Raw genomic sequence first — 144179 nt, forward strand, 5'->3', positions numbered from 1 at the left:
AACACCCTGTCTGACAAGACGCTAGCCGCAGGACAAGCAAGCACCTCCAGGGCATAGAGAGCGGGTTCAGGCCACGTGTCCAGCTTCGACACCCAGTAGTTGTAGGGGGCAGAGGCGTCACGGAGGACGGTCGTGCGATCGGCTACGTACTCCCTCACCATCCTTTTACAGTGCTCCCGCCAACTCAGCCTTGACTGGGGAGCAGTGACACAGTCTTGCTGGGGAGCCAGAAAGCTGTCAAAGGCCTTAGAGAGTGTTCCCCTGCCTGTGCTGTACATGCTGCCTGATCTCCGCGCCTCCCCTGCTACCTGGCCCTCGGAACTGCGCCTTCTGCCACTAGCGCTGTCGGATGGGAATTTTACCATCAGCTTGTCTGCCAGGGTCCTGAGGTATAGCATCACTCTCGAACCCCTTTCCTCTTCGGGTATGAGAGTGGAAAGGTTCTCCTTCTACCGTGGGTCGAGCAGTGTGTACACCCAGTAATCCGTAGTGGTCAGAATGCGTGTAACGCGAGGGTCACGAGAAAGGCATCCTAACATGAAGTCAGCCATGTGTGCCAGGGTACCTGTACGCAACACATGGCTGTCCTCACTAGGAAGATCACTTTCAAGATCCTCCTCCTCCTCCTCCTGAGGCCATACACGCTGAAAGGATGACAGGCAAGCAGCATGGGTACCCTTAGCAGTGGGCCAACCTGTCTCTTCCCCCTCCTCCTCATGCTCCTCCACCTCCTCCTCCTCCTCAACGCGCTGAGATATAGACAGGAGGGTGCTCTGACTATCCAGCGACATACTGTCTTCCCCCGCCTCCGTTTCCGAGCGCAAAGCGTCTGCCTTTATGCTTTGCAGGGAACTTCTCAAGAGGCATAGCAGAGGAATGGTGACGCTAATGATTGCAGCATCGCCGCTCACCATCTGGGTAGACTCTTCAAAGTTTCCAAGGACCTGGCAGATGTCTGCCAACCAGGCCCACTCTTCTGTAAAGAATTGAGGAGGCTGACTCCCACTGCGCCGCCCATGTTGGAGTTGGTATTCCACTATAGCTCTACGCTGCTCATAGAGCCTGGCCAACATGTGGAGCGTAGAGTTTCACCGTGTGGGCACGTCGCACAGCAGTCTGTGCACTGGCAGATTAAACCAATGTTGCAGGGTGCGCAGGGTGGCAGCGTCCATGTGGGACTTGCGGAAATGTGCGCAGAGTCGGCGCACCTTTCCGAGCAGGTCTGACAAGCGTGGGTAGCTTTTCAGAAAGCGCTGAACCACTAAATTAAAGACGTGGGCCAGGCATGGCACGTGCGTGAGGCTGCCGAGCTGCAGAGCCGCCACCAGGTTTCGGCCGTTGTCACACACGACCATGCCCGGTTGGAGGCTCAGCGGCGCAAGCCAGCAGTTGGTCTGCTTTGTCAGACCCTGCAGCAGTTCGTGGGCCGTGTGCCTCTTCTCTCCTAAGCTGAGCAGTTTCAGCACGGCTTGCTGACGCTTGCCCACCGCTGTGCTGTCACGCCGCGCGACACCGACTGCTGGCGACGTGCTGCTGCTGACACATCTTGATTGCGAGACAGAGGTTGCGTAGGAGGAGGAGGAGGGTGGTTTAGTGGAGGAAGCATACACCTCCGCAGATACCACCACCGAGCTGGGGCCCGCAATTCTGGGGGTGGGTAGGACGTGAGCAGTCCCAGGCTCTGACTCTGTCCCAGCCTCCACTAAATTCACCCAATGTGCCGTCAGGGAGATATAGTGGCCCTGCCTGCCTGTGCTTGTCCACGTGTCCGTTGTTAAGTGGACCTTGGCAGTAACCGCGTTGGTGAGGGCGCGTACAATGCTGAGGGAGACGTGGTCGTGCAGGGCTGGGACGGCACATCGGGAAAAGTAGTGGCGACTGGGAACCGAGTAGCGCGGGGCCGCCGCCGTTATCATGCTTTTGAAAGCCTCCGTTTCCACAAGCCTATACTGCAGCATCTCCAGGCTGATCAATTTGGCTATGTGCACGTTTAACGCTTGAGCGTGCGGGTGCGTGGCGGCGTACTTGCGCTTGCGCTCAAACACTTGCGCTAGCGACGGCTGGACGGTGCGCTGAGAGACATTGGTGGATGGGGCCGAGGACAGCGGAGGTGAGGGTGTGGGTGCAGGCCAGGAGATGGTAGTGCCTGTGTCCTGAGAGGGGGGTTGGATCTCAGTGGCAGGTTGGAGCACAGGGGGAGAGGCAGTGGTGCAAACCGGAGGCGGTGAACGGCCTTCGTCCCACCTTGTGGGGTGCTTGGCCATCATATGTCTGCACATGCTGGTGGTGGTGGCTCCCCGGCTGATCTTGGCGCGACAAAGGTTGCACACCACTGTTCGTCGGTCGTCTGCACTCTCAGTGAAAAACTGCCACACCTTTGAGCACCTCGGCCTCTGCAGGGTGGCAAGGCGCGAGGTGGCGCTTTGGGAAATAGTTGGTGAATTATTCGGTCTGGCCCTGCCTCTACCCCCTGGCCACCGCACTGGCTCTTCCAACCTGCCCTGCTGCTGCACTTGCCTCCCCCTCTGAAGACCTGTCCTCAGTAGGCTTAGCAAACCAGGTGGGGTCAGTCACCTCATTGTCCTGCTGCTCTTCCTCCGAATCCTCTGTGCGCTTCTCCCTCGGACTTACTCCAATTACTACTACCTGAGTGATAGACAACTGTGTCTCATCGTCATCGTCCTCCTCACCCACTGAAAGCTCTTGAGACAGTTGCCGGAAGTCCCAAGCCTCATCCCCCGGACCCAGGGAACTTTCAAAAGGTTGGGCATCGGTCACGACAAACTCCTCCGGTGGGAGAGGAACCATTGCTGCCCATTCTGGGCAGGGGCCCGAGAACAGTTCCTGGGAGTCTGCCTGCTCCTCAGAATGTGTCATTGTAATGGAGTGAGGAGGCTGGGAGGAAGGAGGAGCAGCAGCCAGAGGATTCAGAGTTGCAGCAGTGGACGGCGTGGAACTCTGGGTGGTCGATAGATTGCTGGATGCACTTTCTGCCATCCATGACAGGACCTGCTCACGCTGCTCATTTTCTAATAAAGGTCTACCGCGTGGACCCATTAATTGTGAGATGAATGTGGGGACGCCAGAAACGTGCCTTTCTCCTAATCCCGCAGCAGTCGGCTACGCTACACCTGGATCAGGAGCTCGGCCTGTGCCCACACCCTGACTTGGGCCTCCGCGTCCTCGCCTGCGTCCACGTCCTCTAGGCCTACCCCTACCCCTCAGCATGGTGTATTACCAGTAGTGCAGAAACAGAACGCTGTAATTAAATGTGCCGCTTATTGGCCTGTGGTTGGAGGCTGACTTCGCTTACGGAACGCACAGCAGAGCCAGGAAAGAATTTTGTGCAAGCCTGCTGTAATACTTAGCTGGCTGCGTATTAATTAGGACTACTACCCCCAGCAGAGACGCAGTACACTCAGGACGGTCACAGGCAGCCCAAATAGATTTTTTTTGTCCCAAATTTTTTTGGAAAAGCCCACTGCCTATATAGACAGTATATGTCTTTCACCTTTTTCACTGTCCCTGCCTCAGCACTGCTGGCCCTATACTATGTAAAATTACTGCAGACTGAGGACGCAATGCTCTGCACGGCCGATATAAAAAAAAAAAAAAAAAGAAAAATGTGCAACACTGCAAAAAGCAGCCTCAACAGTACTGCACACGGTCAGATGTGGCCCTAAGAAGGACCGTTGGGGTTCTTGAAGCGTAAAATCACTCCTAACACTTTCCCTATAGCAGCTCCAGCAAGACAGCACTTTCCCTGAGCTATGTCAGAATGCATCTGTGGCGAGCCGCGGGAGGGGCCGATTTATATACTCGGTTGCCACCTGATCTCGCCAGCCACTCACTGCCGGGGGGGTCGTATAGGGCTTGAACGTCGCAGGGGGAAGTTGTAATGCCTTCCCTGTCTTTCTATTGGCCAGAAAAGCGCGCTAACGTCTCAGAGATGAAAGTGACGAGCATCTCGAACACGCTAATACTCGATCGAGTATCAAGCTCGGACGAGTACGTTCGTTCATCTCTAGTCAGAATCTGTAGATTTTTGTTAGGCTGAAGTCTTTGATAAGGGGCATCACCCTCTGTACGTTGGCAGTTAAGATCAATAGCTCAAGCTTAACCCTTTAAAATTACACTCTTGGGTGTCCACTTTAATGCCAGTTTTTGTAGACTTATTTATTTTTTTCTAACTGTAATCCCCTCAGGGAGCCTCGCTGCAATAAAATTCATTACTAAAATAAATTATCCTCATTAACCCTTTCCAATCCACTGTCTGACCTCTTAAGACATTATGATTTAAGACTATACAGCTCCAATGTTGGAAGACGTCCATTGGGGTTCTCTTACTGTATATTGCCAGCCTCTCTACTGTCGGAGCCTATCCAACGTGTCACCTCATGCAGTACTGGCTTTAGCCAGCAGATAGCGCCGTTGTATAACAGCAGAAAAAGAGTAAGCCCCCTACGAAAACCAGGATACAAATTGGATTGGAAAGGGTTAAGAGTATATGCACATAGACAACTAAAAAGTTGTACCAGAGCTTCTCCGATGCAACTCTCATGGGTCATCCCGTCTGTGTGCGAGACCACTCAGACTATTCATCCAACTTGAAAAAAAAACCAACCCATGTGCATACACCTATTCGAATAAATGGGTGTATATTTCAGTCAGAATCTTAGACCAAATTTTTTATCTGAATCGGACGGAAAGCAAGACCATGTGAATGTAAACTTTGTGAATAAAACTGCTGAATAAGCAAGAACACCGTAACTATTTGCTGTTAGGCCTCATGTCCACGGGGAAAATCGGGCCCGCTACGGATTCTACATGTAGAATCTGCAGCGGGTCCCTCCTGCTCCGCGGACATGAGCGCTGAAAATAAGAATGACAATAAACTCACCTCCCATCCGCTCCGTTTCTTCTCTTCGCGGCGGCGTCATCTTCTCTCGTCGCGGCCGGATCTTCATTCTTCGGCTCGGCGGATGTGCACGATGACGTCGGTGACGTGCCCCGCGCATGCGCCGGGCCGAAGCAAAATGATCCGGCCGCGGCTGAGAGAGGATGGCGCGGCGCCGAAGAGAAGAACCGGAGCGGGTAAGTAAAATGTGATTTTTGTGTCCCGCGGATCCGGACGGCTTCCATAGGCTTCAATAGAAGCCCGCGGGAGCCCCGCATGAAAATGGAGCATGGTCCAGATTTTTTCATGCTCCATTTTTTTTTTAAATCACTTTTATTGACGATCCGTGGGTATTTATCTACCCGCGGGTGGTCAATGCATCCCTATGGGGTGCGGATCCCCGCGCGGGAGAAGAGTTAAAATCCGCTGCGGATTTTAATTCTTCTTTTCCCCGTGGACATGAGGCCTTAGCTACACCTCTGTGCGAGTCAGCATCTCTCTCCCGCCTGCAGTTACCTGCTCCCGTGTCCATAGATTTCTACAGGCAACTTGTTCTCCATCTGTCCTGGACTTCAGTCAGCGTCCTGGTTTTCTCCTTTTGTTGGAGTGTAGTACATTCAGCTTTCATATATTGTAAGGAGCGATACATTAAGAAATCATATTGCACACAAGTTTATTCAAAGTGCAGTAACTAATGTGAAGCCTGCTTCATAAGTAGGGTGTACGGCTTCAGATACACACTTACCCTAAAAGTCTCCTAAGGCATGAACCCGGTACTGAAGGTAATAGACAAAAAAAAAAAGAAACACTTAATGTACTACAGAAAGTGAGCCATATTTTATATGGATAGGTTTGTCAATAATTGGACAGAAAACAAAATTCTTAAATATTTATTTAGTGTTAACTAAATCTCTTGTTCATATAAATTTGTAGAAACAAAACATACAGGATGTACATGGAGATCACACATACTAGTATGTATACATATCTTCATGAACAGTATGGAACATATTTACACCTTCTTATGGACAATCACAGTTCCGCATTCAAATGAGCCGTTGGTTTTCTGACTGAACAGTACTTAAAGGGGTTCTCCAACTTGGACAAACTGTAGACACGTGGCAGGCCACCAGCGTCCAGATAATAATCATTGGGATTCATAACATTGGCGCTCATCGCTGGGATTGCTGGCTGCTCATACACATTTCCTATGCAGTTATCCTGCAGGGCAAATGAATCATTACCCCATGCTAATAGAGCTTCTCCTGGCATGGGGACATCCCAATTGGGGCCCTTACCTCCACACAAGGCATATAAAAAGGGTTTGTCCAAGGAGAACTACTCTTTCAGATCAGGCCTGTTAGAACGTTTGACATTAAACTTTACAGAACAATTACAATACACAGATCTACTAAATATAACAATGTATAGCACAACTGTGGACATCAAAATTCAGCATTCACTCTGTAGGTCAAGTAATGATGCACCCAAAACACATTCCTGTCATTGACTATAGAGAGGCTATAACAATAGAATTGGCAACTTCCACGAGTAATATACTCACCCCTACTTAAAACAGAGGAGTAAGTGCATCTGTATGCCAGAGGTTTATAGAATATCAAGTTTTTTGTCTTTACTATAGATTTATTACAGTACGTGGAATTTTAACCCTATGAACCATTGTAAGAAATATCCTTAGTGAGTTTCGGCACAGAAAAAAAATAGCTAAATTCTCTGGTTTAAAAATATTAGAAACCTATCGCTTTAATAAATTTTATACAGACAAAGAAAGTGAAATAAGAATATTGTTACGAATCGTATCCTGGCAGGGCAAACCTTTACTACCAAAATATGGCTGGATTAATAGAATCTCTTAAGTATTTTCCTGCTCAGTTGGACTTATATTTTAATTCTTAATATCGGTACAAAAATCACAAAAATATATCAATTACAGCTTAACTGGGGTTTCCCGAGAGATCCTTCCACACCAGACCGGCTGACCACAGGATTATTAGGAGCTGGGAAGTCCTGTAATCGGCCGTTATCTGCATGGGAATTACACTGTAAATGCTCAGTGGGCATAGGATTTGCCCACTTAAATAATTTCACTATGTCTACGCATCCCAGTCAGCACCTATCGTCCTTTAATGCCAAGTGCTGCAAAGGAGATCCTAAATAGGGGACTACTAAATTAGGTCAACACATCCTAATAAGGCTAGGTGCTCACAGCCATAACTGCGAGGAGCACTGAAGGTACTCTGGTGCAACGCACATTAGACAGTACATGGACAACCATGCATGTGCTGTCCAATATACATGGACAGTGCCCATTCTGGGCATTGAGTTTCCTACTTCTTGTCCATGAAGAGGACAGACTAGGCGATGGCATGAGTCCATGTAAAAAAAAAAAAAAAAATCCACGTGAATAGACTCATAGGCTAAAATGGGGGATTGCGTGGCATTACACAGATAGCACAGGCCTCAAAATATGGCCATGTGCACCTAGAATAAGGCAGATATCCAAGCTGTGTCTGAAGCCAAAGTAGCTGTACTTGCAACAAACTTCTCAGATGATCGAGACATGTCCAAATAATTGATCAGTGAGTGGTCCAATGCGGGGACCCCTGCTGATCGCTAGAATGAAGGGGCTGCAGCTCTCACCCGAGCGCTGTGCCCCCCTCAACTGTCTTCACTGCTTTTTGGCTCCTTCCGGCAGCTGTAAATGGCCCACAGGGGTGTATAGAAAGCGCTATTGGCTTCTACGAGGACATCTTCAGCTGCCAGAGGGAGAAAAAAAAAAAAAAAAGCAGAGAAGACAGCCGAGGAGGGAAAAGACATGTCAAAGATTAGTTAAAGGGCAGCTACTCTATAAATAAAAACCTATACATTGTATAACTTATGACCCTACAATAGAAAATGTGAACAAGGCAAAATGCCTTCATATTTTGTTTTAAAAGCATTTCCTGAAGTCAAATGTAAATATGTGCAAACTTGTCTGTAGTCAGCAGGACATGACAGACAATACAGTAGAAGTAATTGGACGGTGTCATGGGAGCAGAATCAAACTGGATGCTTTTCCAACCACCTAATATATGTTATCATGTGTGAGGAATCACTTAGCAGCTTGCACAGCAGTAATGCTGAGGTTTTGTTCAAAAAAGTACTATATAAATACATGCATGTCAATGAGGGCATTACTATTCACAAGATTACGGCATCTCATAGCTGACCGCATATGCAACGCTGGTTAGGAAATAGATTGAAGTGTTCACAGGCTCAAAGCTAGGTTCTATTATGTAAGCTTCAGCAGTCACCATCGACTCCCAAAAAGTTCCTGTTGGTGCCAAAGTCACTTGTTTAAAAACCCATCAAGAGTAATTGAACAATTGTAAGATTCTGTCACTTTATAGTCATCTACAGAAGGTTTGATTGCAACAAGTCATAGTAAAAGTCACAATTCTCTATACTGTACATTGTATAAAAATACAGAAGAACGCACACTCCCTTACTTTGGAAAAAAGTTACTGCAGAATGAAAACTGCTCTGTTCACAGTCTGGAAATGTGCAACTAGCGACGTCTAAGGAAAAGTAAAATTGTGCAAGTTCATGTAAATCCTCATGTTCAGCATGAAGAGGCCAAGCTGCAACAGTGCAAATCCCAAGTTTAACCACGCCTATAGAGAATTAGGGTGTATGCTCACAGTGTGGTCACATGTTTTCTTGCCGCCGTTTTCATAAAATCACTTCAAAAAAAGAAGAAAAAAAAAAAAAAAAAAACTCTACAATTTGATCACATTAGGAATTTATTAAAACTATTTATGCCAGTTTTCTGGCATAAAATCTCAGATTTTGGCACACACCATATTTGTGCTAAAATGTATCACTTTACTTTTCTTGCCACTGTTGCAGTGGTGAGGAAAGTCAGTGGAGATAAGCGGACAAGGGCACAATCTGTTTGGCACATTTGCAATTTAAGTCAGAAACTGGAGCAAATTATAATGCAATTCTAAAGGCTGGGTTCACACAGGGCAGATTTGCCACGGAAATTCCATGCGGAATTTCGCCGCAGCAAATCCGCATGCGGCCGCTAATCCTGGGATTAGCCAGCCATGTGGACGAGATTTCTCAGAAATCTGGTTCACACAGGACGGCAAATCCGCTGCGGCTAAGCCGCGGATTTGCCGACCTCAGCATGTCCATTTTCTTCCCCGCTGCGGCCGCGTTCTCCTCTTTGGGAGCACCAGACGCAGTGGAAGAGCAAGCCGCCGGGCCGCTTCAAAGCCGCTGCAGGTTTTGCAGCAGCAGTTTTCCCGGCAGAAATCTCACGTTTTTTTTTGCTGCGGCCAAACCGCGAGATTTCCGCCGAGAATCCGCCCTGTGAGAACCCAACCTTAGCCTAATATAATCAGGCCTGGATTTCAATTTCCTGTGCACAGAGAGGCAAAGCTGTGAGCTGTACTTTAGCATACTTTAGCATTGCATACACTAGCCTTAAACTAGTCTTCTAAGGCTTCCCCGCTGTGTGAATACACCATAACAGATCTAATCCTGTCACAGACAGACATAAAAGCATTATAACAAACAACTTCCAACAATCAGTCATCTAACATTTAATTTGGAAGGTGCAGTGGCTCGGGGCTTTCAGGTGCCCATTGGCCGCTACTTGAGACCCTACCATGTGTCATTATCCAACTGAATTAGCATTATCTAATTCATCTTATGGAGAGTTTAGACAGAATGATTATCGTTTAAAAGATCATTCAAAGTGAATGATAATCGTTCAGTCTAAACGCAAGCGAACAATTGGATGACAAACGAGGACGTTCACTTCTCGTTAGTCATTCAGTTTCTGCAGGACCAAACATTCTTGTTGACTTGTTCACTTGTCATTGTTTAAGCAGCGCTTGTCCAGTGTTTAACATAGGGAATGTGAACACTGAATGGGAAGTGAATGATTCTCGTTGAAGGAGTTAATAATGAATCTGCTTGTCTAAAGAGGCTGCACGGGTGCGATCGAGCTGGTGATGTTACCAGCTCATTCACTTGTGCAAACGAGATTGGTGCAGTGTAGAAGGAGCATTAGGTATGCTACTTGATGTGCGGATGGATATATTACACAGTAGTGTATCTCTGGCACTTGATGCAGGTGGGGCTCCACTAATTATAAACGAAGGGCTCCTGCACACTTGCGTTTCTCTTGTGCGTTTTTTCCACGAGTTTGCTGCTTTTTTTAACGCTAAAGTCAAAAGGACTTTCTAAGGTTAAAAACGCATCACCCGAAAATCGCAATGCGTTTTTAACATTAGCAAGTCCTATTGACTTTCATGTTAAAAAAAATGCTGCAAAATCGTGTGAAAAAACGCGTGAGAAAACCGCAAGAGCTTTAATGGTGACTACCCACTACAGTTTTTTTTTCCCCTGCGAAATTCGCAGCATTTTCTTTCCTGCAGGGGTCTATGGGACTTGTAATGTTAAAGCGCGATCGCACAAAATCGCGATTTCATGGTAAAGTGTGATTTTGCGCGATCGCGATTTTAACATTACAAGTCCCATGGACCCCTGCAGGAAAGAAAATGCTGCGAATTTCGCAGGGGGGAAAAAAACTGTAGTGGGTGGGCGCCCTAAGGTAGGCATAATCTTTACTGTTCCGTTCACTTCAGTGAGACAGCTGAGCACATTATTCCGTCAATAAGAACTAGCTTGCTGGAGTGAGAATACCACTTTAAAAAAAGTTACAGTTGTATAAAGCTGTAGAAAAGCCTGGAGCAGGTAGGTGACCGTGGTAATACATCACCACTCCTTTCCAAATGACATTTGTATGAGCTCCAGTTCTCTTCTGCACTAGTTGTATGCACAATACAAGGTGTGTGTGTTTAGGCTTGTCTCTGTGGCCATCTATGGCCATTCATGTACTCAACAAATAACCTCTCCTGTTAAAAGTACCACCAATCTGTGTTTTGTGGACGATGTGCTACCATCATTAGAAATAATGGTTTGGAATTGAAAGCATATGAAATAATTTTTCTTGTACCAGTAACTAGAGGAACGCTGCATTACTTGATTGCAAAGCATATTGTAGTTCCCAAACAATTATCTATGAGAACAAAAAACAAAAAACAAAAAAAAAACACAAACAAACATGAATGTGTTCTAGTTGACAATTTGCATGTATTCAAAGCCCGGTAGGTTTCTTTCAGGTTTCTGTGGTTGAAAATCAGCTTTAACCCTTTCCAATCCAAGTTGTATTCTGGCTTTTCTAGGGGGCTCACTCTTTTTCTGCCATTATACAACGGCGCTATATGCTGGCTAAAGCCAGTACTGCATGAGGGGACACGTTGGATAGGCTCCGACAGCAGAGACATCAGACAGTGGATTGGAAAGGGTTAAAATGTGGATGGGTTGTGGGGGCAAGAGCAAGGTTTTTGAAGGCCTTCTTCATATGAATGGAAAGTTGAGGAAACTTTCTGCAACAAATCTGCTATATGTGAATATATCCTTGCAGTAGTTCTGGGGACAGTATGTTCTGTAGATGGCCAAACCAAATTGCCATATGGTAGCACATCATCCCATAACTGAGACTTATGGCAATTAAGTACACATGCAACTTTTTATTCCCTGCAACTATAAGGCCTCCTTCACACGGGCGACACCGCATCACTGCGAGAAAATCGCATGATATCGCTGCGATTTTCTCGCAGCAATACCGCGATTTTATAGCGCTACAAAGTCGCATGTGACGCTACAAAATCACGCGACTTTGTACCATCTGCTACTATCAAAGTTGCAACGCATGCAAACCGCGTTTTCGTGCGATGCAACAGAGAGGAAGGCTCCATAGAGAAACATGGGCTACAAAACCTCGCGTCTCGCAGGCATATCGCCGGACCTGCGAGGTTTGTGTGTCGTTTTGTACCATGCTACAAAACATCTCATGTGTGAAGGAACCCATAGGAAACCATGGGCTTCACATACATGCGATTTGTAGCAATGCTACAAAATCGCGCGACTTTGTTGCCCGTGTGAAGGAGGCCTAAAAGTCCTTGATTTTAAATGTATTCTTACTTCTTACTTAACTCAAATGTCACTTGTTTTCTATAGTACATATTCTGGCACTATTCATGCCCGCTGTTTACTTCTACCTTCTAGAAGTGATCTAGATGGACCAATAATGTACTGTTGCAGGAAATCTATGAACATAGCCTTACCCCTTCTGTGGTACCGCAATTCCTCTTCATGCAAAGAAACCAAATAATGAAAACAAGAAAACAAACTTCATTCTTAATCCACTCATCAGCACGACTGACAAAAGCAAACACACAATTTAAACGTTTTTGTGCAGTTTTTGGGTATCCTCTCTGTGTCTATTCAACAGGTAAACATAAAAATATATAAAACAGTTATATGTACAACAGAAATCCATTAGGTTTGCTCTTTCATGTCTGATAAGACTGCGTGCGGAGATCCAAATTCTGATCATCATCACGAAGCAAAAAACAACTTTGGTAGATCATGTGTATTCTGACAACACCACCACTCCAGATGTGGAACAGACAGGACTATTCCCATTCCCAATACCAAATTCACCTTCCATGGCTGTCACTTAAAGAAAGGAATCCACATATGCACTGTTAAGGCAAAATATGAAAGTGCACATGCCAACATTGGTTAGAAAAAAAAAAAAAATCTAAGCAGAGGACTGTGAAATAGTCTGGTAACCAGTGAAAAAAGTCCACCGCGTCATGGTGCACACAGGCAGGAGTGTTCAACTCGGCAGGATGACCCTTTCAAGGGCACTTGCTATGTGATCCCAGTTTTTATAAAGGATTGCAAACAATGTCACTGCGAAAAAAGTGCAGAATATGTGGAAACGGCTCTTCATCATCGGAGCGGTGAACTTTGCAATAGTTGACACAAAAACCAGGACAACAGTGATTAAGGCCAAGAGTATGTTTATGCATTTGCCCAGGAGTACTTTGGCATTCACAGATTCAGACTGCACAGCTAGCTGCTCTTGCTGGTGAAGCTCCAATTTAGAAACACGAGTCTGACAGGATTCCAAAGCTTCCTATGAAAAGAACAAAGAAAAATACAAGTGATTGCCTGGATATAAGAGTATGTATAACACCGTATATGACCTCCAGTTTTACCCAAGAATGGAGATACTGTTTGTTTACAGCCACATGGTACAAGACCCCAATACAGTTTAAGGGAGTCTTCAGATGCTTTCTGACCAATAACGGCGTCAGCTAGGGGACATAAACTGGTGTGGAAAATACCTTTCTCACTGTTGACGGACGTCTAATCACCAAAGAACTAACACACTGTATGCAAAAGTGCCTAGTTGACAGTCCCAAGCCCGGCAAGTGTTGAAGCTCTCTTCAGTAGACCCTGCCTCACACCTCCAGTGTTGTCCTATGCCGAACTGTTTGGCACAAAATTCTTGAGCATGTGTCGCGCAATCCTGGAACATCGCATACTCCGTATTCTCCTAGCTGTGGCCTCAATGAATTACTGCTCATGTGTTGTCCCAGAATTACGCAGAACATGTGTTAGATTTGAATGACGTAGGATGGTGCTGGGGCCTTTAATCAATATCAAGGTGGAGGTTTGCGGCAAGGCTTACTGAGCTTACTTAGCACTTGCCTAACTTGGGACAACCACTGGGCACTTACTAGTTCAGATTCACATATGATAGAGGTTTGTGGTTTGCCAAATAGACCTCTGTCAAGAGCAACAAAAGTAAGTTTCCCCTTCTGTTTAACTCTCCAAAGTGCGGCGCCTTTATTGGTTTAATGGGCAGAAAGTCTCTGACACATTCATTTTTAACCAAAACTCTACAGATTCTTAACGAATATCCCCAGTGCTGTATTTATATACAGCTGAAAGTATACAAGTAGAGAGAATCGTTTAGGTGGCAATGCTCTACGAGGATATAAAATACTGTAACATTATGTATTCATCAGATTTATAGCCAGAGGCTTCTCACTTCACTGCACACTACAGAGAAGCAGATTAGCCTGCCCTCCAGGGGCTGCCAGCCATGGGCCCCAGTAGTCTTCTGAAAGTAGTCCTGTCTAGTAAATATTCCCAAGTGAGCTGGAGTAGCACAAACAGCTGACAGCAGCAAGGATGGAAAGTCTCCCTAACCACCTGAATTAATGAGCACATTTCCCTCATGTGAGGTCAAACCGCTTATGCTCCGCTGAGTGAGCCCATAGGTGTTTAGCTGAAGACATTTATTTTTAGGACATTTTATTCTCACTAATTTTTCAGTAAGTGTTCGGTAGTTCTGCACCGTGAAACAGAACGGTTTTCCTAGAGCAAAGAATTGTTACAGGAAAGCTATAATAAATTTGAAGCTATATGTGGTATACAATGTATGCAAAAAAGAACAACTGTGGAACATTATCTAAAGGAAATACAGTGAAACAAGTGCTACAGAAGTTTATTCTGTCATTACAATTACAGTGCAAACATCCAGAATGCATGCTGTTTCCCACAGCTAGACAGCCTACAATGGAGTTCTAGAATGTGGACAGCTCTTCCTTAGGTTGAAGCTGTGGGTGCAGCTTTTCTAACCTCTGGCACGCTGCTGTTTTTTTGTTTTTTTTTAAGGGAAACTGCATGTCATATTGCATAAACAAACCACAACTGTATGATTAAAAGGGGTTGTCTGGATACAAACAGTGATGCTGGCAGTGAGCACCTGCCTGTTAGAGCATTCTGCTAGGATCTGTTCTTCTACATGGGTTTCCAGCAGTAATGCCCCACAGCTGGGGTTGATTGAGCTGTCTGGGTGTGGATTTTTCCTGCCAGCCAATCCACCAGGTCTGTTGCTCATATATATCAGCACCTCTGCTGTGGCTGCTGGTCTTTCCTCTGTTCAGTATGTTCAGCGTGTCTGTGCATGTGGCCGGGCATGTTCAGTGTATGTTTTGATTTGATCAGTCTCATTTTCCTGCGTGTCTGTGCAGTTTGCCTTTCGTGTAGTGTGAACTGTGTCCTGCTGTGGATCCTTCATCATCTAGGATGCAGGTATCCCCTAGGTTCCAGCGCAGGGTCGTCCCTGTTGGGACGATCACCCCACATGCAGACAGGTTTCTGGGGGTTAGTGGTCTTGTTCAAGTAGGGACCCGCGAGACAATGAAGACTCTTGAAGTGGGCTCGTGAGCTTAAGTATCTTGGCCAAAATACTAACAAATACCTAGAACATCCTATCGTTATTCCATCTGGCTATGTGTACAAGTATGTAGGCGAGTGCTTGTCAGTGATTGGTTTATGCATGTACACGAGTATGAAGTCCGCTTCGCAGTTCTGTCTGAATTCACCAGTTCGTGGATGTGGAAGACGTAACACTGACTTCCGCTGTCAACACAGACCGAGAGAATCTTAAGGCTGCAGTGCTGGATTGTTGGGGTTGAAGATGGCAAGTACAATTAGTTTCATTACTTTAACTCATTTGGCTCTAATTTTAGAAAGCAATTTTGTAACTGGACAACCCCTTTACATGGTAAATTAAGAGATACTAATAAAAAAAAAAAATCTAGTGGCTATGACTACAGAGTGTCCATCTTTACTGCATCACAGACTCAGCAGACTTGTTACTGGAGATACATAGCCTAACAGCTATAGTTTATATTGGGCTATCCATTTGAGTTGGCACGAATTTAAAGAATTTTTCCAAACTAAACATTCATCATCTATCCACAGGATACATGACAAATACATGATCCCTGGGGGTATGAATATTGGGAACCCTAGGGATCTCAAGAACCCCACATGCTGGTCTCATGTGTGACCAGCACTCCATTTATTGTCTATGGAGATAGCCAAGCACAACATTAATCCTATCAGTTCCATGGAAGTCGACCCCCCAAGTCCCTCAGGGGCTAATTTTATCAAATTTTCCAGGTGTTTGGTCTATAGGTCCAATCCTCCACCCAAGGAATCTTAGAATGGCTGTGATCTACTGCAAGTGCATAACTAATATCCATGTGCCAGAAGAGGGCAGCAGCTGAATGAGAAACTAACAGCAATAATACGCCAATATGATGCAATGCTTGGCTAATTCTCTGAAAATATTTGCAAGACGGGTAAAAAGCTAATGGCTATAGAGGGATGCTCAAAGTTTAATCATAACAAACATCTACAAGAATTTCTAAAGTTAATGGATTGTAATTGTTGTGAAGAGAGATATTTATACTGTAGAACATGTGCAAACAGGCCCAGATATTCAGCCCCTTTGAACTACAAAGGGTCTAATGTGTATAATATATATATATTATATACACACACACACACACACACACATATACATATATATATATATACACACACACATATATACATACACACACACACACACACACACACACACACACACACTACCGTTCAAAAGTTTGGGGTCACATTGAAATGTCCTTATTTTTGAAGGAAAAGCACTGTACTTTTCAATAAGGATAACTTTAAACTAGTCCTAACTTTAAACAAATGCACTCTATACATTGCTAATGTGGTAAATGACTATTCTAGCTGCAAATGCCTGTTTTTTTGTGCAAAATCTACAAAGGTGAATAGAGGCCCATTTCCAGCAACTATCACTCCAGTGTTCTAATGGTACAATGTGTTTGCTCATTGGCTCAGAAGGCTAATTGATGATTAGAAAACCCTTGTGCAATCATGTTCACACATCTGAAAACAGTCTAGCTCGTTACAGAAGCTACAAAACTGACCTTCCTGTGAGCAGATTGAGTTTCTGGAGCATCACATTTGTGGGGTCAATTAAACGCTCAAAATGGCCAGAAAAAGAGAACTTTCATCTGAAACTCGACAGTCTATTCTTGTTCTTAGAAATGAAGGCTATTCCATGCGAGAAATTGCTAAGAAATTGAAGATTTCCTACAATGGTGTGTACTACTCCTTTCAGAGGACAGCACAAACAGGCTCTAACCAGACTAGAAAAAGAAGTGGGAGGCCGCGTTGCACAACTAAGCAAGAAGATAAGCACATTAGAGTCTCTAGTTTGAGAAAAAGACGCCTCACAGGTACCCAACTGGCATCTTCATTAAATAGTACCCGCAAAACACCAGTGTCAACATCTACAGTGAAGAGGCGGCTGCGGGATTTTGGGCTTCAGGGCAGAGTGGCAAAAAAAAGCCATATCTGAGACTGGCCAATAAAAAAAAAAAAAGATTAAGATGGGCAAAAGAACATAGACATTGGACAGAGGAAGACTGGAAAAAAGTGTTGTGGACGGATGAATCCAAGTTTGAGGTGTTTGGATCACAAAGAAGAACGTTTGTGAGACGCAGAACAAATGAAAAGATGCTGGAAGAATGCCTGACGCCATCTGTTAAGCATGGTGGAGGTAATGTGATGGTTTGGGGTTGCTTTGGTGCTGGTAAGGTGGGAGATTTGTACAGGGTAAAAGGGATTCTGAATAAGGAAGGCTATCACTCCATTTTGCAACGCCATGCCATACCCAGTGGACAGCGCTTGATTGGAACCAATTTCATCCTACAACAGGACAATGACCCTAAACACACCTCCAAATTGTGCAAGAACTATTTACAGCAGAAGCAGGCAGCTGGTATTCTATCGGTAATGGAGTGGCCAGCGCAGTCACCAGATCTGAACCCCATTGAGCTGTTGTGGGAGCAGCTTGACCGTATGGTACGCCAGAAGTGCCCATCCAACCAATCCAACTTGTGGGAGATGCTTCTAGAAGCGTGGGGTGCAATTTCACAAGCTTACCTCAACAAATTAACAGCTAGAATGTCAAAGGTGTGCAATGCTGTAATTGCTGCAAAAGGAGGATTCTTTGACGAAAGCAAAGTTTGATGTAAAAACAATGTTATTTCAAATACAAATCATTATTTCTAATCTTGTCAATGTCTTGACTCTTTTCTATTTATTTCACAACGCATGGTGGTGAATAAGTGTGACTTTTCATGGAAAACACAAAATTGTTTGGGTGACCCCAAACTTTTGAACGGTAGTGTATATATAACATTTGCTGTCCCAGTAGCTGCAGAAGTTCTGGTGTCCAGCCAAAGAGAACTGGGACAAAGAATATATATGTTCTATCAGAAGAACAATGGAGTACGGCATAATCCACGATGCAGTACGGTAGATGCACATTTGATACATATGTTCTGAGAATGCGCAGCTACTGGAACATATTGAAAAGGCGTCCTATGCCTTATATCTAAATTTTAATTGTGAGATGTCTTGCCTATGCTTTAATTGGACTGTACCTGAATATCCCTGGACCTCTCATACGCCTGGTACGCAACCTTTTCTTCAATGCTCGCCAGATCCTGCTTTAAATTGGTAGTCTCATGCTGATGAAGGTCAGTCAAATCATTCAGTTGGTCTTCAAGCCTTTCAAACCTAAAAAGTGAATGCAGATGGATCTTCATGACATTTGCAAGCATTTTTTCATGTATAATATATAAAAGACTGTGGAATCAGACTAGCATCTAATGTCATTGATGACGTAGATTTCGAACAGATCAATTTTCATAGATTATTAAAGTGCTACATTCTGCTAAAACATTGTGAATGGGAACAAGCCAAAAAATACAGGGCTCCTGATACATGCTGAGGGCATCACAATAGAGGATACAGAGGTAGCTACATCTGTAACTTACAAACAAACAGTTACATTTATAGAACGGTCTACGGCACATTTAAAAAAGGACAAGAAAAGTGGGTTACTATGTAGTTCTATGTAGGCTGCTCAAATGGACGTTCACGTGTGATCTCAAGATGAGCAGACATAGCAGAAATTAAATCCATTTTTCTGTCTAAAGTAAATCATGTCAATTTGTAGCAAACGGCAGGAGTTACTGCTCTTGCATATAGCTGTTGAATACTGCATATATGTCTTTTTATATATTTGCCGAACTTACACGAATATATTGAGGATTTCCATAAATAGCATATTGTATCTGGAGAAGGCTGGGAATGTCTCTGCTGACTCTGCTGTAAAGCGTTCTTCTCATTCTGTGCAGAGGGTGGGGAGTTCTAGTAAAGCCACCCTCCGGGCCTAGAGGAAGATATGGTTGAACAGCTTCTCTGACTACATGATGCACACGGTGCTTAGTATGCATCGCTAGGCCCTCTTACATGGAATGATTAGCACTCAAAAAAATTGCTGGATTGGTCGAATTTGAAAGATATCATTTATATTTCACAGAGTAGGCAGAGCAAAAAGTCTCCAAATTTAACTTGACTGTAGCCCTTTCACAGTGGTGACTTGAATTAAAAAATATAATTTTTATTTTGAACTTTTTAAAATGCACATATAGGGGCACAACACATAAAACAACAAAAACAAAAAAAGTAAGTAAGGGGCGTGGTAAATACCATCCAACCACACCGTCACTAAAGATGGGCATCCAATTGTACTGTGTGTGGGGGTGTTTGTGTGATCTGGTCACCGGCGACCACGAAGTTTTTGTTTTTTTTTTGTCCTGCTTAAAGCCGGTAATGTATGAGGCAGGGGTATATTGGTACTTGGGGTTTGTAAGATTATCCCCAGTTGTTTTGGTCTTTTTTATTTATAAAGCCCACACACCGTAGATGGATGCAATTTTTAGTGATTTGAACGTTCGTTTCTTCACAATTCTTTTTTACCCCCCCCCCCTTTTTTTTTTCAAAGGAGGGTAGAGGTACCTGACCAATTCCTAAATGGATAGTCGGAATTGGCCTTGGCCGTAGGGATCATCTCCCGAGGTTGCTAGATATATATGATGCCAACCTCCAGAGAGAGTCTCCCGGTTAATATAGGACGGCCTCGCCTCTATAGATAAGGGTCGTAGTATAAATACTTGACCCAAGCGTATTCGAATTTCCCTTTTTAGTATGCTGATTCTCGTATTTAATTGCTCGACGCGTTTCACCACTTCAATTCTCGTGGATCATCAGCAGCATTATAAATCGGGATTGAGTAGAGACAGTATAGATGATATGAGGTCACCAATAGACCAATTGGTAAAGAAACGAATATCTTAGTTTTTGGAGGGCCTGTTCTTGCAGCAGGTTTCTCGAAGGATCGGATCTAGCCTGGGTAGAAAGTTCGATACTCAAATTTCTCTTATTGACAAAAGCAATAATTTGAGATTTGCCAGAGATAGCGTATCCTAATGACCCAAATCAGCCTTGAATGCGAATGTCTGGCGAGGGGTGTTCAGGACTGATACGGGAATGTTCAAGCTGCTACTACTCACAGAAACATACCATAGGGATGCAGTATTATGCTGTGAGTAAAGTAGTACTGGAGCAATCCGTCTCTGTCCAGAGATAGGATAGCCGGTTCGTCCTATGCAATATGCATACTGGGACGCTAAGCCGGTATCGCAAGGGTTTTTGTGCCTGTGCTTATTCAGGACACATATCCCCAGGTGAGGAAAAGGAGAGAAGCACTAGCCCCCTGCTTCTCTATAGAGAACACCCCGTTCACCAATCTGCTGCTTCTTTGGCTATCACATAAACAGACTAGTGGTTTACTAGCCCGTTACGTGTAGGAGCTTATCTAACAGAACCCGCCCGAGTTTCTTTTCCCAGAGTGTCAGAATTGACAGAAGAAAAGGATGGATACAAGATGAAAATAACAAAAGTTGGTGTCCATAGCCCATCTGGACAACTTGTTATTTTCATCTCGTTATTTTCATAATCTTACAAACCCCAAGTACCAATATACCCCTGCCTCATACATTACCGGCTTTAAGCAGGACAAAAAAAACCAAAAACTTCGTTGTCGCCGGTGACCAGATCACACAAACACCCCCACACACAGTACAATTGGATGCCCATCTTTAGTGACGGTGTGGTTGGATGGTATTTACCACGCCCCTTACTTATCTTTTTTTGTTTTTGTTGTTTTATGTGTTGTGCCCCTATATGTGCATTTTAAAAAGTTCAAAATAAAAATTATATTTTTTAATTCAAGTCACCACTGTGAAAGGGTGAAAGATATCATTTAGTGTAAACATGACCAACGCTCAAACAAACGATAATTTACTTATCGTTCACTTTATACAAGCATAAAAAGAATCATTGGTTCGTTCGGTTTAAAACAGATGTTTCAGCCGTTCTCGTTCACTGGTACAAAGAGCTGAACGATCGTGTTAAATTTTGAATCGAATACATGCCAAGTTAGAATATGCTGTGAATTTTCATGCATGCCTATTCTGCGCAATTTGTGTGAGAGGCAACATGACCGCCGTATATTAGATTTAAAAAAGAAAAAGAAAAAAAAACTATTTGAAACACACAGTTTTATTTACTAATATTGCTTAAAAGTTAGACCGTGCAAACATAGGGCAGGCTCACAGAAGCGTTATTTTTATTGCATAATACACGGTGAATGGAGTCAATGAAGGCCGAATGCACACGGCCGGTGATCCCTGCGTACCTCTCCGGATCTGTATTGCGGATGTGCACCCGGCGCTCATGCGCATTACAAATTATGCCGCATTGTCGCTAGGCGATTACTATTAACCCCCCCAGTTCTGCCTATTAACCCCTCCAATGTTGATCCAGAGGTAGGCAAAAAAATAAAAAATTTTAGTCACTTATAATACGTGTGTAAAAAAAGAACGCAGCATTTTCAATTTTACTGCGTATTACTAATGATAGAGCCCTATTGTTCTCTCTGGACACGTAATAAATAATGTACATATGCAAATTACGCTGCATATGTGCAGCATTTATATGTAATGTCGCTAAGCAACAGAGCAGGAAATTAAAAAAAGAAAACAAAGAAACAAATACGTTAGACTCTGCATGACTGTGTGCGTCAGATACACTGTGGTGCGCAGTGCAGAATCGCTGCCGCTCATAGGCATATGCATGCTCACCGCCGGCTCACACAGCAGTAAAACTCTGTTGTATATGCAGCGTTTTACGCATTCGCTCGTGTGAGGCGGCCCTTACACTAGACCGTCTTAAAACGCATTAGATTTATTACAGCGACTCTGCTGAATGATACATTTGTCTAATTTTAAGACAGTCTACTATAAGCTTATACCACCTTATTTGGTCAAGTTAACCAAAACGATTGCACCAATTTTTTGGTGCTTTTTGGAAAAAATTTTGGTGCAATGTGAGCCACACCTTTTTTCAACAAAGGAGTTTACAAAAAAAAAAAAAAACAAAGAAAAAAACAAGTGATGCATAGCATACAAGACCGTTCTCTGGCACAATCTGCACCAGAAATCTGTCGTATTGTGAAAAGTACTTCTGCCCCACTGTGTTTAAAGGAGATGTCCCGAGGCAGCAAGTGGGTCTATACACTTCTGCATGGCCATAATAATGCACTTTGTAATGTACATTGTGCATTAATTATGAGCCATACAGAAGTTATAAAAAGTTTTATACTTACCTGCTCCGTTGCTAGCGTCCTCGTCTCCATGGAGCCGACTAATTTTTGGCCTCCGATGGCCAAATTAGCCGCGCTTGCGCAGTCAGGGTCTTCAGCTTTCTTCTATGGAGCCGCTCGTGCCAGAGAGCGGCTCCGTGTAGCTCCGCCCCGTCACGTGCCGATTCCAGCCAATCAGGAGGCTGGAATCGGCAGTGGACCGCACAGAAGAGCTGCGGTCCACGAAGGTAGAAGATCCCGGCGGCCATCTTCAGCGGTAAGTATTGAAGTCACCGGACCGCCGGGATTCAGGTAAGCACTGTGCGGGTGGTTTTTTTAACCCCTGCATCGGGGTTGTCTCGCGCCGAACGGGGGGGGGGGGGTTTAAAAAAAAAAAAAACCCGTTTCGGCGCGGGACATCTCCTTTAAGGGGTTATAAAATGTTGTGAAAAAGTATGTGAAAGAGGCCTCACAAAGCAGCACAAAAGCTACATTTCTGAAAACAAGCGAGGGGTCTCAGAATCCCCCCCCCCCCCCCCCTTTACTTCTGGGGTAAACTCTAGAGCCGCACACAAAAGCAGCATATTCTACACTTCATAAATGTATCTTGTTGGAATACCCATGTAACTACATTTCAATTAAGCTGCTCAGGGGGTTATCAAGCTGTTTAAAGGAAACTGAGGCATAATTACTAGACCGTAGTTTCATACGCACGTCTAACCAAGCGCTGGGCTCAGAGCAGCAAACGTATTAAAATGAGCAAGCGTCTTAAAACGTTTGTCTCATATGGCATCGCCTCTGTGCAGCAGATGGAAACCTACACCAGCTCCATGCTGACATAGTTTTCGGCTATAATGTACACCATTTTCTTGCATACATCATAGTACATGTGATGGGCTACATGTGGCTAGGCCTCCAAAGCTAGGCACTGCCCACTTTTTAAAAAAGTAGCAGTGCCCAGTATAAAAGTCTAAAACACTCACAATTTTGATCCATAAGTCTTATTTCTTTTAATAGGTTCGCCACCATGGCACTATGGTGTCAATTCCCATGGCACGCATGCCAGAGGGGGCACTCAGAACCCTCTGTGTGGGTACACACGCGGACGTCTGGTCACCATTAAAGTGATTACCAGCTGGGGTGCTGCGGCTCCCCATCTGGTAATCACTCAGCGGAACTGTTACAGGTGCACAAAGGAAGACGGCGCCCCAGTGCACACACTTTCGCCCGCAGCAGTGCCGAGCAAAGCAGCCGCAGCACACTGAAGACCGGGGAAGGTAAGTATATGGGCTTCAGGGGGTCGCTATTACTACTGGGCCGATAGAGGGGTCTCTATTACTACACTGTCTTTATTAGTACTATTGGTGCAGATTTTGGCTGGAAATCAGCCGCATATCTGCGCCTCATTTCATACTATGTGGCGCCCCCTCAGCTCTGAAGGTTTCCCGCTGTCAGCGCACTGTAGTTTCAGTTTCACAGCGGCCTGGTCAGGAGTGGCGCCACTGGTCGGGTGATGCCACTACATTCTGCTGGGAACCAGAAACTGGGGAATGCCGACAGTGGGAAGCCTTCAGAGGAGGTTGAGCGCCGCATAGTATAAAATCAGACACAGATATGTGCCTGATTTCTAGTCAAAATTTGCACCAATGGTAGTAATAAAGACCCAGTAGTAATAGAGACCCCCCTCTATCGGCCCCAGTAGTAATACCGACCCCCTGAAACCTATATACTTACTTCCCTCTGGTCTTCAATGAGTTGCGGCTCCTCTGCTTAGCGCTGCTGCAGGTGGAAGTGTGTGCATCGGGGTGCCTCCTCCCTTCTTCTCCGGCAAAAAGCACACAGATGATTTGCAGTAAAAACCTGCACTAATGGTACTCCAGCTAAGAGGGAAAAAAACACAGGGCATTCCTCCCTCTTCATGAATAAATGATATAATGAAAAAAAAAAAAGAGAACAAGTTTGATTGTATGTTTGGTTATGCTGGAAAATATGTCTCCTAAGGCCTAGTGCCTACGGCCGTGATGGGCTCCGCAAGCGGAATTCCCCAGCGGAGTCCGTCACGGGGCCCCCCTAAAGACCCCATACTCTCCTTCAGATCTGCTGCCCGATGTCCTGCATCCCGTGCAGGCGCATGCACAGTACAGCACATGTCGCGTCGGCCGCATCACGTGACGTGGGCGTCGGTGGGCAGGGAAGCATTTTCACGCTATCTTCCGCTGTGCTACAGCGGAAGATAGCGTGACGGACGGCTTCCATTGACTGCAATGGAAGCCGTCCGCACTTACGCCCGCGGCATGTTCTTACGGGTGATTTCACGGGGCGGAATTCCACAGTGGAATTCTGCACCGTGAGCATTGCGCTATTAGATTCAATAGAACCTAATAGCTGCTGGGCAACGCCGCGGACATTCGCTGCGTATCACGCGGCGAAAATCCGCCTGTGGGAATCAGGCCTAAGAATTTTAGACCTGCTCTCCTATCGCCATATTTGTACGGCTGAGTATAATTCAGAGCACCCCTCAGGATATAGGAAGAGGGGAGGAGATTTACTAAGATATCACACAACACTAACTTCATTTGCGCCACAAAACTGGTGTACATGCGGTGCATAACACTTGTGTTTTAGGAACTTTTTTGCAGCTTGCTGGATAAGTGGGCAAAGCTTAGTGGAAGGCACATGCTTTGAGTTGCAACAATGTAGACTGAAACATTGCCAAAAATCTGAGTAAAGGAAGCCACCAATGTTGACACAACATGGTGTTAATGTTTGACACAATGTGGTGTAATGTTACACAAAGTGTCCAAAGACTTACCAAATTTATCATCCAGCATGAGTTAGGCCTCATGCACACTGGCTGATTTTTGCTGCAAAATCCGGAATGGGCGTCCGCCTCTGTATTCCGCAGCAATAACCCTGCATAGCATGCTATGGGAAAACAATTCTTCATGCACACGAACGGAAACCAATTGTGGCTTCTGCCCGTCGATTTAAAAAAAAGAAAAAATTTTTTGATAGATATCTATCTATCGATCAATCAGCATGCTTTATTTTACTGCGGTTCTCGCATGGATGGCTTCCATTGAAGTCTAGGAAGCCGTCCGACATGCAGTAGACATTGCAGACAGGCCACAGATTCCACGGGAAGAGCAAGAGATTTTAAAAGAAAAAATCTGTACTGCACACGTGTGCCAGTATGACTGCACACATCCACAGTGCAGAAGACAGACGACACTGACAGGTACGCAGGATCACTGGCGGCTTCCCCATGGAGAATTCTATGCGTGCCGTGGCATGAGGCCTTACAGTGATAAATGTGATTCACCGGCAAACATTTCTAGTAAGAATACATTTTAAACTACAAATACATCAACTGCGCCTGTGAAATCCCCATTGCATTGACTACAAAGCCAACAGCATGGGGACATCTCTTCTAAACTACCAAGATGAAGATACCCCGTAGATAGTGTGACAACTTGCAGGGGGTTAAGCTGGCTCACGGCACTGCCATCTCTTGGATCCGATGATTGGCACAGGAAGAGACTGTCAGGTCTAAATTTACATGCCTAAATATCACGCAGCATTAGTACATCTGCTCCTTTACATAAATATTGGATGCATTCTGGCATATAACATACACAGCTGGCACATATTCCCTTTTTTTTTTGTGCTCAAGGCTACCCAATCGTCCTGATATTGTGCTCGCCAAAGTGCATTTTTATGCTAATGCAAGGCATTTTTTGGGCAAAAATGCCTCACATCACTTCTGTGAAGTAGCGATCCTCCAGCGTGGCCTTCAGGTGCATTAGAGGATGGACAAGTGTTGTTAACAATGAGTAACCTTGCACTCACGTGCACACCGCATGGCATGCAATGTGTTTTACTGTCTTATTGTAAACAATGGGTGAAGCATTCAAAGGAACTCAGGAAGATAGGCCATGCCAACAAGCGATGCGGCAAAACATTGCACATGTTTAGGACTCCAATCAAAGAATGTGGTTCATAGTTACTTTAGTCTTGTGAGCCTCGCAACACACCAAACCAGCCCAAGGCTGAATTTAACATCATTCTACCCAATAAAGGGAATTTTCACCTCTAGATTAATCGAGCAATTATTACAGAAGTTTTGTAGACAATATGCGTGTAACACTACTCAGATGAAACGTGTATATCGGCATAATACCACCCCCAGTGCCCCATAATTTTATATTGCCTATATACATAAACTTAAGTGGAGGATTTCAACAAGACCGTTGGGTGGATAAAAGTTAATGATTGATTTCATCGCAATCTCCAGTCTCTGTAAAGTCGGCCAGGATTGAAATTTACATTTTATAGTCGAACAAATGATCTTTCCTGAAATAACGTTCCCAGAAACAGTTTGTCCCTTGTGCCGTGTACTGTGACCATGTATGGCCAGTCTGAACATCGGTAATGGCAATATGGACTTGACGTGTAGGCCTGCATCCGCAAAACGATACTTTACCCCACGATTGTTCAACCATCAACCTACTGCTATGCATTGTGCGTTCCCTTTAAACACCTCTGCTGCTCTATTAATAGTGAACAGCATGAAACGTCAGATTCAACCCAGCAAAAGCATTAGCTGACAGATGCCAGAGCTAACCACATGGCAGAAGTGTTCAATAATGAAAGACCTTACACTCCAGAGAAGGCCTCGCCGTCCACCGTTCCTCAGGAATCTTCTACTTCTGTCCATCAGGCTCCATTCGAGAAGGATTTTTAAGCCACATTAACACAATTAACACAACCACAGAACTGTCTTTTTGCTACCAATATCACTAAAGATAGCGGCTTTGCTATAGTGGAGTTTCTGCAGCCTCAATAATGACTGTTTTCAGGATATACGATGTGCTTCTAAAGGAATTAAGCCTTTATAAAATGTTAGAGGCCGATTGCTGAAACATTAGTTCATATTCATGTTTGAAGGGAAATGTCTTAAAGGAAATTAACTCTCCACAGGACTCTGAATCTATTTTCCAGGCTATGAATGTATAATGTATTAATACTTCTACTGTAGGAGTAGCACGATTGCATGATTTATAGTGCAGCGTTGATTTAACTCCAGAAGGCTTGCTTTACAGGCCGTCTAATTTTATCCTACAGTCCTTTATGTCAGTTCCGTTTGATCCTTAACAGTAAAAAGGGAAATAAATGTCTCAATGGATTCCATCATTTCTAGTAAGAATACATTTTGAACTACAAATAAATCAACTTCGCCTGTGAAATCCCCATTGCATTCACTACAAAGCCAACAGCATGGGACCTACCAAGATGAAGGCGCAAGAAATCCTGTACATAGTGCGACAACTTGTGGGTCAAACTGGCTCACGGCACGGCCATCTCTTGGATGAGATGATTGGCACAGGAAGAAATTTCGGTTCCACGTGGAGATTATCTATTTCACTCCTTCCTGTCCCAGGATGTAAGTGTTCGTATTAGCTGGGGATAGATATATATTTACGTCCTATGGATGGCGCAGACTCAGAAGCTGAGCCCATGCCATCCGTAGCAGATGCCTGACTGGCATCTTTAGAAGGTAAACCCCGCTGCACAATGGAATGAATGGTTGTTTATTGGCCTCAAAAGTGCTGACAGGTTCCCTTTAATACATACAGATCAGAATTGTCCTATGGAATTCCAATATTAAGGACTTGTGCATGTGATTTACTCGTGTGTGTAAAGTTAGAAAAAAAAAAAGTTTTGGAAATCCTTTAGCTTGCGTAAAGAAATAGAAATAAAATGGAGATTAAAATTTTTGAAAAAAACAAAACAAAACAAAACAAAACAAAAAAAACAAAAAACGCCCATCCCTAATATACATGCTGCGAGATAAATAGAGTATACCACTAGGCCATACTTGGCCAGAACTACATATAACCGATTTCATGCCATCTGACATCACATTTTGTTGTTTCCATTTAACATGTATATCTCTGTAGCTCTCTGATGTACATTAGCATGCCCTACTTCTCGTCCATGATATGCACAGGACATGCGATTACTTCTTTCATGTAGACTGCCAGTCCATGTGAAAACAGTTAATCTACGTAGCCCCAGTGGCTATAATGTGCTGTGTGTGAACTAACACGGACGCAAAATATGCTAGTGTGCCGGAGGCTTTAGGCCAAAACTATTTTCCGTTGGTCTCTGTCTGGTTTACTCTGGTATACCCCAAAAAGCAGAAAAAAAATTATATTGCAAAAAAAAAGTATGGAGTAGTATAGCGCACTGTGGTATACCATTGCCGTAGAGTGCAGATTTAAACAAGAAAAAGGAAGAAAAACAGAAAAAGAACTGTTAAACAGATGCTCTTATGAGTGATAGATCCCACTGTATGCCGTCTATTTAACATATACAACATATGCTTTTCAATAGTTATTCATGACAGATCTGTTAAGTCTACACAATTATAGCCTATGGGAGATAAATCTGCTAAATGGACACCTAAAAGTAGCATCTATCAACTGTAGCCTATAATGGATCCACCATGGAAAACTCACAATGTGTGCACTAAATGGAACCCATATTAGCTTACGTGCGACGAATGACACCATTAGGCATCTGTCACCGCCTCTGTTCAATGTATGTGTCAAGCATAAGCAAAAAGCAAGAGGTCGAAGAATCAGAACAATACTCAATTCTGTGACCCAAACTTTGAGGATCCCTAATGACCAATCACTATGAAGCAAAAGGTCTGCATTACCCAAACTTCACATTCAAGCGTTCATGCGTTTTTTACGTGGGACAGTGGAGAAAACTGCAGTTGGAGAGCTCTGGCATCGGCTTATCTACAGGAAGGGAAAAACGGATCAGGTGTTCAACGCACTAATTCTTCTTTACCCTGAAATCATCTGTCAGTCGATGGCTAGGAGGCCCCCATGCAGATGCAAGAGTTATATGGCCTGCCGAAGTCAGCAAGTAAAAGGGACCGGTCTCCTGTGTATTCACTCTTGTTTTAACATATCACATTACGGTAGTTGGTTATTGGATTTACATTCTAGTACTATTAAGTATGTGTGCAGAAAGTATTGTCTAATCAGGGCCATTCATTCCTTTGCCATTCACTCCTGCCACAGCAATATGGTGAATCTTATTGAGGTGTGATAAATATGGTAGCCAAATAGCCATGGTTAGCAGACATGAAATTCCGAGGACACATGGTACGTGTACGACAAAGCTCCAATATGTAGACCAAGTGGCATTATGCAACCATACTCTTGACATGGGTAGGCCTTGTGAAGGTCAGTCTGACAGCCTGATGTAGAATGGGGACACAGTAATGTATTTATTTATTAGAAGGGTTTTCTAGGACTTTACTATTGTTGACCTATCCTCAAGATTGCTATCAATTAACTATTGATGACCTATCAGCTATTACTGTGCCGCTGTCATTGAGAGCAGAGGTGAAAACCGTCAGCTCCATCTACATTGCACAAGCTGAGTTGGTAATTGCAGGCACAGCTCCCAATAACTTCAATGGAAGCTGTGCTTACAATTACTATCCTGGGATGCTGAAACGTGGACGGAGCTGCCAACTTTCAACTCCTTCCACATTGACAGTGGGCACCATGAACGCTAATTGCTATGGGTCCTATGTGGCAAACCTCTGCCAATCAACTATTGATGACCTATGCTGAGGATGTGAGATCAATACTAAGTCCTGGAAAACCCCTTTCAGAGTACTAGTATCGTGTTCTACAATACAAACTTTGGACATGAAGGAAATAACCCTTTCATTCTATCCATAGTCATGGCTCTGACTAAGCTGCTCACGTGACGAAAGGCGAGTTGTTCTGTTTGTACAGTCAACACTCCAGCCAAAACACAACACACTTCGTAAAGAAAAAAGGTGAGACATAATAAAATGAGTTTTATCTTTTAGCAACCAACTACCTTTCTAGCTGTGGATTACTGATACCCTGTGGTGTGCAAACAACATTATGTGCAGAGAATAGTGATTCTGTCATAAGGTTAATTTCATTCCCAATGATTCATACTGTGATAAATGAAAAGCTATAAAAACAAAATACAATCTCCTTGTAGACCAAAGGGTATGGTAAAATACAAGTACCAAACAGCCTAGCTTTACTCTATTCAAGGGAAATATTAGCATGTCGAAAGTTTGGGGTAATTTTTGCTAGTTTTAAAAAATATTAAAAAAGCATAACACAAACCAACCATGGGGGAAATTTACTAGGTAAAATATCCAGTGTTCAAGGAAATTACACAAAAAAACTACATGCCATGTGAAAAGTTTGTTGCAGCTTCCTCATCAGGTTTCTTTCACATGGGCGACAGCGATATCACTGTGTTTTGTCATGGTGATATCGCGATTTTGTAGCACTCTTGCCAGAATTTTCGGGGTGGGGGCTTGAAATATAAGCCATACTCTGAAAATAAGCCCCAGCTACATTTAAGAAAAGAAAAACAAAAAAACCCCAATACATTACTCAATAGGCACTGTCCGCTCCGCCGCACTTCTCTTCCGCAGTTCTGGCACACTTGTTTGTAGTCTTCAGCCAGCACTTTCTGGTCAGTGGTTTCAAAAACCCCGCCTCCAGAAAGCTTTGGTTCTGATTGGCTGAGCCATGGCGCTTGAGAACCAAATCACTGCAGTGCTCGATGAACCAATCACAGCCATTCAACCCGATGCAGTGATGCAGTTCTCAAGCGCCGTGGCTCAACCAATCAGAGCCAGAGCTTTCTGAAGGCAAGGTTTCTAAAACCCCTGACCAGGAAGCTCTGGCTGAAGAAGACTAGAAACAAGTGTGCCGAAGCTGCGGAGGAGAACTGCGTCGGAGCTAACAGCGCCTGTTAGATAATATTATTTTAAGCAGCTAGGATTTATTTTAGACAGTAGGACTTCCTACTGGAAAAGTTGCATTGCACCGGACGAAAACCGCGTTTTCGAGCGATGCGACAGAAAAGATGGCTCAATAAATAAACATGGGCTACAAAACATTGCAAATCGCGGCTGTATAGAACATGCCGCAATTTTTTTTAACGCAACATAGCAGCCTAAAAAAAATATTGCTAATGTGAAAGAATCCATTGGAAAGCACGGGCTTCACACACATGCGATTTGTAGCGATATCGCGGCCTCAATCTTGAGAGTGTCTAGCTAAGAGGAAACATGAAATATGTCAATTTGTCTGAAATGTGAAAAAATAGTGTAAATTAACCTTACAAAATTGGGTAGAATAAGCTAGAGGAAACGGTTTAACATGTCTAGTAGGAATGCCCAAAATATATAAAACTTCATGTGCACTGCCTTGATAAACTCCCCCAATATGTTGCATCTGCTGTACCTCTTGGAATGTGGTGAAGTGCACTACATGCACCAATTCCTAGTCCAGAAGAAGCTGATAGAAAGAGCTGCTGGAAGGAGTTTCCAGCTCTATTATATAGGGACCCATTCACTTGGATGGCTGTGCACAATACATTTCCCCTACATCATCACTACAAGGAAAAATGTTCGTCCCCCGCACACCTCCACCTGATCATCTCAAAGATCCTTTACACAGATTTCTACAAAGCCCCAGGCACCCCTAGACATTTTTTCTCTCAACTTCAATCTACTAATTCTGAAAGTCATAATAGTAATTAAAGGAGTTGTCCACTTTCGGCAATTCATTTTTGAATGAAGACTCCCTCGTACTCAAAGCTTCAGGGTACGTTCACACGGCAGAATTCACTGTGGAAAAATCCCACCTCTAAAATCCACATTTTTCTGTCGCAGTTTTGTCGTGGATCCACCTGCAGGTTTCGCACTGTCAATGGGCAAAATCCACATGTGGACTTTCAACGTGGAAAGTCATGTTTCCCTGCGTTTTCACAAGTGGGTCGGGAACGCTATCTTTTCTCCTTAGGGAGAACACCTAGAAGCGAGTGAGGAGACTTATAAGGCCATTTGTGCTCCTCTGGGTAATATGCAAATAAGGGAGATGGAATAATACCTCTCTTAGCGCCACCTATTAGAAGGCAGAAAGGATAAATCCAAAATCAAAAAAATCCTGCGCTCATAGGTAGAGTATATACTTAGAAACTTAACCAAGGTGGCGCCAAGGATAAAAGTAAAAAAAAAAAAAAAAAATTACGAGAGGAGGGGAATATGATCAACATGGAAGCCCCCTCCTGGTGATGGTACAGGACCTTATTCAATCTGGGTGTCAGACGGAGGCATAGGGAACTCCGGCCACAGTAAATAAGCTGAAAATTATTAATCTTTAATCATATGAGACCGCAAAGTACAATAATACTGGCAACGCGTTTCTGTGCACACAGGCACCTTCATCAAGCCAGGAGGACACAGATCTTACATACATACTGATATAGGGATACACAGAAACGTTTCTTACTTTTATCATTGGCGCCACCTTGGTTACATTTCTGAGTATATACTCTACCTAGAAGTGCAGTTTTTTAAATTTATTTAGGATTTATCCTTTGTTTTTATCTGCTGGGGACCTCTTATTTAAAAGAGCCTCGGAATCCATGCCGCCCTTCCCTTACCCCAGTGGATGCGTTTTCCATAGCAAGAGAACTTTTATGAACTATTATTGGGACCAGGTTTCCGCACTAGGAGAGTCCTGCTTTTTTAAAAGACACTCAGTGACGCTTTCCTAATCTTTCATCATCACCTATAGGAAGGCAGCATTCCTGCAAGTCAATGTTAGACTCTCTATACAAGCCTTGTAATCAATTCTCAGTTATTGTTACAAGGCTTGTATAAAGAGTCTAACATTGACTTGCAGGAATGCTGCCTTCCAATAGGTGGTGCTGCAGAGGCATTGTACCATCTCCCTTATTTTTACATCATATGGAAATGCACGGAAAGACTATTCTCTGCATCAGATTTCCATGTGTGGATTTGCTTAAAAATATGCATCTAAAAGACGTAGCTTTAGGAGGCAGAGCTTAAGTGAAATTTTCCCCCATTGAATTCCGCCGTGTGAACACGTCCTTCAGGCTGGGTTGACACGGGGCGGAATTCCCGTGCGAATCCTCCGTACAGAAATTCTGCTGCATTTACAGTAGCAGCAGAGTAGACGAGATTTTGAAAATCCCGTCCACATGCTTCGGAGGTAACCCGCACAAAACCAGTGCGGAAACTTCCTTGCGGCGCAGAACAGAAATCCGTGACATGACATGTCAATTATGTTGCAGTCTCCGCTATGGAACTCAACCCTTTCAATGAAGGGGTGAATTCCACACAGGAATTCGTGATGAAACCCGCACTAAATGGTGCAGGTCTGGAGGCGGTCATCCCACGGCCGATTTACAGCGGGATGTCCGCTGCGGACATTTCGCTGGAAATCAGCCCTGCGTGAACCCAGCCTAAAGGTTAGGTTGGTGACTAGCAGTCCCCTATCCATTAACTCAGCATTCCCTTCTATCTGAAAAGAAGTTTCCTTAAAGGCCTTTCAGTCAACAGCAATAAACGTAAGTACATTACAATATGCAATAAGGAAGTGTGCATGGAACAGGACGTTACCTGTATCTTTCATCTTGCAAGGTTTGTGAAATAATGGTATAGTCTCTTTTGAATTGTACTTTAAGAGTCTCGATGTCTTCTGCCAGCTGAGACTGAACTTCTCGTAATTCTCTTAGTTCATCTAGAAAGACGGCGAGATCTTGACTGTCACTAGCATTTGTCCGCCCAGCATCAAATGGCTGGTTTCCATTGCTGTCTGCTGAACCAGATGTCCCGCTGGAACACTCGTCATCACTTGCATACTTTGGTTTTGTCACTATTGTGGCACTACCACTCAAATTTCTGGAATTGGTTTCTGGGTGAAAATCATCAAGGGAATTCTTTAAATGAGCGATGTTGTCGGCACTTCCAAATTTATTTCTAATAAGATTTGCAAACTCCCTTGATTTGTTAAACACAAACATTGGCGGCGTCAAGGATACCCCCGGCATGCCCGCTTTACAGGCCTCCACCGCTGCAGCGGGCCGAGAACTGCTGGCGACATCCTTTAAAGAGTGCTGTAGCTCCTTCAGGTTATCTTTGGAAATATCCTTGGTACTTTTGGTGGCAGAGCCGTTTTGCTCCAATTCCTTTAATTTCTTATGATATTGCTCCAGCTTTTTCTGCAGCTGCGCTATAGAGTGAGCAGATTTCTGGTTCTTCTTTTCAAAGACTTGTTTAATTCGACCCGCCTGCTGCTTGTCAGCGCTATTCACCAGTTTCAAGTACTCTGCCACATTGCCATCACGGGCACTTTGTTCAATTTTAATCTGCTCTGTGACTTTCAGAATTTTTTGCTTTAGGCTGTCAGCAGAAAACTTGACTTTATGAAAGTCCAGGATACCGTCTGGTATATCGAAATTAAGGTTGGTATCTGATCCTCCACGTCTGATGCTGATAGGCAAGCTGAGCGTGTTCATATCAGACCTGTCCACCTGCAAAAGAACACAGACGAATTACTCACAACTTGGACTGAATTTATCTTATGGACATTTGCCAGGATGCAGGGTGTATTTTAGGACTCTATTTAAACCTAATTGCTCGCACAAGTCCAATTAAAGGCGAACACTATTTGATACACGAATCGCTTAGAAACGAAGCAGAGGCACACAGCTGGATATATTCTATGAAAGTACGTTGTAGCTTAAAGCCGGCTCACATGAGCGTGTTGAAAAACGCTGCGTGTATAATGCAGCGTCTTACCGCTGTGAGCGCCGGGCTATCGTATGGCAGCGATTTTTCACTGTGTGTAACGGCGTATCTCGTGCACGCAGTCATGCGCAGTCTTAATTGTTTCTTGTTTTCTTATTTTGAATTTCCCACTCTATCGCTTAGCAATGTTGCATATAATCACCACACACGCACACACACTTTCATATGTAGTTTGAAGCAGTCATTAACTGAAATAGAAGCAGCTGTGTGGAAGGTATAAAACTGGGTAAGGAACATCCAAACTCTGCTACAAAGGTGAGGTTGTGGAAGACAGTTTCAAGTCACAGGTCATACACAATAAGATTGAGCACAGCAACAAGACACAAGGTAGTTATACTACACCAGCAAGGTCTCTCCAAAGCAAAAATGTCAAAACAAACTGAGGGTTTCAAGATGCACTGTTCAAGCTCTTTTGAACAAGTCCAAGAAATGGGCAACATTGAGGACCGAAGACACATCATGCTTACATGTACTTCCTTTTGAACTTAGATGATGTCCAGCAATACCATCAACAAAGAACCATCTACTGTTCGGAGTAGTCTGGCCAGAAGTGGTCTTTATAATAGAACTGCAGCCAAAATGCAATACCTTTGACATAGAAACAAGGCGAAGTGATTCAACTATACACAAAAATATGGGAACTGGGGTGCAGCAAGATTGCATGAAGTGCTCTGGATTGATTGGTCAAAATGTGTAATATAACAGAAGGCAGTTTGTTCACGGAAGGTCTGGAGAGCGGTACAATAATGCGTGAAGCATGGTGGAGGTTCCTTGCAAGTTTTGGGCAGAGTTTCAGCAGACCGAGTTGGGCATTTGTTTCAATACAAGAAAGATCCCACGGCACTCACGTAATATGCAGACAAAAATCAGCAGAGGTATCCAGACATGCCAAGTCACAATGGGGACCATGGACCTCCAGTCCCCCCAACTGTCAAGAGCTCACAGATGGTCGCAGCATCAATGGTTTATTTAATAAAAAATAGACTTTTATTGCCCCATGTTCGTAAAAAGGTACAGGCAAGGTTTCGACTATTACAGTCTCTCTCAAGCCTGGTTTGAGAAAGACTGTAATAGTCGAAACGTTGCCTGTACCTTTTTACGAACATGGGGCAATAAAAGTCTATTTTTTATTGAATAAACCACTGATGCTGCCACCATCTGCGAGCTCTTGTGAGTTGGGCATTTGGTCAGGATTAATGCTGAGAAATACAGGGATGTACTTATCCATCTTGCAATACCATCAGAGAGACGTCTGATTGGCTGTATGTTTGGGGTCGTTGTCCTGCTTTTAAATAAGTTTGAAGCCAATGTCATTAAGAACCATCTTCAGCATGAAGAACAAGTAGTCCTGGAAGTGATGATATGCCTCCACAGAGCCCGTTGTCTGGGACTACAATAGTTGATCAGCAGAGACCCACCGATCACCCAGTCGGCTGTCAGTGCAGACACCACCGGCAGCAGATGCAGGTATCCTTATTGCAGTGGCCCCAGTTTGTACTGCAGGCACAGCGCCAAGTGAATTCACTGCCTGACACACCCTCCGTTCACGCTCTAGCAAATCAATGAAAAAATAAATGTTCATAACACCACTTGTAATTCCACTGAAAACAAACTAGCCAAACTGGAAGCTGCCATCATTACCATCTCACATATTCTATAGGCACCACATCCTATTCTACAGCACTGGCTCTGAGAGCCTAGGACACAGGCGGCAGGCACATTCTGTCTTCTAGTGCATAGATATGAACAGACTGCATCACAGACTGCAGCGGGTGCCTACTATTAGGAAACAGAATCTGCAATCCAATTATTGTTCACACCTACACTAGAACAATGATTCTGTATAATTAGATGTACACTTAAATCTAAATAAGAAAATTAACTTTTATTAGAACCCCTTTGAGTTCTTTGTAGCATATTTAGTAATCTACACACTACTACTAGACATACAATGAAACAAGTCCCAGCTGATATGTGCTTCCATGCACTGCACGCACATGACACGTTAATGGGAAACGCCCTGACTATGAGTAACGTGCAACATGTCAGCGCACACCTAGACAATTATCATTACCACCTTGCTAATGATAGTGTATGGAGAAAGGTTCTATACCTTTCATCTAACTGCAATACAAAACATCTGTTACTTAACACCTCTGTCAGAGATGGCTACTGTGTCGCATATATAAACTCACCTCTCTTTCTGCGGCTGTGTGGGCCAAGCGGTCACATTATGGCAGCCCGAAATGCAGTTATTGACTTCATCCAAGGATCGCACATCATAAACAGCCAGTGCTGGAACTGGCAGCGGGCAGGCATACACATAGAGCTGGTTTAAATAGCCAGACTTGTATGAAGAGCCGCGCTCTCTCATCTTTGCAAAATCTACACTTAAGCCGGCTATCCACGGGCATTGCGAAGTCCCACGGCATATCTCCGCCACGGAAGCTGCCGCCCGGGAGCAGGAGGCGCCGCCGAATCTCTGCTGGTCAGCCCTATCTGATGGATAGGCTGGCCGCGGAGAATCGCAGCAATTCGCAGCATGCTGCGAATTGCCCGCTGTGAGTAGAGAATCGCAATGACTCTACGCTCGTGGACAGGGGCTGGCGCTTTTCATAGCAATGCTATGGAAAGCGTCAGCCGGCATAACGTTGGCTGCCGTGGACAGGGGACCTTATTGTAAAAAACAAACAAAATAAAATTAAAAAAATCAAGCACCTTGAAGGAATTGACAGAATTGAATGACACTTTATATCTGTAGTTAATAGTGTTGATATAAGCAAGCGATTACAATCTGAGCAAAAGGATAATGTATTGCGTAAACTATGAACCTGCTTGGTGGTGATGCTAGATCAGAGGAGGCTCTATTCGAATTGTCATTTTCAGATTAATATTGGCTATTCTTCATAGTCTGCAGTGTGGGATTCAATGAAGGCATTTATATAGGGGCATTATTAGCTTGAAGTCTGAATCTTGGGATGCCATTAGGGCCCTTCGGTGATTAGCTTAAGGCCTCGTTCACACAGGCGAGAAAGTCACGCGATTTTCTCGCGATGCGACAGTGCTACAAGTCGCATGTATGTGAAGCCCACGCTTTCCTATGGGTTCCTTTAACCGAGCAATGTTTTGTAGCAGACTACGTTGAGCGTCAAAAACCTCACGGGTTTCGCAATATGCACAAGACTTGAGGGTTTGTAGCCCATGTTTCCCTATGGCGTCTTCCTCTCTCTCTGTTGCATTGCATGAAAACGCAGTATTCGTGCGGTGCAACTTTGGCAGTAGGAAATCCTACCGTCAAAACCATAAACTACCATAAGCCCTAGCTGCAAGGGGGGAGGGGGAAACACACAAAAAGCCACATACATCACCTAGAAGCATTGTCAGCTCCGCTGCAACTTCTCCGCGGTGCCGACACAGGTCTTCAGCAGCTCTTTCGTCCGTGGTTTGGAAAATCTCCACCTCCAGGAAGTGCTGCCTCTGGTTGGCTGAGGGCCACGACTTTTCAGGCAGCTCTCATAGGCATCTATGGCACTGACCTGCGTATTCCAGCAAAAGATCAAGAACTATCTTTTCCATCTGGAATGCGGTCCGTCTGCGCCATCTTTTCCAGCCAGCCGATTTTATGGACCAAAAATAAAAATTGCCCATCTGAGAAAAATACATTGAAATCCAATGCCTCAGATGGTGGCGATTTTCGGCCAGCGTTTTTGCACCAAAATAGCAACGATAAAAACACCCGTGTAAAGGCAGCCTAATGCAGCAAATGGTCCCATACAAATACTGTAGTCTACTTACACTAGTCTATAGTCCAAGCTTCAATTGTAAACTATACAATGTCAAACAAAAAGTAGTTTAATCCGGAAAAAATGGATTATACCTACCTGGTAATCAGGTTTCCAGTAGTCTCCACGACAGCACCAATTGAGATTGCCTCTTCCTGATAGGACAGGAACATACTGAGAGGTTAAAAGCTCCCCCCCCTTCCCCACTTTCCTCAGTGGATTCTAACGAATTGCCGGGGTAGGAGCTCAACTTAAATTCTTTCCCTTAACCGGGATTTTTTTGTTTTTTTGTTTTTTAAAATAAAGTTATATTATATATATGTTTTTTTTATATTATATTACATAGTTTCTTTTCTATCAATTTAGGGGGGGAAGGTACGGGTGCTCTCGTGGAGACTACTGGAAACCTGATTATCAGGTAGGTATAATCCATTTTTTCCCCCAGTCGTCTCCACGACAGCACCAATTGAGACGTACCAACTAAAGTTTCCCTAGGGTGGGATTGCTGCCGAGAGGACTTCGCGGCCGAAGGCCATGTCCTCGTCCTGCTGCACTTTTACCCTATAGTGTTTAACAAACGTGTGGGGTTTCTTCCAGACTGCGGCTTTGCATATCTGCTCGACCGAAGCTGCGCTATGTTCGGCCCATGAGGATGCCACTGCCCTTGTAGAATGGGCTTTAAGAGCTAAAGGGATTTCCTTCCCGAGGGCTTTATAAGACTCTATGATGGCCAGGCGGATCCACCTGGCTATGGAGCTTTTTGCTGCTTTGCTCCCTTTATTTGGGCCACTGAACTGGATGAACAAGTTGTCGTCCCGTCTCCAGTGGCTTGTCGCCTCTATGTAGCCTAGGACTGCTCTCCTAACGTCCAGGCAGCTCAGGGTTTTTTTCTTCCTCGTTTTTAGGTTTACTAAAAAAAAAAAATGAGGGGATTATGATGTCTTGGGACCTATGACAATGTGATACTACTTTTGGCATGAAGGCAGGGTCCGTTTTAAATACTAATTTGGTGTCCGAGGTTTTTCAGGACGGGTGGCGAATGGACAAGGCCTGCAGCTCGCTAACCCGTCTTGCGGAGGTGATGGCTACTAAGAAAATGGTCTTGATAGTAAGCATTTTTATGGGTAGTGCTTCGATCGGCTCGAATGGTACCGCTATCATGGCCCTTAGGGCCCAATTAAGGTTCCAGTCTGGAAAAGGATTTATGGGTCTAGGCCGTAATCTAGTTGCTGCTGCTAGGAACCTGTTGACCCATCTGTTGTCTGCGAACTTTGTGTCACATATGGCGCTAAGGGCTGCGACCTGGACCTTCAGGGTGCTTTGAGAGAGGCCCATCTCTAGGCCCTCCTGCAAGAACTCTAAGATTAGAGGGATGTCCGGGATAGAATCCCCGCGATCCCTTCCCTGTCTCCATGAGGAAAACCTTTCTCCAAACTTTCTGGTAGATAAGGTGGGTAGTCTTTTCTGCTGGACATTAACGTTTCTACTACTCTCTCTGAGAATCCCTTCTCTTTTAGGGAGGATTCCTCAAGAGCCATGCTGTTAAGTGGAGCTTGTCTAGGCTTGGATGGCTCAGTGGCCACTGCGATAGAAGATCTGTCCAGGTAGGGAAGATGACTGGGTCCTGGACGCTCAATGTTGCTACGAGACCGAACCAGCTTCTTTTGGGCCAGAAGGGGGGGGTCACCAGGATTAGTGTGCATACCTGGGTTCTGAAATGTTGTAAGACTCTGGGGATCAATGGTATAGGAGGAAAGGCGTACACCAGCCCCTCTCCCCAGTCTTGGCCTAGGGCGTCTACTGCTGTCGGACGATCTCCTGGCCGGAGGGAGAAGAAATTGCTTACTTTGGCATTTTCCCTGGTTGCGAACAGGTGCAATTGTGGGGTCCCCCACTGGTTGATCAGGATTCTGAATGCTTTCAGGGAGAGAGACCGTTCTCCTGGGTCTATTTGCCTCCTGCTGAGAAAGCCCGCTTTTTGGTTTAGCGTCCCCTTCAAATGGGTTGCCGTGATCGAGAGGATCCGGCCCTCTGCCCAGTGGAAAATTTTCTGTGCGATGTTTTGCAGAGCGGGAGATCTTGTGCCCCCTTGGTGTCGTATATGGGCGACCGTGGTGATATTGTCTGACAATATCTTTATATGCTGGTCCCGTAGCGAGTTCCCTAACTGCTGTAGGACCTGTCATACGGCCTGTAGTTCCCTGTAATTTGAGGACTGTTCTTTTGTCCTTTGAGGCCATGGGCCCTGAAAGAACTGGTTCCCCACATGCGCTCCCCATCCCCAGGCGCTTGCATCCGTTGTGATGCGAGTGGCTGGGTTTTGTAGCCAATGAACCCCTCTCCGCAGATTCTCTGGGGATGTCCACCAAAGCGGGGATGTTTTCACCATACTTGGGATGTACATTCTTGTCCCTAGGGAGGACTGCCTTTTGTCCCACGTGGATAGGACTGAGGCTTGCAGGGCTCTGGTGTGAGCCTGGGCCCATGCCACTCCTGGAATGCACGACGTCAAGCTTCCCAGGAGAGACCTGGCTTCCCAAACTGTGCATAGTCGTCTCCGTAAAAAGGTTTTGACTAGCCGTCAGATTTTTTGTATTTTCTCCTCGGGTAGGCAGGAGCATTGCGATTCTGAGTTGAGCGTTATACCCAGAAACGTTTTCTGTTTGTCGGGATCTAGGCTGGATTTTTCCCAGTTTATGATCCATCCTAAGGATTGGAGAAGTTCTAGCACTATCCTCAGGTGTTCCGTTAGGAGTTCTCTAGACTCTGCTATTATTAAAATATCGTCCAGGTAGGGTATTATTAGGAGCGACTCTTCCTCAGGTAGGCGGCTACCTCTGCCATAATTTTGGTGAAGATTCTGGGTGCTGAGGAGATCCCGAAGGGCAGGCATCTGAATTGGTGGTGCTCTATTCCTTTGCCCATATCCACTGCGAACCTTAGGTATTTCCGGGACCCCTCGTGGATCGGTACGTGGAAATAAGCATCCTTTAGATCGATGGATGCCATGTAGGCTCCCTTGGGAATCAACTTTATCGTTGAGGAGATGGACTCCATCTTGAATTTTCTGTATCTGATGCGGGTGTTCAGAGGTTTCAGGTTCACTATCATCCGCTGTTTCCCGAAGGGTTTCCTTACTAGGAAGAGCCTGGAATAATGGCCCTGGGTTTCCTCGTTTTGCGGTACGGGGAATATTGCATTTAGTTGTTGCAGGTCCCCAATGCTTTGCCTTAGTAGGTGTAACTGTTGTTTGGAGCCTCCCGTGATAATGAATTTTCTTCTGGGGAGGGACACCAGTTCTATCCGGTATCCCTGCTGTAAGATCTTTGGGATTCATGGGCCTTCAGAAATCGCGGCCCCTTGATCCACAAAGCCCCCCAGCCCTGCCCCTACGGGGATGGCGTCAGGGTCTCTGCTTTGGCTCCCCCTGGTGGGGGTTAAAGAGGATGTTCCTTCCTCTGCCCCCCTTGGGGTAACTCCAGCAGTCTGTCTTGCCCTTGCCTCGGTAGGCCTCTGGCTGTTGCCTTGGGGCCCGGAAGAAGGTCTTCCCTCTCTGTGGCTTTTCTTCTGGGAATCCCTTCTTTTTGTCGGCCGCCTTCTCTAGAATCTTGTCAAGGTCCGGTCCGAACAAAACTGGCCGTAGAACGGGAGGGCGCATAGCTTATTTTTTGAGGCTAGGTCGCCTGACCACGATTTCAGCCATAACTCTCTTCTGGCTGAGTTAGACCGGGCTGTAGCTGTCGCTGAGAGTTTGACAGCTTCGGCCGCGGCGTCCGCTTAGGAAATTTGTTGCTATACGCCGGTTTGGAAGGGAATTTAGGATCTGTTCCCTCGGCATCTTATTGGTTAGGTGTAGCTGTAGCTGTTCTAGCCATACCCCCAGGGTTCGCGCCACACAAGTGGCTGCGATCCCTGGCCTAAGTATGTTTGCCGCTGCCTCCCCTGATTTCTTAAGAAGGCCCTCAGCTTTGCGATCCATGGGATCTTTTAACTGTGCGGCGTCCTCAAAGGGCAGGGTCGTTTTCCTGGCTACTTTGGCCACTGGGACGTCTACCTTAGGTACCTCCTCCCAGCTTGCGCAAACTTCCTCCTCGAATGGGTACCTTCTTTTTACCCCTCTAGTGGAGAAGGAGCTTGCGTCTGATTTCCTCCACTCTTTCTGGATTATTTTGGTGATATTCTTGTGGACAGGGAAGGTATGCTTGCGCCTCTCCCCTAGTCCCCCAAATATCTCATCTTGTAGGGTACGCCCTGACTGACAATTCCCTTAAATCGTCCTGATGGAATAAGTTTTTTGTAGTCCTCCTAATCTGAGGACTCCTCGCCGCCTGTTCCTCTTGCTCCGACCCGATAGAACTCTCGGAGTCGGAAGGCTCGTCAGGAGCATACGCCCTTTTATGGCGTTTCGCTGGTGGCGCCAGGTGTGACGTTAGGGCTGATCTACCTCTTCTTTCACCAGCTTCCTAACGTCCTCCTGATTCCTCTTTAACTAGCCTAGCTACGTATGCCTTGCATAGAGGCCTCTGGTACGTAGCTGGCAGTTTTATCCCGCATTCCACGCATTTTCTGAGTTTTGTTCTGGGGGGGGGGGGGGGGGGATGTCTTTTTTTAACCCCCTGACAAATAAAGCATTTTTGCGTGTAAATATGCAATTTTTCCATACACAATACACTGGATGTTTGCATTGTATTTTTTGCGGGTAAATATGCAATTTTTCCATATACAATACATTGGATTTTGCATTTTGTATTTTTTGCCGCACTGGCTACTTACGGCCGCTGAGGCTGAGGTTTCAGCTGTCTCTGGGGCTGGAGCACTCATTACTATACCGATGCTGCAGACACCCTGCGACCTGTAGTGCTGGTTTGTTCTGGCTTCTCTCAGGTTCCTATTTTTTTTTTTTTTTCGCGCTCCTGCGCTAAGCCCCGCCCCCTCCGCTCCTGATGCAGACGCGATGACGTGCAGGGAGGACGAGGGGGGCTGAGGCTCCCGCTTTGTACCCCCCATGGGCCGCCGCGGGAGGAACCTGGCCCGGGGGTTACCACCCCATGTGGCGTCCCGGGAGTCGTCTGGCTGGGAAGGGAGGACAGGCTGACCCACTGCCCTCCGATCCGCCCGTGAGTAGGCTTCCGGCTGGCTTCTCCACCAGCTTCTCTCAGAGATCCTGCCTCCTGGCAGGACAGGAAGACACTGAGGAAAGTGGGGAAGGGGGGGGAGCTTTTAACCTCTCAGTATGTTCCTGTCCTATCAGGAGGAGGCAATCTCAATTGGTGCTGTCGTGGAGACGACTGGGGGAAATAGAGTTATGGAAATGACAGCTTTACCAAGTACCCCCTGCACATCACATGGACATTACAGGTAGCAAGTGCTTCATTGTGGAAAGCGGGAATTAAAGATACTCCCCGTCACATAACAAGTGGCTACACTTAGCGGTTAGAGTATACAGTGCATTCTGCTTGTGTACCGCCGATCAGCTGCTCTCCAGGGCTATTGTAAACCAAGCAGCTCTGCTGCCTTCATGTGAGAATCACCAGCAAATAAGGAGAAAGAGCAGATCTCATGCTGCTTCTGTGACTGCCATCATCACACAAAGACACATCAAACCTCCATTATGACTCACCTAAAAAAGGGCAGATTTGTGTGTTTTGCACTGCAGAGATTGAAACCCTCTGCCCGACTGCTGACTGACGTAAAGGAAAGTGTAGTCAGAAAATGAGCCATTATAGAAAGTTATGTTAAACAAAGTTTAAAACCTGGGGTTTTGTTTTTCAATTTTCAATATCACAATCTATATATTGAAGACTTTTTTTAGTGCAAAAAAGAAACCATTTAGGGCTCCTGTCCACGGGCTCATTTTCACAGCGTTTCCTGCAGCGAAAATCCAGTCGCGTGGAACTCAGTGAATACCTTCCATAGCGTTGCAATGGAAAGGGCAGCCACCCTGTCCACGAGCATGCTGCGAATTGCCACGATTCTCCGTGGTGAGCCCATCTCTCAGATAGGCTTACCGTGAAGATTCATCTCCCGCACTCAAGCCTCTTATTAAATACTTGTTTCCCCTATGTAATAATTCTGCAGAACTGTTTTTCATACATGTTTTGTGCCATCACGAATTCCTTTTGAACATTTATGTATTACTAGTTCCTACAACACAAATGGGTCTGCTCCTACACAGCCCGGCACGGCCAGCACCTATGGGCAGTTTTAGCATGTGCAGAGACATAAGACAAGATATCAAATTATGCCTAACATTTCTATAGACTTATTTAGATTCCAAAATCTGGTCTGTAAAAAGGTCTATATAAAATAAGGTGTCCCTTTTCCCCCAAAAGAACCATTAGGGTTGTACCAAGATTGCAAGTTATCCCCTATCCAGAGAAGGGGATGACTTGCTCCATTCACTTTTAATGGGGCCGTGGAAATAGCCAAGTGGCATCTGCTCGGGGATTTCGGCCAGCGCTCCCTTCATGCCGACGTCCCTGCAGGGGGAGAAGCAGCCCCCACAGGGACAGGCAGAGCAGAAGACAGCAGTCCCATTCTGGAGATCGTCAGAGGTCTCAGCAGTGAGACCCCCCACAGATCAACAAGTTATCCCCCCATCTTATGGATAGAGGATAACTTTCAGTCTTGGTACAACCCCTTTAAAAATGCCTATTTGAAGAGACAACTGAACTGCAGACACAAGCAGATAAAGCACTAAACATTATAATAGCACATTTCCTCTTATTATGTAATCAGAGAAGTCCAGCAAAGTCCTGACGCCAAACAAGTAGAGGAATTCTCTCATGCCAATAACTGCACAATGTAGCAGGAGAGGCCAAATCAAGTCTTAAGTGTGCACCTTCCGGTCATACAGTACAACGAGACCTTCTCAGCACAGGAAAGGTTATTATCCACCAGCATAATCCAGTTAAACACCACAATACTGAACAAGAACACCATGTCCTCTTCTGACACCCAAGACTCACTCGGGAAGTCGGAATCTCAGCCACACACAGCTACGGTTGTTTTTAGCCATAGCAGGCTTGTGTCACTAATAAATGTAGACTTTAGAATATACACATATATGATGATATACGACTACTTCTATATACAATGTACTGCATTAATACATTTCTATGCCAGGAATTCCTCCACTGATTAAGTACAATTTCTGTTACGTCAACCATTATAGCGCACGTAGAGTTGTCACACGACTTTTCCATTTCCCCACATCTAAGACTGATGGGCTTCCAGAAAAACATCCTGCACTGCCATGAATTATGCATGGAGGTTCACAGGAATCTTTCGCTCTTCAGATTTGTCGAGAGTCCTGTGTAAAGCCACACTATCGGCCGAGAAACTACTCATTTGTTGCCAATTACTTTGTTTCAGCTCACTGAAAACAAAAGACCAATGTGCAAATCTCGCTCCCTGTAAGCAGGGAGGCTGTTCATCTTTGAATGACTGCCTGTTCACAGTGAAGGGAGGTGGGAGACCAGGAGAGGACTTTAGCGCACTCTGCCTCCATATCACCCTCACATTACTTCTGAAAAGCCCTGGAGTCGAGGTGTTTTCATAGGGAAACAGACTTGTATCAGAGCAGGGCTGAAGGAATCCGCTGCTGTGGCTGTCAGTCGCTGCAGGAGATAGTAATCTTCTCCCATTGATTTCAATGGGGCCGGTGCTGCTGCCGGCCCCATTGAAAACACGTGGAAACCCCTGGATGTGAGGAGTTTTAATTTGAGAACAACCTCACATCCCTGCGGGAGTTCCCTTCATCTCCGCCGCAGCAGGAGATCACTATATTCTCCTATTGTTTTCAATGAGGCGGCGGTAGCAGCACCGGACCCATTGAAAACAATGAGAAAAGATCGCTGAAGGAATCCCGTCACAGCCGCAGCAGGGAATCCTGATGTTCACCTATTGGTTTCAATGGGGCCGCCGCTGGTGCCACTGGCCCCATTAAAGACAATGGGCGATATTGCCAAAAGAAAGAACATGCTGCAATTTGTTTTCTGCATCGCATCGTAACGCAGTGCTATGCAGGAAAACATCGCAAATGTGAATGAACCCATTCAAAAGACTGAGTTTCATATTTGTGCATCTCGCAACGCACAAATCTTGCACGATTTTATCGCTAGTGTGAAGGAGCCCTTACTTTATTAACATTTTGTCCTAGTCTGCCTGTATGGTAGTCCCTCAAGTTACAAGGACCTCAGGATACTATATTTCCACATACAATGGTCTTTCCCGAGCCATAACAACCTGAAACTAGATTGAACACAGTCTGAATTTGCCACACTACACTGTTGGAAAATCTAGCCAATCAGCATGGGAATTTCACTGGTAAAACCCCCGTGTTACTTAAACATGTGCACCAATTGACTGTCTAGTAGCGCTTCTCTATTGTATAGTGTGGTGCTACATATCCTATACTGCTTTTTACCTGTGCCAGGAGGTGCTGCTCTTTTGGTTGAGGACTACTCCATTTTTCTTATTTTAAGGACTTTGCGAATTAATAGTTTTCCATGGGGTTATAATCTCAAGTTACAATAGCTTCAACAATATTAATTAGTTTCAGAACGACTATTCTAATTTGGGGGACCACTGTATACCCAATGCATGTAGAATTAAAAACATGCATTTCAGTTACTGCCAAGGTCTACAAACATTTTTAGCTTCTGAGCAACACTTATTGGCTTCTAGTTGATAGTTTTAGTGATTTATAGTTGCAGGCTTCTCCTGTCCCCTTCAGCAGCTCTCAGTATCTGGTACTAACCCATAGGGACGCTCCTGCTGATTACATTCTATAGATGTAGGTATAGTTACCGCACTAGACTGATACTCAGGCTTTTTTATCTTTTGTCACAGAATATCTTGACGGAAGAGAGAAATTGTAAGATAAACATTTCACCATCAGACAATGGAACTTGGAGAACTCCAACTCTGCCATCCATTCATGAGCAGATCATGCCATTATTGTATCCACAAATGCACATTCTGGAAGACTAAATCAGCTTCATGCAAATCATTCTGCTAATTGTTAAATGTAGCCATCTGTCCTCAGAGGCCTGTAACTGTTAATAGAATTTAGAAGAACACTTGTGCATTTATGTATCTGTAAGAGGGAAATGAGGCGGCATCCTGTACCCCAGCCGAATATCCTGCTCATCTATTTATACTTCACCGTTCACCCATGTGGGTGCGATACGACATCTTCAGGACGTTGAGATTTGCCTTTTGTAAGCAATTTCCACTCTTTAACCATTATTATTCTCACAGAAACTCTTCAAATACTGAGGAAGGAGGACAATGATGATGAGCTTTAGAAGCAGAACCATTGAGGAATATGGTGTCAGAATTACATCAGGTGGTGCACAGTCAAGGAGAGCCTTTCCAATGCTTACATATGACAGCATCCAATGCAGATTATTGCTGCATTTATTTAACCCTTTTGATACATGAATACTCAAGAGCGTCACTTTATGGAGACCCTGTAAAAAGGGGATTTTTTTAAAAATTAATTTTTGCTTGACCAACTAATTGAAGGGAATTCTCGCAGCGGGATCCGACCCGGCCGCCTGCAGGTGAGCTAACACAGAACCGTCTTTACTGACAGCTGACCAACAAAAGGTATGAGCTGGACTTGGTTAGGAATCCCTGTTCTAAACATTCACTTGCTGTCCGGATATTTTTTCCTCCCATAAACACACAATGTATTGTGACTACACAAACTCATACACTGTACAAAGCAATTTCCCAAATAGATGCACTTCCTTCACAGTGATAAACAACTAAGAAATTTCCGTGTGCACAAAAGATTACGTAAAGATTAATCAAGAACACAAGCCATAACGATTAAATAAAGACGGAACACAATTGTGAAGAATTGTAGTAGTTTGGACTTTCGGACATGGCAAAACCAATTATGTTTTGCTTTGGCTCTAATCTAAAAAATGGGGAAAAGGGGTTGGGGGGGGGGGGTTGAACTTTGATTAAAGTTAATTAAAAACATAAATATTAAAGGGGTTGTCCCGCGCCGAAACAGGTTTTTTTTTTTTTCCAACAGCCCCCCCGTTCGGCGCGAGACAAACCCGATGCAGGGACCTAAAAAAAATCCGCACAGCGCTTACCTGAATCCCCGCGCTCCGGTGACTTCTTACTTACCGGTTGAAGATGGCCGCCGGGATCTTCTCCCTCCATGGACCGCAGCTCTTCTGTGCGGTCCATTGCCGATTCCAGCCTCCTGATTGGCTGGAATCGGCACGTGACGGGGCGGAGCTACCAAGAGCCGCTCTTTGTCACGAGCGGCCCCATTGAGAAAAGAAGAAGACCTGGACTGCGCAAGCGCGTCTAATCTGGAGATTAGACGCCGAAAATTAGACGGCACCATGGAGATGAGGACGCTAGCAACGGAACAGGTAAGTGAATAACTTCTTATAACTTCTGTATGGCTCATAATTAATGCACAATGTACATTACAAAGTGCATTAATATGGCCATACAGAAGTGTATAGACCCACTTGCTTTCGCGGGACAACCCCTTTAAAACCTATTCTAACCATAAAAGGGACCAGAAGTGGTGATTGTCCGATTGCTTGTACAATATACTGCAATAGTTCTGTATGGCTTATATTGTGCTATTAAAAACAGCTTATTAAGCACCACCAAAGGCAGGTCTTAATAGATTGAAACCCATGCCATCTTTAGTCTGGGGGCCCTAATAAGGCCCCAGGCTCTCATGGCACCCTACAATCACAATGCAGGAAGGGGGAGCAACAGTAGGCCAGGGAACCCCTGCATCTTCGGCCAGCTGGTTAAATCACTGCTGACCAAAGAGTCTAAGGCTATATTCAGATCTGCGTTGGGAACCTGCATTCTGAGGTTTCCTTGCACAAAATGCCGGAAGACAAAATCCTGTGTGAAGGACATTCTTATTCAGTAAAGTGCTGGACAGCTATGGGGGACCAAACAGACACCATTAAAGTCAATAGGGTCCATTTGGTGTCATTCGGTTCTATTATAAGACGAATCTGTTCGGCCACGGGATTCCCCTTCTCTACTCCTATAATAAAACATGAGAACATAGCTCTAGCAATTAAAGTAGCCTTGAGTGCAGCCGGTTGTAAATTCTATGAAATGATTGCCAGCTACTGGGTGTGGATCTACGCTTTACCTAAATTTTACAGCTTTAAAAACTTAATTTGTCTGATCCTTTTGGCCAGTCACTTTCCACTACGTTTTGTGTTCTGAAATTGTATTCTAATAAATATGTTTTCTCTTCTATCTAAAGAGCTTGATTATTTTATCATAATGGTGATGAAAACCCTGATGTTACCATTTTAATGCAGTCTATCAGTTAAGAAACAGAAGCCCTGGTTTCTAGTTTATCGGACTTGTATGTTCTTACACGTCTACTCTGTCAAATGTTTATGCATTTTTGAAAACTACAATACAAATGAATGATGGGCCACCTATTGGAATAGTAGCTTCCCTGTGAGTCATTATCTGTCCCTTTAACAAGCTTTGCAATATGCCATTAGACAATAACAATACTCCCCAAATACTAGAAAAAAAGAAGACATAACACACACAGGGAAAAATCAAAAACAAAAAACAAACACCTAGAACGAGTTGTAGTCTTGCAGCAAAATTCTGAATGTAGTTCCATCTCTGGCAGGATTAGAGCTGTGGTATGATTAGATGAATGGTCTTGCTATTTGAGGCCCTAAAAAAGTGGTACTACCACTGACCTATATAAAAAAAAAAAAGCTCTCAGAGGCCACTTGTGTGCAGTGGACCTCTTTTTCACCTTTTGGACCCCTAGACCCCTCTACAATGCAATCAAAGATTTTCCCCAGTTTGGGAGGGGACGAGAAGCTGGATGCTCGTATCGACAAATTGCCCGCCACCTGGGCCGTTCTTACCAGACTGTTAAGAGGTGTTGGGTGAATAGAACAGATTTTCAATCATAAAAAAGGTCCAGAGTACAGTTGTTTTAGTGGCAAATCCACAGCAGTTCCACCACATATGGACCCAGCCTATGGTGCCTCCTGAAGAACATTGTATTCTCCCCTAGTAGCTTTCCACCACGATGCATGAGATATTTCTGTAATGAAGCATGGAATAGAACCTGTCTATTTAATTTTCGCTCAGACTCTATAAATCAGGGGGAAAAACAAAAAAACCCTTTGTACGCCTCTGTATAAAACTGACGGCACACTGTAGGTCCATAATTTTCTAATCCACAGGTCTCCATGACAATCCTGCAACTGATAGAAATCAGAAAACTAAATGTCATCAAAATCTGGGAGTTTTACAACACAGATGAGAGGAGAGTCATTTCAATGTATATAAAAGGGCGTCTTTTATACTTTCTCGCAATAGGTTTAATAGAAAACTAAAAACACATTAAAGGGATAGGTCATCAATAGTTGGTAGTCAAGAGCCCGCCAGTTGAGATCCCCATCGATCACCTGTTCACCTGGCCCGCTCTCCATGCAGATAGCTCCGTCCATACTGCACCATTTGCTTGGTAATGCAGGCACTGACCCCATTGAATTCTAGATCCCAAAACCACACATTAAAAATATATAGATTATCTGCTGAAAATCAATTCTACAATTCTGTTTTTCATTGTGGGGACTTAGAAATCAAAAAGCATGTTCCCAGTAATTAAATCAGCCGAATCACTGGGAGCAAAAATAGCAAATAGCTTAGCAACAAATTGGAAACCTCTTTAGAGACAAACAGTTCAAAAGCACTTTGTAAACCGTACGACACAATATGCAGAGCAGGCTCAGGCATCATACTAAAGACTGTCAGGGCAAGTTAGATCTTCATAGACCAGAGTCACTGGATACGACACGGGTGTTGTACGTAGCAGCATTGTTTTCTTTTTTTTGAAGGATGGGTGGAGAAAAATTGCAATGTATGCCAGAAATAAAATCAGGCATGTTTAAGATTAGTGATGAGCGAGCATACTCGCTAAGGGCAATTGCTCGAGCGAGCACTGCCCTTAGCGAGTACCTGCCTGCTCGAGAGAAAAGGTTCGGCTGCCGACGGCGGGCAGGGAGCTGCAGGGGAGAGCGGGTAGCAACGGAGGGGACATCTCTCCCCCTCCCCCCCCCCCCCCCCCTGCTGCCGCAACTCACCTGTCACCCGCGCCGGCAGCCAAACCTTTTCTCTCGAGCGGGCAGGTACTCGCTAAGGGCAAAGATGTAAAAGAGTAGAGAGGTTTTGCAATATGCAAATATGCGTGACTAATGTTGAACCTGTTCAATATGCAGATATGAAGCTGGGCTAGCCCGTTTGTGCCCTTTAGAAAACAGACCAACAAAATACAATCAGCTTGATGGTCTGGGAGTTTTCTTCAGAAGCTACAATCAGGACTTTAAAAGTTCTGAAAAATAAAGTTGTTGGTGCGTGGAGCCTATCACAGCACCGCATTAACACAGATGCAATCAAAATTATTCCAGCCCTATTGCAAATTAGCTTTACTTGCCAAATTTACAAACTTTCAAATTGGGAGGAGTCAAGCTTCTCCTTAGGGAGAAGCCCTAGTAGGTGTGGAGACGACTTATAAGGCCATGCATGCTCTGCTGGGAAATGTATGCAAATTGGAAGATGGAACCATTTAAGCTTCGCAGAGGACCATGCATGGCCTTATGAGTCTTCTTACACCTACTAGGTTGAGAAACTTTACCCGTGACTTTGAATTGTCTCCCCAAAAAAATGCAATAAAAAAAGAAATCAAAAGAATAACAATTCTGACAATGCTTTTTAAAACAATTTTTAAGACGTTCACCATATGAGGTAAATAAAATATTTTTGTCTGTTATCGTTACAAATGTGGTAATTACCATTAGGTGTTGCTTTAAAAATAAAAAAAATTATACATATAATATTTTATCCATTTAAAATGTTTGTTTTTTTTTTTTTTTTAATTGGGGGGGGGGGGGGGAAGCATACTTTTTTGAAAACAGGATTTTTTCCCCCTTTGAATTAAACTTTATTGAATGCATAGAATAGTACACTGGATTACTTATGTAGTGCATTCTACTAAGCCTGGCAGCAGCCTATTACACTCTGCAGGAGGCGGGGCCTAATATTCTGTGTTACAGGGCAGACACTGAGGCATTTCTTTGTCAGGCTTCCAGCTGCTGTGGGAACCCATTGGTACTTTAAAATCGCGTTGCGAGGTGCCGATGAGTAACAGAAGGAGCTCCCTCCCATTGTCATCTGCTTGCATGCTGCAGTTGCCATTAATTGTGCCAGGATCTGAGGTTTCTCAGCTGCTGGCGGTTAGTAGTCAGCCAAACCACTGCCTTAAAAAGGTTTATGTGCAGGTTTAATGAGCTCAGTAAAAAGGAGTATTGCAGTCTCCAACAGATTAATTACAGAAGTAAAATTACAAGACTAGACCCCATTATATAATTATAGTGTATGCACGTTTAATGAATTACAATATGTAGTATAATAGGGCAGAATATGACTATGGGCTCCTTTGCACGAGCGTGTGGTAACAGCGTATTATGCGTCATTACATACTTCCTGTGTGTCTTTTGCTGGTGGCACTGCAGCGAATTATGCTTGGGTGAAGCCGCCATAACTGGTCTCTTTATTCTCACAGATCTGGATTTTCCTTACTCCTAACATCTGTGTTGACTCTGATTTCTGCTAAAATCCAGCAGAAAATAGGCGTTTTCGCAGATGAAATAGCACTGTCTATAGTGCAGAGTGCAGAACAAAAGATAAAACCTATTAAAGTCAATGGGTTGGGTCCAGCATGGTTTGGATCTATAGTACCAGTTTTGCCGTTGTCTGACTCGTAGGATCGAGCCAAACAAACAACAGAATTAGCGCAAGTATGAATGAGCACTTGTTGTCCTTCCACACACACGGGATAGTCGTTTGCCTGACAATGGGCCGTGTAAAGCAGTCTTTCCCAACCTTTTTGGGCTCATGAAAACCCTGCAGAACCCTCATATTTGTCAGATCTCTACCCCCCACCCCCCAAAGAAGAAAAAACACACCAAACAATCACTGTAGCTATAGGCACAAATTCCAATATAGTAAAAAGGGGTCATTTGTATATCGAGGTTATGGTTCAAAAGTTTTAACAAAACGCAACCCCAAATCTCAAAATTCTTATTACCTCTTCTGTAAATGTAGAATCTGTACATATTGCTCCTGGGTTATTACTCAAAGGCTTCATTTTGAATCACTTTTTGACGTGCCACATATGGATCAACCACTATTAGTTTGTTCCAATATTGCAGTTCAAATCTTGAAATTAACTGAATTGCAAAAATCAGCTGTTCTCCTCCTACACTTGTAGTGAGTAGCTGTACACTAGAAGCTGGAGGACTGACTATCTTGCAAAATCCGCTGTCAGACTGTCGCATCCAGACTATACAGCCAGAAATGGGGGAAGCCTGAAGTTGTCCAAGAAGGCGTTTTATTAAAGCCTGCACTGCTGTGTGCTTGTAATGACAATCGCAGGCCAATAGGATGTGACTCCTGTCAGTGACGCAAGTCGGGTCTGTCCAGGTCTCTCTGCCACTGCTGCTGTCCATAGTTCTGTTGTTCTTCCTCAGTCACCCATCATATGGAGAATCAAACCACAGAGGTCCCCAGATAGGTGTTAACTGAGCCTAACCAGAAAACAAACCTCTTCAAGCAGGTTTATAAAGTTAAAAAACTTGCAGTTATTTGGGGGGGGGGGGGGGGGGGGCTACCCATTTTTCTCTCTCTTCAAAAAAAAAAAAAAAAAAAAAAAAAGACACCAAAGTGTGTTCTACAGGGACAATTTTAGAAAAAGCGTGGGAAAAGTTAAAAGTAGGACCAGAAATTCTGAAATGTTGCACTATCACAGCCACATTCACCCAACTCAGTAAATAAGTGTGTGATCAGCTTTATGAGGGTTCATTTATACGAGCGAGTGCAATATCATTCTGAGAAAGTCTGACCAATATCACACTTGCAAATATGTGATTTCCTATGTAAGTGTCATGTATCCTGCGGGGAAAATGCATTGTTGTTTCAATAGGAAAACTGAAAAAAATAATTTTTAAATTGCGCATGTAGACAGAATCGTTGCAAATAATGGGTTCTATTGTTGTGCGAGATGTGTGTCCTGCAACTCAAAAAGCTTGCATGATAAAACCCCCAAGAAGCCATTTTCTTACTTATCTTTAGGCCTCATGCATACAGCATGGAGGCTGAATGGCAGTTCACAGCGTCCCGTACAACTAGGTAGAACCAAATCTGTAGGAATTCTGTACAATGCTCCAAGGAGGCGCCGTCCAAGGATATTCTCCAACAGAAGTATGGCCTTTAACGCAAAAAAGCTCCATACATACGGTACCCAAACAGAGAAAACAACTTTCATCTGCCAAATTGTGTAGAACACGCAAGCCGCAGCGGTCTACAGGCACACTCCCCCTGCAGACCTTTTACCACAACACCAGTAGATTCTTCCCATCTAGGAATATTTTCCCTACAGGATGTGACAGAGGGGAATACTTCTTTGGCATTTAATTTTGATGGCAGTTTTTCTAGCCTGAAGCATGGCTCCTGTATTTTGTACCACACACACACCGCTGTGCACATGCCCTTTGTTCTAAAATCACTTCCTCTCCCTCCTGGCAGCCGGTGTGTCACCACCCTGTAGAGGCGTCCCCCTCTTCACAACAAGTGAAGGATGTCTCCTGCAAACATTATGGCACACAAGTACCTGGCAGTATCATTTCTCATTCAGACATGGTATTGGTGATCAGCAAAGTGCTTTATGAGCACGCTACTGACCTTTAAGGAAATGCAGTATAAAGCTGCTTTTAGATGCAATGTCGTCGTTAAAAGAAAAGTTTAAACAATCGAAACTAACAATAACCGCTCAGTATAAACGCAGCCAATGACTGGACGAGGAACAATCATTCACTTTGCTGGTCATGCGTTAAGGGGTCTAGTTTTTAAAATGGGGTCTTTTGTGGGAGTTCTCCATCGGTTTGGCCACTCAAGGGTTCTACAAGTGGGCTATGGGGCCTCAAAACACATTCATGCCAAATGTCTGTTCTGAAAACCACCGGCTGCTCATTTCGGTTTGGGCCCCGTTGTGCATACGGACATAACATTAGGGCCACAATGGATAACTGCTATACCAGTGTGCTTAAGATGCCGCACTATCCGCGGTATAAAAAAAAAACGGCCTAACACGCTGGCACTTTTTAGCAAGATTTTATGAAATCAGGAGGCACACAGAGGAACAGCAGAAGACCCATACACCTCTATGAGAGACCCATTCTACCTCTGTCATAATATGGTCTGTGTGCCTGAATCCTTAATGTACATTACTAAATTATGTATTTTTCTTGATACAAGTTTTTTTCCTACTGAGATTTTATCTCCTTGAAGACTTGACCTTCAACCCCTTGACAAGATTAAACGCACCTTTACACAGACCAAGTATCGCCCGAATCATTGCTGGAAACAGTGAATCTGGGTGATAATCATCCCATGTACACGCAGGCGCTGACAGGGCACTGAGCGACAAATCACTCACTTGTCCGAGTCACTTGGCATGTAGCAGAACTAAAAAACAAGCAGCTGTCAGCCCTTGGAAACAGGCAGCCACCAACTATGAACAACTGACTATTTACTGTGAATGGAAATGGGTGGGCTGGGAGGATCTTTGTAAAGGCCCTTTTACGGGGCAGTGAAAGAATGATCAGCGATAAATCACTAATCTGATCTTTCATGCAGACCATAAAATCATTGGTCTGCCGCTGCATCTGCCTGTGTAAACAGGCCATTATTTCATCTATCAAGGATGGCCCATTAACTATGAATGGAGGCAGGTGGGCCAAAACTATTTTCTGCCGCTCCACCTCCATTCACCGAGCGATGATCACTCCTGTGTAGAAGTGATCATGGCTGGGACAGCTGTCTGGCGCTTTACAATTTGACAGTCCTGTGTAGTTGGACGGTAGCCCATGGGACAGCTGTTGGGTGCGTTTGCGCCCGACATTTGTTACCCTGTAAAAGGTACCTTATTAAGGAGAAGGGGCATCTTCCCTTCATTATATTAGTTGTACAAATATGATAAAAAGGACAGTTATACCGTAGGTTACTATGGCGTGAGGATACAATATTTGCAACCTACCGTAGTATTTCTCAGGGTCATACAGATTCAACATACAACCAAATCCAGCCAATCAGCATGTGCATTTCACTGGTAATATACCTATATTACTGCCGTGCATGCATGGGCTGTCTAGTAGCACCTCTCTACAGTACAATGTGGTACTTCATGTCCTATACTGTCCTTTTCTGGTGCCAAGAGGAGTTGCTCCATTGGACACCAGAGGAGGGCGACTACTTGTTTGTTTCCTTCCTGCAAAAAAAGGAAGTTGGAACAATACCTCTACAGCGCCACCTATTGGATGGCAGCATTCCTTCAGATGAATGCTTGACCCTTTATACAGGTCTGTAGAGCCACGACTGGGAATAGTTACCTTCCTGGTCAACCGTCTGCTCTGTACAGACCCCGAGGAGGCTCTTTTCCTCTACATAGATAGTAATTTACAGCTTCCAGCAGCAGTTTATGACTTTTCTATGTAAGGATTTGCTTTAACTGTATTAGTTATCTTCATTTTATTACTATTGGAAAACATTTTGGGAATTTGGAACCAATTACTATTTTTCACTAGAGTAAGGTTGCGACATGAAAATACTTTGAATAAAATGGTCATGTCCTGAACTTAATTTTTGTATGTTGAGGGATGAACACACTAGCATGCGGGTGCAAACATGTTCAGAAACAGCTTTTTACACCTCACATTTTCCTCTAAAAACAAAACAAAAAAAAGACAGAATGATAGCGCTCCGATGGGTTAGGGAAAATAATTGAGAAATAAGGAATCTCTTAAACCAACGTATGGGACTCACCCAGACATAATGGGACCCTCGTTCGGGTGTCCCGAAACGTCAAAAATCCTGGAAGGCAGAGAGTAATCTAGGTTGTGTTCAATTGATGAAATTCAATGGGAGATCCAATGGTGATCGTCGAACCGAAATCCCCCTCCCTGTCCTCCGGGGCTGATAATGTAATACCTTCCTCCACGTCTTCCGGGGATGCATATAATTGAAGATGTAATATCTTCCTCCAAGTCCTCCGAGGCTGCATACAGTCGGGGATGTAGTACCTTCCTCCAAGTCATCCAGGGCGGCATATAGCCGAAGATGTAATACCTTCCTCCAAGTCCTCCGGGGCTAATAATGTAATACCTTCCTTCACGTCCTCCGGGGCTGCATATAGAGGATGTAATACCTTCCTCCAAGTCGTTCGGGGCTGCATATAGCTGAGGATGTAGTAACTTCCTCCCTGTCCTCCGGGGCTGATAATGTAATACCTTCCTCCACGTCTTCCGAAGATGCATATAGCTGAGGATGTAATATCTTCCTCCAAGTCCTCCGAGGCTGCATACAGCCGAGGATGTAGTACCTTCCTCCAAGTCATCCGGGGCTGCATATAGCTGAGGATGTAGTACCTTCCTTCAAGTCCTCCAAGGCTGCATATAGCTGAGAATGTTATACCTTCCTCCAAGTCCTCCGGGGCTGCATATAGCTGAGAATGTTATACCTTCCTCCAAGTCCTCCGGGGCTGCATATAGCGAAGGAAGGTATTACATCCTCAAAGTCCTCAGAGGCTGCACATAGCTGAGGATTTAATACCTTCCTCCAAGTCCTCCAGGGCTGAGAATGTAATACCTTCCTCCAAGTCCTCCGGGGCTGCATATAGCTGAGAATGTAATACCTTCCTCTAAGTCATATAGCTGAGGATGTAAGCAGCTGTAAGAGCGTGACCCTGGTGTAACCTACAATGCTCTGCCTTTACAGGCAGCAAGAGGAAGACATACGATATCCGGACTGGTGCTATAAGTCATTGATGGCTTCATAGAACGCTCCAGCATAATGTACAAACACATATAGAAAGACTGCAGCGTAGAGGCCAGTGAGAGGAAATCAAATCATAGGAGAGATCAACGGAACAACAAGCAACAGCCATTAGCCAGGCACAGACACAATCATTAACAGTTCTTTATTTGCCGCAGAAGATATCTGCCTTGCTAGGAAGACAAATAATTAAATCTGACATTTGTGCCTGGCACCAGTAATAAGTGATTATTCACATTCATCAATCTGGTTTATGACGCAGGATGATCTTTGCTCCATGGAGAATCGTAGCCTCTGGGTGATAAGGCTTGTGGCATTTGTACAAGGAGCCCCGAAGTCATAAACACAGCTCTCTTCTGCTGGTTTTGCTACATTTCTTACAACGGCAGCCAGATGTTACATTGTGTATGAACAGGATTATATGGGTTTTTATTGCAGTAGTGGTTTGGCTTCCAGCCACGTCTGTACTGGTATGTGTGGCATGTATTAAACGGGATTCTCTTCATACAGATATACAAGGTGAACTCCAAAGCTGGAGATCCTTATCTGCAGATCGTTGGCAGGTCCGGCTTAAGGTGGGTTTACACGGAAAAAATAAAAATCGTTGGATCGTTCAAATGATAAGCGTTCGGTGTAAAGAAAGCCAATGATCGAGGACTGAACAAGAATTCATTCACGTACCGAATCAAAAGCATGAAAATCATCGTTGGTCATTCACTAATCGTTACTTTTAAATGCCAATTATTCAGTCGTTATGTAAGGAATGTGAAGAACTGAACGATTTGCCTGTATAAACTCTGCTGCTAATCTTATCTGTAGGACCTCCACAGACACCAGATTGTCAGCAGATCTCAGGGTGTTCACATGCAGCGGATGCGCCACATATTTCCCAACACAGATTTGTGTGCGGTGGAAATACGCAGAATTTTGCAGTAGCAGCAAAGGAGATGACGTGTACAGAAATCTCATCCACAAGCCGTGTAAAAAGTACACAGGAGGGTCACCATTACTGCGGAGGCCTCCGTGGGGAGCGTCACCATTACTGCGGAGGCCTCCGCGGGGAGCGACACCATTACTGCGGAGGCCTCCGCGGGGAGGGACACCATTACTGCGGAGGCCTCCGCGGGGAGGGACACCATTACTGCGGAGGCCTCCGCGGGGAGGGACACCATTACTGCGGAGGCCTCCGCGGGGAGGGACACCATTACTGCGGAGGCCTCCGCGGGGAGGGACACCATTACTGCGGAGGCCTCCGCGGGGAGGGACACCATTACTGCGGAGGCCTCCGCGGGGAGGGACACCATTACTGCGGAGGCCTCCGCGGGGAGGGACACCATTACTGCGGAGGCCTCCGCGGGGAGGGACACCATTACTGCGGAGGCCTCCGCGGGGAGGGACACCATTACTGCGGAGGCCTCCGCGGGGAGGGACACCATTACTGCGGAGGCCTCCGCGGGGAGGGACACCATTACTGCGGAGGCCTCCGCGGGGAGGGACACCATTACTGCGGAGGCCTCCGCGGGGAGGGACACCATTACTGCGGAGGCCTCCGCGGGGAGGGACACCATTACTGCGGAGGCCTCCGCGGGGAGGGACACCATTACTGCGGAGGCCTCCGCGGGGAGGGACACCATTACTGCGGAGGCCTCCGCGGGGAGGGACACCATTACTGCGGAGGCCTCCGCGGGGAGGGACACCATTACTGCGGAGGCCTCCGCGGGGAGGGACACCATTACTGCGGAGGCCTCCGCGGGGAGGGACACCATTACTGCGGAGGCCTCCGCGGGGAGGGACACCATTACTGCGGAGGCCTCCGCGGGGAGGGACACCATTACTGCGGAGGCCTCCGCGGGGAGGGACACCATTACTGCGGAGGCCTCCGCGGGGAGGGACACCATTACTGCGGAGGCCTCCGCGGGGAGGGACACCATTACTGCGGAGGCCTCCGCGGGGAGGGACACCATTACTGCGGAGGCCTCCGCGGGGAGGGACACCATTACTGCGGAGGCCTCCGCGGGGAGGGACACCATTACTGCGGAGGCCTCCGCGGGGAGGGACACCATTACTGCGGAGGCCTCCGCGGGGAGGGACACCATTACTGCGGAGGCCTCCGCGGGGAGGGACACCATTACTGCGGAGGCCTCCGCGGGGAGGGACACCATTACTGCGGAGGCCTCCGCGGGGAGGGACACCATTACTGCGGAGGCCTCCGCGGGGAGGGACACCATTACTGCGGAGGCCTCCGCGGGGAGGGACACCATTACTGCGGAGGCCTCCGCGGGGAGGGACACCATTACTGCGGAGGCCTCCGCGGGGAGGGACACCATTACTGCGGAGGCCTCCGCGGGGAGGGACACCATTACTGCGGAGGCCTCAGCGGGGAGGGACACCATTACTGCGGAGGCTTCCGCGGGGAGGGACACCATTACTGCGGAGGCCTCCGTGGGGGTCACTGAGCTGTCAGTCCTCTGCGGTAAGTCTATCTGACAGATAGGCTCATTGTGGCATGCCGCAATTTAGATCCCACGAGCAGAGAATCGCTATGATTCTCTGCTCGTGGACGCCGCGGCTGCACTTTCCATAGCAACACTATGGAAAGCGTTCACTGTGCTACCCGCGGCCGTACTATCGCCGTGGGTAACGCAATGAACAATCGCCCATGGACAGGCAGCCTTACAATTACAGTCAGCCCTTTGAAGGCAACCATCAGGCTGATGTGGCCCTCCGTTAAAATGAGTTTAGTATATTTGTAAACACACATAAAAACTATACACGGACTAGCTAGAACACTCTCACGTCTGTGAATGCAGGAGTTTCCAGACAGTGCGTCCTCAGTGTCCGGCATTCGGCTGACTTACGTACTGCCCATTAATAAATAATAGTGTCCTTTTGGCCATAAAATTCTGTGAGGAATGCATGATTTACATTTTTTATCACGTCTGCATCCGTTGAAGCTGCAAAAATAAGAACAGGCTGCTTTCGTATTTCTGGAAGATGTGATCCACAGTTATTTGAACATAAGCCAAGTCATCCAGAACACCATACCCCAGGAGTAATATTACACAGTTTAATAGTCAGCTCATTTACACGACACACTGATATTAAAGAGGAAGTCCATTAATGTCCATGAATCATGAACTCCACCACCTTATATGGTAGAGGATCACAGCACAGATCACAGTGGTTTCCCTGATGCCCATTAACCCCTTGGCGCAGCACCTTTTTTTTTAAAAGTGGGGAGGAAAAAGCAAAAATAAATGGGGGGGGGGGGGGGGTTAAAACTTATCCATCAATGTAGCTGTATGAGGGCGAATTCTTATTTTTCAAATGGTACTATATAAACGTACCATTGAATTTTGTGCAAGTTTTTCAGTTCATTATAAGTGGAGTAAAATGGGAAACAGCGCCACTCCGCCATCTTTGAGGGGGGGGGGGGGGGGTGTCTTGTTTCTACAAGATTTTTTATTTTCCCCAAAAAGATTTTATTTTTTAAAAGTAGTACAGCTCTCTTCATTCATTCCCTGACGCTGAAGGACGTAAATGTACGTCCTAGAGTGGGAAACGGTTAAAACGGATTTTTACATTTTAGGTTTTTGTAGTCCCCATAGGGGACAAGAACTCACGATCGTTTGATAGCTCCTGCAATATGATGTAATACCATAGTAGTACATTGCATGTCAAATCGCGATGTAATCTATCAAGCCATGCCACAGGCATGCTGGATAGGTAATCTGCAATGGCAGCCCTGGGGGCTTTCAGACCCCCAGATGCCATAGTAACCAAACAGCACCCTGCAATCTCATCAGGAGGAGGCTGTTCAGGACCTTCGAGCGGGGCATTTAAATGCCACTATCAGAATTGACTGCGGCATTTTAAGGGATAACATCTGTGATCAACAGCTAATCAAAACGTTTTGTGGGCAAGTGTCAGCTGTAAGAAACAGCCAGCGCCCACTTTGTATGGAGCGGGATCCCCGCCATACAAAGCCCAAGCCTCCATGACAAATGGAAATCATTGAGCATTAAGGGGTTAAAAGATAGTAGGGAACAGTAAGAAGATAAATCATAGGCTTCAAAAAGCATCAACCCAAATGTTTTGTGGCCTCCAAATTTGACTACAGACAGTCTTTTTGCAACTGTGATTGGTTTTACATGCAAGCAGGACTGGACCCTTATTTTAAGATGATCACACACACCATACATGCCTTTATCTCAGGGTGTGCAAGAGTACTGAGGAAAAAAAAGTCCAAGAGAGTAAAGGCCCATTTAGACACTTTGATTATCGCTCAAGCGACTTTTGAGCAATAATCGTTGTGTCATTTGCAGCCCAAAATGATCGCTCAAGATGAGCGATCACCTTGCGAGCCAGTGGAGGATGCAGAAGACAAGCGGGGTGTCCCCGCTTGTCTTCTGCATCCAGCTGTTCCCTGTTCCGAGTGCCCGGCTGTTATACAGCCAAGTGCTCGGAGCGGAGGATGCAGAAGACAAGCGGGGTGTCCCCGCTAGTCTTTGCTTCCAGATGTTTTCTGCACAGTACGCCCAGCTGTTATACAGCCGAGCGCTCCGAGCAGGGTATGGAGAACAGAGCTGGACCACTCTGTTCTTCATACCCAGCTGTCATCAGGGAGCGGGATACAGCTGAAACAATAGTATCCGCTGTGAATCCCTGATCAGGCTCATCGTTGTCTTAACGAAAACTGCATGATCTCAGTGCAGTTACACACAACGATTATCGCTTTGGAGCAAATTGTGAGTGATAATCATTGTGTCTAAATGGGCCTTAAGGCTTAGCCATACACATTAGATTGGCTGACCCTGTCGATTTCGGCTGGTTCAGCAGCTCATCCGAGAACGCTGGCCTCCTCACTCTCGCCCAGCAGCAGAGGTCGGAGCAGATAAAGATAAACAATTTGGATTTTAACCGCCTGAGCCTTCTGTTCTCAGGAGATAAGGTACTACCAGAAGTGTCCAGCAGTGGTCTTTCCCCCTCACAACATACAAAACACATCGCTGCCAAAACAAGGCTGGTGTTCTAAACACACAACTTCTTGTTCCTCACCACGGATGGGCTACAAAAGCAGACAATCAGTTTGCGTGCCATTGCTGTCCAAGAAAGAAAGGAAGGAAGGAGAGTCTTTAGTGGGCAAATGAGTGCAAAAATTGGATCACTGATCAGTAGAGATATCACCTGGTTAGGGAAAAACCGATTTCTGCTACACCGTGCCGACGGGAGATCAGAATTTAGCACAAGCGGCATGAATGGATGAACCCTTCCTCAGCTGTTCAGAGTATCAGTACCTCCATCTAATTTTGGGGAACTGCTTGAAGCTTTCTGTCCGCATGGACCAATGTCCCTGCAAGATGATTAATACCTAGTGGAAACTATAGAACAAGGAATTTCTGCTGTTCTGAAGGCCAAAAGGAGCTTCAATGTGCTTCTAGATTGGCATTTCTGATAAATTAGTCATTCAGTGCATATAAAGCATTAAAAATATATATAGTGTATCGAATTGCTCACCATCTTAGAAGTAGTTATTTTTCATTCTCATTATATTCTCTCGTACAGCATGTTTCTATTCACGCCATCAGGGCTTGCTGTGGGTGAAGTTACCAATGTGAAGGACTACAGTTCGGATAATTCCTCACACATTGCACTACTTCCATTATCTAAAGGTCGCTCCATTACAAAGCGGAAGATAGTGCTGTAATTACCACCTGTCCGCACTGCTATTCTGCTGCTCCCCGACTCCTCTAGAGGGGGGAACAACCACCTGTCAATGGACTTCATCCAGGTAGGAGATAAGCCCCCGGCGGCGTGACTGCGTGCGAGACAAACAGACGCAGCTCAATACAGACGGCACATTAGTAAGTGATATATTTTACTGCATGCAAGCCATTTACGCATCATTTCTAAGAAGAATAGCTACAGTGTATAAGTGCTATGTGGGCTGAATCAATCAAATCAAACATTTTCTTCCATTTTTATGTACTTCACTTATTTTTCCTCTGCAGCTCAGACAAAAATGTAAAATATGTGCCAAGTAGGTGGCCACTTTATACTGCTGTTCACAGCAGAAGCCATCACTTAGCGCCTGGTGGACGCTGTGTTATATGTCCTGCTAGGTGTAGCGGGATGGGGGGGGGGGGGGGTTCAGGAGACAGAAAACAGGAGATCTAAGCAATCTCAACAACAAAAGGAGGGTCGAGAGAGAAAGTGGTCTTCTCATCCAGAGCTGTGCCAATTATGGCCACCCGCAGAGAGGTTTCTGCCCATGCCATGCAAATGGTACCCACAGTTGATCGTACGTGCTCCTATAGGCAACCTGCGTAACTATAAAGAAGTCTCTAATCTCAGGTCCAGCACCTTCTTGCAGCTCATTTCTTTCATGGCCAGCAGAACAATTACTCAATGTCCTGAGAGCTCTTCCATATCGGGAACAGAAGGATACTTTCTACTGCGAAGGGTCTCACAGTGTTCCAGCAGAATGCTAATGTTCTGCAGCAGGCTGTCACAATGACTTATGGAGCACATGAACGATGTGAATCGGTATTTTAAATAAGAGTACAAACAAGATTATTACATATTTCAGCAGCCTTTGAGGCATGTACAGGCACATAAACCGCAGAAAATCACACATCGAAGAGGGGACCTGTCATCGGGGTTGGCGAGGCCAGCTACCGCCCCGCTGAGCATCACGGCTGGTCTTTTATTCCTACGCCCCACCTGTAACTCCTGCTACTCTGAATCTGTCAAGTCATCGGTCTGCTCTGTTAATGATCAATGGATTACCAGAGATCTGATTGAGAGCGAGTGGTAGAGAACCACAGATTCAAAGTGCCAGGGGCCACCAAGTCTAATGCTGCGTCTAGACGCAACTATTTTTGTTCAAAACAATTGTTAAAACTAGTGAAAATGAATGATAATTGTTTGGTTTGAACGTGAGCCAACAACCAAATGCTGAACGAGAATTGTGCACTTTTCATTCATCGTTTAGTTTCAACAGGACTAAAAATAATTGGCGGCTCATTCACTTCTTTTAAACCCTCCCCACTTAGCGTTTCACATAGGAATGTGGGTCAGAAACGCCATCTTTTCTCCTTAGGGAGAGGACCTAGACGGTGAGTGAGGAGACTCAAAAGGCCATTCATGATCCTCTGGGTAACATGCAAATAAGATAGATGGAATAATACCTCCACAGTGCCACCCATTGGAAGGCAGCATTCCTTCAAGCCAAAGTTAGACTCTTTATACAAGCCTTGTAACAATGACCGGGGAATTAAAAGCAAAGCCAGACTCCATGTACAGACAGCTGTTTCAGGGTATTTATTCTTCATCAGTGTGAGGTGGGAGTCTGGCTTTGCTAGTGAGAGACCTGGGTCACAGCATAAGGGTGTCACACTGGTGTCAAAATCGTGCGAATTTGTGCGTTGTAATAGTAAGATAATCGTGGCACGTTCCAAAGGCCCATCCACACGGAATGCAGAGGAGCTTCTACGACAGAGAACAGAGTCAGGGCTCCTTCACACAGGCGTGTGGTGGCAGCATATTACACGGGCGAGTAATACACTGCACAAATCTGCCCTAGTCTCCCATGTTGCTGCTTGCACGTACTGTGCAAAATACACCTACAAGAAAATCACATCATGTTCCATCTTGGAATATATTACTTACGCATACACGCCAAGATGCTGCGTGCCGCTAATCGCCATGTACCAAGTATGCAATGCCACTACGTACTTGCTTTGTGTCGCCTCGCCCGTGTGTGCCCAAGCCATTCTAGTGCTCCATGTGGCAGTGTAATGGTTACACAAGCGCTCTCTGGCCACCTTATGAGGGAGGAGGAATGTGTGCGAGCTCAATGTGGCTCCAAGTCACACTGCCAGATCCCTCACAATGACAACTATTGTCTGGGAAACAAACATCAAATTGTCAGATCTAATGAAGCCAGACTGGTATTATCACTCATTCTTCTGCTGCAGCAAAACCTGCCGTGTCCTTCAGAGACGTTCCTGAGCATGTCAGGTCCCACGCTGTATCAGAGTGATCCCACTACGTTGTTATGGAGGCAGGCATACTGAAAATAATATGGCTCCTTTTTGTGCAGAGTCGTAGTATAGTTGCCATAAAGGTGAATAAGGTTTCTACTGTACCTCTGTATGTCTCCACCATCATATGGAGGCAGACTCTTGGGCCGATCGCACACGAATGTATCTGCATTGCATATAACAAACACATAGTACACTGTAAATGGAGTCAATGAAAGAAACCAGTGCATGGTAGCATCCATAAAATATGCTGTACATGCGCAGGCATACCGGAGGAAAAACGCAACAATATGCAGTTCTGTATGTCGGTAAAACGCTACAATTTTTACGCAGCGTATTACCATAAGGTCTTGTGAGCTTGGCCTTGCAAAAAACAAAAATTGGAGTATATTCCATTGAAATTCATTATGTACAGATGTATTCTCCCCTAGAAGCAGGTGTAGCGTGGACGGCGCTGCGGTCATGTGGCTCTATGTCACGGCCTCCAAGCACAAGGCTAAAAGCTTATTCAGATATTGTGCTCAAGACGCATTTTACAGCAATACTGTGTCAAAATACTGTTTGTTTTTTCTAAATTGCAGAAAAACCACAACATCTTGACCACAATCATTCACAGACCCCAAACCTGCTTCTACGGGAACCATCAACGGGTAACAGAACGCAGCAACGACCAATAACCACGGGACGACCGGTCCTTAAAGTTTTTATTCCAGCTGTATTTTACTCTATTGAAGTCCAACTGGGGAAAGAAAAAAAAAAAAAACTTGGCATAAACTCTTAACCCTTTCCAATCCACTGTCTGACATCTGTAGACATCATGATTTAAGGCTGTACAGCTCCGATGTTGGAAGACGTCCGGCGGGGTTCTCTTACTGTATATTGCCAGCCTATCTGCTGTTGGAGCCTATCTAACGTGTCACCTCATGCAGTACTGGCTTTAGCCAGCATATAGCGCTGTTGTATAACAGCAGAAAAAGGGTAAGCCCCCTAGGAAAACCAGGATACAAATGAGATTGGAAAGGGTTAAAGACAAGTACTGGTTCTGTCATGCTGCGGTGTGAAATAGCTGCAGCGCTGCCATGAGCTGCACTGATGAATGCAGTTTTTTTTTACTTGTTTTTATTAGATCAATTTAAAAAGTGCCTTTTTTTTTTTTTTTTTTTAACTTTTCTGTATGATCGCAAACCCACACTATGGTCAAGTTAAAATAAAAGTTGCTCAATGTCAAAGATTGTCCGTAAAACCGGGAAGAATAGGAGTTGAATAAAACGTTCCCCAAGATCAGTCGTGTCTTTGTGAAGTCTACTCTCTGCTAAACAGGACAAGGTGCCATGTTTGACCATGTTCTCACTACGGATAGAAGCAGCAATAAAGTGATTTTTTTTTATGATCTCATTTACTTGAATTGTATGTTTTTCTATATCTTTTTTTTCAATGGAAAAGTATTGAAAAACCAGAATACAGGCACCAACGATAAAAGCCTAATTTATGATACTTCTATAAACGTGACAACAATCCGGCTAGTTGGTAATCTAACAATATATTCACATCAGTGCGGTCCTCATATCAGACCAAAATCTGCGACATACTCAGTAATGATTAATACACCATTCCGAAGGCGCCGAGTACATATGGCTACCATCAGCTGATCACGGTCCATATAGAGCATGTGACCATTTGCTTCATTGGACTTGAAAATAGAGGAACTTCTGCAAGGACTGGTGGAGTTAACCCCTTGCTCCGAAGCTTTCTTGCCTCATATGCATTTAACAGCTGGTTGTGCAAGGGCGGCTTCACATGGGTGTATGTTTTTCTGTACACCTCATCGCAACATATTTGCACTATGAATGAGGTTATTTTTTGCACATGTATCGCTACACTTTACTGTGCTTTTTGCGCTTAAAGGGCCTTTTTTTTCCACGCACGGGAAAACCACCCTCTGATTTAAATGGCTATTTAGCATAATGAGTTCCAGATGTGTTTTTTTTCCCGCAGCACACGCAAATACACCTGTGTGAAGCCGCCCCCAGACATACAAGCCATGGATTGAGGCCAAATGCAACGTGACCTAGCTTAGGGCTTTTCTTTGATCAAGTCTACAGCATTGGGGTCTTGCAGGCCAACATCTCCGTTCCTGTACCCATAAGTCAGCATTCACTACCAGCCACAGGTCATTTCCTACTAACTGAAAGCTCATTAAGCACTCATCTATAAGAACTCCAAATGACTATCCAGTCTTCAACACTGCAGACCGCTACAGATACAACTAGAACAGATTTGACCCCAAACGGAATAACACAGTAATACATGAGGCAAGGAGGGCAACACTATTATCCAACCTGCAGCCTGCAGCGCTGTACATTGGAAGTTACAGACGGATGAAGGAGCAGCAAGCTGGATCTGCGGATATAGAAGCAGCTGGATTAATGGAGGGTTTTCCTGTCGCTCTGGTAACATCATAAAATGGTCCAATGTTGTTAGAGGGGTAATGCCACATGGCATAAGTAGGCTTCCAAACCCCATATTTTCAGGCATCCCAATATGCACATCTGGCTACTGATAGACAGCGGTACCGTATTAGCAGCACTGGACAAAAGGGTCACATACTACACCTGTATCAGGTAGGAATGGGCTCTACGTCACAACACAGAACTGGCTTGCGTCCATCATCATTCTTTGTGCTGCGCTGGCCTATTTTTCAACTCATTTAGCGTTTACTTATTTAATAATCTTCTTGTAAATCTGCAAAATGAACATGTGGAGCTGAAAATCTTCTTGTCAAAACTCCCTTGAGATTACAATGGGAGGAAATGAAGCTATGAAGCTGTCATTTACCTTCACGCACAGCTATTCTCATCATCCACATGACTCCAGCCAAAATGAAATTCTGATAAAGACTGGAATCACACAGGCACTTCGTGCAGCACTTTTTGAGTCAAATTCGGGAACAGATCCAAAAAGAAAAAAAGAAAGAAAAGACTGACATTTACTTGTGCAGTGGGTTCAAAAGGAAAATTGCCGCAAAGTGCATATCTGAGGTACTGGTGCATCTTGTCCCCACCAGAGTTATGGATGGAGACATGGGGCTGGCTGGCCGAAGCTACAGGGAACGGCCAGAGTTTAGGATTGGCTTGCGAATACACACCTTCAACTAGCTGTCAAGAGCAGCCTGGTGGAGACCTGCAAAGGCAGCACAAAGGTAATTTACTCGCTGCGTTGTCATGGCAACAGGATGCCACATACAGGCGTTCTGCTTTGCCATTCAGCAGCTCCGTGCGTGAATGGGCAGCCAGTGGCTATCAGCAGGAGATAATTGATGGCAGGAAGGTGGCAGTAGAGCAGCGCTTGGAGAAGCTCATTGCCTACAAGACAGTACAAACTTCCGCTGAAGAAGATACCCGTTAGGATTAGGGGTTAGGCATAGCGGATAAGGGCAGCGCCTAGGCGCACTGCTAACTCAGCCACAGCGGGAAGCCACCTCCTGTCATACCAGCAGGTGTGAATTGGTCGGGACAAATGATACAGTACAGCGGGGACCACAGGAACGGTGCCGGAGAGCGGAGGTAAAGTGGTCGGGACAAAGTAGTTAGTTGAGCGGGGCCAGGAGGACCAGAGTTGTCGGAGGTTACGCCGCAGCTCACCACTAGCAGAGCGTGGGCCACAAAAACGGCTTCTGAAGCGCCGCATCTCACCTCGGTGCAGATGTTTCTCCGCCAGCCAATCAGGAGCTGTGGGTGTTCCCTCTAGCTCCGGCCGGCCATTCCATGTCTCTACCCATAGCTCTGGTGGAGACCAGATGCACCAGTACCCATATCTGATTGTAGCCTTTGGCTGGTTTCACACGGGTGAGTGCGATATCATGCTCGTCAGTGTGCGGTGTACTTACATCCGAGGTGTTTTTCAGGCAAAAATGCCTTGCATCTCCTCTGTGAAATTGTGATCCTCTTGCGCGTGTTTCACACACAGAGGATCAGAAGGGTTTCCATTGATGCATTTATGGTCCCATTGAAAACGCTGGGCAATGTGTCTTGAGGAACGGGAAAAAAAAAAAAAAAAAAAAAAAAAAGACGTTTTACCTCATCGCTGTGAGTTAAACATCACTCGTGTGTATGATCCCATTCAAAAGAAGTGTTCATATTTGCGCAAGTTTTGTGCATTGTGAGATTCACACTCGTGAAAGTAGACTTAGGGCCTATTCACACAGGCAATATGTCCACACGAGTTCCATCCGATCGTGATATGGACGAAACGCACATGGAAAAAGAACCCATCCATTTGAATGAGTGCATGCACACTATCGATTTTTCATTCGGACCGATGGTCCAAGCTTGAAGTGTTGCTGCCAGTTCTATTCTTGTGCGAGTCTCACACAAAAGTAGGACATGGGATGTGAAAAATCCACTGTGGATTTTGCTACAATTGTATATGAAATCTGCAAGTGTTACATGTGGATTGTGCAGCAATTTGATGCAGATTTGACACAAAGCATTGCACAATCCACAAAAAATTGACTTACTGCAGATTTTATGTAGGTTAACTTGCAGAAATGGTTTAGAGATCTATAATGCTAACGTACCAGCATCATCCCAGCTGAGTCACATCCAAACCCCTTGAACCCCCTCATGTGACCACAGTCTGCCCTCCAGTTCAGAGCCTACTCCCCTGTATAGACACTGGCGTTCCTGTCAACTATTTGGATTCCTGCCAGCAGCAGGCACTTCCATCATCCTCCTAGGCCCTCTATACAGAAGGCAGCGAAACACACCATTTCTGCCCTATCTAGAAGGTGGCCTTACACAGTGTAACGATGACCAGGGGAATACTTGTGAAAATGCAGGGTATAAAATAAAAATCTTGGTATTTGTATAGCGCCAACTTATACTACAGCACTTTCAGGTAATATTTTATTCATTGCCCCCCCACCAAGCTGGGTACTCATTTTACCGACCTCTGAAGGATTTTTCTCTGCCGACAAGAGGAAATCAACTGTAATTTGCTGCTTGCAGAGGAGAATCGCAGCATGTACTATTCATTGGGGAAAATCGCGCGGACAGCTTCCACTGCAGTCGTGTTTCGCAGGCGTAATCAGACCCGCCCATGGGCAAGACGCCTTAATGTCCTTTTAGAGAACGATTGTCGCTGGAAAAAATAAAATAAAAATCACGCAAAGCCATCTTTTGAGCGAAAATTGTTGTGTCGAACTGCACTGACATCGTGCAATTTTTGGGCCCACTTGTCTCCTGCATCCCCCGCTTGGAGTGCAAATTGATCGCTCAACATTTGAGCAATCACCTTGCAAAAAGCACACAACAATTATCGCTCAAAAGATTTTTTTGAGCGATAATCGCTGTGTCTAAACCAGCCTTTACATTTTATCTTACAACCTGATTATACTTCAATCAGACTGTTCACACTTCCTTACCTTGTGGTCTGACCCCAATGCCACATTAGGATAAATGGATTCTAAATTTCTAATCCAGTGGGGGGGGGGGGGGGGGGAAGTAAATCAATCACATATGGTTGTGTGAATGAGCCCTTATCCAAGGTACTATTAAAACTGGCTGCAATTCTTGCAGTGAAAACATGTACAAGCTGCTTTTGTCACATTTTTGTGGCTGGTGCTGAAAGTGGTAATTTAAAGGGAGCAGATTCTACTCAGAATGACTAATCTAAGAACTATTCTACTTAAATATCAGTTAAATAAATAAATTTAAAAAAGTCAATTACCCTATTATACAATTCCAATTTAAAAGAAAAAACTCCAGACAAAAACTGATACAGTGCGAGGCTGTATTCACACAGACAAGTGCAGTTTGGGTCAGTGAGGGACTGAGCGATTTCACTGGGAGAGCATGTACATGTTACAGGAGTTTTTGGTAACTTATGTCAGCGTTATCCGTTTTCCACCAAGGCTAATGTGAACAAGCCCTCAGCAAGCAGAACAAAGGGTTACATCTCTCAAGTAAGAGAAACAGAATACCCAACATAATGAAAACAACGATCTGGTACAGTGTTAGCCAGTAGAGCAAAATGTGATTGTTCTCAGCAAGAGAAACGCCGTAATCTTGTAGATATGATACCTTTTAATGGCTAACAAAAATACATGATGTAATAATAGCGAGCTTGCGAACCTCTCGGGTTCTTCTTCAGGCTTATGGATTGGATCTGAAGAGGCATGCATATTTATACACACTTATAACATACATACTTATGACAAGGCACAGATATGGATGTGATTGGTTCGCACTTAAAAGGAATTCTGCAACAGCAAACAAACTTTTTTTGTCTAGGCACTGATAGCGGAGTGAAAGTTTTATGGTCCCTAAATTACTGTTGGAGGGGGGGGGGGGGGAGGTCATCAGGCTTGAATTGCTACAAGAGATACACAAACATTTTGAGCTAAACACTGATAAGGGAGTGAAAGTTTATGGTCCCTGAATTACTGTTGATGGGGGTCTTATCTGTGCAATCAAGTCTCACACTTCCCATTCATGCATAAATCCTGGGGAATAATTTAACCCAGTATTCAGCATGTCAAAGGTTGTTATCAATTTATATTCCCAAATTCTTCTGTGGTTTTGTGACTTGAAACCACCCTTCAATATCAAAACCCTCATATCTCCTATGTCATGTCCATGGTTAGAGAAGTGCTCGGCCACAGGTAATTCCCTTTTTCTGTGTTCAATCGTGTGGCGATGAGATCTCATCCTGGCTTTCAGTTTCTGTCCTGTTTCTCCAACATAAAGACCCCCAACAGGACATTTACTGCACAGGATCAGGTACACAACATTGGACGAGGAACATGTAAATGTCCCTGGGATCTTATAGTCCTGCTGTGTTGGGGATCCGTATCCTGTCCGCAGTCAGTACATGTGAGTAGGTCTTACTGACTGCGGACAGGATACGGATCCCCAACACACAGCAGGACTATAAGATCCCAGGGACATTTACATGTTCCTCGTCCAATGTTGTGTACCTGATCCTGTGCAGTAAATGTCCTGTTGGGGGTCTTTATGTTGGAGAAACAGGACAGAAACTGAAAGCCAGGATGAGATCTCATCGCCACACGATTGAACACAGAAAAAGGGAATTACCTGTGGCCGAGCACTTCTCTAACCATGGACATGACATAGGAGATATGAGGGTTTTTATATTGAAGGGTGGTTTTAAGTCACAAAACCACAGAAGAATTTGGGAATATAAATTGATAACAACCTTTGACATGCTGAATACTGGGTTAAATTATTCCCCAGGATTTATGCGTGAATGGGAAGTGTGAGACTTGATTGCACAGATAAGACCCCCATCAACAGTAATTCAGGGACCATAAACTTTCACTCCCTTATCAGTGTTTAGCTCAAAAGGTTTGCGTATCTCTTGAAGCAATTCAAGCCCGATGACCCCCCCCCCCCCCTCCAACAGTAATTTAGGGACCATAAAACTTTCACTCCGCTATCAGTGCCTAGACAAAAAAAGTTTGTTTGCTGTTGCAGAATTCCTTTTAAGTGCGAACCAATCACATCCATATCTGTGCCTTGTCATAAGTATGTATGTTATAAGTGTGTATAAATATCCATGCCTCTTCAGATCCAATCCATAAGCCTGAAGAAGAACCCTGCGTTGGTTCGGAAGCTCGCTATTATTACATCATGTATTTTTGTTAGCCATTAAAAGGTATCATATCTACAAGATTACGTCGTTTCTCTTGCTGAGAACAATCACAATACCCAACATGTCACGCTTCATGAATGTGTGAGCACCAACCAGCATGCTGCCATGCAGATTCCTGTTGATTAGTGGGAAACGCTTAGACTGCATGCATACGGATGAGTCGCATGCAGAATCCGGCCCTAGCAGCAGCGGCGTCCGCGCGTACCCGCTTTCTCTTCTCTGTAGTGCGGACGGTTTTTACAGCATTAGGCTGCCTGTCAACAGGTGTTGCGGTATCCCGCTGCAGATCTCCGCCGCCCAGGAGCAGGAGCCAGCACGCGGATCTCCGCAGTGAGCCTACCTGACAGATAGGCTCACCGCGGTAATTTGCAGCATGCTGCGATTTGCTAGCCACGAGCAGAGAATCACTGTGTCTGCGCTCATGGATGGGGGGGGGGGGGGGGGCTGCACTTTCCACAGCAACGCTATGGAAAGCGTGCGCTGCGTTCCCCGCGGTCAGATTATCACTCCGGGGAACACAATGCAGAAACGCCCGTGGACAGGCAGCCTTAATCACGCAGCATAAATGACAATTCATTTTTTTCTGCGGGTTGCTATGAGAACGATACCAACATTCTTTTTCTTTTTTTTTTTTTTTAGGTTTTTCCACTTTTCCACAATAAAACCTCTTTTTCGGAGTTTTTTTTTTCTATTTCGCTGCATTCAAAGTCCTGTAACTTTTATTTTTCCCATGGACAGAGCTCTGTGAGGGTTTATTTTTTTGCAAAAGGAGCGGTAGTTTTTATTGGTACCAATTTTTATTTTTTTTTTAAAGGTACATACAGCTTTTTTGACCACTCTTATGGTGCATTCAGACGACCGTATATCAGCCGGGCATTCACGCTGGCCGATACACGGCATCTCTCTCTGCAGGGGGAGGAGGCTGAAAGAGCCGGGAGCAGTGCTCTGAGCTTCCGCCCCCTCTCTGTCTCCTCTCCACCCCCTGCACTATTTTCAATTAGGAGAGGCGGGACAGGGAGGGGCTAATTCCCGAAACTTAGCCCGCCCCGTCCCGCCTCCTCTCATTGCAAATAGTGCAGAGGGGGCAGAGAGGGGGCGGGAGCTCAGAGCACTGCTCCCGGCTCTTCCAGCCTCCTCCCCCTGCAGAGAGAGACGCCGTATATCGGCCGGTGTGAATACCTGGCCGAGATACAGTCGTCTAAATGCACCCTTAGGGTGACTACCCACTACAGTTCTTTTTCACTCAGAAATTGGCAGCGCTTTTCTTTTCTCCAGGGGTCAATGGGACTTGTTAATGTTAAAATTGCATCGCGCAAAATCACAATTTTGTGGTAAATTGCAATTTTGCCGCGATGCGTTTTTAACATTACAAAGCCCCATAGACACCTGGAAAAAAAAAAAAAGCAAATTCGCAACGCTAGTGGGTAGTCACCCTTATTGCGTTTTTTGTGAGGCAAAATGAAGAGAAAAAAAAAAAAAGCATTTTGCATCAGTTTAAGATTTTTTTTTTACGCTTTTTGCCGTGCAGAATAAAAAAGTGTGTTCAATTTATTGTATGCGTCGTACTCGTTACGGATACATCGATACCAAATATGTGGGATTTTGCCTACAGCTTGGCTGTAAGTCGCACTAACCCCAGGATTAGTGCAATATAAACTCGGGCCTCGGAGGCAGTTTTGGGTAGAGCTAGCAGAAAGTACAAGCTGCAAACATGGAGATATTGGAGGTAAACAACAAAAAAAGAAATTGATTATGGGAAAAGGCAATTATTTTACCCATAGGATTAGGCTGCTCTCACACAGGCATTTTCTTCCCCAGCGTTCTAGCAGGCGTTTGAAGCACCCGCTAAAAATCACTGTACTAAGGCTCTATTGATTTCAATTGGGCTTCTCAGACGAGAATTGTTAGCTTTCCAAACGCTATTTTAGTGCATTTCAGCAATCTTTAACGCACCTCATCACCCATTACAATGATGGGGGGGGCGGGGGGGGGGGTGTTAAAAACGCTGCTGCACGTGTTAAAATAAATGCTGTAAAATGCTGCATTTTTACAAATACCTGGGAGAGACTGCACAATGTCAGTGTAGTTACACACAACGATTATTGCTTAAAAGACGGCTTATTGTTGTGTCTAAATGGGCCTTTACACATATGCACTAAGAACAACTTACTGCATAAACCAGCGCAGTAGTAATACAATATAGCAGAAACAAGAGGGAAGACAACCACTTATGGATGCTTATTTAATTCTAATATATTCTTCAAATAGTTACTCAACAATGATAATTGCTAATAAAAGTGTTCTGACTGCATTCCTAAAACAGCTGAATTAGCATGTGAAATACGGCCTCACACTCATAATTTTGCATGTTGATAAAAAGAAAAGTATTAAAAAAATAAATAAAATACAATGATACATAGATAAACACACAATACCGTGCTCCAGGCGAACTGGGAAGACCTCAGAACACTGACCCGGGACTACACACAGCCAACTAAAGCACACAAAAGGCTAAGAGGTTAATGAGAACATCAGCAAGCCTCATCCGCAGGGCGAGTTTACTCCCAACATCCCCATTCACTGCAGGAGTAGGTATAAGGCTTACAATGGAAAGGAGACCGTCAGCATGCTGAGGCAGCTCCGAGTCACGTGGAGATCCTGCACCAGAAAATACACATTTCTTCAGCTTAAGTAGTGGCCAGCTTATCTTTCTGGGTCCAACCTAAATTCTGGCCAAGTACCGCAAGTGTCCTTAGGCCTCATGTCCATTGATGGATCGGATTCCGCATGCGGGAGCCCAAAGCGGAATCTGACCCTGCCCGCGGCCGAGGACACTGAAGGACTTCTACCCGTATGGGTCTTCTCTTTCCACTGCGGATGTGTGCAGCCTTACACAAACACTGCCACATAAGCCCCAATTCTAGCTACTACCGTGTCTCCCCCAAAAATAAGACCCTGCCACCTTCTCACATGGCAGAATCGCTGTGGGCATTCCACAACAGAATACCTGCAGAAATTCCACACCTAAGTGGTGCAGATTTGGTGGCGGTTTTTACTTGCAGAATCTAACCTTTGTATTACTAAAGTTGAATTACACAACATAAATAGTCAAGGTGCAGAATTTGAATTTGAAGTCAATGAAAGCCATCCGACCCGCAGCCCAACCACAATTGACATTGCGGATAGGTTGCGGGTATCTGTGTCATCACCTAGCGATGGCGGAGGAAACATCAAACATTAAAAAAAAATCTGTACTGCGCATGTCCGGCGGTGGCTCACTGCAGCCATTCGTAGTACAGATAAAGACGACAAGAGAGGTACGTATGGTCGCTGGCTGCAGTCAGCGCCTGGATTCTGCTGGGAGCTCCCACATGCGGAATCTGACCCGTTCATGTGCCACTGGCCTAAGGCTACTCTCACACATTGCTATTGTGCATTTTGGTGCACCCCATCATTGTGATGGGTGATGAGGTGTGCTAAACACAGCAAAATAGAGCAGACAGCGCTCGAAGATTGAGCGCATGTTTGCGGGACCCCATTGAAATCAATGAGAGCATTATACCGCGGCGTTCAAAATGCCACGCTAAACAGTGCATGTGTGAGAAAGCCATAAGCAATCTGTTTACCTACAGAACAGATGGACAGTCACATACAATGACACCGGTCACTAAGGCCTCATGTCCACCTGGAAAATCAGGCCCCCGCAGATTTCTGCTGCGGATGCACCACAATTGTCTTTTTATTTCATGCGGGAGATCAATTCAGATAGGAGCTCTATGAGCTCCCGCACGCGTGATCCGCACTAATACGTTGCGTATTTTTTCACGCGCGTGGAATCCGCAAATCACTTAAAATACGATCCACGGCTATTTATATAGCCGCATGTGGTCAATGATAACCTATGGCGAATTTTACCTGCGGATCACGCGTGCGGGTGATCCGCTGCAGATTTGCTAATAGGCCTCATGTCCACAGGGAAATTCTAACAGTAGGCTACCTGTGATTTCTCTAGCTCTGATCTATAGATTGGCAGACACAAGTTGTGGCAAACCATCATAGGAGGCCAACATACACATTAGGGGAAAAGTCATCTGAAACGGCTACTTTCAGCAGTTGGACGACTATGAACTTCACCAGTCTCCCACAACAGGTGGCGGCACATGAAAGAAGCATCAGATATACTAAATCTCAATGCCCAATCCTTTTTGTTTCCCTAGAGTAAGTCATTTTTTGTGCTTTTAACCTTTTTTCCAAATTGGTACTCCGCATGGCAAAACATAAAATCTCCTACGTCCTCAAAAATCCATCGCCGCGCCTCCATGCTGAGTGCTAGGTCTGTTTACAGGCTGCAGAGACAGTCTATGAATGTGACGTCACAGATTGCTACAGCCAATCACAGATCATCAGCGCTCAAAGGCCGAGGTCTGTGATTGGCTGCGGACACCGGTTACATCTTGGATACAGTCTGACTGCAAGCTGTAAACAGCGTCATAGGGAATACGGCAGAGGCGGGAGAGGAGAGTATAGGAGCCTTTATTAGGTTTTGCCATTGGGAGATACAAAATAAATACTCTGATGGATGACCCCTTTAAGCAACTGCCAGAGGTGTCTGGGAGCCGTGTACCCTCCTCTGCCCGTGGATAATACACGAGTGCTCGGCTGCACTGAGCATTCATATCTAAAGGGGGCATCAGGAAAAACAGCCGGCAGCCAAGTCAGCATTCGGCTGCTATAAGCCAGCCGTTCTGCCAGTACTGTACTGCACCCATTTATTAGGCCGGGCTCACACGGTGTACTATTACTGCGTATTACGCCTGCGCTGTATGCCCATATAATACACGGTAACTTATAGGCAATTACTTCATTTTACGCAGTTCCATTCACATTGGCATGTCAGAATTGCGCAATATGTAGGGCGCAAAAAAAGCAGCATGTTCTATTTTGCCACGTATATACGCACGCCTATACGCAATTACATTTGGCGTGGGAAATCTAAACAGAAAAAAAGGTGTACTGCGCATGACCGTGTGCGTGCGATACGGCGCTATAAGCACGGGGCTTGGTTATTGAAAATTGGCCTTTCGAAGTCATTTCCTTCTTCTACATAATAATTGACATTACTACGCCATCTCGCAGTAGTCCCAAATCAGTCATACGTCAAAAATTTGATTACGAGGCGCTGCACGATTGGCATATCAACTTACACGAATCCTCTTTAGTGATATTTCTTCCAGCTGAAATGTTCATTAATGTCATTAGTTGCTACATAAGTGCCGAACTCGCATGAAAGCTGCCTAAAAGAAAATCTGTGTTGCCCATAGCAACCAATCACAGCGCAGTTTGTATTTTATCTCAGAAGTATAAGAAATGAAAGCTGTGTTGTGATTGGTTGCTATTGGCAACAAAAATTACAGGGGAAGTCGGTGAGTTTTTGACTTAATTCCACCAGTATTTGTCGCCGGGTGCTGAAGAACGCTCATGCAAAATTTCAGTCAAATCGGACCAGAACTGTGGATTTGTAACATGACACAGTGTTTTACGTACAAGATGTCTGGACGCATCCACATGACATCGGAGCCACCATACAGTACCAGCTCTGTAGGGCCCGGCTGTGCCTCCAGCTTCGTATTAGGGCACATTCACACGAATACTATTCTTGCGCGTGTTTTGTGAGGTGCGATGTGCACAAATATGAAATCCATCCTTTTGGATGGATTCATTAAGAGGAGCGATTTTTTTTTTCTTCTTTTATATCAATGGGAAACACTTGCGATCCTTTCATGCGTGCGAGGATCGCAATTTCAGAACAGCAATTTTTAATCAAAACGCTTCACATCACTTCGAAAAATCACGCTTGCCAGTGTGAATGTAAGTATGGCATTTCAGCACTGCCAGGAGAGCGCTCTGCCTCCCCCAACTGAGCACGATAGTAAAGATTGCTTTACATCAATTCTGACAGAACTGACCACACTGGATGCCATATGAATGCCACCCAGCACTGCCCCTACACAATGCGCAGCTGTGGGTATAGAGAGGTCCGGCTTCCACATCACACCAGCATGGCCAGGCATTACTGAGTGTGTCCTAGTGACAACAGTCCGCACCTCATCAGGGCATACGGGGCACATTCTGACCAGTCCTGATAAGTCAGTAGGCTGCATGCAGCTGCCCAGACAAGGTATATGAGGCAGACGTGAGGTTTACGGTCCCTCCCTTTATGTGGCAGAGCAATCTAAATCTGTTTAGTGACAGAGTCCATTATTTCTGGCTGAACAAGCAGGGCTCGGCTCAATAGGTTGTACAGGCGGATAGGTTACGGTCTAATGTCAGGTCCCATCAGGCAAGTGATAAAGCAGAAGGGCCTGTTACACCGAGGCCGGGTACTGCAGTGTGGTGCTGGGGTGTAGACATGTGTTATACAAGGGGGGGCCATGGAAAATTAGCCCACATGCTGTATAAAAGAAAATCTGCCTGTTGCCTATAGCAACCAATCACAGTGCAGCTTTCATTTTACCTCAGCAGTATATGAAATGAAAGCTGCGCTGTGATTGGTTGCTAGGTGCAACAAAGGCAGATTTTCTCTTATAGACCACTTTCACAAGAGTGTGGCGACGTTTTAGGCCCACCCTGTATATTCAGTATGCAAGGCAACACCAACCCAGCATGCTTAGCTGTGGTCTTCCCAATCAGAGAAGTTTCAAATGTCTGATGTATGTGGGGTCCCACCACCAGACACAGAACTGAGCTGCTGCAGCACTTCATCAATAGTCTGTCTACTTTTACAGGGTGGGCTCGTCACAGTCCGCGATCGGCCAAGTGCTTTCTAGGAACATCACAGCCAGCGTAATGTTACAGACAACACTTGTGGCAGCATTGGGGCGGTCGCCATAATGCCGCTCTCTTCTCTGGAACAGAAATGAAGCAAAAGGTTGATACAAAATTGGTGGCAGATAATAGAGCTCTTGTTATACCGCGTCCTTACTATGGAAACCACAGACTAGTATGTGGTGCTTTAACACCTGCTCTGACCCATTGGGAAGCAGGAAATCCCTGTAGTTTAATGGCTTTGTCCCTGAACAGAACCAAACAGGTTGCCACAGGAGGTGGCGAGTTCTCCTTCAATGGAAGTGTTCAAACAGAGGCTGGACAGACATCTGTCTGGGATGATTTAGTGCATCCTGCCCTGAGCAGGGGGTTGGACCCGATGACCCTGGAGGTCCCTTCCAACTCTACCACTCTATGATTCCAGCACTGGACAGACACCATTGACATCACCTGCTTTTTGCCCAGCTGCCCGGCTTCTGAACAGAAGAAAAAGCAACATTTTCTTGTTTTTAGCTAGATCTGCAACAGAACGTCCGGCCAGGGGCTCCAATGCAGATGTGAAACAGCCCTAACAGATGCCACTTACTGCCCTCTGAGCCCACAGACTACCACAGTAAATTTAAAAAAAAGGTATACATGCAGAAAATACAGAAGAAGAAAGAACATAAGGACCTGATAGAAGCCACCTGAACCAGGGGGCCAAATTGTCCTTCATCAGCTAGAAGGGTCTCCGTTTACCGCATACATCGGAAGCTTTCCTTCATGCACTGCGAGGTTGGCGTCACATCAGCGCTCTTATCCGTTAACAGATCGGTATTTTTTCTTTTCAAAGCCAAGGAAAAAAAAACATAAATCTGGAGTGTACTGGAAGCAAACTGAAACCAATGGGAAGTGCCAAGAGGCAGATCGCTTCGGAGTCCATCAGCAGACATCACGTCCCATCCGTTACCATCAGTTTGTAATGGAGTCGTCTTTTTGTTTGAAACGTACCTCTACTTTACAAATGTATAGTATCAGTCGGTGTCCATACACCACGAAGGGCACTGGCACAGAAAGAAAATAATCCGCACTATCCAGTTGCCCAATTTCCATTTTTCTGGACCAAAAAAAAAGCCACACATCTTACATGTCAGAGAGATTATATATATATTACACACATACACACACTTTGAAAATTAGTAAGGATTTAACTCCATTTTCTAACAATATGGAACGCTGATGTGAACACTTTTTACAAAAAAGTGTTCCGCTCTTAAATATGCGCCATTCCACAACATGATCAGATTCTATAGCAATTGTGTTCTATACATTTCACAACTGGTTTTCGGAAAGCGCAGGAAACGCACAACAAACATGGATGTGACACAAACACTGGAAGCCCAGGCAGTCCTGAGCCATTCTGTAGGGATCAGAGAGGAGGAATGTGGGGACCCCGGGCGGCTGCCATGTGTGCCTCCCCTCCATACACGGCACACGTCTCATAGGTGCAGGCAGCCCCCAGCAGTAATCACACATATAGTCAATGGCGGCGGCGGAGGAAGGCGCTCACGGCAGGGCTGCTGCTCGGGTCACACCACAAGGGTCTCGGGGGGCAGGCAGCACATTCTAGTGTGCTGCCACCAGGATACGTGCCCAACTACATCTCCCAGCAGGCAGATGCTGCACGCTGGCACCTCTAGTGCTGATCACGGCTCCTTACCCTGGTCTTGGTCCTCTGGTGCCTCTCAGGATCCGAGTACGTCCTGTCCACCGCTATCCCTGTGTCGCTGCCCGGCATGGTGACTCGTTGAGTGTCCCGCTGCCTGACCAGGCGGAATGTGTCAGAGCGGGCACACTGCCTGCCACATATCAGCTGGGGACAGCCCGCGACCACAGCGCTCCCAACACTGAGCTGTCGTGTGTGTGAGCGCAGGGAGTGTGTACGGGGCGGCTCGCAGACACGCCCCCAGCCTGCCGCACCCCTTCACTGCTGGAGCAGAGTCCTTCCAGAAAGGCAGGATTACTACTCGGATTAGTAGTTGTGCATGCTGAAAAAGAACAAGGATGTGTAAAACTTTGTCTTCCTGTAATCCGGCCACAGATTTGTCAATAGAATGATTTATTCTAGATAATTTATCATTTAAAAAAAAAATTAGAGTCTCATTTAAATTCTATAGAAACTCTCCTGGGTAACATAAATCAAATGACCAAAGTTTAGCAGTTTGCAGGTTTAACCCATAGAATTTATGTTTCTTTATTTTTGCTTATTTGTAGCAGTTTTAACCATTTATTCAATAAAATAGGACTGCAACAGATGACAATAGTAAAAAAAAAATGTTTTTACCCATTCAAATCACTATAGTTTTTAATAATCTGAAGTCTCCGCGAACAGAGTATTAATTATATTCATCCGTACAGTTTATGGTGGTTGAGAGTTTGGCTAATGTGTGGATTTTGATGCGGAATTGAAAATGCATAAAGGCTGTGTTTACATGGGCAAGTGCGACATTGGATCAAGAAACTCGACCGTTATAGCTTTTGCGAAACTGAACTTTTTGCTGCAATTATGATGCGGTTTTTTTTATGACAGCAGCATTTAGATGTCCCAAGAAGCCCTCCCCTGCGATGAGATTGTGCTATGTTATTGAGGTTTCTTGATAGCCTGTGACCTTTTGAAGGTCCCCAGAGCTGCTATATATTTCTGCCTGTAAAAATACAACATACTGCAATACTGTAGTATTGCAGCATAATGTTCAAGCATTTAAACGCTCACATGTTCAAGCCCCCTTTAGGCTGGATTCACACGAACGTATATCGGCTTGGTTTTCATGCCGAGCCGATATACATCGTCTCTCTCTGCAGGAGGCGGGGCTGGAAGAGCCAGGAGCAGTGCTCTGAGCTCCCGCCCCCTCTCTGCCTCCTCTCCGCCCCTCTGCACTATTTTCAATGGGGAGAGGCAGGATGGGACGGGGCTAATTTTTTATTTTTTGAGGGGGGAATTTAGCCCCGCCCCACCCTGCCTCCTTTCATTGCAAATAGTGCAGAGGAGCGGAGAGGAGGCAGAGAGGAGGCGGGAGCTCAGTTCCTGCTCCTGGCTCTTCCATCCTCCCCCCTGCTGCAGATGAGGACGACGTATATCGGCTCGGCGTGAAAACCGAGCCGATATACGGTCGTGTGAATCCAGCCTTAGGGAAAATAAAATAAAAGTTTACTAATGAAAGTGAACTAAATTTTTTTTTGACTATTACAAAAAATAATAAATTGGCGCTATACAAATAAAGATTATTATTATTATTAAATAATAAATATCAAAAGTTTAAAAAGCCCCCTTTTCCCATATATATATATATATATATATATATAAAAGAAAATAAAAAATATATATATTTAGTATTGCAGCATCCTACTATTAGAATAATGTGTTATTTATCCTGCATAGTGAATGCCTTCAGAAAAAATACACAATGCTAGAAGTGTGCTTTTTGATAACTAAAAAAAGTTAATAAAAAAACTATTGAAAAGTTGTTTGTAGGACAACATGGCACCAATAGAAAACACAGATCATCCCACAAAAACAAGCCTTTACACAACTGCATCAATGGTAAATTTGTCATCATCTACACCCAAATAGCTGCATAGCTCAGTAGATGAGCCATGCTGAATTCCAGGAGGCATGATGGAACAACTGGAAGGACATGGACCAGCTGCAACCCTTGTGAATGGAATCCAGACTGGAGTCCAAAGTATTTAAAAACAAACTTGTCTTTATTAAAATTCCAGTAGCATAGTGCATTTTGAGCCTGCAAAGACTTCTTCAGATAACTGGGATTTGAGCTAACAGTGTCAGTGGCACCTGATACAATGTCTTCCATGCTTGTTACATTGTATCCTGACGACACTAAGAACTATGTTTGCCCAATGGTGTTTCTGAGATGGCAGCAACAATTCTGTAATACACATATGGCATAATTTCATGCTATAACTAAAAGCTCCTGTTCAAAATATGAAGGCGTTTGAACATCTATGCCAGTTTTTTTTTATCCATGTTCTTACTAAAATGCTGAAATAAAAAGTATTTTATGCTGCCCAAGTTGCTAGAAAACTTTCATTTTCTTCTGGGCTTATCAGTAGTGAAAAGCGATTAGTGGAATAATTATTTTACGCTTATTTCAGACGACCGTATATCGGCTCGGTTTTCACGCCGAGCCGATATAAGGTGTCTTTGTCTGCAGGGGGGGGGGGGCAGGATGGAAGAGCCAGGAGCAGGAACTGAGCTCCCGCCACTCTCCGCCCCTCTCCACTATTTGCAATAGGAGGGGCGAGATGGGGGCGGAGCTAAGTACCAGCACTTAGCTCCACGCCTGTTCCACCCCTCCCATTGCAAATAGTGGCAAGGGGCGGGAGCTCAGTTCCTGCTCCTGGCTCTTCCATCCCCCCCCCTGCAGACAAGGACACCGTATATCGTCTCGGTCGTCTAAATAAGCCCTTATATTGATATCAGGCCGATTTCATGAAACTCATCATGGACAGGGATGGTCAATATAAGCCATCCTCCAAAAATAAGCCCTAGCTACACTACATGAATAAAAAATACTCACCTAGTAGGCGGCATTCGGGTCCCTCATGCTGGGCTGTGGCGCTCCGGCAGGCTTTAGTGTAGTCCTCGGCGGTGAATGAGCATTCTCTTCCTGGTAACGGGGTTTCAATACCCCGCCTCCAGCAAGAGATTGCTGTGATTGGATCATGACCACCATGGCTCAGCCAATCAAAGCCAGAGCTCTGAACCAATCACAGACATTCAGTGAATGACAGCATTGAATGCCTGTGATTGGTTCATCGAATGCCGACTCTGATTGGCTGACCCACGGCGCTCGTAATCCAATCACAGACATCTCTTGCTGGAGGCGAGGTATTCAAACCCCGTTACCAGGTAGAGAATGCTCTGTCACCGCCGAGGACTTCACTGAAGCCTGCCGATGCGCCACAGCCCAGCAGGAGAGAGCGGGACACTGCTGAGTATTAAGACATCCCCCGAAAATAAGACACTGTCCCTCTTTTATGGCAAAAAGTAATATAAGACAGTGTCTTATTTTTGGGGAAACATGGTAATTTATAGTGGGTGAACTGGTGACTTTGGAAGATGACTGGGGCCACAAACAGAGAACTGCAATATTCCTCACACCAAAGTGTATTTTGTCTGTCTACTTTGCTGATATATATGTTTACAGCAGCAAAAATATACCATATTCTAATGTATAGACCAGATTTCGTATAGGCATATATACATGATGCAGCAACTTTCTCTACTCCCTCTAACAGAACTTTGTTTAAGTTCTCTGCTGGTATACAAGCTTTCACTCCAATGTTAATTGCATAGGGCTGTTGGCCAGAGGCCTCTATTGACATCAGTGAAGGCCGTCCACGTGTATTCCTCGCCAAAATAGAGCATGCTGCGATTTTTGTTCTGCTTGCAGAATACGCAATTAGTATCCATGACTATGAAGTAAAAACCGAAACTACATGACGTTCAATGCCTGCGTTTTGCCGTGGAAAGTCCGCGCAGAAGCTGATCGTGGAATCCGCAACACAGATCCGGTCATGTGAGACCGGCCTTAGAGACCTCTATTGCTAGCTTTATCTTTTTCTGGCAATCACAAATATGACTTCCATTAGGGCTTCTGTGAAGCCATACTGGTATTTATCAGAAATGAATAAATATATTAAGTTCTGAGTGAACAGAAGTTTAAACGTGTTAAAGCGGACAGTTTATAATCTGTATTGTACGGTATTTCTCTAGGTGTCTTTATTTTAAGTGAATGTGCTGTTTAATACAAATAATAAAGAATTTTCTTCTAAAATAGCATTACAAAACGTTAGTGAGCGATTGAGAAAGTACATAAATCCTATAACAAACCACATTTGTTGTTTCATAATGTATTTTCACTGCTTTTCTAGGTTGATCTCCCAAAGATTTATCCAGACTTAAAACCAAAGTAAGATTTGGCTTACAATCAAAAGCTTGTGTTTTTCCATCAGCTCTAAAATTGCATTGTTCTTCACTGTTCAAGCCCACATTATCCCCTTCTGCTGTGCATCGACTTTTTTGCTTTTGTTTTTGCAATAAATTATCACAATCAGTAAAGGGCAAAATAGAGACTGATGCTATAAATACTTTATTTGGAACATCATATGTATAAAAGATTAACACATTGCAGGACATAAATACCTGAGATAAGTAATAACACAATGTTTATGACAACAGGGAAACAAACAGGACAAGGTGTCAAAATGCACTTTGCATACTGTGTTCATATATATGCCATGTAAAAGGAACTTGTTTTCCCTGTAGCTAGCCTTACACCACTGAGGATAGGGTCTCATGTAGTGGCAGCCAGGTTGCTCCAGAGTCATGCAAGTCGTCACGGCTTAAAAATGAATTGAGTGGTAACTAAATGTTGATTGCTAATAGTCGTGCGGTTTTAGTCAAACTTTGGGCCCATTAACAATCAGCAGTCAATTAATATTTAATTTACAAGCCACACTGACCTCGAGCTTTTATCTGCATTGCGGCTGCATCTTGAATGGATGGGGCCTCTGTGTGAAACCCTATCCTTACTGCTTTATAACTGGTAAGAGTCAGCATCTGATAGTAACCCAACAATTAATAAGATCCAGGAAATAGTCCACTGTTGGACCTTTCTCTGTATATAAGGCATAAGTAGGGCCTAGGACATTGCTGATTGCAAGCATTTAGTCTGCCGCTGTATTTAAGCATTTGTATGGGATTTGTAAAAGCTATAGAAATAGATTATTCTCTCTATTTTCTGAAATCACTGAGCTGTGATGTGAAATTGTGGATTGTTGTTGCATAGTAACATTGCAATATAAGCATCAAGCCATCTAAGGAGTCATTATTAAATATGGATGACATTATTAATATATAAGGGGATCTCTGGGTGGGATGAGGGGGGCATTTTTATATAAAGGGGTTCTCAAGGGGAATAGCATTATTTGTATATAAGAAGGCTCTCAAGGAGATCATGTTACTTTGTAAGGTGGCATTCAAAAGGGGAATTATTACATTTACAAAGGCACACAGATGGCATTATAAATGCCTAGCGTTTAGATAAGGCAGTAAGGTACACAGATTCGGGGAAAGTGGCAGGATGAAGGGTTTCTGTAGGTTGGTAAAGGTTTTTCAGGCTGTAGAAAATTGACGAGCCAAAGATGTCTGTGTTACAAACTTGTAGAAACAAGTTGTGACTGGAAGATATCATCATGGTGCTGTGGGCAGCATAGAAAAAACAAGAAAAGTGAATGACTAGAGTCAGAATGGACGTTACCTGTAATCCCTGGATATAACGGTACTGTAATCACTTATACGGTCTGCAGAGCACCTCTGTAGAGTTAGCATCTACCACTATGTGGTCATTGCGTGGTGGTACTATTAGGCTATTAGTCTTTGTGTAATACTGAACAATTACACTATGGAAATAATATTTAGTCACTAATAATAATCTTTATTTGTATAGCGCCAACGTATTCCGCAGCACTATGTAGTGGTCATGGTGTGGTGGTATTATTTTGGCCTTGTATAGTGGTATTATTGGTAACATTAGTCTTTCTATAGTGGTTACTATTCAGCAGTGTAGCCAGAATACATTGTGTTTACTTTCAATGATTTTCATTGATTTTTGTTTTAAGAATACAGACATATGTTGTTGGTAATTTGAAAACAAATAGGATATATTGACAAACACAACAACTATGCAAAATCCAATATTGTCTAGTTAAAAGGCATTATGTGAAGAACAAGTCTAATTAATTTGACATTATAAACACAAGGGAGAGACAAGACATACAAGAAAGCAGGAGGAAAAAGAATTAAGAGTTCAAAGGCTGTTACCTTTTCATGATAACTCACACCCAATTAGGGGTCATTTAGGGAGTTCCCCATATATGATATTCATAGGGGCCAGACAGAAATATTTTGTTTAACCTACATACTATACATAGGTCCATTTTCCTCTCTCTGCATTATTTATATAAATGCTCATTTTATCTCTCTATGTATGATCAGTGGGCATCCTTTTCCTAGTCTCACACACCTTGAGGCCTCCTTCACACGACTGTATGCATTTTTACGTTTGCCCCTACGCACTGTATTATTGCATGAATAAATAATTTCTACGAATGAGTCCCGAACTTTAGCCACTGTAGGAATGCAGTATACAGGATGGCCTGCAGAGGGCTACAGACGGGCATCCTGGAACCTAAGAGAGGGTGTGGGGAAACTAAATATAAAAGTGTCAGTTCCTGCTACACTCAAGGGTGAAGTTGGCTGAGTGACAGAGTGTGAGACGGTGTAGAGATGCCGCATCAGGAACTAGGAGCCTGACGTCTGGCACAGACTATACTGGGAAGTCATAGCTCAGTGGAACTGGATGGGCTGCAAGCCTGAGATCCAATGTGGAAGAGGTAAAAACCCTGACTCTTACAGGGAGGACGACCCTAGATTTTCACCCTGGTGGGGTTGGTGTGGATGGAGTAAAGGCCCCAAATCTGACAGGGAGGATGACCCTAGACTCATATCCTGGTGGGGTGCAGATAATGGGCTGTATTGTATGCTGTACACACGTTTGCAGTGATGTGGAATAAAACTGGCAGGCACCAGATTTAAAAGAAATACACATCTCCGAAGCCTGTATGCATGTGTATGTCTGTTGCTGCTGAAAGACAAAGATAGCGATTAGAGATGAGCGAACCTACTCAGCCACGCCCCTTTTTTGCCCGAGCACCGCGATTTTCAAGTACTTCCGTACTCGGGCGAAAAGATTCAGGGGGCGCTGTGGGTGAGTGGGGGGTTGCAGCCGGGTGTGGAGGGCATAGGGAGAGAGGGCTCCCCCCGTTCCCCGCTGCTACCCCCCACTCCGCCACGCCTCCCCCCGCCGCCCCCCGAATCTTTTCACCCGAGTACGGAAGTACTCGAAAATCACGGTGCTCGATCGAGTAATTACTCGAAACGAGTACGTTCGCTCATCTCTAATAGCGATCTGATAGGAAGTAACCCCGGCTTGCTACAACACATATTTTCAGCCATACACACAGGCCGTTGCTGCATATCAGCAAAAAAATATGCAGTGGTGATTAAAATCAACAATCACTGTAAAATGCTCGGAATGACCAATAATGGTTAAATCAGGCCTTCTCTGTTCTTTTCCCAGCATTGCATGCAGGGTAACTCCCGCCTCCTCCATTATTTTCCAGCTTCCATTAAAGTCTATGGGAGCTTCCTGCATATGTTGGCAAAAGATAGGGCAAGACCTATCTTTTGATGCAGCGTATAAAACCGTCGACCAAAAATCGTTCATCTGAATGAATACATTGCAATTCAATGCTTTGGATTGTTGCAATTTTTGGACGATTTTTTCACGTGGCAAAATACCAGTGTAAATACGGTCGTGTAAATAAGGCCTAAGGGAGAGAATGTGCAGCTGTATCCCCCTCCTTATCCTTCCTCATAAGGACTCTTTCACATGTACCAAAATTTGCTGCCACGGGGATCCATGCCAAAATCCGGATGTCAGAATGGGGATTTTGAAGCAGAATTAAGCCATTTTCAATTCCGCATCAAAATCCACATTTTAGACTTGTAGACTTTAGTGCAGATTTTTCCACACAGTGTCAAATTCCGCTGCAAGTTCCAGTACATGTTAAAGAGCCTGTAGACAAGGAAAGGAGTACAGACAGCCCTAAGAAGACATATTACAGTTTAATATATTCCTCTATGCTGCAAAACCATCTAAATAAATACATTCTGACGTTGGGCACACTTTAAAGCTTAACGGTACATGCACAGAAAACACACCAAAGACAGTTTGTTTTTAATGAGCATTGATGCAATCATGATTTTCAAACTGTTTCCAGTTTTTACATGGTGTTTTTGATTCTACAGTGATCTTTCTGCAAAGATACATCAAAGACTGCGCCAGACTACCCCACGTCAACCTAACTTTATGGACCTTAAGGACTGGAATCTCACAAAACTGTAATGTTACAATTTGTCATATCGAGTAAGTTATTTCTTTTCTTGCCCTGCCTCTTCGTTCTGTTTGGCTATTTGATCATTCAGTGATTGTTTGTATGTATTAAATCAAAATATTATTAACTTTTTATTAACATCATGTCATCATTCAGCTGCTCTGTCTGGGAAGATTATAATTATTTATAAGGAATAAATAATTATTTGCCATTTCATTGTTCACAGTTTTGGCTACAGCATCTTATGCTAACTAGTCAGTCATTGATTAATCAGTATTCAGATACTTTTCTGTTTATACCTTCATTGGTTTCTCCGCACATATGTTATATGTGTCATTTTGCTGCTGTGCAATTATCGAGCATTGCACACACACACAAAAAAAATCAGTCCTTCTAATCAGGACTCCTCTGCTCCTCTTCTACCTCCTCCTGGAGAACCACTGTATTGGCAGTTATTCTTGAGCCCTGCCTACTGTATTTTCCTCTCCAAGTTGCTATTTGTAACAAATTTCTTGTGTGTGAGCTGCGAAGCTGTGGGTAGATCACCAATATGAAAGCACTTTGTGAATTTGTGAATCAGGACAATCAATTCCAACTCCCATTAAAGTCAATGGGAGTAAAAAACATGCTTGTTAATTTGCCCTCCAGAAGGCCCCCAAAGCAGCCAAAGCCACCAAGATTGCATGGGAATACAGCCACACATCTGGGGAACACTATGCACCTTCCAGAAATTGGTCAAAATAGTGTACAGTGGTATAGGAGTCAATCGTAGCACAGGGGTGTCACTGAAAACAAAAGAAGACCCAAACAGGGTCTCCTCAATCAAAAATTGTGTGAAGGAAAACAGTAGGTGAGCTGCTTGTTTTAATTTTTCGTACATTTTACAAGGACAAATTCTGCCAGGTGAAGACAACCCTTTAGCACCGTCCTACTCCAAGGAACAGCTGTAGAGCTACCAAAACTTTTGCAAGTGTGTCGCTTGTTTTAAAAGCAATGTCATAAAGTTTGCAAAAGACATTCTACTAGGTGAATGGAATATCCAAGCAGGGGCCTTCTCCAAGGAAAAGTTGTAGAGCTGCAACTGTTTCTTGTGCTCTGCGTTTTCAAGGAAAGGAGGAGGAAACATAACGGAAGCAACAGAAGGAGAGCAGCATAAGTTAAAGTACCAAAAACAGCACCTTGAGGGTAGAGTGTGCTCCTTGTGGAAACATAAGAACTGTAGCTCTGTATTTCTGTATTGACATATTTTTCACAGTGTGGTCTGATGTAAATCTGTGCTCAGTCATATATGAGTAAAAATTGCTAGTGTGCTAACTGATCAGTGGCATTTGCCACAGGAGTGCAGAAATCAGGTGAAATCCATACATGGTTCCATGTTATATAAACGTCAGGTGATTCACATTGTCAGGTCGATGCGTTGGTTGGTTATCACAGACCCAGCTATGCTGAAAATCCTTTCTATTAGCACACTGGCACCTCTAAAGCTTGTTATTCAAGCTCTGGCCACTCATCCAGCTTAGACACCCAGACGTTAAAGGGGCCAATGCCATGTTTGAGTTTATCCACTAAAAAAGTGAACCTAAAAAAAAAAGAAGGAAACATGAAAAAAGCAAGGGGTAAGATGGATGGTGGTAGTGGATAGGCCATGTTGACACTTCAAGCAGCTCCCACTGAAGTAACAGCTCCATGTTCTGCAGGAGGTGAGGTAAGCCCACTGCCATCACTCTTAGGGACTTTGAGGCATATGAATACTTTTATGCTTCAGTGCTTGTGGATAGCCCACATCAAAACATCAGATGCTGGGTGGCCACCCTCCTTGATACCTGCTACAAGGCCAAAGTGAAAAGTCTCATTCCAGCAGTGGGGAGGGACTTGAAAATATGGCACTGTCAGGACAGTGGCAGAGGAAGTCTACCAGAGGTGTAGCATAGTTTTTTCAGCCCTTAGAAGCTGGCAGCAACAGCACATGGTAGAACTGACAGTCACAGGCAGCACTTATCCATGATGATACAAGAGTATGTCAGCTCCCATGTGGATATACTCAAACATAAAACCAGGAAAGGTAGGATACCATTTATATGTTCTGCCCATTTATCTTCTGTCCCTCCTACTAGAACATATAAATGGTATCCTACCTTTCCTGGTTTTATTTGTAGGCTTAGTCCCAAGAGAGGAGCATTCTGAGAGCTAGGTACCAAACTTTCCCAGATCAAGATTAAACCACTTCGGATTAGCGTTAGGACCCATCTGAAAGCTAGGTCACCTGGACATTGGTAGTTGGGCCAATGTAATTTGATCAAATTATATCCCAAGAACCTTGCATTATTTAATGTGGTTAGAGTATTGATTATAGGTTGGTATACCTCTGATAGTAAATGTATTATGGGAGCTGTTGACGTTTTTTGGTTCTGCTTCTATTGTATGTTGCAGCCGTAGTTTAACGTGCACCTATATAGTTCTATTGGGAAGTGCTGACCTATTTTATCCTTTTTTCTTAAATAAGAGCTGTGTCTGCATTAACAAACTAGACTGCTGCAATATGGACAGAGCTATCTGCTTCCTGCACTGTTCACAGTGATAGTTGTCACAGTGATCAAACTAGATCGGTGAGGATAGCTGTTTGGGGAGGATCCCAAGTGGAGAGCTCCGCAAATCAACTAATAATGATCTATCCTAAGAATAGGTTGTTGATAGTAAAAGTCCCAGACAACCCCTTAAGAAAAAAATTAAGAACTACTGCCCTGTTGACAATTTAAACCATGTGCCCACACAGGTTTGTATGAATTATTGTTTAACCGTACTTCTGTATGGTACAATGCATGCAAATGGGGTTGCATAAAACTCATTGCATATAAAGTAGAACTAATCCATGCAGATTTCAGATTTTCTAATTCATAACATGGGCAAACAAAATTTGCCACGGATGGTACCCTATGTAATGGGCAAATTCCATGTCTAATTCTTCCTCAATATCTGCAGCAAAAAACATGTGTAAGAAATAGATTATTCTTTAAAATTAAGACCACTCTGCAGCATGATCACATAGCTTTACCCTGAAGTCTGCTACCAATGCTGCTTGAATAAGCCCCATGCACATGGGCAGAAATTCCGCGGCGGGATTTCCCACAGAAATTCTGCCCATGGAAGCTACCATAGGATTGCGTTAGAAAACGCAATCCTATACAGATGGCCGCGATTTGTCTGCACGAAATCTCACGCGGAAAACAAATCGCGGCATGCTCTATTTCTCTAAAATAGTGACTGACACGCTGATTCCAGTAGTCTGTCACGTACAGGGAAAAACTTCTGTAGTTTCTCTACACTTAAATATTCAACTGGCAACTTCCTGCGTAGGATAGATCTGGCTCCCACATTGCCCAATGAGACATCGCTCCAGTATATTTGGGAGATGCTCCGCCCACCTACCGTTATTGATATCTGGCTATTACACTGCATACTGTTAAAAATGTCAATCATGGTGGTTGGATGGGAAGCAGCACCTTGTGGTTATGCCAGGTCTATATCTCGCTGGCGTTGGATCTATCCTATGCAGAAAGCTGCCAGCTGAATATGTAAATGAAAGGCCACTGGAATCAGTCGCTCTAGTTTACAGTACCTGATAGGTTCCCTTTAAATTAGTATAGGCATAATAAAATAAAGATTCTAGGAAAATTCTGGATCATTTTGCTTGGTAAAATAATATAATTATGAGATGTTTTCAAAACCATTAGTTCATTTTATTGAGACTCTTCTTATTAAAGACATTCTTTTCGGAGTTCGCAGTAAAAAAAATCTCACTACAATTTACAAAATAAACACATTTCCATGATGAGCTGCTTTTGATTCTGTCACTTTATGATGCTATTCAATTTTCATAATAAATAACATGTTTATTCTGTTATTCTTTTGTGAACTTTATTAGATTCCAGATGCTAAATGACCCTTTCTCTTTAATACCTATTATTGTGTAATATTTTGTTTCATATGTGAATTTAACTCCCACAATGTGCTATAGATTACACATTATAGGGGTACTCAAACTTATAACATGTCATTTCACTAAAAGGTTAAAGGGAACCTCTCCCCAGGTATAAGCGCCATAAACTAAGTTATGCTGCTCATACAACTGGCTCCCTATTGTCTGGGGAACTATTTCTGATACACCCGAACGTCATTGCTGTCCGTGCAGCCAGACTGCTGTCTGATTGTTTTCCGTAATGATAATATTGCTATCATGCCATTTTTTATTTTATTATGTGACAGCATATTAAATGGTACAAGTCTGTTAAAGGAAAGTCTTTGGGGTTTGATCAGACAATATTGCCACATACAAGATATGCAATTGCTTCCAAACTATGGTGAAAGGGTCATTTGATTTTCTCTAGACTACCTTAGACTTCTGAGACTTGTATCACTAATGGTTGATGTAGGTATAATAACTGTTCTAAATAAGTAATTATTCTAAACTCCAGTTTGAGTGTCACATACACCATTATCAGACACTTTATGTCTTGTGAGATTGGACAGAACTTCATCTTGTGTCACTCTCTGTAGGATTTGTATACTTGGAGCTCAACAATATGTCTTTTCAGCACTAATGTTTTTTTCTACGTCTGGAACAGTCCTATCAGTCCCAAACAAAAAGTGAAGAGTAGCTTGCAGTCCTGGAAAGCAGGTTTGACATCAGTGGGATACACAAATGCTTCATACTTGGTCTACCCTCTTTACATATCTAATTATAACTTATGAAGCCATTTAATAACATGTTATCACTCACTATCAGCAGATCCTTATGCAAACATTTTGTTTCTGCCATACGCAGAGCTTGGTTATTAAAGAAAGGCTGTTGTACAATGCAAATACTAGGATTTTCTATTGGTTTGCACAGTAGGCTATTGCAGCTTGATTGTTGCCTAGGAGCTAGAAGTTACAAAGTAATGTGTACTGCATGAGGGGAAGTATATCTGAGATCCATTAGTAATTTCATGATCATTATGTTTTGCTTATAAAATGCAATTACGCAATGTAGTTATAATCACATTGGATCTGAAGCAAATCCGAATAGTCTCTAGCATTTGCTATACATGCATAGTATGTGGTGGGTTCTTATTACTCTATCACTGTAATAATAATAATCTTTATTTGTATAGCGCCAACATATTCCGCAGCGCTTACATAGACAGGGGGAATACAGAAAGACAAAAAATACAAAAATTATAGAACCACAGTTACATAGTAATTAGAGATGAGCGAGCGTACTCGGAAAAGCACTACTCGCTCGAGTAATGTGCTTTATCCGAGTATCGCTGTGCTCGGGTCTGAAGATTCGGGTGCCGCTGCGGCTGACAGGTGAGTCGCAGCGGGGAGCAGGGGAGAGCGGGCAGGAGAGAGGGAGAGAAAGATCTTACCTCCGTTCCTCCCCGCTCTCCCCTGCAGCTCCCCGCTCCGTGCCGGCACCCGAATCTTCAGACCCGAGCACAGCGATACTCGGATAAAGCAAATTACTCGAGCGAGTAGTGCTTTTCCGAGTACGCTCGCTCATCTCTAATAGTAATCAGTTGATTGATACAATAGGGGTGAGGGTCCTGCTCCAAGGAGCTTACATACTACAAATAGTGGGGTGATACAAAAGGTAAAGGGGCTGGAGATGTGAACGGTACGGTGAAGTGCAGAGTGAGGGATTCTATACACATAGACAATGGTTAGACATTTAGCCGTGTGACGGCAGAAACGATATGACAGCAGGAGCGGTTTATGATGGCCAGCAAGGATTGCAGTCAATAGGTCAGGGAGCATGTTATCAGGCGGAGTACAGAGGGGTTTGTTTAGGGAATGTGGTATGCCTCCCTGAAGAGGTGCGTTTTTAGAGCACACCTGAAGTTCTGCGAGTCCTGGATTGCTCGGGTAGCCTTTGGTAGTGCGTTCCAGAGGACCAGTGCTGCTCTGGAGGAGTCTTGGAGGTGGGAATGAGAAGTTCGAATTAAAGGGGCGCTCAGTCTGGTTTCGTTAGCAGAGCGGAGAGCCCGGGCTGGGTGATGGATTGAGATGAGGGAGGCAATATAGGGGGGCGCTGTACTGTGGAGGGCTTTGTGGATGAAGGTAGCGAGTTTAAATTGAATTCTGTATTTAACGGGCAGCCAGTGCAGTGACTGGCACAGGGCAGAGGCGTCTGAGTAGTGGCTGGACAGGAAGATGAGCCTGGCCGCCGCATTCAGGATGGATTGGAGAGGGTAGAGTCTGGTGCAGGGGAGGCTGATCAGCAATGAGTTGCAATAATCGAGCCGGGAGTGAATGAGGGCAGCAGTAAGCGTTTTAACGTGTCCACAGTGAGAAAAGAGCGGATTCTTGCGATGTTCTTGAGGTGCGGCTGACATGTTCGGGCGAGAGATTGGATGTAGGGGATAAAAGAGAGATCAGAGTCAAATATGACCCCAAGGCAGCGGGCATGCTGTCTAGAAGTTATGGTGGCACCACACACTGAGATGGAGATGTCAGGATGAGCTCAGTTAGTAGAGGGTGGAAATACCAGTAAGTCAGTTTTACAGAGGTTTAGTTTTAGGTAGAGAGAGGACATGGTGTTAGAGACAGCGGACAGACAGTCGGTGATGTTTTGGAGGAAAGGTGCAGAGATGTCACGGGAAGAGGTGTATAGCTGGGTGTCATCAGCGTACAGGTGGTATTGGAGGCCAAATCTCCTAATAGTTTGTCCAATAGGGGCTGTGTAGATAGAGAAAAGAAGGGGGCCGAGGACCGAGCCCTGGGGGACCCCAACAGCAGGGGGAAGATGAGGGGAGGTACAGCCAGCTGTACTCTACCTTCTATTTTTACAAAGTCAACATTGTTTTTGTAAAAACAGGGCTGAACACATTCGCATTCCTTTGTGAACACTGTGAGATAACAAACACACACACTATATATATATATTTATAATTATATATATATATATATATATATATTAGATGTTTTACCAGTGCTACTTCTGGTGTGTACTTCCAGTAAGATTGAGGTGGGTGGAATATATAAGACAGGCACTATAAAGTGGTATGCTTATATTCTACTACTATCACAGCCCATCATACTTTATCTGAGTGTTACATTATTTTATACAGTTTCACAACACGGATATTTTAATAACAGGATAAAGAAACATTTCTAAATGCCATCCACGCTGAAGGAAAACTAGGATAAATATTTACACAGCAAAATATTAGCCAGACTGTTTGGCAAATTTTGATGGAAAATTATCTAAGGGAACCACTTATTTGCAAACAGCTATTGTAGGAAGTGGAAGATTAGCCGTAGTCTGAGGCTGACATGTTTTGAAAATTAGATTATTCACTGAAAAAAATGACCTTTTGATATTTAAAGGTGCTGAACAGGAATAAATACTAAAAACTCAAGCAGAGTTTAGTTTTGTGAAACCAAGAAGGAGATGACTGTTTCCTGTACTTTTGTCATGCATGTGTCGTGTACTGGTGAATGATGGATGGAAGAGTGATGATTGGGTGTCAACACCATAAACTATACACTATTTCCAATAAGGGAAACCTAAGGACAAGACCAGGATGAAGGGTAAGCAGAGATCGGCAATCTCCTAGGGCGCCATCTCATATCAGGCTGAAGGGTGTGCAATTCCAGGGAGCGAAAAAAATTACTTTTAACTGCCGCCTATCTCCACACCGCTTAATACCAGCATAGGCATCGTGAAAACTGCTAGAATTCTCCAACCCGGCCGTCTGCAGGAGGCCTTTTTGAAGGTATACAATATTGTTTACAATCACTGTCTGTCAACTCTGGAGCTAATGGTGACAAATTGAAAGATTAAAATACAGAACTTCCATTATACAGTGATTAAATGTTGAATATTGATTGGTGCATTCCTTATTGATCTGATTGGAAAGGTGATTACAGCTATTTGTATTTTGCCAGAATGTTTGGTTTTGACTGATGGAGATATCTCGTGTGAATAAGGTCTCACATGCATAATCAGCACTAAACATAAACAGAATTTGCAATGATAAGAATGATTTCCAGGGGAAATAAATGTCTGTTGTTGACGATAATTTGCAGTTGATAATTTGACCCTTTCATTTTGCAATAGTCAGAAGAGAAGAAAGGCTATTAATGTAATGTAATGTTACTTCTGCTTTCCATTTCAGAAAAAGGATCTGAAAGGGGTCCACCCACATATTAAGGTTTGGATAAGGGGTCAATGGGGTGATATTTAGGGCTATGTATTTATGATGTGTTTCTAATTATAGCTGAAAAGTCATCAAACCAGACCATTACATTTCCATACAGCAAGCATGAACGTTATGGAAACCTGACCAAATTAAAAAAAACTCTAAACCAAATATAGATTTTATAAACATTTTCCATGCAGTGGAATGCAATCTGCTGTTCTCTATAAGCAGCCATTTCAGTATATATCAATAGCATTACTGACAGGAACTCCAGAGAACTGTTTGTCCCCACTTCTCGTAATTTCAGAAGAAGCTCCAGAAACATTTGCATACATATATTTGAATTATATTAGCAGTCATTTTTGCAAGTTGTATCCAATAAGAAAGAAAAATGTTCCAAACCAACTGTTTAAAACTTAACCCCACCAAAAAATGCTAAAAAAAAAAAAAAAATTACAGTTATTATGTGTGCTCTAAATTCTCCATATATTCATGTCAAAACCACAAGCGTATGTGCACACAGTGGAATCCAACGCTAAACTGCATATTTATGCCATGTATTTTTCCACAAATCCACACATGGATTTAACCTGGTGAATGGGTAAAATGCATGTGCAAATAAGGGGGTGAAATCCACATCAAAATTTGCATGTTACAAGCAGATTTTGACGTGGATTCATAAGAAAATCTACTATGTGTAGACTCAGCCTAAGAGCACTAATAAAACCTAAATACAGATATACTTCTCTGCATAAGATCTAGAAGAGTAGGAGAAAGAAACAAGGCAGAATGCCATGCCAGAACCCTTCCAGATTTTGTGGGACAGTCCCGGATTTGGGACGCTGTCCCACAGTCTCGCATGTCCCGTCCCCTGCCCCACCTCCTCAATCATACACTAGAAAGGGATCCTCTGGCACATGGCAGGGAATTTAGGCGCATATTCCAAAGTGCCAAAACAGTTACAGCTCTCCAAAGGACTAAGAAGATTCCTGGCCCTGCAAGTGCCCTTTAGAGAGAAATTCAGTTGCCCCTTCAGAAGATAATGCAGTGTGAGAGAGCAGCAGGGACTGTATATTAGGGCTGCTCCAGTGAGCCTGGGTGCAATAGTCTGCAGAGAGCATAGGGGTTGTGTGTGAGACTGTCCATGAAGCTGCTGCTGGAGCTGCCAAGAGAGAGCAGCGACCAGAGACATCCTAGAGTCAAAGGAAAGAGAGAGTCAGCGATGTGTTCCCAACCCAGCTGACATCTGGACAGCAAAAAGGATTCATGGAGATCATGGCTGAGGAACACTCTTGACCCTGGACTGAGAAGTTAGAAGATCCACATGATGGACTGTAAGTGAGGCCAGCGTCAGTAAACCCGCTAGGTATGCACACTGCTAGGGACTGAATAGCTAGTCAGCAGGCCTGCTACAGTCAGCATTAGCGACGTTAGTGAGCCGTTGGATGCTCATTTTTTGAGCAGCTGTAACAAACTTTGGGCTTGAGTATTTTGGAGTTGGCTGAAGAAAGGCCATTAAAACAGAATCAAGCTTAAAATCTCAGAGACATTGTTATTAGACTTTAAGTGGTGTTCCAGAATTACCATACCACAAAAAGTGTTGTGTTATTCCCTTAAAGGGGTTTTGTCATTAAAAAAATCTATACCTATTCCTCCCCCCTCAGTCTCCTTACCACATATTCTCCTGGCTGAGCTTTCGCAGTACTCCGGGTCACCTTACCGCATGCCTGCCGGCTTGTTATGAAGGCTGCATTCCTCACATTCCTTCCAGCAGGGTCAGTGAAGGTCAGGTCCCTGTGCTGTAGCTTTCACTGCCTAGGTAGGAATTCTAATCGGTTTCAGATGCAGCATGCATGAGCAGTCTCTGAAGAAGACCAGCACTTCCTCTGCTGGTCTGTGAGCTGTGGCATATCATAGATTGGTTTTCAGGAAGAAGACTGCCAGCCAATGTATGTAACCGCACAGGAAGGAGAACAATCAGCCAGCTGGAGGTGAGGTGACCCCCTGGACTGCAGGAGACAGGAGAAGATAGGTGAGGTATAGTTCTGGTAAGTAGACTGACGGAGGAGTAATAAATAAATATAGAATTTTCCTTTTTTAGTGACAGAATCCCTTTAATTACAAACTGTGTATTCCATTACATAGGTTGGCTTTCCATTTTATAGGAGTTCCCCTTGACCCATATTATTGATATTGTTGTTTCTGCATTACTTCATATTGTGCATACAGTGATATTGATTCTAGGATTTAGTAAGCCATAGTCAGCATTAGGAACATTTAAAAGAAAAGTTAAACTGTTTGCTTGTTAACTAACATGACTCATTTTCGTTTCTTTGTTGATAAATAAATATTCTATTGTTTTGTAACTCTTTCACATCGTAACCCGAATCTTTGTTGCGGTATTACCACCAGTGACAACAGCCATATACTGTCAGCATGATAATATCAATTTGTATCATGTTATTTTTAGACAATGTGCTGCTTATGTGGTGATTTATGTAATATGGTAAGAATTTGAGATTTTATGTAACATACTACTGTAATCCTGTGCGCCATGTGCAGATTATCTAAACAAGAAAATAAAATCTGATTTTTTTTATGGCATCTGAGACTAACCAGGAAAGAGGAAGTACTGTTCAGCTGTTCTCCATAAGCAACAACAAAGTACCGTGCAAGCTGAAAATGGGCATGAACTGCCATGATAAGCTATTGAGAATCTAATAAACTGACTAAATAACATAACAAAAATTGAAAAAAAGATGTGTACCAACATAACCTATACCAACTACAAAGGTTCACATTTAGAATAAAGTAAATATTCCAGAAATGTAGGGGTGACTGTGGCCCTCTTACATTCATGAGATAGTGTAACTATAAGATATATAGGGGTAATTAGAACAGTTAATGGAAAACTGATAACAATTTGGAAGAAAGTTGTGTCAGTTGGTGGCTCTCCTTCAGTGGTCTTTCACACAGGCGCTGCAATTTTTGGCCGGCCGTGTTATGGCCATGGCGTGACCAAAAATCGCATGAATGAAAGGCAGCGATGACCAATCATGGCTGCATCTCCCATTTATGTGCCTGGTCGGATGGCTGAGTACGGCGTGTAAACACCGCACCCGGAATACTGTTGGGTAAAGGGAGAGAGTTTAACTCTGAAACTCCCTCCCCCTCTCCGCCCCTTGTCAGCTGTCTGCAATGGGAGGGGGCGGAGAGGGGTGGGACCTAGTGTGCTAATCTCCAGCCACGTCCTGCCCGCTAGCTTTGCAAATAGCTGGCAAGGGACGGAGAGGGGGAGGGAAGGGGGAGGGAGTTTAGCAGAGATGCTGCTAAACTCCCTCCCACCTCCCTTTTTCAGAAGCTCCCATAGACTTTCATAGAAGTCTATGGGACCGGCCGCCGTATTCCGTCCGTAAGATAGTTCCAGAGCTTTTTGTTTTTGGCCCGTTGTAAAAACGACCAACGGGAATGCACACCGTATGGGCTATCTTCAACACGCTACAAGTTCTTACTTTTGTCAGCATGTAGAAGCTTTTCTTTAATCACTACAAACCCAGCATGTATTTACTGTTACAAGTCTGAGAGATGGTTTTTAGAGACTTTTCTAAATGTAAGGATCTAATTCCCCTCTGTTTATCTCACACAAGGGATCAGAGTGGAACATCTGGAAAACTACCTGTGTACATAGATCCTAAAAACCTTAGTAAACCATAACATTTGCATTTACTGCAACATAACAATTGAGTGACTAAATTATGGGATTGGCTCTCGACAATGCACTATATTGGTAGCCTGAGCCCACCAGAGCACTTCTGTGTTAGAACAAGTTCCCCTTTGTCTTATTAAAGGGTTGTCTAAGTTATGTAAAGGGCATATCAACGGTTCCCCCATGGTGTAAAATAACAGAGCAGCTGGTAGTGCCCAACAGTCGTCCCAGTGATGATCGCCCCTGTTAGGGCTAGAAGATTCAATAAATAATTGCTCTATCACAGGATTGAACCTAAAACAACATTTATTTGATCATTCCTAAAGACAGGGAATATATAAATATATATATATATATATATATTATACTGAAATCTAAGGAAGTGACTGTATCCCACCACCTCTCTCCCAAAACCAGCACGATTGAGCTTCACAGGAAGGGATGAAGAAGTTAAAACAGCAAGTACACTCGCTCCCTTATATAATGAGTGGTCTCTAGGTTAAGGTGTAGATATCAAGTTGGTATTAATATAATTGATTCTATATAATACGTATTTGAATCCTATTACCATCTAGAAAGAATTCATACCTCAGAGTATCTCATATACATAGGATGCTAAAGATGCTACGGGCTTTAAGACGGATTTATTTAAAAAAAAAAAACAGATCGCAATAATTTATTGCAGTTCAACAGCAACCACCCACCGGGCACAATGATGGGTCTACCCTGGAGCCAACTGCTTCGGGTTAGACGGATTGTGGACGAAGAGTGGGTGGAGCCACGTCTCGAGGATATGTGTATGAAATTCATACAGAGGGGTTTTCCGGTGGAATTGGTACAGAACCTTAAAACCAAGGTATTGACTAAAAGTAAGAGTGAATTGCTGGTTACAAAACACAAAAAACCCGAGTTAGAGAGAATACCTTTTGTCTCCACCTTTGGTGGGATTAGCAATCATGTAAAGAGAATTATCAACCGACATTGGCATATACTAAGACAGTGCCATCCTACAATTAATGAATTTCAGAAACCTCCATTGATGGCATATCGGAGATGCCGCAACCTGAAGGATACCCTGGTGCATAATGTTGTGACGAAGGGTGATGTTGATGAGCAACGCCGTTTCGCCCCACTTAGGAATGGCAATTTTGCCTGCCTCAATTGTGTTCAGTGTAACAACGTATTGAGGGGTGATGTTTTTTTTTCACCCACATACAGGACGTAAATATAAAATTAGACGTCACTTTACATGCAACTCAACGTATGTTATTTATATCATCATCTGCCCATGCGGCCTGTATTATGTCGGTGAAACCACCAATGTCATTAAGACACGTATCTCGGGACATAAGAGTACGATCAGAACAGAAAAAGTTGACCTCCCCTTACCAAAGCACTTTAAAGAGGCTGGTCACTCTGTGAGCCAGCTGAGGTTTAAAATTATTGATTCGGTGCCTGATATTGGTAGGGGTGGAGATCGCGAGAAGAAACTCAAATTACTTGAGGCAAGATGGATCCATACGTTGGATACCATTTACCCAAAAGGTTTGAATATGGATTACAACCCGCTGCTCTATACATTAAATGCTTATTTTAATGATTTGCTTCTCACAGCCTTGTAATTGTATTCATGCAGAGTTCCTTATATTTTGTTTTTACTGTTTCAGATGCACGCATTGGAGACCGGACTGCACCATGGACTGTGAACACCAATTACATGCTGGGCTGCACGATTTATAACATCTTCAGAGTACACAGACATTACATCACCACGTGTATATATGCAAGAATAACAAATTTGGATGTGTTATATTATCACTAGAGATGAGCGAACACCAAAATGTTCGGGTGTTCGTTATTCGGAACGAACTTCCCGTGATGCTCGAGGGTTCGTTTCGAACAACGAACCCCATTGAAGTCAATGGGCGACCAGAACATTTTTGTATTTCGCCGATGCTCGCTAAGGTTTTCATGTGTGAAAATCTGGGCAATTCAGGAAAGTGATGGGAATGACACAGTGACGGATAGGGCAGGCGAGGGGCTACATGGTGGGCTGCATCTCAAGTTCACAGGTCCCACTATTAAGCCACAATAGCGGCAAGAGTGCCCCCCCCCCCCCACTGTCAGCATAAAGATCGTCCTCCTCTGGCACAGCTGTAACAGCTGTAGCAGAGAAGAACGATGTTTGCCCATTGAATTCAATGGAGCGGCAATACAGCATGTTCCACTGAATGCAATGGGCTGCCGGCGATCGCAGGATGAATGGTCGGAAAGGGGTTAAATATATAACCCCTTTCCTGCAATTCATCCAGAAATGTGTTACACTAAAAATATATACCGGCGTATAAGGCGACCGGGTGTATAAGACGACCCCCCAACTGTCACCTTATACGCCGGCAATACAGTGGAGCAAAGAATAAAAAGCATTACTTACGTTTTTAGATGATCTGCGGCGCTCCTGCAGGCTGTCACTCCCTCCTGGTCCACGGCAGACAAGCTTTCTCTATGAAAGGCTTTAAATCCCTGCCTCCAGGAAGACACGTGCCTTCAGCCAATCACAGCCAATGACAATGATGTCATTGAATGGCTGTGATAGGCTGTGTTTCTGGAGGCGGGGATTTCAAGCCTTGAAATCCCCGCCTCCAGAAACACAGCCAATCACAGCCATTCAATGACATCATTGTCATTGGCTGTGATTGGCTGAAGGCACATGTGCTTCTGGAGGCAGGGATTTAAAGTCTTTCGTGGAGAAAGCAATACTCTGCCGTGGACCAGGAGGGAGTGACAGCCTGCAGGAGCGCCGCAGATCATCTAAAAACGTAAGTAATGATTTTTATTCTTTGCTCCACTGTATTACCGGCGTATAAGGTGACAGTTGGGGGGTCGTCTTATACGCCCCGTCGCCTTATACGCCGGTATATATTTTTAGTGTAACACATTTCTGGATGAATTGCAGGAAAGGGGTTATATATTTAACCCCTTTCCGACCATTCATCCTGCGATCGCCGGCAGCCCATTGCATTCAGTGGAACATGCTGTATTGCCGCTCCATTGAATTCAATGGGCAAACATCGTTCTTCTCTGCTACAGCTGTTACAGCTGTGCCAGAGAAGAAGGATTTGTCTTCTATATGTTCTCAATGGGGTCAGCGCTGCTGCCGCTGGCCCCATTGAGCGCATATAGAATGCATCCATAGCGAGCAGCGGGAGGGGCAGATTTCAATACTCGGGTGACACCTTATCTCCCCAGCCACTCACAGCAGGGGGGTGGTATAGGGCTTAAACGTTGCAGGGGGAAATTGTAATGCCTTCCCTGTCTTTATATTGGCCAAAAAAAAGCGCTAACGTCTCAGGGAAGAAAGTTTAATTTACCAGAACACCGCATGGTGTTCGTTACGAATAACGAACATCCCGAACACCCTAATATTCGCACGAATATCAAGCTCGGACGAACGCGTTCGCTCATCTCTAATTATCACATCACTGTTCCATAATTGGAACATTCTGTGTGACTCTATGTAGCATTTGGGGGTTGGGGGCCCCATTTTCCTGGGGCTATCCCCCTGACAGAGCCTTGTTTGATGGCATATTGGGCACCTTGTATGTGCAGCGTAACCATTAGACTAAATGATCGGTAGAGCTAAGATAGCTTTTCACTTGTGACTATTCCTCTGATTGAGACCCTTTTCCTGACTGACAGTAGATCATCTATTTCTCTATTACAATGTGGGTTTGACAATGTTTGTGAGTAATACACACATGGGGTCTTTAATGTTTAATACAGCTGATATATTAAATAAAAGTCAATTATATACATGTGAATTGCCGTGTGGTCTTCTTACTTCCTTTGGCTAACCATGTGGTTTAGTACACATAGACACGACATCTTTATGGGACTTTTATGTGTAACGTCTTTCCCTTTGGTATTATAATTGGTATAACATATTTGGACGTATAGGACAGTTATATGATCGTATCACTTTGTGATCCTGGTATATGTGATGGTATATGTGATCACTTCTTTGACTGTATACATGCTGTCCTTCGCTTCTGTCATTGATGCAGTGTTGCCGTGGAGACAACTTGGCTGTATCATCGGTTGCTTTGTGATTATCGCGAGTCTAACACTGTGAGTCTCGCGCATGCGCAGTACAATGCGCTGACGTAATCGGGGTGAAGGTCAGATTCAGATCTCGTGGGATTTCATTACATTTCGCGCCCAAGCCGGCTACTACACCGAATAAGGATGTCTTATTACAGTGTGCTGGACGAGCTAATTGGTGTTTACAGCAATTGGGTAAGTCGGTCATCCTATGAGAGCGTCTGTTCTTTTAACATGTTATGTATTGGTGGTGGTGATAGGTGTTTCTTTATTGGTGTATACTATATATGGCACACCCGGATGTGTGCTATGTATTGGCTTGATAAAGACTGAGAGTTGCAGTCGAAACGTTGCAGCAGGCGTTTTTTTAGCAAAGAAATGGAATAAAGGAATATTTTTACCTTAGAAGATGGTCTGAATATGTCTCTACGAATATACCCTGAATGCTGCTTACATCCTATGTATACAAGATTGATACTTTTGGGTCATCTGGTCCAGATCCGGGTAAGCTGGCAAAACTTTGCATAATTTGTCTCCCACCTCACATTAGAGGTTAAGTGTGTGCGGCACCCATATCTTTGAATACTCAGAGTATCTCATATATGAAAAATAGGATATAACTTAGGCCAAGATCGCCGTTACTCAAGAATAACACTATTGAAGACAGCAAGGCAACCGTGTGTCTAAATACTAACTAAACTGAATTGACTAGATAATACTGGCTAAGCTATACTGAGCTAGCTATAAAGAAGGTCAGTATCTCTATTTGCTGTGATACCCCAACCTAACTAAGCCACATAGATTATACTACCATGCTGCACAGCTAAACTGGCTAGATAATACTGGCTGGGCTATACTGAACCAGGTACAGCAAAGGTCAATATCTCTGCTTGCTGTAATACTAGCTATGCTACATTGGTACTGGCCAAAAAATAGCTGTTATTTTATATATTGTCAGGGATTGAACCTGGGACCTCCTGCACCCCAGTCGGTAGCTCTTATTACTGAGCCATTCAGCTTATGGACAGTTCCCTTGCATGACTCTCAGCCTTGTTTCATGCTTCCAGTTATCTTATTCCTGCCCCCTGGTCCTGGCCCTGCCTCTGTTCCTGATTGGGTTCATTATAAAAGCCTCACCCTGCCACTGTACCAGCACGTTGTTATTTTGCTCTGCAGGATTGATTGATCAAGCTCCACTTCTGCCTGCTCCTCTACTATTGCTATAAGACCTCCTGATACGGACTTCTGGCTTCCCTTAAGACTACATTACCCGCCTCATCCATCTATACTGCAAACCGAGACCTTCCGTTGCTAACTCCTGGCTCTTCCCTGACTACTCTCCAGACCTGCGGCTATAACACCTGAGGCTCCAACCCAGTGCCTGAAACCGCTACATACGTATATAGTCTAACTTAAATATCAGTCCAGCCATCCATCTATCAATAAATTCAATTGTTAGCTAATCTATATTTTCTCTGGCTCTACGCGTTTCCACATCATAATGGTAGATGTTTCATCAGAAGCATTTTAGATCAAAAGGAAAAATATTTCAGTCTATAGGATAATCAGATAAGTAGCAGCCTTCCAGCCCTGATGGTGGACTGACAGAATAGTGTGCTTTTACAGAGAAGAGAGGATCGCTCAGTGAAGGGAGGCGGAGAGGGCCTGAAGACTGTTCCGACCCACCCAGCTCCATTCACAGTAAACAGGCAGTTGTTCATCGATGAACGTCTGTCTGTTTATACGGGCAGATCGTTGTTTGTTTTTTTTTATACCTGCACAATCAAAAAAAATCAACAAGTTTGTTCGTCATTCAGATGATGCAGGCATTTATACTGAACACTTATCGTTCAGATTCCAGCAATCCAGCAAGAATCTGAACGATATTGCTCAGTGTAAAATGGCCAACACTCACCTCTCCCTGGTCATCCCCTGCTGACGTCTCTGGGTCTCCCTGCTGATGTCATTGATGCTGTCTTTACAGGCTGTGGTCAGGAGCCATCTCCAAATAAATTGCTATCATTGGTTACAGCAGCAGGTTTATGGGACATAACAGGCTAACTGCAGCATGTTAACAGCACAGCGGAGACCTGGAGCCGCTGGTGGGAATGAGGGGGAACAGGGAACGGGAAGTATCAGCTGCTTTATTACTTTATACCACAGGGCACCCGCTGTGATGACGTTTACATAACTCAAACAACCCCTTTAATTTTATTTGTTCTGTCACTGTCCAAATACTTCTCAGCCTAACTGTATACTCATCACCAACATTCAGTTTTACATGCTATACATACTGGAAATGTAGTATACTTTAATGCTGCTGCAAAAGCTAATAAAGTCTTGGGGTGCATTAAAAGAGGTATAGGGGCGAGGGACGAGAACATTATGCTTCCATTATATAAGGCACCAATCAGGCCCCACATGGAATACTGTGCACAGTTCTGGTCACCGGTGCTCAGGAAAGATGTTACAGTACTGGAGGGGGTTCAAAGAAGGGCAACTAAACTAATACATGGAATGACAGGACTGGAATACCCAGAGAGGCTATTCAAATAGGGATTATTTACTCTAGAAAAAAGACGGCTAAGGGGTGATCAAATAACTATGTATAAATACATGAGGGGACAATACAAGGATCTCTCCCATGATCTGTTTATACCCAGGACTGCTACGGTAAAGAGAGGGCATCCGCTACATTTAGAGGAAAGCAGGTTTCATCGCCAACACAGAAAAGGGTTCTTTACTGTTAGAGCGGTGAGACTGTGGAACTCTCTGCCTGAGGATGTGGTGATGGCAAAATCCATAGAGCAGTTTAAAAGGGGACTTGATGTCTTTCTAGAGCAGAAGGGTATTACAGGATATAAATCTTAGGTTAATTGTTAATCCGGGTATACAGGCAGGTAGGAACTATTAGGGGTTGATCCAGGGAACAGTCTGATTGCCATTAGGGAGTCGGGAAGGAATTTTTCCCCCAAAAGGGCTACTTGGCTTCTGCTCTTGGGTTTTTTTTTGCCTTCCTCTGGATCAACAACACAGGAGGATAAACAGGCTGGACTAGATGGACATTGTCTTCATTCGGCCTTACGAACTATGTTACTATGTTATGTTCAGATAATGTGCATACTATTAGAATTTTAGCAGAAATTATTGATTTGTAAAAAGAAAAATAAAAAAAATAAAGTTACACAATTTATTGCTCAGGCTAGGTGCATACTAGCGTAAGAAACATCTTTGTCTATGTTGCATTAACATTTTTCCATCTATGTGCAGTTCCGTGTGCCATCCGTATGTTGTCCATGTGTCCGTTTTTTACTTCTGAATGCCATCAGTTTTTCTCATCCACAAAAAACAAACTAAAAACGGGCCCAATTCTTTTTTCTGCATCTCTTAAGAACAACATACTGCACACTGATGGCCTCTGAGTGTTCTCTGTTCTTTTTTTTGCATTCTCATTGACTTGAATGGACAAGTCTTGTTGTTAAATTACATCAGAGTAATGCATGCCATGAATTTTTTCTTGCAATCCATGTGTCTGTGTAAAAAAACTAATGCAAATCTTGGCACATTGACTATTATGGGGAAGCGTGCTGCCCTAGTGTTGTCCATTTTTTTACTCAGACGGCATACAAACTGAAAAAATGATAGACTGCTGGATGCCTTAAATTATGTCTAAAGAAATTTTAAATGTTAAATTTGATATTATATCCTCCTCACTTCTGTTATTTAGCAGAACTACACTATATAGCTAAAAGTATGTGGACACCTCACCATCAAACCTACATGAGCATGTTGGACAATCCATAAGAGTTTAGAGTGTGTTTGGTGGAATTCATGCCCATTTAACCTAAAAAGCATTTGTCAGGTCAGACCTTGATGTTGAACAAGAAGGTCTGGCTCACAATCAGCATTTAAAGTCATCTCAAAAGTATTCAATGGGGTTGAGGTCAGGGTTCTGTGCAGGACACCTGTGATTCTTCACACCAAACTCAGCATACCTGGTCTTTATGGACCTTCTTTTGTGTACAGGGGCACATTCATGCTAAAACTGGAAAAAGTCTTTCGCAAACTATTGTTATAAAATTGGAAGCATACAATTGTCTAAAATGTCTTTGTATGCTGTAGTATTAACACTAGCCTTCAATCAAAAATAAGAAACCTAGTCCAAATCTGAAAAAAGGCCACCCCATATCCTTATCCTACCGCCAAATTTTACAATAGCCTCTATGCATCTTAGTTTATAGTGCACCCTAGGCTGCACTTAAAGTCACTTCAGTACAACCCATACTACAACCAATATTTGTCCAAGGAGATTGCATAGCAGTACACTTGACTTTACGTATGCACATGTTTGCAATGGGTGTGGAAGAAACATCTGGATTCAATAATTAGGAAGAGTGTCCACGCCCTATAGTTTTATCCATACAGTGTATAGTGCTCCCTGTGCTGTATTATGGAATTTGCTGTTTTTTACTACACATCTATCTGTGTAATATGAATCTGCAGGTCATTATTGGGATGATATAGTAATATAATTAATGTAAAAATATATGCAAGTCAATATGTAATACACATTTTTCTTACTTTGTGTATTTTATGCAACTAACTTTGAAGGAAAACACATTAAATGGGTTGTATCAGAACAACAAGCTATCCCTTATCCACTGGATAGGGGATAACTTGCTTATCGGTGGAGGTGTCACCGCTAAGACCCCTAACGATCTGGAGAACAGGACTCTCATGTCCTCCTCTCCTGTCACTGCAAGAGTTGCTGCTTTCCCTGCAGTGACGTTACTCTGAATGGAGCGTTGGCTGAGCAAATGTGGTGATTGCTCCATTCATTTCAATGGGAGTGACAAATATACCTGAGCGGCACCTGCTCTGGTATCTCGTAGTCAAAGTGAAAGTGAATGGAGCACTGGTAAGCACGTCCAGCATTTCATTAACCCTTTCCAATCCATTGTCTGACGTCTGAAGACATTATGATTTAAGGCTGTACAGCTCTGATGTTGGAAGACGTCCATCAGGGTTCTCTTACTGTATATTGCCAGCCTCTCTGCGGTCGGAGCCTATCCAACGTGTCACCTCATGCAGTACTGGCTTTAGCCAGCAGATAGCGCCGTTGTATAATGGCAGCAAAAAAGTAAGCCCCCTAGGAAAACCAGGATACTAATTGGATTGGAAAGGGTTAAGTCTACTCCTCACTGCAGTGTGGTGCAGTACCCCCACAATGAGGAGGACTAGCTACACGGAACTTTCATTCTCGAGATCGGCAAGGGTATCAGCGGTGAGACCCCCCCACGAGCAGCAAGTTATTCCCAATCCTGTGGGTAGGGCATAACTTGTAATTCTGATAAATCCCTTTTAAGGTTGCCTGCACTGTGGTGAATGCTGCTTTATATGGAGATGTCTGGGGTTGGTGCACCTTGAGTGCTCATATTCTCATATGACATTCTAAACAAATGAAGTTGCTACACAAGGATATTATTACAGTTGACACAAATGCTTCTCAGTTGTGTTTTACTTTTAAAGAGCTTCTAAACTGTTGTATTCAATAGGACACACACATTTCCTAGGGATTATGGGTATTATTTGAATATCTTTGTATACAGATTCACGTTTATACATCAAAAGATGAGTTATACAATATAAATCCTTTCATCTCCCATACTTGATTCTTTAACTCCTCCATATTAAGTATCCAAAACCTTTTATCATCATTAGACGGTTACTGATCTACATTATTAATGAAATAATAACAAAATGACACTCGTACACTAACTTGTATCTTACAAATTATGGAGTGTTATTCAAGAATCCAGGAATGAATAAGTGATTCTAGGTTAACCAGGATAAAACATAAAAGAGCAGCTCTGCATAGTTCAAGATCCAAGCTTGGCGAATACATGAATATTTATACACTGTTACAATAAATGATTGTCTTCCCACATCCTGGCTTATCTGCATTTGTGCATTAACATAACATACTTTGGAGCATCTTACATGATACCATATGAAAAAGTTAGAGGAAAAGTCTAAGGGACCGTTCAGATAGATAGAATTTGGTCGCGACATGCTCTGCAACACGTGGAAAATCCCCCCCCATAGTCCACATTTATCTGTGTGGACTTTTAAAGCGAAATTAAAAATGGCTTAATCCTGCTTGCAATTCCACATCAATTCGCATTTAGACATGCAGGTTTTGGTGCAGATTTCCGCAGCTGCAGATTTAGCTGCGTGTTGCCACCAAATTGCAGCTTGTGTTAGAGGTCTCTCAGAAAGACCGATTATGCCTCATACAGGACCCAATGGCATAGTGTATGACACAGGCTTTCAAGGCACACTAAAGACAGATGTCATGTGCTTCCCCTTCAGGTCCTGACAGAGACATAATGGAAAATGTAGGCTGGATTAGCGGAATAATATCAGAGGAAACAAGGAGCCAATGTCTCTCCATTAACCCCTTGTAAAACTATATCTTGAATATTGGATTCATAGAAAGAACTGGCACATCATGTATTTATTCCAAAAGCTGTAGCAAAGAGCAGAGGACATTTCTGTTCTCTGAAAGAAAGGTGTTTTAGTAGTGGTGACAGTGTCATGGGCAATTGTTAAAGACCCAGGCAGAATATATTGGTGCAAAGCAGAAGAGCTTTTTATTCTCCCATAACGTGCAGAAAGCTATGTTTCGACTTCCACGGTCTTTTTCAAGCTTTGGATACTTCTGAGGACTTGGCTTTGGATCCTCTTGCCTGGCTCTGCATAGCTGACTGCCTGACCCGAAGTGGGTGATATAGTAGTGCTGCAGGCACACTCTTCATTGTAGTGCCATGGGCAATGTCCTGTGAGTTTTCTGTCTGGTAAAGCACTGTAGGGTTCTCTAAAAAGAGACCCCTTGCATTGCTACTGATCCCTGATGAGCACCACTTTCAACTGTATGCACATCCTTTGAATACTATAGCAGAGTAGGGAGCCATCTGCTCCCTGCTATGCCATTCACTTTCATGGACAACAGGCAACTATAAGTTTATAGCTTACAAGATGCTGGGACCTCAGCACAAGCCCACACAATGCAGTGATGTCACTATGTGGGAACACCTAAGGTGCACTTTCACAGTTTTGGAGTTTACTTAGAGGGGTCTGGGAAATGCGGTATAAGGGGAGAGCATTACCTTCCATCTGAGATACGTTTACAAATGCTGCATTTTTACTATCGCCTGTGTGACAATGGTCTAAAACCACCAGGACTTCACAAACACATGGCTGTTTTTTTTTCTAGGGAAATATTTGTTCAAAGTGCCTTGTTAGTAGCAGCAACCATTATCATCAGGTCAAAAGCAGCAACTGCACTTATACAATATGTACTTACAGAGAGAGATGAAATCTCTGATGTCTTAATCCTTAGCTACATTCCATTCTTACATTACCATTTCTTTGTTTAACTGCTAGCAAATGCTAAATATGCTCTTGGCATCAGTATAACGTGTATTTTCGAGACACCAGATATAGACATAGCTGGCCTCTCCTGACCTCCCATTTTCTGCTCACCTGTGTCGCCAACTGCTTTGCAGCTGTCTGAGCCTGAATTAATGGATTAAAGTACAAAGTTTCTTTTTTATTCCCTGACTCATGACTTTACTCCCGCTCCAGTCTTTCTTATTTATGATGACCTTTGACTCTTCCCTCTCCTTCACTTTTCCATTTCTGCTGCATAATGTTGATGCCATCATTTAGAATAATATTAACAAAATACGCATAATAATAGAAACTCACAGAAATCTGTTTTTGCGTTTGCAGTAACCACAGACTAGCTGTTCTGAGATCCGTTATATGTACTGCTTATACAGAAATCATCATTTTATATTTGATTCCTAGTATGTACATATGCACTTGGGTCCAGAAGCATTTGAACAGTGATACAACAGGGCAGATTTACTAATCCTGTCAAATAGTTAGACAGTGTAAACTTAGACCAGTCAGTCAAAAGCTGTGCCAAATGTATCACAGTGACTCATGTCTTACGATAACTTTGGCACATCTTCAGACACTTTTTGTCTAACTTTACAACACCTATTGATTAGTTTACATTGCCCCAGTATTTTGCAGAAAGCCAATCCCAGTCAATTTAAGCCACGCCCACTTGTCTTTTGAAGTGCAAAATCTGTTTAAGGGCTTATTTAGACAACCGTATATCGGCTCGGTTTTCACGCCAAGCCGATATACGGTGTCCTTGTCTGCAGGGCGGGAGCATGGAAGAGCCAGAAGCAGGAACTGAGCTCCCGCCCCCTCTCCGCCCCTTGCCACTATTTGCAATAGGAGAGGGTGAGACAGGGGTGGAGCTAAGTCCCGGCGCTTAGCTCCACCCCTGTCCCGCCCCTCCTGTTGCAAATAGTGGCGAGGGGCGTATTCACGCTGGCTGATATAGGGCGTCCCTCTCTGCAAGGGGAAAACTACGAAAACTACAAAAAATGTAAATCAATTTATTTACTTAATATAATCTTCTTGTGCTGAAAAATCACTTTAAAATGTTGACCACTAGGGGTCCCCCTTCTAATTTGCTGTCCACTGTTTGTTGTCAAGGGAACTCTGTTTCTAGTAACAGATAACCAGATGGAACACACATAATCAAAGAGATTGATGCATTGTTCCGCACATAGAAGTCTATGAAAAGGAGAGGGGGGAGTGGAAGCTGCTGCAGAGTGATTCACAGACATGCTGCTGGAGCTAATGGTGAATGATTTGCTGTGTTCCAGCTACTGGAATCACATCTACACTACTCAGTCCTGCTATACACTGTCCTCGATGATACTGCTATTTATGTGTGTATTACAAAGAATTAGGGAGCAGAGTCTGCTATTTTCTTCACGTGGAGTGCATAGAGACATCATAGCAGTAGTCTTTACCGACCATTCAGGGAGAACTGAAAATCATAAACACAGCTTGTAGAGGGGAAAACGATATATACGGTACATATTATATACAAGTTATATAATGGCCAGAACTAGTGTTATTTCTAATGTACACACATGGCACACATAGAAGTTTATTATTAAGTCATCTAAAAGTGTGGGTATGCTTACAGAAGCTTTTGGGTTGTATTTGTGATATGTTTTGGATCATTATCTATCTTTACTATGAATTACCAATCTATCACTTTTGCAGCATTTGAATAAATGTGATTATAAATCTGATTATTTTTCTTGGTAAAGAAAAATCCCTTCACATCTAGCCAAGTCAATGATACGCCTACTTTGTTCAAAGTCTACAATCAAGAGGCGCCATCCTGAAGGATGAAAAAAAAATAATATGAAGGAAGAAAGGAAGGGTTCATGAACTGAAGCATAGCACATCATATGTCATACATGGTGGAGGCAATGTTATAGCATAGGCATATGCGGAACTAGGTAACTGGTGCTTATTGATCATGTGACTGTAGATAGATGTAACAGGATGACTTCTGCAGCGTATATACTTATAGACTTTGAATGAAGTGGGCGTATCATTGTCAGAGGTTTCCTGACTTGGCTAGATGTTGTGAAAGGATTTTTCTTTACCAAGAAAAGAATTCTGTAATCATCCATTTTAGTTGTCTTCCATGCTTTCTGGATCTTCTGATGTTGCTGAGCTTGCCAGTGTTTTTAAGAATGTACCAAACTGTTGATTTGACCGTTCCTAATGTACATCTACAGGGTGCTTCACTCCAATTTCAGTTCGTAGTTTCAGTAGAACAGTTTTGGGAGTAAGATGTTTATTGATGACTCAGGTTCCATTTCCCGCCATGGTTGTATTACTCATCAGTCTTTAGCACTAACTGGCATGCAGATCGCATTTCAGGGGAAAGTGTAATCTGTGAGGTTGTCACATTGCTGAGAGTATGGGTTACTTGGAGTAGGCTACAGAAGGACATGCTTTTCTTGTACACACATACTGGGTGACTGGTTCATTCATGGAATGTGAGCAGCAATTTCTGGGAAAGTTTTGAGATCACACTGTACCCAAGAAGTTAATGTACCTATGTGACAACTGGTAACTACAGGAACTTTCTTGGATGCACATGAGGAAGGGCAGCCAAAGATGTCAGCTGCCACAGTCCAGGATGTGTGGGTATGTTTGTTCTAGTCCCCACAAAAGTCTCTTCATTATTTATTACAAGAAACTAGCAAGTCATTGGCAACATGTCAAAGAGCCATTTAAACAAGCGAAGTTGAAGTCCACCGCAATATAGTTGTTCAAGCCACCTGATATGGTGGAGCATGTGGACTATGGGGAGTTGTTCCAGCAAAATTTCGGCCAACATCAGGAACTGTTGGACATCACGTGGTTCATTCTGTGCCGCTACGTGCCAAAACACATGGATTTGAGCCACAATTAACCCACATGAAATCCACAAAAAAGCATTGCATCCCATAAAAATCAGTGCATGGTGCGCATTGTCGTGCCAACAAATCATGATGTTGCTCGACAATATGCATGGAATTCATGAACCAGCTGGATGATGAAGAGCTTCAGAATGGTTAATTCTAGCAAAATGGGGCGACTTGTCACTTGTCCAACCAGAGCATGGCAGAAATTTCCTCTTTCCTTGAGGACAGGATCATCCTGTGTAATGGCCATTCTTGAAGTACATTCAAAATTTACCAAACTTTTAATTTGGCCATTGTCACCCCCTAAATGACCCACGATGGATATCCCCATCATCGGTTACCAGGGAATATATGGAGCAGGCTGACAGCCACTGGTAGCAGTGGCAGTCAGACCTAGCTTTGATTGTGGCCAATTAACTATTTAAATGCCGTGGACAATGCTGGCTAAAGCATCTAAGCAGCTAGTTGGAGGAGACTCTCACTGTCGCTCCATCACCCCTGCCAAGATGCAATTGTGGGGTGATGATTGGTTGCTATGGTAGCCTGTGACCTTTAGAAATCTCTTAGTACTAACATAGATTGCAGCCTATTCAGACCTACTGAAATATTGCAGTATACTGTACAAATGATTAGATGATCACAAGTTCAAGTTCCCCATGGGGACTAAAAAAAAGGTAAAAACAATTTAAAAAAATGTAATACATTATATGGTATCATTTAAAAATACAACTAGTTATTAGTATTATTTATAGTACCAGTGTTTCTGGTGGCACAATGCACCACTTACTAATGTAATGTATAGTGAAAGGGATTGGAGTTGGTCAAAAATTGTTCAGCTGATCGCTGAGGAGACATGTTGGCACGTAGCTTTCACATATCTGCTGCACAAGATGTACAAACTTCAGCTGGTAGCTGAGGTGAAATTGTGGCTTGTTGCTGTATCATGTAAGCAGCATTAGCTTCACGGCGGTGTTGAACCCTCTGTGGTGGGCAGTGATGGTTTGTTTCAACACTGGACAACAGTTCACGATTAGATGAAGGCTGGACTGGTGTTGGCAGCATTAGCACTTCAAATGACATGATATCACGTTCAGGAGATGTAAAGATAATGGGGAAGGGCTAAGCTGCAATGTTGTTGGTCAATATGCACCGCCAGCTATGTATGTGGACATTTGTGAGGTGTCATTTATTGGACTCTCCACACAGGTGTCCAGCTGTCTCACAACCAGCTACAAACTGCCAGACTGAGTATTGATCTATCCATAGTAACTGAGGCCGTAGTGGTGCCGTCAACACGGCAGCTTTCCAGCTCTGCAGGTTTTTAACAACGTGAAGGACCTGCGATGATGTCACCATCATGTGATCAGGGCTGGAGCTCAGAAACCTTGTGACTGCTCATATAACGGTGACATCATCACAAATCCTGTGAGCACACGGCTGCTGTCAGTCTCTGTGTTTTATCTATACTTTAGGACCTGCGATGACCTCACTGTCATGTGATCAGGGGGCGGAGCATGTGAAGCACTCATGCATTCATGGACAAGTGGTCATTAGCACTTTAACTAGTTTTGCAGAAAATAATCTATCATATTATTCTGTTGACAGAAAATTAAAAAATTGCTAGGTCTTGTTTCGTCGGTGTTAGTGTGATTCAGGGTTCAGGATATGATGCAGCAGATGGAGTAACTAAAGTTTACAATATTTAATAACAAATACAGAATGAAAAACGAACAATAACTAAATACAGTTAGTGCAATGCGATGCGATAAACAAGGGGGCTCCATAGGGAAACATGGGCTACAAAAGAAATGCAAATCGCGACTGTATAGAGCATGCTGCTGTTTTATAGTCTTGCAGTGTAGCAGGTTACAAAACATCGCTCATGTGGAAGAACCCATAGCAAAGCATGGGCTCCACATACATGCGATTTGTAGCACTGTCGCATTGCTACAAAATCGCGCAGGAAAGTCACCCGTGTTTAAGTTGTCTAAAAAGAACCTGTCACCTTGAGGATGGTGTCTGATCTGTAGGAGGAAGGAGCAAAACAGACTGATGTATAATTCTATGGAAAAAGATTCAGAATAACTTTTAAATTATTGATTTGAAATTTCCAGGGAACATGGAGGCCAAGAAAGATGTTCACAACCATCACGACTTGCATGGCCAATCCATCTGTTTGGTAGTCGCCTATTGAGTTCACTTCTGACTTCATTGTTTGGATGCAAGAGTGTTCCGTCCTGTTGGAAGATGAAACCTGGGATTTCCTGTTCCGGCTGCGGCAGAAGCCATATCAGTAGAGTCCAGGTATGAAGTCCCCGGGATTGTTTCCTCATTGAAAAAGAAAGGGGCCGTACACTTTCCTACAGGTTAAAGCGCAAAACACATTCACCTTGAGGGAGTTGTACATGTACTCCACGTAGACATGTAGATTTTCCCTCCACCTGATTCTGGCATTGTTTGGTAACTTTGCCCAAAAGCTGGAAGGTGGCTTCATCCCTAAATACTAAAGATGCCATGAAACCATTGCTTCCCATTAGTTTGCATATTCTCTCAGAAAGACCGTTGCCCAGTTTCAGGGTCTTCAACAATTGCAATCCGTAGGGATAACATGGCAAATGTTTGTGCAGAATCTTACATTCGGCTATGGGACGTCCAATTCTGTGCTTGTTCTGACAGTGGATTCCTGAGGACTTCATGAAACATACACTGACATGCTCCACTGTTTCCATGCTTACTAGTAGACCTTGGATGATTTTCGCTTACAGATGTTACTTTTTTTCCTTATAATTGGAGTACCACTTACGAATTGTGCACCTACTGGGTAGATCTTCACCAAACTTTATTAGAAAATGATGTTGCACACTAGTAACAGACTAGTGAATGTAAACACTCTTCTGTCTTCATTGACAGGCATTTTGTCTCCATGGCTTGATAGACTGTCTGTCAGATCACAGTCTAATGTAATACTATAGTTCAAACCCCCTATAGGGACTAACAAAATGTGTAAAAAGAGTAAAAAAGTTTTATTAATTCTTAAAAAATAGAAGGTAATAAAATTTAAAAAAGAACCATGTCCCCATATTTATAAAAACAAAATCAAAATAAAAAAAACTAAACCATATTTGGTATCACTGCATCCATAAAAGTCTGATCTATCAAAGTAATGCATTATTTATCCTGCACAGTGAACTTTTTTTGGTCATCCTGCCTCCAAGAAAAAATGTAATAAAAAGCGATCGAAAAGTTGTATGTACTGCAAAATATTACCAATAGAAACTACAGGATTAGAGATGAGCGAGTATACTCGCTAAAGGCAATTGCTCGAGCGAGCATTGCCTTTAGCGAGTATCTCCCCCGCTCGAGATTGCTGGTTCGGATGCCGGCGCGGGGGAGCGGTGAGTAGCGGCTGTCAGCAGGAGGGAGCGGGGGGGGGGGAGAGAGGGAGAGATCTCCTCTCCGTTCCGCCCCGCTCCCCTCCGCAGCTCCGTGGCCGCTGCCGGCACCCGTACCTGCAGTCTCGAGCGGGGGAGATACTCGCTAAAGACAATGCTCGCTCGAGCAATTGCCTTTAGCGAGTATACTCGCTCATCTATATACAGGACTAGCTGATATACCCGGCTTCGCCCGAGTTAATTTGGTACTGGTGTTTATCTGGTGTTCACACGGAAAATCTTATGAAGTCGTGGTTACTTTAGAGATACTGAGGAAAAACATATGTTCACTATTTTGCGTAGTTCTCTGCGTTACCCAGGAAACACCACGTGGAGGTATAATCGAGTTGGGACCTATTAACTTTTCATATTTATGACACAATCAATGCTTGTGCCAAATTTCATGTTTCTATGACATTGGGAAGTGAGAGATTTGGATTATGTACGTAAAATTTGGACGCTAATTCTTTTGCGCATAGAATTGAATAATGGAGTTGGGACCCATTAGCTTTCCCTATTTATGACATAATCAATGCTCGTGCCAAATTTCCCGTTTCTATGACACCGGAAAGTGAGAAAATTACATTCCGCACGTAAAATTTGGACGCTAATTCTTTTGTGCATAGAATTGAATAATGAAGTTGGGACCCATTAGCTTTTCCTACTTATGACATAATCAATGCTCGTGCCAAATTTCATGTTTCTATGACACCGGAAAGTGAGAAAATTAGATTCCGCACGTAAAATTTGGACGCTAATTCTTTTGCGCATAGAATTGAATAATCGAGTTGGGACCCATTAGCTTTTCCTATTTATGACATAATCAATGCTCGTGCCAAATTTCCCGTTTCTATGACACCGGAAAGTGAGAAAATTAGATTCCGTACGTAAAATTTGGACGCTAATTCTTTTGTGCATAGAATTGAATAATGGAGTTGGGACCCATTAGCTTTTCCTACTTATGACATAATCAATGCTCGTGCCAAATTTCCCGTTTTTATGACACGGAAAAGTGAGAAAATTACATTCCGCACATAAAATTTCGACGCTAATTCTTTTGTGCATAGAATTGAATAATGGAGTTGGGACCCATTAGCTTTTCCTACTTATGACATAATCAATGCTCGTGCCAAATTTCCCGTTTTTATGACACCGAAAAGTGAGAAAATAACATTCCGCACATAAAATTTCGACGCCAATTCTTTTGTGCTAGAATTGAATAATCGAGTTGGGACCCATTCGCTTTTCCTATTTATGACATAATCAATGCTCATGCCAAATTTCCCGTTTCTATGACACCGGCAAGTGAGAAAATTACATTCCGCACGTAAAATTTCGACGCCAATTCTTTTGCGCTAGAATTGAATAATCGAGTTGGGACCCAATTACTTTTCCTATTTTGGAGATAATCTATGCGTTTGCCAAATTTCATGTTTCTACGACATCGGGAAGTTGGAGAACTTTTGGCGAGTCAGTCAGTCAGTCAGTGAGTGAGTCAGTGAGGGCTTTCGTCTTTATATATATAGATGTCCTGCAAAAACGAGCCCTCGCATTACTATGTCGATGAAAAATAAAGTCAGAAGATGGCGGCAGAATTTTTTTTCTTCTCTAAAGATATTATTTTAAAGTACTACAGGGGGAAAAAAAATGAAAACATTTTTTTGAATCGTCGTTATCATACTGACCCATAGAATAAATTCAGCATGTCATTTTTGCTGCCCTGTGTACACCATGGAAAAAGACCCCCTAAATATGGCGGAATTGCGTTTTTTCTCCATTTCACTGCATTTAGAATTTAAGAGTTTTTCAGTAAATTTAATGGTACATTAGATGGTACCATTGAAAAACACCAATTGTCCCGCAAAAAAACAAGCCCTCAGACAACGATGTTGGTGGAAAAATAACAGTTATGATTCTTTGAAATTGGTGGTGGGGAAAACCGAAGGTTAAAAAAAGGCTGCATCTTTAAGGGGGTAAAATAGAAATGTCATTATAATCTATCTTATCTAAGTGCACGCTGCCAATTTTCAATAGGCGCTTTTCTGAAGTACAAGAGATACAATTACACTTATGATAAACGTTCTGCTAAAAATGTTTAATTTACAGAAGGAAGGAAATACACTTATTAAACACAAAATCCCCTTTGAATTTATCGGAATGTCACTTGTTTATAAACAGACATTTCTTAAAGTAAGGCCTTATGCAAACGTCCATGACGGGCTCCGCAAGCGGAATCCCGTAGCGGAGTCCGTCACGGCGCCCCCCCAAATACCCCATACCTCTGGATCCGCTGCCCGACATCCTGCATGACGTTCCTGTGCTCATGCGCAGTACAGCGCATGACACACCAGCAGCGTTATATGACGCGGCCGGCGGTGGGCGCGACGCATATTCACGCTATACTTATAGCGGAAGTATAGCGTGAGGGGCGGCTTCCATTGACTACAATGCGTATACCCGCAGCAAATAGGACATGCTGCGGGTAATTTCATGCTGCAGAATTCCGCGGTGGAATTCCGCAGCATGTATATTGAGCTATTAGGTTCAATGGAACCTAATAGCTGCAGTGAAACGCGGCGGAAATCCGGCCATGTGCATTAGGCCTAATAGAAGTATTTTATAACTTTTATTGGTTTTTGATTTACTATGATGATGTAACTTGCATTGCTTCTGTAGTGAAGCAAACAACATTGCTGCTCCTTGCACAAAGAAGTGCCTCTGAGATTTAAACCTATTGTGTTCCAGAATTTAAACTTGGTATGTGGATATAGTGAAGTTGTAATATTCTTTTTAAGGGCACCTTCACATGGGCGATCACGACTTTGCAGCAAGAAAATCGCATCTTTGTTCCCGCGATTTTTGAGCGATAGCGATGCTTTTTCCTGAGAATAATCTCGCATTGTATCACTGCCACCCACGATTTTCTTGAGCGATCAAATCGTGTGAAAGTCAAGAGGAGTTAAAAACGCTTCGCAAGAAAATCACAAGTTCATGTGTTGCGATGCAATAAAAAGGATTCTCTATAGGGAAACATGAGAAATAAAAAAAAATAAAATATATATATATATATATAATATCACAAAATGCAGAAATATAGAGCATGCTGCAATTTTGTTTTTCACTCCACATTGCATGAGTAAAAACATTGCAGATGGAATGAAACCATTAAGAATCATTGGATTCATAATTCTGCATTTTCACTCACATCACGCGCAAATCACGCATTTTTACTGCAAGCGTGAAGGCACCCCTAGGCTTCCACGTGACGCGCGAGTGGCAGGGATGCGATGCAAGATTATTCTCAGGAAAAAGCATTGCTGATGCTCAAATATCGTGGGAACAAATATGCGATTTAGCTGCAATTTTCTCACGTCAAAATCGCAATCGCCAGTGTAAAGGAGCCCTCAGTAACATCTCTTGGATAGGAAAATACCGAAGGGGTTGAAGCAAACCTCCAGTGGATTGCTGTACACTGTGGTACACCGTGATTCGCTGCAGCAGTTAGTCTATATACGGAACGTCACTGACTGCAGATTGTAAATAGAGATGGCGGGGAGAAAGATATGCTGTGTTGGAACAGCAGTAGTCTGGAGCCAATGAGCATGTGTTCTTTAATTGGTTTTCCTAATTGTCTACAATTTTTTAAAAATTCACTCAGAAAACCTCTCTACGGTACAACATGAAAATCACAGTTTCATATACACCATCACATCTAATGGTTGTCAATGGGGTGGCGTTTTTGTGGCAGCTTTTGAGTCAAAGCAAGAACTGGAAACAGAATTGTAAATTCTTTCTTCATATTTTCCATATCGGTTGAATTCACATCGGACTTTGGCTCTAAAAACTGCATAGAAAACTTCTACAAAAACTACCACAAACATCTCGGTGTGAATTTACCCTAAGGCTGGGTTCACATGGGGCGGAATTGCCGTGGAATTTCTGTGCGGAAAGTCCGCACGACAATTCCGCCCACAGCTTCTAATCTCAGGATTAGCCAGCAAAGTGGACAAGATTTTGCAAAAATCTCGTCCACACGCTGCGGCTAATCCATTGTGGCTAAGCTGCACGAAAATTGACATCCAGCGTGGAATTCAATGCAATTGTGAAGGCACCCTTAGGTTTTCCTGCAATTCTTTTCTCTTTTCTGCAGCAGCCTCTCCTCTCTATGGGGAGAGAAAGCCGTAGTGGAATGCTGACGGCGAAATTGCTCCAAAACCCATGGCTAAAGACTGCGGGTTTTGAAGCTGCACTTTCCCCACAGGAATCTTGCGGTTTTTCGGTACGGCCATTCCTCGAGAATTCTGCTGAAATTCCGTCCCGTGTGACCCCAGCCTAAGTGTTGCAAATTGTAATGTATTAACAAAGCCTGATATTTAGGAGTGTTGCTAGGGTCAGGGGCTTAAGGAGGACAAATCCTGACGCAATATCTCTCTATAAACTATTGGGACAATTTTTTATATGCAGTTTTGTTTTGATTTGATACAACTTTTTGGCTGTGCCTATGCCTAAGATGCACCTGAATCTTCAAAATGTCACACACAGCATGATAAATTAGGCACAAATATGTTTTTTTCTTTGTGGTATGAAAGTTTGTGCTGAAAATATGCTGGCTTAGCCCTGGAGTAGCTGTGAGCCTGACTTCTATACCAGGAAAGATCTTTGAACAAATTATTAAACAGCATGTATGCAAGTACTTGGATGAGATTGGAGTAATTAACCAGAGCCAGCATGGGTTTGTAACAAACAAGCCATGCCAGACGAATCTAATTTCCTTCTATGACCGAATCACCGACTGGGTTGATTAAGGAAATTCAGTAAATATGTAATATCTAAGAAATACAGTAGACAAAGTACCTCATACCATCCTTATGAATGTCTAAAGTGGGGTACCACAAGGCTCTGTCCTAGGCCCAGTATTGTTCAACATTTTTATAAATGATCTGGAGGAGGGAATTGATTGAAAACTAAGCAAATTGGCCAATGACTCTAAGCTAGGAGGGATAGCCAACACTAGAGAAGAGACAGAGGATTCAAAAAGATCTAGACAAGCTTGGACAGTGGAAAGGGACTAACGGAATGGCCTTTAAAATAGAGAAATGCAAAGTCCTACATCTGGGCATAAAAAATAAAAAGCCCATACAGAATGAAGGGAATTGAGCTAAGCAGCAGCAAATGTGAAAATACTAATAGAACACGGACTGAACATGAGTCAACAGTGTGATGAGATGTATTTTGGGAGGTATTTATTCTCCTCTACTCTTCCTTAGTCAGACCTCATCTGGAATACTGTGTCCAGTTTTGGGCACCCCAATTTAAAAAATACATTGATAAACTGGTCAAGTTCTGAGAAGAGTTACCAGGATGGTAAGCGCTCTGCAAATCATGTCCTATGAAGAACGGTTAAAGGATCTGGGAATCTTTAGCTTGCAAAAAGAAGGCCAAGAGGAGACTTAATATTTGTCTACAAATATTTGAAGGGTTGTCAGTGCAGAGGGATCAGCCCTATTCTCATTTGCACAAGGAAAGACTAAAAGCAATGGGATGAAACTGAAAGGGAGGAGACACAGATAAGATATTAGAAAAAACTTTTTGGAGAGTGAGGATGATCAATGAGTGGAACAGGTTACCACGGGAGGTGGTAAGTTCTCCTTCAATGGAAGTCTTCAAACTGGACAAACATGATTATTTAGTGGATCCTGCATTGAGCAGGGGGTTGGAACAGATGACCCTGGAGGTCCCTTCCAACTTTGCGATTCTATGATAAATCTTCTATTTTACAATGAACGATGCTAATGGAAATAAATGTAATGCAAAAGTAAAAACATAATGGTTACATGCAATAAAGAATCTAGAAAGCCATAAAACATATATGTAAAGTGTTCTTGTTAGGCTTCCTTCACAAACACTTTTTTCAGCATTTTTACACTTCCAAAGATGCCAAGGATTTCAAGCTTTTTTCATTGCATTTTTTACAAGTGCTTTTGGCAGTATTTTGTATATTAGAACATTTTCTATACACAGTACTTTTTTTCTGTTTTTCAAGTCCTATAGAAAAGCCTATGGGAAAAATACCAGGAAAAAAACACCATATTCAGAGCGTGCTTAGTGTTAGACTGGGGTGCCAAGGGCCTATTGGTGGAATTGATTCTGGCGTCCCACCCTGCAGTCGAAATAAAACATTTTCAGTTTGCACTGTACTACCCTGTTTCCCTGAATAAAGGACCTACCATTAAAATAAGCCCTACCCAGTTTTTTTGTGATTTTTGGGGAGGCTTGAAATATAAGCCTTAGGGCTCCTGCACACATGCATTTTTCCTGCGCTTTTTTTTCCAGGTGATATAGCTGCCTTTTCTTTCACGTGATTGTCAATGGGACATTTTAATGTAAAAACGCATCACACAAAAATTGCAAAGCACCAACCTGCGATGCTTTTTTAACATTAGAAAGTCCCATTGACAATCGCGTGAAAAAAACGAAGCGATATCGCGTGAAACAAACATTAAAGAAAAACGCAAAGGGTGCAGGAGCCCTAACCCAGAAAATAAACCCTAGCTGCATTAAATTTTAAAAAAAGGAATACATTACCTAGCAGGCTCAGTCCAGGTCTCTCCTGCTGCTCTCCAGAGCTCTAACCTGCTACTTGCAGTCCATGGCTGCCCACAGAAGATCACTTCCTGGTTACAGGATTCATAAATCCCGCCTCCAGGAAGTGATGGTTCTGGCTGAGCAGTGCTCGAGTACCAATCAATGCAGCGCTCGATGAACCAATCACAGCTATCACATTGGTTCATCTAGCGCTGCATTCACTGGCTGAGCAGCGCTGGAGAACCAATCAGAGCATCGCTTCCTGGAGGTGGGATTTATCAATCCTGTAACCTGGAAGTGATCTGTGGGTGGGCAAGGACTGCAAGAAGTCTGTTGGAGCGCCTTACTTTACCTTTTTTTTTTTTGCTTCCTTTGTCTTTACCCTTAAAGGGGTTATCCTGCAGATGGTGGATAAATGTATGATTGCTGGACCCTCAAAAATCACTATAGCAACTGCAGTAAAGAAGAGTTTAAATGAAGCGATGGTTACGCATGCGCACAGCTGCTTTATTTAATGGCCATGTGGCTGATTAAGACTTCCTTTACATTGGACGAATGACGGCTAAATAATCTGCAGCAGTGGGTGACGTCACTGCTAGCTGTTAGCGCTCGTGCAGGGCATTTAAACAGGCAGATCACCGCTGAGCATCGCTGACTTCTAAGTGATGCGCTGAGCGTGGAATATTTACCTGCAGTGAGAAGTGAGTGAACCAGCCATGGTTTTTATGCTCATTGAAAGTGAGCGAGGAACTAAAAGTAAATGAACAGTAAACGATGGCTTTGCATTTAGATGTTACAATTAACTCGCATTTTCGTTCCTTTGAACGAATTTTGCGCTATAATTGTCCCATGTAAATGGCCCTTAAGATAACCGAGCTCTGTACTAGGGGATCCCAGTGATTATAGAAAAAGTAGCTTATACGTAGGTGATAAATGTTTATCATGTGATTACCTCTTTAATCCCTTAAGGACATGGCTATTTTAAGTGCTTTTGTTCTGTTTGTTTTTTACGCCCTACTTTCAAAAAAATCTGAAGGTTATTTATGCATCAAAATAGCCAAATAAGGACTTATTTTTTTTCAAGGACGAGTTGCATTTTTTAATGTACTATGTCAGTTATTGAAAAGCTTTTGAAAATTTCTCGCTGAGTTGTTATGGAAAAAACTCAATTGCGCAATTGTTTGTGGGTTTGCTTTTAGAGCATGTGTGGAGTGGTAAAAATTATCTTTATTCCGCAGGTTGGTATGATTATGGCGATGCCAAATTTATATAGATTTTTATATTCTACCACCTGAAAAAATAAACTTTTTTTATTTAAAAATAATTGCATATATCGCCATTTTCTGCACTATCTGAGGACTTGCACTGTGCTGCGCTATTTCTGTAGCTTTCATTCCTTCAATAAGAGCTACGCAAACAGGGCTGGGCTGAAGCAGATGGTCAGAAAAAGAGGGCCTGATTTTCGCACCTCAGCCGTGAAATAACCCTCTGTCTGAGGGCTCATTCACACGAGCGTATATCGGTTGTGCTTTCACATCCGGCCGATATATGCTGCCCATCTGATGCATTGGTTTATAATAATGCATCAGTTCAGATGAGCGTATTCCCGTGGCATAAAAACGAGCGGCTGGCAAAGATAGCGCATATGCTGTGTATTGCGGTCGGGTGTTTTTACAGCGACTATCTTTTTGCCAGAATTCTATGGTAACTGCCAGAGAAAGGAGGTGGGAGGGTGTTCATCAGCATGTCTGCTACACTCCCACCTCCTTCCCTCATCCTCTCTGCCCATTGCCGGCTGTTTGCAATGGGAGGGGGCGGGGCAGGAGCTAGTTGTCAAGCTCCCGCCCCATCTTGCCCCCTCATATTGCTGGCAGCCGAGAAGGTGTGGAGAGGTGGCGGGAGCTTTGCACACTAGCTCCCACCCTGTCCTACCCCCTTCCCCTGTTGAGAGTCGGCAAGGGGGCAAAAAGGGGGAGGCAGTTTAGCAGAGCTATCCCGGTATCCTGGGCTCAGTGTATACTTGCCGGACCCGGGCCATCTGAACGGGCGCACAAATGGGAGATGCAGCCTTGCCTTGGTCAAGGCTGCCTCTCGTTCACACGATTTTCGGTTGTGCTATGGCCATGACACAGCTGAAAGAAAATCACCTATGCTCGTGTGAAAGAGCCCTGAGCCTGAGTATGCTGCATTTTGAAAAAAGAAATGTGATTGACTCTAAAAATTCTGTGTATGTGTACTTTTCAATATATTATTATGGTCTCGCAGGTAACATCTGAGCGCAGTATGAATGACCTAAAAAAAGCTGTAAAAAAACAAAAATGCTACAAAAAACACGGCACATTGCTGTACACAATTTAAGGGTAGAGAGCCCTGAGACAGAAAGGCCATAATAAAGAGCACATACAATAAATGTCACTATCAGGCCTCTGTCAGACGGGCGTTTTTTCACGCGATTTGCGGATCGCATGACGGATACGCATTCGCAAATCGCGTGACCGGGGCCGACGATTCGCAGAAAAATCTGCAGCTAGCAGCCGGCTCCATTGAAAAGAATGGGCTGCGGCGAGCGCTGGATGAATTTTCGGGAAGGGCTTAAAAATATAAGCCCTTCCCTGAAAAGCATCCTGAAATGTGTAAAAAAAATAAAATAAAATTATACTCACCTTTTCCCTGCAGCCGGAGTTCAGCCGCGGCCGGCCGGCAGTTCTCCTGAACTGCTCTGTGTAGTATTCAGCAGGCGGGAATTTAAAATCCCCGCCTGCTGAATGGGCTGCCTCTGATTGGTCACAGCCCTCACCAATCAGAGGCAGCTCTCACTCACCCATTCATGAATTCATGAATGGGTGAGTGAGTGCTGCCTCTGATTGGCTGAGCGCAGGGACCAATCAGGGGCAGCTCTCAGCTGTCACTCAGATTCTAATAGACAGGCACTTTTATAGATTTTATGGGCCCAGCTGAAGGCATTTGACCATTGTTTGGGAGAGAACGGTCTGCCCAAGTCCCTTTCCCAGTTCAGTAGTGAACTTTTTTAAAGTGTTTCTCCTCCTGTTCTTTTTTTCCTATTAAAATTTCGTTAAAAAGCGCACTCCCGTTTTGAGAGGGTTTGAATAGAAAGCTATGGAGATATACTGGCAATGAGATCATTAGTGGGCATAGCTCCACTTTTTTAATGTTATAATGATGAAACACTTTTCTATGTTGCTACTGCAATATCTGAATGAACTTATGACAGTACAACGGCCAAAAAAATAAAAGGATTATTTTAGCACAGCAATGCAATTAGAAGTAAATGACAAGCACTGTGACATCAATCTCATTTTGAAGGACATTCACATTCTACATAATTGAGGGAAACAATATTCACAATCAGCAGAACATTTTTCAAAAGCAAGTCATTTATCACAGTCCATGTTACTGCACAATCCTGAAGAATAGAAGCTTGTCGGGGACACCGTGTTCCTAGTCATTTCATTAAAGTACTGTACTTATGTTGTCTCTATACTGCACAATAAGTCTTCAATATACCTTGATAAAAAATAACACCTCAGCCTTTGAAAGAAAGCATTGCTTGTACTGTACTCAATTTTCAGTGTAAATGCGCATTCAAAACAAAAGGCATCTATTGTCGAAACAAAGCAAGAGACCAGCTCACCTGTTCCCTGTTAGGATGCACAGACGAACAGTATTTGGTGTACATCCTCAGCACAGCAGGAAAAAGATCAGCCTCCTTTTAAGGCTACCTACACGGGGGAGCACTATATTGGGCTAAGAAACTAGTGCGATTTACCTGTGGATGCATCTGTGAAATTCCAACCCTCTCTCGCAAGTTTCACGCACATTCAAAAGAATGGGGTTCATATTCGTGTGAGATTTGTGTGGCTTGCAATGCACAAATCTCACACGAGTTTCTTGACCATCTGAAAGCGGCCTTAAGTGGAGAAATCCATTCCAGACTTTATTTGGCAACTTCATAAGATCCAAATAAGGAGAAAAGACCACTTACATGTTTCAAGTGTATGTTGCCGAAGTCAGAGCATGCTGGTCATTGGCATACCGAGGGTAAATATAGATGGAACAAGTATTCAAGTTAAAATCACATGACACAAAGTCATTAACAATAAAACAACTAATTAGCAAAATGAATGCAATTAAAAATAAAAAAACTCCTTTTATATATATGTGTAATATCCCAGATTAAGAGGTTAGGGTCACAGTAGTAGTTACTAGAGATGAGCGAGCATACTCGATAAGGCAAACTACTCGAGCGAGTAGTGCCTTATTCGAGTACCTGCCCCCTCGTCTTTAAAGATTCGGGTGGCGGCAGGGGGCGGGGAGCGGCGGGGGAGAGAGGGGAGATCTCTCTCTCCCTCTCCCCCCCCCCCTTCCCGCTCACCGCCGCAACACATCTGTCACCCGTGCCGGCAGCCGAATCTTTAGAGACGAGCGGGCAGGTACTAGAGTAAGGCACTACTCGCTCGAGTAGTTTGCCTTATCGAGTATGCTCGCTCATCTCTAGTAGTTACAGTATAATTCCTACTCCCCTACACCACAGTGAAATGTTAAGGATGGATGGTACATACTGACTTCTGTTCCCTGGTGTGTTATGCGGTACAGTGTAGTGGTCAATAGTGGAAGAGAGTCCAAAGAATCAGGCAGAGTTACTTGCTCTCAGCCATGTGAATATGGCCTTAGCCAGCTGGCCACCTGGGTGGGTTGTTCTACAAATAGACTAGAAAAAAGTTTCTAAACAAGTGTGGGTGCTCTGCGAGCACATACTGTACCCCTTTCTGTAACTCCCCAAAAAATATATCCTACTTTTTAAAATTATTACAAATTGAAGTATAATTCTAACTGCAAGCAGTTGAAAAAAAAGTATTTTCTATTTGTGTTATTAGAGATCCTGCATCATAATTCTATGATTCTATAGACCTCACCTTACTTTGTATTAACTTCTGCCTTGGTTTATGATTAATGATATTACTGTCTCGATTCAGCATCCTTGGGGCATACACTCTACATAATAATCTATGATTAATTTTCAATATTTCATCAGTTCCTATTGGCACATAATCTCTTCCATGGGATGATATGTATGGCTGACATGATTAAGCATGTAAAAAACTATTAACAGATATATCTTTATATCTAGAGGTCTTTATAACACTTCGTATATCAGCATCCAATATAAATCCTAGTAAGGTATTTAATTTAAAAAGAGGGTAAATTTTATGGTTCAAAATGTGTTTATTCGTTTTACAGGGTTAAAGTCAGAAATTTATACCATCTAATCTTATCAAGTGTTAACATGTCAACATCTCGTAGATATTCTATTTATCTATGCAATAAACTTAATAGAAAAGGAAACAAACTTGTCTTAGTATGCTTGTGTATGCTTAAATCTTGAATGTTGCTAACAATAATTCTTGCAAAAACTACGAACTGTAGAGAGACAAGATAGAAATTTAAAGAAAAATGGGGGGGGGGGGGGGAATATTAAGGTGCATTGAGGAGGGAAAGGAGAGGAGGGGGGTGGGTTGTGTGGGGGGGAAGGGGATAGTCTGACCTTTTGCCGATTAAGTGTCGTCTGCTTGGTTTGTGATTTACTCACGGTATGATGGGTGGGGTTTGTTGAGGCGGAGTGGTGCCATTCGCCACCCATGCTAGTGTTTCGGGCGCGCTGCGGTGTATGGTCCATATGGACCAGGTTGCTAGGTAGCTGCTGTGCCTCATCTCGTCCTCTGCGCATAGTTCTTCTAAGTGTTGAATGCTGTCAAGCGCTTCCAGCCACATCAGCCTGGTGGGTGGCGAAGTAGATTTCCACTTCCTGTGGATTATCTGTCGGACTGCTATAATAAAAAACCGTAATAGTGACTTCTTGTCCTGTGAAAGAGAGCCTGGAAACATTGATAATAGGGCGATTTCTGGTGTTAATTTTAAATTCTTTTTACTCACCCACGAGTAGAGTGTACCCACCTCCTGCCAAAGGGAGCAGATCCCAGAGCACGACCACCAAATGTGGAGAAAAGTGCCTTTCTGTTTTAGACATCTCCAACAGGCGTCCGGATATTGGGGGAAAATTCTGGCGACCTCCGCTGGTGTCTTGTACCACCTTGTCAGGATCTTATAATTTAACTCTTGTATTTTGCTTGAGATGTTACTTTTGTGTGTAAGGATGTAGGCTTTCTTCCATGACTCCTCGGGGGGGAGGACCGCCCAGCTCTTTTTCCCACTCCCTTTCTAGTGCGATTCCGCTTCTCTGGTTGCCTTCCCTTACCATGAATTGGTATAGGTCCGACACTTTTCCCTTAGCTGAACTGTTAGTGATAAATTGACTTTCAAAGGGTGTCAGGGGATTTTCTAATAACCGCGCTCCGCCTAGTGATCTGATATAATGGCATATTTGTAGATATTGAAACCATGCTCCACTCGGGGAACCCCTACCCTCAAGGATCTCTCCCAGCTGTTTAATGACGTTTCCTTTATACATATCCTTTATTCTAGGGATTTGTTCCGGATGTTCGCCTACCAGGCTATCCACAACCGGGGAGCCATTATATAGGGTTGGAATATCAATGTTTCCTACTAATGGGGTCAACGGTCCAGGTCTTTGTATCATGCCTGTCTTAGTTGCGTGTCCTATCCATACTGCTAATATCTCTTCTACAAATGGGGAGAGTCCCAAGTTTTTGAACTTTCTGTTACCCGGAATCCATATTAGGCCTACCGCTCTGAAGGGAACTGACTCCTGCTCCATCGTTACCCATCTTTTCTGGGATCTATTTCGTATGAGTTCCAACACTCGTCTGGTCAATACCACTTTGTAGTATAACGAGATATTGGGTATCCCCATACCTCCTCTCTCCTTGGGGCCAGTTAGCGTCTTCCAATTACGTCTCGGTCTTTTTTCTCCCCAGATAAATCTCATCATAATTTTCCTGTTCTTATTTATGTAGGCCCCTGGGAGTCTTATTGGTATGGTTTGGAGAGTATATAGGAGCCTGGGTAGTACATTCATTTTCACCACGCTGATCCTTCCAAACCAGGAGAGAGGGGCCGATCGCCAGTTATCTAGATCTTTTTCCAGTTTGGTCAATAGTGGTTTATAATTTGTTTGAAATAGGTTTTTCGTATCAGGGGTGATTATTGCGCCTAAGTATTTAATCTTATCCTTTTTCCATCTAAATGGGAAGGTGTCTCTCATAACTTTTTCTTCTGCGTCAGTTATGTTGATATTTAGGATTTCGGATTTACTTAGATTTACCTTAAAGTTGGAGAGGCGGCCGAATCTGCGAAACTCCTCCAAGATATTGGGCAGAGCTATCCTGGGGTTTGATACATATAATAGCAAGTCGTCTGCATATAGGGCCACTTTCTGTTCGCTGTTTGCCACCTGTACCCCCCGGATGTCATTGTTGGCCTTCAGTGCGTTCGCCAGCGTCTCCATCACTATGATATATAGAAAAGGAAACAGGGGACAGCCCTGCCTCGTGCCATTCTTGATCTGCATTGGTCTAGATAGCTTCCCATTTACCCTTACTTTTGCTGAGGGGTTGTTATAAAGTGCCATAATCCATTCTAGGAACCTTGTACCTAGTCCTATCTGTTTTAATGTTGCTTCTAGAAAACCCCATTCTACTCTATCAAAAGCCTTCTCGGCATCAACCGAAAGAAGGCAGAGGGGCAAGTTTGACCCAGTGGCTCTAGATATTAGTGCTAATGTACGTACAGTGCTGTCCCCTGCCTCCCTGCCAGGCACGAAGCCCACCTGGTCCCCATGTATTAAGGCCGGGATGTGGGGCTGCAGGCGACTCGCTAGCATCTTGGCGAATAACTTTGTATCTACATTTAATAGCGAGATCGGCCTATAGCTCCCGCAATTGGTTGGGTCATTTCTGGGTTTTGGAAGGACTGTTATGACCGCCTGCAGCGCCTGCGCCGGGAAGGGAGATGTTCTGGAAACCGCATTAAACGCCTCCAAGATCAGAGGGGCCAGGCAGTCCACGTATGCCTTGTAAAAGCGTGGTGTAAACCCGTCGGGGCCCGGGCTCTTGCCAATTTTCAGGGATCCGACCGCCTCTCCCAGCTCCTGGGGCGTGAAATCGGCCTCCATCGCCAGCCTGTCTTCCTGATAAATGCTCTTGGAGGTATGGGTTTTTATATATGTATCCCCTCTCCTGGTTTATCTACTGCGAAAACATATGTCTGTGGGGATCTGGGATTTATTGCTCTTGCTAGTCCCCGGCCGCATTTGTCTCCAAATTCGTAGAACCTTCCTCTGAGTTTGTCGCGCTGACATAGAGAGGCCTGGTCTAGTAAATTAAGGATGTTGGTTCGGGTCTCCAAAATCTCGGCTGCCGTATTGGTGTTTGGGGATCTTTTGTTTGTTGTTTCTAATTTGCCTAAGGGAGACAAGAGGGATGCTAATTTGGCGGATCGCAATTTTTTTAGACGCGCCCCATGTGAAATAAAAATTCCCCTTAGGATGCACTTGAGGGCTTCCCATTTTATAGGGGCTGCAGTGGTGTCCGTCGCATGTGTGGCTATGAAGGCATCTATTGTTTGTTGTATTTCCTGCTGGCAGGCTACATCTTTTAGTAAGTTGTCATTTAGGCGCCAGCTAAAGCTTGGTTTGTCTCCCTGTCCGCAGGCCAGTGATCCCCAGACCGGAGCATGGTCCGACCACACAAAGGAACCCATGGACGATGACGGTTGCCTATCTAATAGCCCGTGTGATACAAATAGATAGTCTATCCTATGATAACTATTGTGTGCTAGTGAATGGAAACTAAAGTCCCTTTCTCTAGGGTGGAGTGTCCTCCATAAGTCTACAAGTTTAAGGTTGGCTAATTCTGTTTTGATTCTGTGTGCTGTAGAGGGGGGAACCCCCGACTTACCCCCCGAGGAGTCGCGGTCTGGGTCCATGCTGAGGTTAAAGTCTCCTCCGAGGATGATGTTGGATCCTCTCGCGAAGGTTGCCAAGGCCCCCAATATCCAGACTCCGAAACTTTTCTGTCCCTGGTTTGGGAAATAAACATTAGCCAAGGTTATGACTTCATTATTTACTTGAATTTTTAGGAACAGGAATCTCCCATTTTTGTCTATTTCCAAGGCCAGTAGCTTGTGTGGCAAGCATTTGTGTATCGTTATAGATGCTCCTCCTGCTTTCTTTGTTGGATGTGTGCTATGGTACCAGGAGGTGTAGTGGCGATGTTTGCACTTGGGCACCTTGGACTCCTGGAAGTGGGTTTCCTGTAGAAAGACTATCATTGCCTTTTTGCGGTGGAAGTGGTCTAGGATCTGCCCCCTCTTGGCCGGCTTATTTAGTCCCCTTGCGTTGAAGGTGCTGAAGGTGAGGTCATCCATTTTGTCAAGTTGTGGATCGTCTTGGCTGAGGTCGGAAATAGTGGGGCGGGTGGGGGGTAGGCGGGGTTGGGGTGTGAGGTGCGGGTGAAAGGATTATTATGTTAGAGATACAGAAATGCCTAAGGGAGAGGGAGAAAAAGTAAAGAAAAAAAGGCTTGTTATTTGAAGCCTTGTGCAGCGCTGGGGCACAGCGCATGCCTTCTGGGTGAACTACTGGCTTGGATATTGCCAGCATTCGCACAGAATGCGATTGGTCACCCTTTGTGGGGAGTGCGGAGGTACCGGCCAGAGGTTCGCCCAGCCCCCACGTCCCCCACCCAGATAGACTAGTGGCCGCTACTGGCCCCTTTCAGGGCCTTGGGTGAAAATCCCTGAGGCACCGGGGATTGCATTATGTCGTTCCGCAGCTTGGGGAGAAAAGGACAGTTGATAGTGCAGTTTAAGGTATGAAGGTGGGAAAGTGCAATAAGAGGGTGTAATCTATGGTTAACTCTTATGGTTGTCGGTCTTAAAGAAAGTCCTATGAGCTTAGTCTCGCGGCAGGAGTATCAGTCAATGAGGTCTAAGGTTCTCTGCCGTCTTCTTGTGCCCGCTTGTTTGATGCCACTCCTCTCGCGCATGTGTAGCCGCTTGTGGGGGAAGAAAAAGAAAGTAAAAACTGTCCGTTTCTTCTTCGTATGGCGCAATCAAAGTTGAGGTGAGGAAGAGGCCTGAGTCTCTTTAAGGTTCTGAGGTTGTCTGGTGTCCGACTGAAGCAGTCCGTGTAAGGCGAGTCGATTAACCCTTCTGGGCGTGGTTCTTGGTAGCTCAGGTGTTTCTGTCTGAGCAGGTTCGCTTGTCTCGTTGGGCCTTAGGTTGTATGGTCTGCCACTGCTCCTGGGTTGTTGGGGCTACGACTGTTGGAACCGTGGGCCAGTCTGGTAGGGCTATCATTGGCAGTTGCAGAGTCCCCAGGAAATTGGGGAGGTCGCCTAAATTGCGGAAAACGGCCGTTTTTCCATCTTTTGTAGCTGACAGAGAGAAGGGGAATCCCCATCTGTATGGGATCCCTTGCATTTTCAGTGCTGTCAGCAGGGGTCTCAGAGCTCCTCTCATGTGTAAAGTGTGGCGCGCCAGGTCTTGGAGGAGTATGATGGGCTTGCCGTTGTGGTGTAAGTCCCCTCTCTCTCTGGCTTTTCTGAGGATTGCGTCTTTGTCTCTGTAATAATGGACCCTGCATATAACGTCCCTGGGTCTATTTGGGTCAGTAGCTCTGGGTCCTAGGGCTCTGTGAATTCGGTCGATTTCTACGGAACTGTCCGCTGGTCGCTCAAGCAGTTGTTGGAAAAAGGACTGAGCCCAGGCGTCTAGGTGTTTTCCCTCTATCTCCTCCGACAGACCCCGTATCCGAAGATTATTTCGTCGATTCCGATTTTCCAAATCGTCGACGTGCATAATGAGGCCCGTTATATGGTCGGCTTGCGCTTGTATTGCTTGTCTATGTGTCTCTAGTATTGCCGCTGTAACCTCCTGGGATTCTTCTACTTGCACTATTCTGTGGCCTAAGTGTTGTATGTCTGAGCGAATATTGTCAAGGGCTTGTTTGTTAGATGTTTCGAGTCTCTGAAAAAACTCATTAAGCTCGTTCTTTGTTGGTATCGCCATTATGCGACTTTTCCACGCTTCTTCCTCCGGTATGTCTGGGGGGGCCCTGGTCCCTTTAAGGGGCTGGCTGAGTGACATGTTGGGTATGGGAGAGTGTGTCCATAATGGGCTTCCACTTCTATTAATTGGAGGTGTCTGAGGTGTGGGGGAGGGTGAGCTGTATTGTGTGCAAGGGCTGCTGCCCGGAGTACTCACTGCCCCCACGCTCTGCATGGCTCTCCTTTCATCCAGCCGTCCTGTTGCTGAGGAGTCCTTGGTGTTCTCCTGGTTCTCAGATCTTCTGGCTGCTGCTCCCCTTTCTCTCCCAGCATGTGGGACGCTGCCCTCTGCATGCTCTGCTGCTGGTGTCTGAAGGGAGGGCTCCGGAGCCCGCGCTTCTGCCGGCGCCATCTTGCTGCCTGCTGCTTCCTCCCCCGTTCCGCGGAGGAAGCGCTCCAGGGTGTTCCTCCTGCCGACCGGAGTGCAGGACTGTGAGCGGGGGATTCTCCTCTTCCCCATGTGCGGGTCGGATGTCTCCTTCTGCCGCTGCCGGTGCCTCAGGACAGCGTTTAAGGTAAGGGAACGCGGGAGCTCGCAAGAAGTGCGACTTATCCCGCCATCCGCTAGGCCACGCCCCGAGGGTAAATTTTAAATGTAATTAATTGGAGTTAAGATATGTTCCTAGGTCTAGTAGGGCCGCCGCTAAACCCCTCCCCCATATAATTAGAACGTCATCTAAATAGCTGCCATACCAGATGAGGGACACACAAAACAGGTTCCATGAACCCTTACCCCCATGAACCCTTTCCTAGCACCCTGTTATCAGCAAACAGAAGAATCTGCTACACCTAACCTCGGACTGGCTCATGTCTTTATGAATGTGAATATGTATATATGTCACTATATATAGTGTATATGTTTTTGCTGTATAATAATGTCATGTTTGCTAATTTTGGCTAATGTATACCTTCCTTGAAAGTCATCAGTCACTTAGAACTAGACAACTCCTTTAACATTGCACCAATTGCACAAACAGCATAAAGCAGTGGTTGAACCAGTTGCATCATATGTAGAGATGAGCGAGTATACTCGCTGAGGCACTTTACTCGAGCGAGTAGTGCCTTAGCCGAGTATCTCCCCGCTCGTCTCTAAAGATTCGAGGGCCGCCATGGGTGACAGGTGAGTTGCGGCGGGGAGCAGCGGGGAGCGGGGGGGGGGGGGGGGGGGGAGAGAGGGAGAGAGAGATCTCCCCTCCGTTCCTCCCCGCCGTCCCCCGAATCTTTAGAGGCGAGTGGCGAGATACTCGGCTAAGGCACTACTCGCTTGAGTAAAGTGCCTTAGCGACTATACTCGCTCATCACTAATCGTATGCATAAAACATAGATGCCCATATTGAAAGAATATAGCCAATAGAATAATATTGGAGTATGTCATTTTTATTTATTAACTACTATGCAGAACCAGAAGACTGCTTTTAGGGTGATTTTACATCTGCATTAAGGATTCCGCTTTCCTGCTCTGTTCGGGGTTTCGCCTCTGGATGGAACCGAACAGCACCAGACGGACCCCATTGACTATAGAGTCTGCACGCTTTCTGGCCAGCTACCCAACTTTTGCATGGAGGAAAGTTGGACTTTTTCTTTTGGTAGTTTCAGACGTGATGGAACCTCTGATGCAGATGGAAAAACGTCCTTAGTGACACATTTATGCAACAATATGTAATCAGAATATGACATATTTAAATCAGGATTTTTAACACTTGTTTTTATTTATGGTGTGTTTTTTATTTGTTATCTGACCATCTATGTTAAAAAAAAATCACACTGGGCACTAGAGGCAGATACAATAAGCTGACACGTATCTTCTGCAGCTCACCTATCAGTTTTACTGTGTAGACTAGGACTGTGTCAGTAGAGGGTGGTAGAAAATGACAGTTCATTTGTTCTAGATAAGACAGAATACTGTAGCACCTCTGTGCACACACATAAAGCTCTGCACACTGTACATCTCCCATCACACTCACTTGTCTCTGAGATAAGAGGGGTATCATTTCCTGGAGATTTAGATAGAATATAACATATATATTCTTCCTTACTGCGGCAAACCTTAAAATCATTAGGTTATTACCACGGTTATTTTCCAACATAGAAGGATAATATAGACAATGTTACACAGGTTATACAGATAGAATTTCCTGCATAACCAGCAGACCTAAATCTGCCATTTGATTTCAATGCAGTAATTTCGGCCTGGATCCAAATGAGAATATTGGATTGTATGGTAATCATGATGAGTAAATTACCATAATGATAAGTTCCATCAAAGCTCCATGATGATTTGAACAATTGTAATGTGTAAAGAATGATTGAAATGGAATAAGGAAATGTATTATTTATCGACTTATTTTGCTAGGATGGGAGCAATATTTTCTGTTCCCAAACCTACATGCTGAGAATTACTATTGAGACATCTGTCTGGTTAGGGTAAAATTGGCTCATTGGTAAAATTTCGCACTGTGAAACATAGACCATGTCTGGCTAGATTGTAACAGCGCTTGTTTTCATTATACAGGATGAAAGAGTAATGATGAATTGTTTACTATTAAAAAATGTGCCTTGTGTACTATTTGTCTACAAACATTCTGAATGCTTCGAAATAACCTTTGCCCTCAGGCTGTGCCTTGAATTTATAGTGCCACGATCCTGAAAGACTAATCATAACTCATCAGAATAGTCAAAGTCCTGTGGTTCAAAGTTCACAAGCCTTCCTAAAGTTATTGCAAAATTCACTTAAAGGGGTTGTCCCGCGAAACAAAGTGGGGGTATACACTTCTGTATGGCCATATTAATGCACTTTGTAATGTACATCGTGCATTAATTATGAGCCATACAGAAGTTATTCACTTACCTGTTCCGTTGCTAGCGTCCTCGTCTCCATGGTGCCGTCTAATTTTCAGCGTCTAATCGCCCGATTAGACGCGCTTGCGCAGTCCGGTCTTCTCCCTTCTGAATGGGGCCGCTCGTGCCAGAGAGCTGCTCCTAGTAGCTCCGCCCCGTCACGTGTGCCGATTCCAGCCAATCAGGGGGCTGGAATCGGCAATGGACCGCACAGAAGACCTGCGGTCCACCGAGGGTGATGATCCCGGCGGCTATCTTCGCAAGGTAAGTAAGAAGTCACCGGAGCGCGGGGATTCGGGTAAGTACTATCCGTTTTTTTTTTTTTAAACCCCTGCATCGGGTTTGTCTCGCGCCGAACGGGGGGGCTATTGGAAAAAAAAAAAACCGTTTCGGCGCGGGACAACCCCTTTAAACAATCTTTGCCTTCATATTAATTTTTATGCAGCTTGCATTCATGGCAATACTTTTGCACCTACTAAGCTAATTACACAGCACTTATCTGAGAAATAGTCCTGCTAGCAGATTGGCACATACCAGAATGCACTGCATTGCAATCTGAAATCCTGACATATGTCAGACTGTAATATGTGCTCCCGGGCGTACCGCTACAGGGAGTTTATATAGACATTGGTGCGAATAACTACTGAAGTCATTAGCATGCGTCATTCTCCTAAACAGGCTGCTGACAGGTCTAATGACCCCGTGCAGCTGCTCCTAGTATATTAAAAATTGCCAATTGATGTGTTGTATAAGGTGGTTACAATCATTTTTTATGTTCTTCCTAAAAGGGTTCCTAAATGTAGAAATGAATAGAAAATAAGAACAGTAGAGAAAAAAATAACTTATGCAAGATCATGAGATACACAGTCATGTAATATTTTTCAGAGAAGAAGGAGTCTTTTACCTAAGGGTTCTGTCGATGAGCCTTTTTGAGAGATGAAGGGGGTGGGGTGTAGTTAACAGAGCAAGTTAATTTCAAGTGTATTATTACTGCTAGGCTAGCTACACATGAAATAGAAACCCTACACATTTTCCATTAGGATTTGTAAATGAAAAATCTTCAACAGATTACATTACAAACTCATCTACATGCAGCAGAAAATTTCCATTTGGAAGTTGACCTGCGGGGCAGTTTTTTTTAAGCCCATGGCATGTAATTTTTTACTATGGATTTTCAAGGCTGATCTTTAGGGCTGTTCACATAGGGACCTACGCACACAAAAAAACGTAAAAAACTCGTGGCTATTAGAACCAATGGTTTCCTATGGGAATGTTCAGATGAAGGAATTTTAGGCGCGCAAAAAACTCGCACCTAAAAGATAGGACATGGGCGACTGAAATACCGCAACTGAAATTCCCTGATGCGTGAAAAGATAGGACCTGGCCTATCTTTGGTGTGCGATACGCAGGATTTTCCATAGACTCCTATGGGAGCTGGATAACAAGGGAGGGGAGGGAGATTAGCTAAACATTCGAATTATTTACTTTATATTTCTAAACAATGGGAATGAGAGAGGAAAGGAGATAAGGGGGGAGGGAGTGCTGCCTCTAAACACAGAAGCACAGTTTAAATGTCCCACTGTAAACTCCTGTAAGTCCCCTCATAACCTCCGGCCTACCATCCAGGCCGGAGGCGTTTTCTCTCACTTCATCTTTTATTATTTTTGAGTCTCTCTGAAAGTACCTGGGGGAGTAGAGAGCCAACTGTAGGTCCAGGGCAGATAGACATAGCTGCTGGTCATTTGACTGCATCTTCAGCAATATACATTGACTGAAATATAGACATTGATCTGAAACATAGCAAATATCTTGTGGGACTGGGACCTGTGCTGCTCTAGAACCACTTGCCTAGGCTGTGGTCGTGGTAACAGCTATAGGTCTTTCAGTTACCAATAACACAAGTCTATCCGGTCCTGGTGATTGTCCTTACCAGCCCAGTATAACTATTAAAGGGGTTGTCTCGCGGCAGCAAGTGGGTCTATACACTTCTGTATGGCCATATTAATGCACTTTGTAATGTACATTGTGCATTAAATATGAGCCATACAGAAGTTATTCACTTACCTGCTCCGTTGCTAGCGTCCCCGTTGCCATGGTTCCGTCTAACTTCGGTGTCTTCTTGCTTTTTTAGACGCGCTTGCGCAGATGCATCTTCTCCCTTCGGCTGGTCTTGGAAGCATCGGCGTTTTGGCTCCGCCCCCTTTTCGCGTCATCGCGTAGCTCCGCCCCCGTCATGTGCCGATTCCAGCCAATCAGGAGGCTGGAACCGGCACACATCATGGGGCGGAGCTACGCGATGACGCGAAAAGGGGGCGGAGCCAAAACGCCGATGCTTCCAAGACCAGCCGAAGGGAGAAGATGCATCTGCGCAAGCGCGTCTAAAAAAGCAAGAAGACACCGAAGTTAGACGGAACCATGGCAACGGGGACGCTAGCAACGGAGCAGGTAAGTGAATAACTTCTGTATGGCTCATATTTAATGCACAATGTACATTACAAAGTGCATTAATATGGCCATACAGAAGTGTATAGACCCACTTGCTTTCGCGAGACAACCCCTTTAAAGTCATCCCAGCCCTCTACTATACTCAGCTGTCAATACTTTTATCTAACATTAACATGACTATTTCAAGGTTTCTGATGAAATGTCGACATCAGACATAGAAGCACGTTGAACCATG

At 44.0% G+C, this 144179-nt stretch overlaps 1 protein-coding gene across 3 annotated transcripts; it reads right to left on the bottom strand.

The window, feature by feature from the left end:
* Positions 1–11572: 11572 nt before the first annotated feature.
* TMCC3 (transmembrane and coiled-coil domain family 3) lies at positions 11573–83126 on the bottom strand. 3 transcript variants are annotated; one of them, XM_066591531.1, is made up of 4 exons: positions 82929–83126; positions 33778–34691; positions 18154–18289; positions 11573–12962 (listed from the first exon to the last, which is right to left on the bottom strand). In XM_066591531.1, exons 1-4 carry the CDS (start codon positions 83004–83006, stop codon positions 12660–12662), a joined length of 1431 nt encoding a protein of 476 aa, XP_066447628.1. In that variant the 5' UTR covers positions 83007–83126; the 3' UTR covers positions 11573–12659. The 3 variants fall into 3 exon arrangements, with proteins under 3 accessions (XP_066447628.1, XP_066447629.1, XP_066447630.1); XM_066591532.1 differs by lacking the exon at positions 82929–83126 and adding an exon at positions 66360–66465; XM_066591533.1 differs by lacking the exon at positions 82929–83126 and adding an exon at positions 35436–35460.
* Between the last annotated feature and the right edge of the window lie 61053 nt (positions 83127–144179).

Source organism: Eleutherodactylus coqui, chromosome 2, assembly GCF_035609145.1.
Source record: "Eleutherodactylus coqui strain aEleCoq1 chromosome 2, aEleCoq1.hap1, whole genome shotgun sequence".
Lineage (NCBI taxonomy): Eukaryota > Metazoa > Chordata > Amphibia > Anura > Eleutherodactylidae > Eleutherodactylus > Eleutherodactylus coqui.

Excerpts from the sequence above, each read along its gene's own strand:
- TMCC3 (XM_066591531.1), bottom strand. The coding sequence starts at position 83,006 with ATGCCGGGCAGCGACACAGGGATAGCGGTGGACAGGACGTACTCGGAT. Across the intron at positions 34,692-82,928 it reads ACCAGAGGACCAAGACCAGG|GTGGACAGGTCTGATATGAA; the intron begins GTAAGGAGCCGT and ends GTTCTTTTGCAG. Across the intron at positions 18,290-33,777 it reads TTGCAAGATGAAAGATACAG|GTTTGAAAGGCTTGAAGACC; the intron begins GTAACGTCCTGT and ends TTCACTTTTTAG.